General features: G+C 38.2%; 4 protein-coding genes across 24 annotated transcripts; 2 read left to right on the top strand and 2 right to left on the bottom strand.

Annotated features, from left to right (window-relative positions):
- Positions 1-20,374: 20,374 nt before the first annotated feature.
- lmo7a (LIM domain 7a) lies at positions 20,375-82,047 on the bottom strand. 15 transcript variants are annotated; one of them, XM_028435383.1, is made up of 31 exons: positions 81,767-82,046; positions 71,840-71,910; positions 69,468-69,537; positions 60,127-60,233; positions 50,017-50,047; positions 49,147-49,260; positions 47,362-47,581; positions 46,641-46,887; positions 46,206-46,511; positions 42,693-42,722; positions 41,903-42,017; positions 41,132-41,271; positions 39,417-40,053; positions 37,726-37,998; positions 37,385-37,499; positions 36,291-36,452; positions 33,971-34,155; positions 33,791-33,854; positions 33,333-33,389; positions 31,532-31,557; positions 30,960-31,064; positions 30,616-30,690; positions 29,115-29,635; positions 28,907-28,963; positions 27,974-28,029; positions 27,640-27,801; positions 26,151-26,334; positions 24,825-25,109; positions 23,428-23,536; positions 23,037-23,139; positions 20,375-21,047 (listed from the first exon to the last, which is right to left on the bottom strand). In XM_028435383.1, exons 1-31 carry the CDS (start codon positions 81,833-81,835, stop codon positions 21,025-21,027), a joined length of 4,719 nt encoding a protein of 1,572 aa, XP_028291184.1. In that variant the 5' UTR covers positions 81,836-82,046; the 3' UTR covers positions 20,375-21,024. The 15 variants fall into 15 exon arrangements, with proteins under 15 accessions (XP_028291184.1, XP_028291185.1, XP_028291188.1 ...); XM_028435384.1 differs by having other exon boundaries at positions 26,151-26,328; XM_028435387.1 differs by having other exon boundaries at positions 46,206-46,454.
- Positions 82,048-83,095: 1,048 nt separating this feature from the next.
- uchl3 (ubiquitin carboxyl-terminal esterase L3 (ubiquitin thiolesterase)) lies at positions 83,096-85,951 on the bottom strand. Its single transcript, XM_028435415.1, has 9 exons — positions 85,819-85,951; positions 85,624-85,635; positions 84,915-85,043; positions 84,595-84,748; positions 84,397-84,482; positions 84,240-84,287; positions 84,081-84,156; positions 83,707-83,765; positions 83,096-83,642 (listed from the first exon to the last, which is right to left on the bottom strand). The coding sequence occupies exons 1-9, from the start codon at positions 85,858-85,860 to the stop codon at positions 83,556-83,558; spliced, it is 693 nt and encodes a 230-aa protein (XP_028291216.1). The 5' UTR covers positions 85,861-85,951; the 3' UTR covers positions 83,096-83,555.
- A 1,504-nt stretch (positions 85,952-87,455) lies between these two features.
- On the top strand, positions 87,456-90,852 carry commd6 (COMM domain containing 6). Of its 2 annotated transcripts, XM_028435417.1 has the most exons (8): positions 87,456-87,534; positions 87,640-87,654; positions 88,646-88,695; positions 88,992-89,057; positions 89,163-89,239; positions 90,292-90,460; positions 90,539-90,691; positions 90,767-90,852. In XM_028435417.1, exons 4-8 carry the CDS (start codon positions 89,007-89,009, stop codon positions 90,815-90,817), a joined length of 501 nt encoding a protein of 166 aa, XP_028291218.1. In that variant the 5' UTR covers positions 87,456-87,534; positions 87,640-87,654; positions 88,646-88,695; positions 88,992-89,006; the 3' UTR covers positions 90,818-90,852. The 2 variants fall into 2 exon arrangements, with proteins under 2 accessions (XP_028291218.1, XP_028291217.1); XM_028435416.1 differs by having other exon boundaries at positions 87,460-87,654.
- A 2,691-nt stretch (positions 90,853-93,543) lies between these two features.
- Positions 93,544-135,360, top strand: tbc1d4 (TBC1 domain family, member 4). Of its 6 annotated transcripts, XM_028435399.1 has the most exons (24): positions 93,544-94,615; positions 105,876-106,004; positions 106,092-106,329; positions 107,454-107,698; positions 108,363-108,452; positions 109,540-109,644; positions 110,236-110,368; positions 110,458-110,549; positions 110,664-110,774; positions 111,838-111,960; positions 112,867-112,923; positions 115,795-116,012; positions 116,343-116,483; positions 119,013-119,170; positions 121,315-121,530; positions 122,298-122,300; positions 123,191-123,352; positions 123,433-123,591; positions 125,041-125,141; positions 125,246-125,389; positions 127,612-127,771; positions 127,881-128,050; positions 128,830-129,006; positions 132,156-133,528. In XM_028435399.1, exons 1-24 carry the CDS (start codon positions 94,229-94,231, stop codon positions 132,384-132,386), a joined length of 3,750 nt encoding a protein of 1,249 aa, XP_028291200.1. In that variant the 5' UTR covers positions 93,544-94,228; the 3' UTR covers positions 132,387-133,528. The 6 variants fall into 6 exon arrangements, with proteins under 6 accessions (XP_028291200.1, XP_028291202.1, XP_028291201.1 ...); XM_028435401.1 differs by lacking the exon at positions 116,343-116,483 and having other exon boundaries at positions 93,545-94,615; XM_028435400.1 differs by lacking the exon at positions 122,298-122,300 and having other exon boundaries at positions 93,545-94,615.
- The last annotated feature ends 2,182 nt before the right edge of the window (positions 135,361-137,542 follow it).

Here is a 137,542-nt window from a genome sequence, read left to right as displayed (position 1 = left end):
TTAGCATCAACTGTAACTGGCTCTTTGATTCTGATTGGTTTGATTGCACTGATTCAAGTAACAGGTATATTTAGAGCTAATGGCTTGGCTGTCAGCTGCTGCCTCTCATGTAATGACATTAGACAATGAGAACAATTATGTAATAAAGAAATTATGTAACATCTTAATGTTGGTGCCAGTGCCTTTGGTTAAGGTTGTATGTGGACTTACATTACATACATTAAAGCAAAGATGGAAAACTTTAATCACAGCGGGGGTAAAAAAAAAACAGTGATTTTCTGATAAAAGGGCCACATTATCAAGTAACATTTATGTCCACGTTTTGAGCAAGAAAGATGTTTTTGTGTATTTCTGTTGTGATTTTGTGTGTTTTAAGACTATTTTGTGCATTTATATTGTTTTGTTTTTTGTTTTCTGTGCCTTATGTTGTCATTTTGTATATTTGTGTATAAGTTCTGTATTTGTTTTGTGTATGCATTGGATTTTTTAATATAGTGCTTTTCATAGACACTCAGTGCTTTACATTGTGTTATTCGTTCACTCCACACACAAAGTAATTTTAGCGTAATTGTGTGTATTTGTATTGTCAGTTTATGTATTTTTGTTGTCTTTTTGTGTGTTTTGTTTGTTTTTTTTTGTAATTTTGTTTTGTGAGCTTTTCATGTTTGTGTGTTTTTTTTTTTTTTTTTGTGATCGCCTTCTGTGTTTTCTGAGTAATTTTATGCAAATTGTATTATCCTTTATTGCAGGGGTTCTCATCTGGTCTCACCCTGAAACCCGCATGTTTTCACGGTCAATAAATCACGACCTTTTTTTTTTTTAGAATTCAACCAATTAAATTTAGTCTTTTTTTAAAAAAAATAGCTGTTTTTAAATAAAAGACCAACATGAGAGACATTAATTATTTGTCAATTTTTGACCAGCTGTCCACGGCCCACCCAGTACAGGTCTGTGACCCACTTTTAGGTCCCGACCCACCAGTTGAGAGTTGCTGTTTTATTGTATTTTTTGGTCATCTTTTGTGTTTTGAGTAATGTTTTGTAGTTTTACTATTCATTTTGTGATGTTTTTTGCTTCATTTTTTTTTTTTGTTATTTTTTTCTGTTCTTGTAAGTTTTATTTTGGGGGGCTGCACAAAATTAGACTGAGGGCCAGCAGTTCCTCATGTCTGCATTGAAGGATGATTTAAAGGTATATTGATAGTTCAATTTTTCTATTATAAATGGTTTTCTACCTGTGAGAAGATGTCTTCACTCTAGCTGTGTGCTGATCTTCAGGAATAGCAGGTTCCTTCCTTCAGCTGCTTACACGACTGAAGTGTTTTACCTCGGGCACATCTTCTCCCTCATCCTGCTCACTTCATCTGCTAATCTCTCCCACCTGTGCATACATTGATCCAATGTACGGCATTCTGTAGGGTGGATGATGCCTGACGGAAGCTTCCATGTGCTATTGATTACTTGTAAGACCGAGGAGGCTTAGACGGGAAGGTCTTCCGTAGAAGATGCAGAGTACAGCAGCTGTGATCCAGCTGGTGAATCAGTAGATAGCTGAGGAGGCATGACCTACCATTGAATAGTAGATAAATTAATAAATGAAACGTGCTTTTTGAAATCATTCAGATCTATTTCTTAAGCAGAGGTCAACAGCTGCCACTCCCCAGTCAGGAAATCAGGCTGGGAGAGATTACCAAAGGGCATGGGAGGATTAATGAGCACAAAACACAGTTACTGTCCAATACTGCTTTGGGGTGACAGAGAAAACCCCCACAAGAGGTCACGTTCATCATATTTTATAAATATTTGAAACCAGTGGGTTAAAAAATAAAAATAAAATGCAGATCATTTGTTGGCTTCTTTACATTTCATTAATTACACAGATGTACTCCGACTGCACATATACACATATAAGTTTGGTTTATGAGGGAAGAACCTATAGAAAACACACGCATTCCATCTAAACCCCAGTCCAACTCTTTTACAACAGTTGAGTCACAATATTCTGAACACTGACAATATTTAGGACTTTTCTAAAGCTAAAATAAAGTAAAAGTTGAATCACTCAAAGCAGGTTATGTGTGCCTCTATAGTCCCTGCAGGTCACAGTGGATAAAGTTTGTAATTTGCAGGACTTCCAACTGGTTTGATCTATGGAGTCCACATCTGGCCTGTCACGTATACCCTGCTGAATTTATTGTCTCAGGTCAAACATTAGGTAGACTTATAGCAATGCACTGCTATTGCCACAAGGTAGCATCATTTTAACTGAAGAAGTGATAAAGAAAGTATCTTTTTTACTACTTTTTTGTAACCTTCCCTAAGGATGGGTAAGAAAAACTTTATTTGTGGAAAAATATAAAAAGAGAGGGCTTAAGCCTAATTTTAGGTTCAGCGTCAGGAGTCATACCTACGCATGGGGCATGTCGTCAACATGATGCGGAGGTTGGCCCTTTCACTTCAGCGTAGAGATAACGCCTCGATATGCGATTGGCCGCCCTGCTGCTAGGGGGATGTGGCTGTGTGTTGTTGTTACAAATGAGCATTAAAAAGCCTTTGTTTAACTTCCAGTCACAGAAAAATATGTTTTACGTTTATGTTTAAGCATCTTAAAATGTAATTTGAGCTGGCGAAGGGCCTCATATGAAATAGTATAGTTCATGGTACTCACAAAGGGGAAAACATTGTTATTGGGCTGGAATATTTCTTTCTTTCTTTCTTTCTTTCTTTCTTTCTTTCTTTCTTTCTTTCTTTCTCGAGCTTCTCTAATTTATGGCTATATTAAAAATGCAAAAATTTGACACGCCAGTGTCTCCAAGTACGCCAAAAATGCATTACGAGATAGGAATTGCGCAAAAAAATTAATTAAGTAAAAAATATTAAGACCATGCCAGAAAATACACGGGAACTTCAGAATCTTGGATTGCTATTTTCGTTCACGGTGTATTTTAACGTATTTCTCCTAGGGCGTTTCACTGACAGGAGTTCATCTAGAAAAGTAGAACACTGAAATTGATCCATAGATTTCACTGTGTTTGCAGGGCGGAGCCATGAATTTTGGGCAAAAATGACCATATATGAAATTTTTGGAAAATGCTCCCATTTACACATACAAACTCCGATTTGCGTCAAATGTGACTCAGTTGTTAAACTCCCAGCCCTAAACCAGCTGAATGCGTAAAAATGGACATTGGCATGTTAGCGCCCCCTACAGAGTGAAGAGAATTCAATATGAGGCAAACATATTTTAACGCACTCCTCCTAGGGCGTTTCACTGACGGCCTCAAAATCCCTGGAGATCATCTAGAGAAGTGTGACATCAAAAGTTATTAATTGATTTTTGATAACTTGCATTTTGGCCAAAGGCAGCGCGGCAAAGGCGGAGGGGCAAAGGCGGCACAGTAAAAGGCGGAGCGGCAAAGGCGAGGACATTTAAAACAACGGTTTCAAAACATGCACTTTATTTTTCAATATAAACATGGGTAAGAATAAAAGTGTATCAAGCGGACTGTCGACTGCTCCGGTCAACAATCACGCCGGGGGTGAGGAGACCCTGACACTCCGTAGAGCGGAGAGAGAGCAGCCAGGTAACCTGGTCCACGGCCCCAGGAAGCAGGGAGTTGGAGCGGGACAGCGCTGTAAAGATCGCTTTAAACATAACATCATGTCTGCTCCTCTGGCAGCCTCCACAGCATGTTGGTTATTGTTTACCGTTAATGAAACACACTACAGTGTGTTGCAGGGACGATGTAGTAGTAGTGATATTAACAGTAAACACACACCTTTTGTCTGTGATTGACTCCGTTTGGTGGTGCTTCACGTGCTGCAGCCATGAAAGGAAATAATAAAACTCTGGAACTTTTAGTCCATCTCTGTTCTCTCTTTGACTCAATCCACTGTAGATATAACTCTTGTATTGCTACGCTAAAAGTTGAAACATGGCGGTGTGACTGCAAAAGGCAGAGACCGGGGCTGAGGTTTGGAGCTGACCAATCACAGCCCTAGCTGACAGTCAGGATTTTTGGGAGGCACACGTAAGGTTTCGGGGGAGGGGTCTACGCCTACGTGCGCCTATTCATGCGTTTACGGCGGGGGATTTTATACAGAACCTTAAATCAGGCTTTATTGAGGGAACTCTTTTAATGTGAGAGTGCAATGTGATGTTACGATTATGAATATTGTGTTATGTAATCAGTGGAGCTAGTCTGGTGACAAATGTGGAGAAATTTGAAGTGGGTGACTCAGCACCCAGCTTAAGTAAAATGATGGTGGCCGTAAACAGAGGGAAGGAGCTATAAAGGTTTCTATCTTCAAATCATAAACATCAATATTTCATCTCGTACACATCGGCAAGATAGTTTAACATTTGGAAAAGCAAAGGAAATATCTTGTTTTGTCCCCATTCATAGACATCAAACAAAGCCTTTTGCAAGCATCACATAAAATACTTGTTCCCTAAGAATGAAAGCTAACTGTTTTTTTTTATTGTTTCAAAACACAGGAGACCTATGGTTAGTTAAATTACATCTGGATTGATGCTTTCCACCAGTTGGCTTTCACAGCTTGGAGCAGCCAATGTAATACATGTGAGGCCACAAAGGGCCCAAAGCCTTCTGAAATCAATCAGTGGTCCAGGGAGACACTTGTTGACACAACATCTGTGACGCTTGAAGGACATCTTGAGGTTGGTCTTGTGTCTAAAACAATGAAATAAAACCATATGTTACATTGCAAAGCAGAAACAACGTCAGCAGTATAGTTGGATGTATAGTTGTTGCAGCAGCTGTGATATCTTACTAAAGATGGAGGATAACAGAGACCCTTGAGATGGAAAACTGGATCTATGGTAACCATGGGAACCATAGCACGTGCTATCATTTTAATGTTTCAGTTTCCGTGGTGTCGGGGGATGTAATAATGGATGAGGGATGACCTGGGAAAAAAAAGGGATGAAATATCTTTTGAGGTGAATTTAAAGAACAAACACAGTGCATTTGTTGGTGGGGGCGATGCTTGAGTTTTTCAGGCTGTGTCTGGGATTGTTGGACAATTTATTTAACGCCAAGGTTCTCCGAACGTATTCAAAGGTGGGCTGATTTATCGTGCAATAAAATATCATATTGTGATATCAAAATGTCACAAGAAGGTATTTGTTTAATAAAATAATAATAAAATTGAGTGAAAAAGGTCACACCCAGAGTACGTATAAGTATTTCCAGAGTTAAGTCAAATAAAAGCATGCTTATTTTTCCAACTGCATTACAAAAATAAATAAAAAAGAAATCCATTAAAATGATAAGTATTAAAAACAATTAGTAGCTGTTCAAGTATTGCAAATTCTAACTTACAACAGCACAGTGGGTAAGTTCAAATACTGTGGATGGACATTAGGGGTTGTGGAGTTTATATGTAGTGTATAACAAAAACAAAAGATCTTTCCACATGTGGAGCAATTTATTTTGACACTGGCTGCGTCTACTACTAAAAGCACATTTATAACACTTTCCTTTGATATAATCTAAAAAAATCACAAGGTTTGAATGTAAATCAAAGGAAGAGGTTACCAGGCTACAAGGAATGGTTGCTCACACTCACCTTCCACTCAGAAATATGAATTATGTTGAATAAATGTGGCTAAAAATGAGTGTCTGTTTTATGTCAGTTATAATCTGATAATATATCTTACATGTAATAACACATGGGTTTTAGATTATTTATTTAAAATTGTTCAAGGCATATTGTTGCATTGGTATGGTTATCGTGAGTTTCCGTATGCGCTTGGGTGTGCAAGTCCCTTTAAGTGTTGTCGCCGCAAGGAATTGTGGGTCAGCATTATCTCATCTCCTTTGGTAAAGGATGCATCAGTGTTTCCTTGGCTAAAGAAGGTAAAAAAGGAAGCATTGAGCCTCTTTTCTTGAGCTTAATGAGAACTTGGACGCTCTTTATCATGGCCACCACTTAAATACTTCCGGGGGTGAAGGATTAGTGGATAAGAAAGGAGATAGGACGCAGTTTTATTTGTGTGGAAAAACAAGCATTTTCAGTTAATTAATCATAAAAATGGAAGTACATCATGTGACACACTAAATCACGTGTGTATCACAGCAGCACAAACATCTGCAGGTTAAAAGCTTCACTTTTGCAGTATATTTAAATGTAACATTATTTCCCGTGAGTGTGTTGTATAATAAACTGAACAGGATTGTATTCCCGATTTAATTAACTTTCACTCTGTGGGATAAATCCACACACCATGCTTGGAGCAGAGATGATTCCCTCTGCATAAGCCTTTCATATCGTCTCTCCTGAGGACAGCAAATCAGTTCAGGAGAGCATGAAATTGAGTTTGGAGACAAATGGACATAAGTGATGTTTTCATGATAACGCACAGCAAACACTTCGGCCATTAGCAGGTTAACAACCCAAACACTCTAATAAGCTCTGTGCTTTCCTTTGCATTGCATATAGCCCTCACAAAGAATAATGATTAACAGAAGTAATGGGTGGACTGCAAACAGACCATAAAGTAGGACAAGAACATAACCTGAGGCAACTTGAGGTTTGAATACAACACAGTGTTACCCAACATTGGAATTTGTGGTCAAGTCCATTAGATGGAAACCAGGATAGGAACGCCTGGTAGAGTGAGTTTTACAATAATTACAATTGTGCACACAAGTTTAATCAGAGCTACGTGAGCTTGGGGACATGATTTCCACAATGGGTGTAATTTGCATTTCTCAGAGTCAGATTATAATTGAAGGGAAACGTGAGGCAAACCGAGCCAGCCAATCAAAAAATAACACAGGCTTTACCTTTAACTTCAGATTAAGTCATTCATTCAGGCTTACCTATACCTTCCTATTTAAATGGAAGCACCAGAGGTGGCATTCATTACTCAAGTGAAAGTATAGATACTTAAATAGAAAATGACTCTGGTAAAAGTAAAAGTACTGAAGTTGTTCCCTTACTTGAATAAAAGTACAACTACTACTGTACTTCAATAATAGGACGGTTTTTTTTTTTTTTTTTAAGAACTTGTAGAATACTGGTACATGGAAACAAGTTAAATCTGTTACCTTTGAACACCTGGAGAATTTAGCATTCATAATAAATACAACCTATAAATAAAATGTGTCAAGAAATAAAAAGTGCAAATGTGCAATTAAACTTTGAGTTAAACATTTTTAAAAACCTGAAAATGTTAACCATACAACAAAGGGATCTGTCTAACAGAAAAAGCACAAAACTACCAAAATCTTACGTTGTGGCGTCATCTTCAAGGTCTTAAAAATAACGAGCTCATTTTTAAAATGTAAGGAGTATAAAGTACAGATATTTGTTTAAAAAAAGCAAGGAGTAAAAGTAAAAAGTCGCGAAATAAAGTCAAGTACAGATACCACTTAAGTGTACTTTGTTACTTGTCACCTCTGGTAAGCACTGAGGAGATAATATATTTTGAATTCCATTTGCTAGACATCCTTCAGGATGTAAATATAAATGAGTATTCATCCAAAACAAACAAGTTGTCAAACTGCGATTTAGGGACCTGGAACACAGCGGGGTCCCAAAGGGCGTCCAGTTTCTCTCCCAACAGGCCTGCAGTCAAGTATGAAGAGGAAAGCAGCTGCCATAACAACCACTAACACGCCTGAGATTTCAGAGCAAAAAAAACCTCTGGGTATTAAACTCTCATTTGTAGATTTTATGGTAAACTTTAAATTATAGGCAATACAGGAGTCTGAAAGCTTGCCTTCGACCAGTGCACAGCCTGGACATTCATCCAGCATTCTGTTCCTCACATTGACTGCAACAAAGATCAATATGTCAATATTTCAGGGGCTGTTAGTCGCATACTTTCCTCAAGTGTTGAACACTTACTATTGGAAGGCATGACAGATATACCGAACCTTGAGCCGCGTCCTCATCATGAAAATTGTTATCAGCCATTATCAGTAGGACAATACCCGAGCTTCTTTGTGTGGCCTGAACAAAACAAAAAGCTTTGAGTGGGTGAGTTCTGAAAGGATGTTCACTATACAGTAATCACAGCTCTGCAAGGAAGATAATGATATTGAATGGGCCACAAACCAAAGGCTGGACTGACGGCTTCATGTCAAAGTGGTGCTTTTCACATAATGCTGCAAAAGTAACAATAACGCTTCATCTCTTCTAGTCTTTTAAAAGTAAATTAAAACTCTGTTTATCTTTTTTTTTTTTTCTTATCACAGGGACACAAAATCATCATTATAGCAGATAAATCCAGCTGTCAGGAAAATGTTTGAATAGCTATGGGTAAATCCAGCAAGAGGTAATTTTTTTTATTTTTATCCACAAATATCAATTTGTTTTTTCCTTGATTTTTAAGATATGGCTAAATTGGTAATAATCCAACTTTGAAAAAAAGTTTTCTAGTGTTTTGTTAAAACACCGTTTTTACAAGTAGCATGATTTATGAAGGAAGTCTATAAAGAATATTCAAACAAACCTCTTTCCCCAGAATAGGAATATGCCATACATCAATACCTGCTTAAGTTGTAACTACTTATTTCCATATATACTGTATATATGTATTTATGGAAATAACAGGTTAACCCTATTTTTAATATGATGGATAGATTCCACCTGAAACATAATTGTTCAAAATAAGAAAACTAATTCAACTTCAGTCATGGAATAATTGCCATATTTTTTTTAAAATGTCTCAAACAACAGCACATACCAGCACATATTAATGTCATCTGATATTACATTTTATGGCAAATATCGGCCCATGATAATGGTAGGCATGATGATGATAATATTGCTCATCCCGATCAAAAATCTGGTTTGACAAAAATCGTTTTGATTGTTTTGAGTATTGATTTTTGTTGTTACCATTGATTCACAAGTTATTTCATCACAACACAAATAAAAACGAAATACCTAGTCATGTACTTTTGTCAGCCTGACGCAGGTACACTGTTAAACATGCCAGAAAGCGTTTTTTGTGTGCATTTACCTGATTACAATATTACTACTGCTCATCCTCCGTGCAGTTAAACTTCGATATCATCCAAATGACTCTAACACTGTCACAGCCTCAGTAGTGTTTAGAACTTCAAATCTGCCATAACGGATAATTTAGGGTTGTTTTGGTTCCAAACAGCCAATGTGAGGTGTTGATATTCTCTTTAACTAACCAAAGCTTTCTTCAAAATTTATTTTTTTTGTTTATTTCTATCAAAAAATAAAACCTTTAAATGTATTCATAATATGCACAAAAACACTGAACTGAGACAAAAAGGTGATTAACATAACATTAACATAATAGATAAAAGGATCGAAAAGGAATAGGCTGAAGCATTCACTTATTTCGTCCATGCGTCAATGCATCTGGACTTTTTTTGGCATCAGAATGGAATTCCTATGCTAAACACAGCACCTCTTCTCTGTCAGGCAGCGGGGGGGGATCTGTCAGTAAGTGTGGGTGATGGCTGCAGCTGTGAAAAGATGTACTGATCAAAATATGTTTTAGGCTGATGTGTCATCGTCGGTCTGGTCTTTCAACTCCAACAGAAAAATGTTTTGTATAGAAATTCACAGCTTGAAGGCCCAAAAAGCTACCAATTAATTCAGACAGACAAAATGTAGACAGGACTGACACAAAAACAGTTTTTTTTGAGCCACATTTAAAATTGATAAGAGGATTTTAGTTTTTAGAGATTTTTGCATCAGATGAGCTTAAGCATTGAATTGCATTGTGTATGACATACGTCATTCAAATACATTTGCCTTGTGACTTACTAACATAATGCCATACACTCATATTCCACATCTGCTTCATCTTCACTGAGTTGGACTCAGATAGCAACTGATGTACACTTACGGATGCCAGTTCCTTGCAATGATGTTTGCCTACTGGCCGAACATTGGGGTGGACGACGCAGTGACCTACATCCAGTGCCGGGCGCTGACACATCTGGAAACACCTGGGAGCGCTGTGAGAGTCATATTTTTTGACTTCACCAGCACTTTCAACACCATCTGTCCTGTGCTGCTGCGAGGGAAGCTGAAAGATGTGGGAGTGGATGAGCATCTGGCTGCACGGACCATCAACTACTTCACAAACAGACTGTAGTACGTGAGGCTGCGTAACTGTAAGTCTGATGTGGTAGTCTGCAGCACGGGGGCCTCACAGGGAACCCTGTACACGGCGGACTTCATCTACAACTCCAGCAGCTGTTACCTCCAGAAGTTCTCAGATGACTCAGCCTTTGTTGGCTGTGTGTCTGAGGGGGACGAGCTGGAGTACAGGTCGATCATCATGGACTTTGTCAGCTGGTGTGAACACAATCATCCAAGTCTAAGCACCAGTAAGACGAAGGAGATGGTGATCGACTTCCGGAGAAGAAGAATCCTTTGTGATTGAGTATCTTATGGAGGAGATGAGGAAGTAATGAAATAAAACATGTCCAGTAGCTGGCGATATGCACCTCTTGAAGTTGATTGTAACAGGTCAATAAACAAGAAAGAAGAAGTAATTCTTTGTATCTGCGAGATATCTTTTTCACATGATCACACTGTGTTTCACAGTGAATGATGACATTTTTTTTTTTTAAATGTATAGATTACAGTGTTGTTTTAAACCTGTTGGTACGCTTTAACTTTCAGATGCATTTGTAGACACACATTCAAAGCTGTTTCATAATAAGACCGGGAATATATTTCTAGCCACATTTATTAAGCCTACTATTAGTGATGGTGAACTCCACATAAGCCATTTAATGCTGAGATTTATATACTGAGTGTTTACAGTATAATGTTGTTGGAGCCCTTCAAAAGGACTTAGTTTTAGTCCAGAAGAAAGGGATTATATCAAAGAGGATGAATCCATGGACTGTTGAGACATTTATCACTAGATCACAATCTACAGCAAATGCCATGTGCTAGAGAATCCTCAACATGCAATAATTTATTCTGGTGTTTTACTTGCCATTTCATACCAAAGACAGTAAATGTGTGAGTCGAGATGGCGTGAGGATATGAAGTGGACTACAGAGTTATCTGTATAGAGCTGTGTCAGCTGCATTCAGAGAGAACTCTACTCCTACATCACAACATACAACTCTTGTATTTCCCAAATGCTCAGAGAGTGTGATGCTGTCTTCTGTACCATTCTGGATGTAAAAAACACAGTGCTTATACACTCTGGCACCTTCTGTCAGAGGATCATTTGAACTGCACAACCAGTCTAGTGTTGGCCGCATTCTGGACTCATCATCAGCTCATTTTAGCACGAATATTTCACTATGACACCTTGAAAACTAAGAAACACCTCACTCTTACTGCCATCCATACATCCATGAGTAGAAAATGTATTTTATGAAGTAATATTGTAAATTGAAAGTGTCAAACAATCCCCAAGACCCTGCAGATGAGAGACTTTGGGCTAGTTCACAGATGGTAATAACTGACAAAATACATTTATTTCTTAAGTTGGGGTCACCAGCGGGACATGAACCCACGATCCCTCGGGGGCAGCAATGCTATCTATCTATCTATGAGTGGCTCGGTTGACTTCTAACTCAAACGTTGGTGGTTCAATTCCATGCTGTCCATGAGCAAGACACTGAACCACAGTGTAGAGCACTTTAAAATTTGTGTGGTATAAAGCATTATATAAGTGAAGTCCTTTTACCATATTTTATAAAGAATAATACTAATGGCTTTATATAGCACTTTTTTCAAGGAGAATCAAAGTGCGTTCAGAAACCATTATTCCTTCACACCAGTCACTCACATCAGTCATACCTGTGGTAGTAAGCTACAATGTAACCACAGCTGCCCTGGGGCAGACTGACAGAAGCATGGCTGCCATTTCGCACCTACGGCCCCGTCTGACCACCACAAACATTCATGCACAATTCATACCCATTCATATAAGGCAATGTGGGAAAAGCGCCTTGCCCAAGGACACAATGGATTCAAACCCCCAACCCTTCAGTTACTGGACGTCCAACTGTACCACTGAGCCAAGGTCACCCTATTTTACCAATTCTGCAATGGACTCTATACTCTCTTAGATCTTCTGCCTTATATTCCCTTTTTTTCTCAAAAGATTTCACCCTGAAATCCGAGATTTATTTCTCAAGTGTTTGCTGAGAATGTCCACCACTCTGAACTTTACATACCTTGATACAAAAACTTCTTCAATTCCAAATGCCCTTTTCATTTTGAGAAAGCCCCAGCAACACCTCAGGAGCTTTGAATTAGTAAGACGTTCCCACATAATCACGTGGTTCTCCTACCAAGACATTTTCACCAACCTTGCCCAATTAGCATTTATAAGTTTCATTTCAAAATAGTAACTATCAACACCTGGGTAGGCTCTGCAGCTTATAAGGAAGATTTTCTTACAAACTAGATGTTTATCAGAGGCTACACATCAGGTCATCATTGAAGTAAGGAACAGAAGACACTGAGTTGGAGATAGAAGCACCTCCATTCATCAATAATTGTGATGTTTTTCCGTTCGAGTCTCTAATGTTCTTTACCTGCTTTTTTCAAATAAACTTGTTGGGTCTGCTGGGACCAATTACATCTGAGAGTGCAAGACTAGGGAGAAGACTTTCTGGACAGGATGCCAACGCATAACAACAGTATGATACTAACCCTTTTGAAGTATATAGATATTTTCTATGGATGTTCAATATTAGCTTTTTGCCGATAATGTCCAACACAAAGTTTTCGATTTTGATATTAACAGATTACAGATGTCCTCCCCACCAAATCGAATTTAAAGCCACATAATAAATATCTCAATGGAAATAACAGGTTAAGCCTACTTTCATTGTGACGCTGCACTAGAAGTATTACCAAAATACAAACATAATCTGTGCAAAATAAGTAAACCTATTCAACTTTAGTAATGGAAAAAGTACCATAATCCTTTTGAACATGTTTGTCTCAAACAACATTACATATCGGTTTTACAATATCAGTGGAAAACTGATATTTACTGTTAACTGTGTTAACCGATAATATCGGCCAATACAGGGGAAACCAGATATTTACATACACTATGTAAAAAGACATTTACAGATTTTTTTCTCACTATGTGACATTAAATCAGAACAAACTTTTTCTGTTTTAGGTCAAGTAGGATTTTTAAAATTATTCCTATTTGCTAAAAGGCCAGAATATTGAGAAAAGTATTTTTTTTTTTTTACACATCAATGGCAAACTATGGTAATCAATATTGGGGCATATAGAATAGTGAATGATAAAGTTTAAGGTGAGACATGTCATTAAACTGAGTTTGGCCCTTTAATAGCGTCTCTTTTTTTGCAATCAGCTTTCGGCAGCGTGACGGTGGGTTAAACACTGTGTGAAGCCAGTGCAAGCAAATAACTGCGTCAACCTATCCGTCATTACAGCAGTTTGCGTCGTGGAAATGTCAAAGTGAATTTCAAAGCATCAAATGAATGGCACATCTAAGAAGGTGCCATCCTTTTACAAAGTTGTCTTTGTGATAAAATTCTAATTAACTTCAACCCTTGGGTGACAAGAGCGTATAAGGTGAAGGTACAGAGGCAGGGATACTTTTTAGAAGGCTGACGTGCAACAAAACTCATTGCAGCAGCTTCTGTCGCAAATCTGTCAACCTGGAGAAAGAGAGCCGGCCGCAGGGCAGCCTGCTTTGACGAATAATTCTGCCCATCTAGCAGGTGCCAAACACAAGATGAGACGAGATGGATAGATTCACTTCAGTATTGTCCGCGGGTAGTCCTCCTTTAGTTCAAAATGCACAAAAACACCTGATAAAGAGCAAGAAATGCATAACTGAGCATTTGTATTCCAGCTCATACTCATAGGCAAAGCATGAGCTGGAATATAGAAGGACAAATCATTGGACAGAAAACTTAAGCATATCAGTTTGTCCCAGCTGTGAGCATGAAGTCTTATCTATTTACAGCCATGTAACACTCTCTGCACTCCTTTTTTGCTTCTCGAAAAATGTGAAAGCTACCGAAATAAATCTTGTTAGCAGAAACGCTTTCCCTTTCTCACCCACTTCTGAGGAGGAAGAATAAACATACCTTTGATGTTTTTTTTTTTTTTTTTTACCTTGTGGTCACTGAGAAAGAAATCCCAAATGGTTCATCCTTCTGTATGGACACGGTTGCAGTCTTTTGAGTACGCAAGAAGAAAGAAAGAAAGAAAGAAGAAAAGCTTCTGTTTCTTTCTGATGTTGGATGAAGAATTGTGTTGTTGATTGTTGACAAATTTCCATACAGAGAAGTGTCTTTGTTTTTGATGAATAGCTTTGCACTAATGTGTGTCGTTGAGGGGTTTCTTGAAATTAGAGTAATACTCACTATGGACGCAAACAAACTCTGCTCTGGGACATAATATACACTTCAACTGTATGTTGCCTTTTACATCAATGATGACGTAGAAGTAGTGCCTGTACTTTTATCGTGAAAACTGTTCTAACTCGACAGATCGCTCCAGACTCTTAATGATGCTTTTTCCTCTCTAGAGCTCTTTGTGGCACACTTAAGGTAGATGATTGTTGCTGCAAACCTCACTCTGTCACTAACTGGCCAGCCAATGTTTCTTACTCCACCAATCATCATTACTTATTTGACTGTCACTACTGCATAACCACTTGAGGCGTCTGAATCACATGCATCAGGATGATGAAACTAAATTCCCTTCACATGTAAATAACCAAAAATGCAAAGATCCATCTCAATTGCTTTGGCTCATTTCGTAAAACAGACCAGAGGTTCTCTACACTCTTGGAGCTTTTGCCAAAATAATCTGGATGGTTCTCCACACCACCATGGTTCACCTGCAAACAGGGATGAACAAGGATACATTTAGCATTTTGCAACTTCCTTTGTCCCATTTTTGACCCTTTTGACACTTTTTTTTTAGACTTTAGCTACTTTTTTCCAATACATATCCCTTTTTTAAAAAAATTTTTGTCCATTTTAGCAAGTTCTTTTTGATACTTTGATCCAATTTTTGTCCTTTTTTAAAAAAAATGTGCCCGCTTTTCATCCAAATAAGCTAACTTTTGCCCAATAAATACAACTTGTTTCTGTTTTTCCCTACATTGTGTCTCTGTTCCACATTTTTGCCCTTATTCACTATTGTTTGCCACATTTGCCTGTTTAAGCTACCTTTTGCCATCTATTGAGAATGAGGAGTTGTCGTCACAGCCTAGAGCCCCTCCCCCCGATCCTCCCCGCCGCCATGTTGGCATAAGCCCCGCGGCAAAACAGATTGTTTACATGTGTTTTTAACGCGGTAGTAGCAGAGGTACTTGCTATTCCGCACTGTTTGACCATGCCTGGAAATCACTGCTGCGTTAAGAACTGCTCCAATACCTCCCACGATAGCCATGGAAGACGGAGGAACAACGGGATACAGTTTTTTAGGTTACCAAAATGGACACAGCATCTCGGAGAGCAAGTGTCTGACCTGACGAAGAGACGTCGGATTGCTTGGTTGGCTGAAGAAAGGACCTTACTTTCGATCACACACCCCCGTGGATGAGAGTGTGTTCTCTGCATTTTCACTGTGGAACGTTCTCTTAAAATGTCTTTATGTAGTTGTCTCTTAAAGCTAGGAAGTGTAGGTTACCTTTTGTGATTGTGGACGCTGTAGTGCCTTTGTCTCTGACACACTAAAACACATATGTGAAGAAACTTACTTTTGCCAGTACAATGCTTTTCACCAGCTGGAGGCTTGTAGATGACCAAGTCCTGGACCCAGCCGCAGCAGAAAGTCTTGTAACTTTCCAGAGAATTGTGGCTTTTGAACTCCTGCATTGTGTAGTAACTTACACCAAAAACTAGGTAATTTACGATGTCCATGTATGTGCACGGAGGTGAAAGGTCCAGGTCTCTGTGCCATTCCGCTGAAGATAGCTCATACGGGTCGATGTTGCGAATGTCCACTAGCTTCTCCAAATACCTCTTTTTTGTGCTAGGTATCAGTTTGTCCTTGTAAGGTCCCTTTTCTTTCGCCTTCTCTTTTTGCATTGCTTTTCTTCTTTTTCCTTGTCGTATTCCTCTACGTAAATGCGCAAAAAGTAAAGCTCTGGCGAATGCGTGAAATTCTGGGGGCGTCTACCACCATCATGGCTGACGGGCTCAGACCCCCCCAAAACAACCCAACTCACCACGTGACTCCTCACTCTCAATACCAACTGGTTCCTCATTTGCCCATTTTTTGGCCACTTGTGACTGCTTTTGGCCCATTTTAGTCACTTTTCACTCTTTTCTTGCCACGTTTTTGCCACTTTTGGACCATTTTTGGCCACCTGTTACCATGGTTGTTAAAACTAGCATACCAAACCGGCCCACTTTGGGTCAATGGCCCACCGGGACAATGCCTGGTATACCAGATGGCCAGTCCACCCCTGCCAGCAAAAGCTCATATCTCTCCCAAAACAGTTCACTTATTTGTCAAAACTAAATTATATTCTCAAATAAATAGCTAGTGCCCCTCAAATACATTGTGCCTTTGGCAGTGTGTATCACTGCAAGTCAAGATTTTGTCACTATGTCAGATGACCATTGAAATATCCCTTATGTCTACCTCTCAGTCTTAGCCCAGTCCTTAATAGACAATGGTTACTGTGCTCGTGTTTGTCTGGCTGACAGAATACAATTGTGTATAACACTAAAAAAAACAAAAAAAAAACAGGATTATATGGTAAGAGTAGCCTTCCAAGGTTTGACATCACACATTACACTCAAACTGACAAGGAAATTGTAACTTTTATTCACACACAATAGAGGAAGTAACTCCCATAGATCAGAGTACAAAGGTATGCAGCATAACCTTCTGTAATATAAACAAAACAAATACAGTAAGCTGGAGTTTTACAACTAACTGGTCGCTGTCCTCACCCTCCTTCTCCTGGTCGTCTTCCTACCTTGTCTATTTGCTTGGCCAGGTGCCTTCTTGTTCAGAAATCATAGTGGTCCTGGTCAAGCATTATATATATATACTGTACATGTTTGGCAGCATTCACAATCATGGACAGCACGTCAGTTAACTCCCGTAAACACATTGTTTGACTGTTGATCTGAGATGTGTGAAACTCCTCCTTCAATAGTCAAGACTATAATGCATGTGATGACTTATACAATGAAATGTTGCTGACATGTTTTGAAGAGAACAACAATTAGACTGAGACGTCAACAATCAGTTTAGATCAACAAGATCTATACACTTGAAATTTGTGCTAAATGCAGGCATCTTGTAATTGTACATCTCGGACATTGAGACATGTACCGAGATATTTGCAATTTGATGAAATGAAGGAGAACTTCACACCCACAGCATCTCCTATTAATTTTCATAAAACAAATACAAGTCCCAGAGACTCTTATAGGCTACTATACATATAGGTATAATATAAATAAAGGCGTAGTTTGGATTTCCTTTAGAGGTGTGTGCTTGGCATCGAGGCAGAGCGCTACGAGTAGCTATGGCTTTGACATGACGCAGAAACATAGATTGTTCTTGAGTGTACGTTTCATTGTTTTCACTCCGTGGTACATCTCAACCTTAGACGCTTAAGTGCTCAGATACTGAAATGCGTGAAAACCGTGGACACACTGGCCCATATTCAGATACAGCGCGCTGGCCGTGGTGTTTGCCTGCCTCATCATAACATCCTGTTATAGCTACATTGTTTTGGTGATAAAATAATTTTGAGCGAAATTGCACTTTAGTCAGGACCACTTTAGTCAAAATGAATGATTTATTTACGATAAATGTGCATTGAGATTTGTATAGCGCCTTTGAGTGCTTTACATGGTTATGCATGCAATCGTATATTTGGCGGTATGGGTCTGTTCCAGGACCTCCTTGCCCTTTCCCCAAGCTTACGTGGAAAGCCGGCGGTAAGGAGAGCACTCCTCCCTGACCTTTCCTGAGCCCTAGCTAAAGGCTAAAGCAAGGAGAGTGGTTAGCAGAAGCCCCCTGGGACAGATCAGAGCATATGTTAATGACAAAAAAATGACACCCAGTTAGTTGGATACATACTGCCCTGTAGGAGTTGGGGTGGAGGTGGGTTGTGAGATGCTTGCTGAGGTGGTAAGAGGTAGCGGTCACAGTTTCAGTAGTGCTTCCTGTATGCTTTGACCAATAGGGAGCCAATCTGGGCCGTTGGTTGATTGGAGGTGTGGCTGGCTTGACGTCCGCGGCCTGTCTGAACTAACGCTATGCTCAATTTTTGGGCCATTTTCGGCCAAAAGTCTTAATTCATTCATTTGTGTTCTTCCGTTGACAGTTAGAAAATCAGAGAGCGAGAAAGAGTTACTAATCCAAAACAAAAGATTAATAGTCAAATATATAGAGCATAAACATTTATATTACTTTTTTTTCTTTTCTTTTTAAACAGTAGATAAACCAGATTCAAACAAACAGAACAGATCTCTTGAAGGTTTGGGTCTTTTCTGAAAAGGCTTTGCCCTTTGGTTAGTCAGGGATTAGAGTAATGAAAACAAGTAGGGATCCGTGCCAATCACTTCCTCATTGAACAAAAGGTCACGATCAATAACTTTCACACAAGCTTTAGACAAAGTGTGTCTTTGTATTTGGAGAAGGGAAGTGACAAGCTGTTGTTAATTAACTGAAGAACCTACTGTGCTGCGAGTTCCACTCTATTGGTAGTCTTCTTTTATTCAACATATTCACATGAATGTAAAACAAACATGATCCCAACCACTGAAAATGGTTTGTGAACAGATACATGTAACACCTATTATACATAAGTAGTCAATGTTGCTGATAAGAGACCCATGCACGTGAAGAGACAGTTTGGCTTTATAAGGTTTGCTCCATAAATCAGATCTACGTCTTGTGACTTGTGGGTGCAAAAATCCAATTTAGCACAATCAAAAAAAACATCCCTTTGAAAGCAGTGTGCTGGATCAAAAAAGCCAAAATGCAATGAAAAAAAATCAGTAAGCTCCCAATTTTAATTTAACTTACACCAAAAAACGTGACATTTTGGGCTGGACGCCCTTCATCAGACATGAATGCTGCATTCAATGCCGAAGTCGGGCCACGTCTCCTTTATTAAAAAAAGAGATTAATATATGGTCTCCCTACTAAGTGAGAATGTTTTCTCAAATGAAGAATATAGTTTCAGAGTCAAGCTGATGGAGAAAATTTGCACATTCACTCATTTTTCTCTAATCCCTGCCCTAATTGAACATGGCATCACTTTAAACCCTTTGCAAGGTGCCTGTGAGCCATGGAAACAGGTCTCCAGAGACCACATCCACAAATACATGATTACTAACTACAGTATCAGCTCAGACTGCAGGTAGTTTAGAGTGCCTTAGCTTTTCCAAAAAGCAAATGAGGACAGAAATTGGGAAAAGCAGTCAACCAATGTCCTTTCTTAAGAATTTAAATCAATTCCCAGATTGAGAATAGAATAATTTAATCACAGAATATTAAAATATCTTATTCACTGTATTATACGGTTACGTACATGTTCAGCCTTTTTGTTTTTGGCCGCAGCCTTATGCTGAATGGTCATTTGTAGAGGTGTAAAGAGTACTAATATGTCATACCCAAGTAGAAGTAGTGTTGCTTGTTAGAAATTGTACTCAAGTACAAGTAAATGTAAGTCATACATAAAATACTCAAGTACAAGTAAAAAGTAAATAGTTCTCAAAGTAAAGGTTTCTAGTTACTTTCACCTCCCACATTTATTTTTTGTTAATACATCTTTCCATGGTTATCTTGCATACAGTAAACATCTCATGTATAAACTTCAAAAGGAAGAGATGAAATCTTGCACAATCGGAAAGTGATTTATTTTCCACAAAGGCATCTGTATAAAATACAAGTTTTGTGAAAATGGGACATTCAGGGACTGTTTGTGTTTCACCTAAATGATATGAATACAATACAATAAAATTAGTTACTATTTATAGGAGGGTGATGACATTCTTTTCGATTACAATTTGAGGACAATGAGGACTCATGCTCCTTCATGTATAAATATGAATTTGTGTTTATGCAGATAAGATGTTGTGAACAGCCAGAATGGCAGAACGCATTAAGAAAATAGACCGTCAAACAATAATCAGATGAATTGCATGCACACTGACTTAAATATGCATGACAAATTGGCTTTGGAGAACACAGAGCAGACAGGTCCTCTGAACCTCAGCACAAAGGCTCATTGAAATTCCTTTGATTATAACAGTGGCACTACAGAGAGACGGGGCACCAGAGAAATTAGTATAATGCTTTCTGATTACAGAGGAAGGAAAGGCCTTGCATCACTGCAGGTGTATTATGACGAATTGAACGAATTTTTTTTTTCACGGAATAAAGGAAACCAAAACAAGCATTTAGTCATTTTATTTACAGTAGTACATTTGTCTCAACGGCATTCATTAAATTGCGAATTCTGCTTTTTATTTAAAGTCCTCCATCTGGTAGAACTCCCCATAAGTGCTATTCAAGCAGACATCTTTAAATATGTTACAAGCATGAATCTAAGCAAAAATCTTCTCCCATAACAAATGAATAGGCACAGACATAATAAGAATACCTCAGTCCACACAACAGTTATTACAACATGACTCAGCAGACGGGATAGAGTGAAGAAGAGGAGTTATTGCAGCAGAACGCTCTCAAAATCCATCAAATATATCAAAGCAAAGGATTAAAAAATTTTCTTAGGCTACTTTCGTTGCTAAAATGTTTACAAACTGGTGCAAGCATAACTGGAATCTTATACTTTGTACAACTTTAATACTTAATGTGATGCGAGCAAGTGAGTAAGATACTTGTTTGTAAAGCTCATCCCCTTTAATCACCGTAAAACATTCATGATTTTCTTTTTAGGGAACCACCCGGACTTCACAAAAATCGTTTTTACATCCAAACCAACTGCTCTCTGTTGATTAGCAAAGACTTCACTGCTTTCTTCAAAGTTCATGGGTTATTGTCACAAGTAGTTTCTTCATCAATCTGCTGGAGGACGCCCACATCACATGGATGTTGGTTGGCTGCCTAAAAGAAATCAGGAAGTGACGTTAAGCTTCTGAAATGATCCAAAGCACAGGTGTGAAACTCATTTTTGCCCCGGGGCCCAATATGGAGCAGTTTGAACCCAAGATGGGGGGGGGAGCTATTTCAACATTATTCTGACATAGTTTGTACTTCCACTTTTAAATGCAATATCCAAGCAAAAAATGACAAATATCAGTCCCTACAGGATCGTTACTTTTAAACTTGATTTTGTGACCTATATCTAAGTAATTTATTGAGCATTTTTATTGCAGATTTTTAGAAAGATCTTAAGTTCTTTTTACAAATTGAGAACCCTGCAAACATTGTAGAGTTTCATTGAAATTGGAAATTTAGAGGGATAGATATCTACAACGGAATTAGTTGGTGACTCACCCAAGGATTTATGTTTTCATTTTCACTTTCTCCTGCGGCTGAATTGGATGCTCTAAAGGGCCAGATTTAGCCCCTGGCCTTGAATTTTGGCACATGTGCCCCAAAACTAGCTCTCTGTACCTCTCTGCGTTATATCATGTACTGCCTTTGCACTGTTTGGAAGTTCAAATGTAACTATTTACAAACCCTGTAAATTAAGCAGTGCTTCATGGTCAATAATAAATACAAATTAATATTAAAGCAAAATGCAACCCATCACATCGAATGCAACTTTAGTAGTAATTTGCGTAAGAATTTGTCCTTGGACTCATTTATATCAACTTTTAGCCTCAAATACACCAAAAATCCCTTTATACATGATGTAAACATAGTTATTTTGGAGATTTCAGCCAATCAGTGTTCACATTTCATGTTGTCACGTCAGGCTAAATATTTGTATTTCCAGTTCCATAGTGAGTCGATGTTGATAAAGCATTTCAATCTGACATTTTCGGGCTTAGTTACGAGTCATCCAGATCCTTGACCAGGAGTGTATTTCATAAAGGAGGGTTAACAAACTCTGAATCTATCCATAAACTGTGGGTCAACATACCCCACGATGGGAAAATCTGGGTATCGGATTCCATTACAGCTGGTATGAAGTGGGTCAATCAACCCTGAATATGTAAACCTTGGGTTACTTACGTGCACGCACGCGATAAAAAGGCATCATCAATGGATCGACGGTTACACGAAATACCATGGTAACCACCAGGAAGAGAGGGATTTATTCACCCTAATGTGTGAAATAAGCCGGCGTTTGAGGAGAATGAGCAAGTTCTAAAGGTGCGTTCACACTGGACGCCACTTCAGTGACTATAGTGGTTTAAATCACCCGTGATTAGTCGCGGTTTTTGGTCGATTCAGTGACGTGACGAGCGGGGAGTAATATGAATAAAAAAGGCCTGGAGAGACGTGGCAGCAGCATAGGATGGCTGCATGGAGAGCCCTCCCGTTACACTGGCTATTAAGACAGTGATTTCCGCTTGATATCGCATCATTTATATTGAAAAGACTAAAGCGGGACGTGAACCCGCGACCTTATGCTTCCAAGAGCGGTGTCATAATTCACCCAGGGAACTTTACTACAGATGTCAGTAGGCGTTTTAATGCAGATCGACCTCTAAGTGACTTTCACTTAATGCTCTGCATCCACAATATCATAAAGAAAACTACTGTTTGCAAAAAAAAAAAAAAAGTAAAGCAACACATTACTAATAATGTGAGCACGTCTGTGGTGTGTGATGTTACTAATGTGTTTCAGAGGAAAGTGTAAAGTTAAAATTTAAAAAAAGTGTTTCTTGAGAAACGGTGTTCAGGTGGGCGGAGCCAGGCAGAAACCCAGGGTTTCTTTGATAAAATCTGCCAGAAATCTTCTTTGAGCAATCACTACGTCACAGTTTGTCAAACATGTCGACCTCCTTACTGCATCTGCAGCTTCTAAATCACCTCTTTCATTCCTACTCATAAATGTTCCATATAATAGTATTCCTGTTGAGCTGTTAGAAAGTCCATACAATTGGGGCATAGTAGAAACGGGAGTGTCTGTATACTCACTCTTGAATCCCATGTAGCAGTTGTTACAGTAGAGCTGTTTGTTCCGTATCCTAACCTCTGCCCCGGCCTCTGATCCTCCAAGGTCAGATTTACAGTCATAACACTGAGAAAATGTACACAGAAAGACATTCATCAACATTTATTAAAGAATGATCTTGGACGAAGGTCATTCAAAGTCAAATAGACTAAAATTGTAAGGGGAAAAAGAAGAACGTTCAATTCAGACATGAAGAATCAGAAATGATGAAGTGATGAAGACTTCAACATTCTACACAGTTTACTAGATTAGTAAGATAAGGAAATAGTTGAAACGATCAGGATAGTTTTCAAAGATCGGCCAAGATGTGCTGCCGATGTGCTCTGGGGCAGAGATCGGGATCCCAGCCCTCACCTTAAAACAGCTCAAATGATAACAGAGCCCCAGGGACTCGATGATCATGGCGGCTCCTTTTCCCAGCGGGTTCTCACAGAATGTACAGATTTTCTTTCCACTCACTGACCTGGATTACAGAACGCATACAGCTGTGACATGAGTGACAAGCAGGCTGGCATGAGGCATGTATGAATGCACACGCATACATGCCTGTACACACACACACCCGTAAACACCATCCATCCATTCATCCATCCATTGTATGCATAGAGCCATGTGAAGGTGTCCCTGTTGTTGTAATTAAAAACTTGCACACTTCTTGTGATGGTGGCCTAAATAAATTGTGCACATAAGTGAATAAAAATAGTGGCTGAAAAAGGTGAATAACTAGAACTATGTAATTGAAAGGATAAAACACCTTATTTAAAGCTATCTATAATGTATAATAATTATCAATATGATTAATGCTGCTCACTGCATGTGTTTTTTTTCTGATCTGTCTTTCCACAAGTGAAAGTGTTCATCGTGGTTATGTCTACTTTAGTATATGTGTGTTACACAAGTGAAAGTGTACATTAAGATTGAGAGGGAGATTTTTGGTCATGTTGTTGATTTTTAAGCTGTTGAATGTTTTCTGTTGCACTTTTTGATCTTGTAAATCACATTGAGTTGCCTTGTGTATGAAATGCGCTATACAAATAAATTAGCCTTGTCTTACATAGAGTTTATGCCTAGTATTATTTCATTCTATTGTATTTGTCCTTTTATTTAATTATTGTTTGATGCTATTTGTATTTCCTGTTTCCCTGTTTTTTGGAGCTGCTGCAACATCCACATTTCAATAAAGTTGATCTTTTATCCTTTATCCTTCATATGCAGATGAAATGAGATTTAAAACAAACTGAAATGTCCGTCAAACGAAGGTAAAATCATTATCCAACATCTTGGGGAACGGCTGATTAGCTGTTATATTTGTTCAGTGTGGGTGTTTGGATCACTGTATGTTATGTGCTTTATTTTTGGTGGGATTGTGTATCTGTGTTTTTTTGCTTACTTTTCTTTTGTAAAACAATCTCACAAACATTTTAGTGTCTCTCATTTATGAAATACTTTTTTTCTTTTAAAACTGTGTCAAGCGTAAGTTTTAAACTGTATTTCCTGTTGGGAGAGAATAGATTGCAAAAAAGTTTGTAAAAAAAAAAAAGATTAAAAAAATTATACATGTTGCTCATGTTGTGTAAATAGGCCTTTGTGACTTCACAAAAGTCTAAAACAAAAGTATAGTTAATGATGTTAAAAAGTGTAAAAGAAAGTAATGTATTCTGTCAACAATCACAAACACACAAACCCTTGAAGTCCCAGTGAGCAGTTAGTGGCAGACTGAGCTGTGAGCAAAGCGGCATTATGCTTCATACCTGTTCCGCTGCTGATGGCCATCCCATGGTTCTGGTGAGGTGGTGGGCGATGGAGAGGAGGCTGACCAAGCAGACGTGGGCGTTCCAGCCCCACCCCTCATAGAGCTCATGGAGTAAGACGAGGGCAAAGTGGAAGCGGGCCTCTGGGGCCCAGAGCCACCACCAAAAAAAGAAGTGCGGCCAGAAAGCGCAGAGTGAGGCCGAGCGTAGTTTTGGACATGTGAGTTGCCTCTGGGTGTCCAAGATGAGCGCCATGAGTTGTTCAAGTTGTCGAGGGACTCGCCTCTGCAGAGCCAATGCACGCCACGCCCACGTTAGCCAGTTAGTAAAGACAAATGAGTCTGGCTACCAAAAGGTTGGATAACAAGGTTTTGTAATTCAATCCCAGTGGAAGCCAGACTAATTCACTTCTGATGGAAGCAACAGGTTGTGGTTGTTAGTAAAGACTTTAGAACAATGACATTGTATCAGGTTAATGCAAAAATAGATGCAACACCTCATTCTGATAAAAAAATTACCCCTCTTATTATCTTTAAATATTACTAACACATTTTAGACCATAAGGATATTTGCCTCTAGAAAATGATTTTCAGGTTTGAAGTTTTTATGTCACTATGGCACTTTATTTGTTGAATACATAAATAACCCCTTGATAATGAAATCTTGACTTAAACAATTTGGCTCTCACAGAATGAACCATATTGATTGATGTTGGTGACCCCCAATTCCCTCTCATTAACATATTTATTTACTTTTTTTTTTTTATCTCCTTTTATAACATATTTGGGGTTATTTACAATAAACTTTCACTCATCCCTACTCTTTTGTTAATGGGGCTTGGGACCGGCAGTGGCAAAGTTAAAGAGGTTTTTTTTTTTGTGTGTGTGTGTGTGTGTGTGAGGGGTTTTATATGTTTGAAAATTCACCTTTTTGTAAACATTCATGGCCATGGTGGAGGTCACCAACATCAATCAATATGGTTCATTCTGAGAGCCAAATTATTTAAGTCAAGATTTCATTATCAAGGGGGTTCTCATGAGAATATTGGAGTCGAATTTACCACAAACAGTTTTAGCTGTTTTAATTTTATACTTAATCAATGGTACCCAAGTCATGAAATATGAAGAAAAAACCCAAAAGTTAACTATTATTTTTTGAATGATAAACATTGAATGGGGTCAAATTGACCCTAAGGATATTAGGAGGGCTAAATCTTTTTTCTTCCAAATCAAACTTGTAAATAGCAGTCTTGAAAAGGTGCAGCCCTGATACATGTCACTGTACAAAGCTACCCATCACCTCCACACAGCTGAAAGTCAAGCGTACCTGCGCATCGGCGGTATGTCGCTGTCCTTGTTGGAGGCGGAGCTAGCGGAGCGCTGGCGGATCCAGCTGCTGTCTGTCAGTAGCGGCGCCTTCTTTTTCATCTCGTTGAGGATCTGCTGGCGATCCAGCTCAGCCTGAGACACAGACTGCGAACCCTTCCTCTCACCAAGTCCACTTCCTGTGACTGCACACAAAACCGGGAAGAGAAGGTCAACAAAGGTCACGTTTGGTAAAGTGGAAGACACTGTGGGGGTCAAACAAATATCTTGATTGATGATGGGTGGAGAAATTGTAAAATAAATACAATTCAGAAATGGTGCAGATACGAAAAATCACAAGAGTTCATACTTATTGGCTGTGTTCGAAATCGCATACGAACATACTATTCATACTAGGTTTGACGTCAAAATGAGTATGTAGTGCGTTCAGTGGATAGTACAAAAAGATTGAGTATGCAAGAAATACCCGAATGTATACTATATCAGGACATTTCCGAAGTATACTCAGTGGGCACACTACTCATACTCATCCTAAATAGGGCTCTTGAAGTGAACTGGAAGTTTTGCCAGTAGCACAACGGAGGGTCTCCGAAAATCTCCGAAATGTCGGCATTAAATGTGTTTTCCGTGAGTTTTATGGATCAACTGACCACACGTTGATATTCTACTTGGTCCCACCTTGTTTAAAATGTTTTCAAAACTTTCAAAGGTGGCAAATCAACGGAGATTTTTAGCCTCAGAGTGCTTCAGGTTTTTGTAGGTTTGAAATGCATTTTGGGAAACTTGGAAGTTTACTTCAGTGGGCATCATCATCCTTAATCTCCTAACCATACTTATAGTATAAAGTAGACATATAAATAGGCGGGCTGTCAGGTAGCTGGCCCCTCCCGTCTTCTGACACCCACTCCACTCTGCTGCCCGGTGCGCGCCTCGTCTGCAGGTGCACGCTCGCCTGTTTGGAGGTTGACTCTGCCGGCTGGAAGCTGCCGTATCCTTCTGATCACAAGGTTATATTTTGGGTATAGAGTTGGCGGGATCGGTAGTCCTGTTTTCATGGTTTCTTAGACGAGGTTGGTTTTTGTTTCTTACTTTGTAAAGTATCATCTTCCCTTTTCTTGTTTTCTAGTTCGTTTCGGGGCATGGGATTTGGGGGTTTATTGGTTGCTTCTTTTTCTCCAGGAAACAGTGGAAAAAATACAGCAATCCAGGCAACTCAAAATAAAAACTTTAAAAATGTTTATCCTGGTTTTCTTTATAAATATGTTTGTTCCTTTTGGGTCGTAACAGTAGTGTATAGTGCGGAGTATGCCATTTTGAACACAGCCATTGGCCTAAAATAAATCTCATGTAATCTGTGCTGTTATAGGATCAGCATGTGATTTCAGGTTCATCAGGTGGGAGGAAAATCAAACATCTTTTGATTCAGTGAAACGTTCCCGTCGACAGCTCAGCTGATTGTTGGAACGTGAAACCGAGAGGCTGCACATCACCTCTCTCAGGCTCTCTGTATCTCATGACACTGAGGATGTGTCTGCGCTGCTGCAGCTCCAGCTCTGAAGCAGCCCTCTCACTCAGAGCCAGCCTGTCATGTACCCTCCTCAGCTGCTCTTCCAGCAGACAGTAAGCCATGCTGCCAGTCTGCACATACATACCTACACACACCCAACGTAATGTGCAGCAACCAGTGACCAGCACACAGAATGAAGAGAACAATAGCGAAATAATCCTAGTTTATTTTTTCCTCCTGACTGTTTTGCACTCATTTTTAATAAACAGAATCTCCTTTCATTTTTGTTTGTTTTTTAAATAAGTGGAGAAACTGACCTTTGGACTGAGATGTATCCACTTCATCAAGCTGAGGAGAGGACTTTGACTTTGTCCTGTTAAACAGAAAACAAATGCATTAAGAGAGACAAATATGTTCTTTTAAATCTTCTTTGATTATTTTTCTTTCTTTCCCATGTCTGTATATGTTGTCAACGCCACATGTACTGTAATTCAATCTTACCGTAACTATGCATGTTTAATTCTTGGAAAAAAACGAACAAAAACACATCTATATTATATATTAAATAACCGTTACTGTCACCTGCCCTCCAATACGATGGTAAAATCTTTAGGGAGGATGAGAGCATGCTGTTGGTATAATGTCATGCTATTAGTGGGTATGCCCATGTAGGCTCATGCTCATATAAAGATTAGAGTGAAGAGAGGGAGTGAATGTGTGCTTACAAAGTGACAGATCTATTGTTACAAAGCAAACGTTTCTCATTTATGTCACAACGTAAGCTTAACTAAAGCCCCGAACATGCCTGTGTCCTCAACAGATGCGTGTAACAGCTGCTTTAATGGAAAATAATAACTACAATATGATCGTAATTTCATTAAAATAGTTCATTTCATTAAAAAAACACGATTGTCAACAATTGTGCCCGGAAGCAGATGAAACAGGTTTATGTCTTTCTTTGAAATCATCCATTTTTAAAATGCCTCTCTTGTTCAGGTTTGTTTAGGTTGATGTGTATCATTGTGTACTCAAATAACCTAAACATGTCATCCATCCATTCCAGGGGTAACCAATACATTAATTGCAGAGGCAGCAATATATGGATTTATAATTTGTTGAGAAAGTTGTTAAAATAAATGTTCATGTATTTATTTGTTATATGGTAACGAAGCAAATGTGTGCTGCAAGTAGACAGAGAACTAGAGACACACACACACAGTACAACCCACTGATGTCTCCTCTGTACTGACCTGTCTGTGAAGGACAGCAGAGGCTGGGGACTGAAAAAGGCGGGGGAGCCTCCAGCCCTTTAGTGAAAGGTGGTGAGTATTTAGGTGGGATGAAGTTACATAAAGGAGGATAAAGCACATGCAAACAGACGTATTAGTTGTACTTGTGTTACTGAGCAAAGGGCAAAGCAGGTTAAATATGTGAGTTTATTGGTTAGGCTTCACTAACCACTGCTGCTGCTCCATCACTCTCTCCCTCTCTCTGCGCTGCTGCTCTGCCTCCTGTCGCCTCCTCTCCTCCTCTTCCTCTTTCTTTCTTTGCCATCTCAGCTCTTCTTCTTCCCTTCTCCTCTTCTCCTCCTCTTCCTCTCTCTTTTTTTGCCATCTGAGTTCTTCTTCCCTCCTATTCCTCTCCTCCTCTCTCTTTCTTTGCAATTGCAGCTCCTCTTCTTCCCTCCTCTTCCTCTCCTCGTCCTCTCTCTTTCTTTGCCACTGCAGCTCCTCTTCCTCCCTCCTTTTTCTCTCCTCCTCCTCCTGCCTCTCTCTCCTCGCCCTTTCCTCCCGAAGTCGCTGCAGCTCTCGTTCCTCCTCTTCCCTTTTCCTCTTCTCTTCTGCCTGTCTTTGGCGCTCCTGCTCCTCTTTTCTCTCCCTGTCCTCCTCGGCCTCCCACAGCAGAGATGTGGGCTGGCTGAAGGGTGATTCAGCTGAACGTAAGCTGACGGTTTGGTCGTTCGCCTCAAGACTGCTGGGCTGATGGATGACAAGAGCAGAAAGGAGGAAACAATTTAACACTACTTTCACAACATTTGGTGGTGATCAGAACAGATTGAGAGTCTTTGTTGCTCATTACGTTCCCTCTTGTTCTAACTTTTATTCACTTATTTATCTTGTGTTCACTTATTATCACTTATTTACTTCCTTTGACCACATTCCATAAAAACAGATTACTTCAGACAGGGAAATCTTCATCAGAGCAGTAGTTTGGGCAAAGCTTTGATTCAGTTATCTTGAGGTTTATCTTTATCAAACAATCTAAAATCATGACACCTGCCCATTTTTCATGCCTCTAATACATACTGTATGTGTCAAACTCAAGGCCCGGGGGCCAAATCAGGCATCAGAATCCAATTCGGCCCACAGGAGACAGTAAAAATGACAGGGAAAACATGAATTATTGTGTAAATTGCCAAATAATCCAATTCACCAATTTAATGAAACTCTACAGTGTTTTTAGAGGCTTGCATTTTCCTTTTGTTTATATCACATGAATGCATACATTTTTAATTGCAAATTGTGGAAAGAACTCTCAATTTCTTGCAATTTCATACAAACAATTCCACAAAACTCCTCTAAAATACCGACAAAAAACAAATCATTACAAAATCAAGAATGACGTTAAAACTGTTCTTTTTTCCACCTAAAATCTGCAGCCCACTTGAGATCAAAATGGTCCATATTTGGCCCATGAACTAAAATGAGTTTGACATCCCTGCTCCAAAATGTCAATATTAAGGAGAAAGTGATGCTTTTCTTTTTAATGTTCCTCACACATTCAGAGTGGCCATGACAAACACAATCGATGCATGTTGTACAAAGTGTTACATCGCTGGGATTCTACTAAAATATAAACTTTAAATCCCCTCAAATGATCCTGAGCCCTTACTTTTTGAATGGAATTTGGTTCATGTTTCAGATGTGGTCCAAACAATGACTTATAATAGTAAAGTTACCGTGTGTTGTGCGATTTCCTGCTGAGCCCTCTCCCATTCCTCCTGCAGTTTCTCATGATCACGCTTGTATTTCTCCTAAACACAGAACAAAAACAAACAAGACAAGATATAAGGCAGTAATAGTGAGGAGTTAACACCCTTGGTAATTTCAGCAATTGGCACATCCTCGATCTTCAGGAAAAAAGGCAAACAACATAAATGTTTAAAGAGGGATTTAGTACAATTGATACTCTTAAGTGAACCATTAACGGATACTTTATTTTTAGCTGTGTGCGTTGTGTTTTGAGCCTTTTAGGAGCAAACATCACTGAAATACATTTTAATGAAAATATATAGAATTCTACCTGTAGCAGACGCTCTTGTTCTTTCTGCCATTTCTCCTGTCTTCTGCGCTCTTCTTCTGGGTCCCAGGACCACCGGGAGGATGGAGTGATTGGGGGAACAGGTATCTAAAAACAAATCAGAGTTAAAACTAGTTTACACTAAATATACGGCAAGTTTTCAAACTCATCATTTTGTGTTCCACACATATAACACCTCCCGCTCACTTTTAGTTTCATCCAGTGTCATAATGAATTGCTGAGAAAAGGGAAATAGGTCTCCTAATGGGAACTCTGAGCCACTTTAGGTGTTTACATAGATTACAGGAGCACAGGGTTTCTATCTCCATCTGCTTTCCCTTCTACCACAGAGCATCACGAGGGTGCTGGTGTCACTAAGTGCATGGCAGAACCACACACTAGTGGCAGACTATGTTTAAGGCCTACCATGTAGTTGCAAACAAAAAACGGGACTTTGCGTGCCCTGATTGTGGTTTTCTATCCCCTTCAACACTTACTTGACAGTTCTTTGCTATGACAAAACAGACAAAGAGTATAAAGATTAATATCTAAAAACCTGAGTCATATTGACTTACTTCTGGCATCGTAGACTCTGGTCCCACTGGGGAAAAAGAAAACTAGTTACAAATCTGATGTGAAAAAAGGCATGTTTACAAGTAATCCTTGAAGTAATCCATATGTATTACACCAGAACCAGGCTTGACTCTCATGTGTGACAGCGTTGATTGAAACTGACATTTCAAACCACAGCAATAGTTTGATGTTTTCACAAAGTCCCAAGCAAGAAAAAAAAAAAAAGGTCAAACTTCACCCACTCAGACATATTGATTCTCTCCATTCAAGAACTCCCGCTTGCTGACATTTACAGTGGATGCCTGCCTGATGTTTCTGAATGGGAAAATCAATAAACTGATTGGGATGACAAGATCAAACAAGCAGACAAAGAAGCAGACCCCTAAGCAGCATGCAATGCACACAGTTACTGCACCGGACCATGACTATGTGCATGCTTATCATGTCCAACCAAGTGCAACCACGAGTGCTACAAACACACAGAGGATTGTGTTTATAGTAGGTACGCTCTGACATGCTCATCATACCATTACCCATTACTATGCACATGTTGGTGCAAATGCTTCTCCTATATTTGTTACAGGTTTTTAAAATTCTTATTTGATAATACATTAACAATATGTGATTTTGTCATTTACCAAATGGTCAACGCAAGTCGGTCTCAAAAAATTTTGAGATATGGCCAATTTAGTGAGGGGGGTATGTGTCGATTTTCGCTCATCCTTATTTTTCTTCCATTTTCAGCTGACAATATCTCGGGAACCACATCACATAGGAAACTGAAATCTGGTATAGTAATACAACTCCACCTACTATTTTAGAATATAGAAAAATATCTGCTATACATTCTATCTGGTGGACATGCCAGCACCTCAAAATTGGAAAAAAGTTTGTCAGGTTTTTTGGCTCGAACATGTTTAAGTCTTCGGTAAACAACTTAGCATATGTTTCAGCTCCATGTAACTTAATCATGTACACAGACTCTTCAAATCACTAATGATTAGTCAGATATACAGTATGCGTTGGTTCTTGGGTGACAGTCTCTTATTACTATTTTCATTGGCCCATAAGTTCATGTGGGAATGTAATTAAAAAAATCTGATCTCTGTTTTAATTTATAGCATAAAAGTAATTCTTTCTTGAGATATGAAACAATTTTTCTTTATGCGACTTCGTCATTTTTTATTTTGGTCCCTAACTTTTGGGCTGTTTCACTACACGAAGATACTGAAAATCTTTTACATGAGGTCAATGTAGCATGTCTCTGTGTCTTATTATCAATTGTTGTTTATCAGTTTTCCACATTATTAAGAAAAGAATTCTGAATTCTTTTGAGACCAAAGTGCGTGGGATGTCCTGAAAATATGTTGAAATGACATGGAATGACCCGGTTATGATTGTTAAAAAGGGCATGTCAACGTCCAGACTGTACCGGGTAGATGAACAAGTCACTGCACACTAAACCCCATTTTACCACAGAGGTAGACCAGCGCACGGACACAGGACCCTGATTCACCTGAAGGAGGGACGGGCACAGCACAAAGAGTAAGCTTTTACAGGAGACAAGAACAAAGAGAGCTATGGAGAAAACCATCAGAATCCTAACTGTGCAAATCCAATCCGTACATGTTTACTAGTTATCACTTAAGCAGAAGGCTGTGATTGGAAGAAGGCATGCAAGAACTTGTTCGACATCAGAAAAAGACAAAAGCAGTGAGGATCTGACCACCAGAGTGCACTGAAAGCATTGGTTGTAGTTTTTTTTTTCTTTTAAATTCATTTCCATTTAAGTTTTTCTTTTACCTTTTTCAAAAAACTCTGACCTCCGTTTTAAGTTTTTCAGAGATATGGGCTCTGATTCTGAATAAAAGGGGGAAAGAAACAGGATACAGTGAGGCACAGCAAAAAAAAAAAGTTATCTTCATACTTTAAAAGTTTGTTTCCTTCATATATTAAACTTCAAGAGCATATGTTTACATCAGGGGCTATCAAATCTGCATAACAGTTGAACATGATTAAACCCATGTTTGACAGTACACTTTGAGCTACTTGCACCTTTTTTTTTACAATGTGGTTTTATACTGCAAGTATCTGTATCTGTATGTTTTTGACCCTTTGTCAACCTTTCAAAGTCTTCTCAGGTGTTGCATAACATTAATCAAAAAGCTGACATCTACCTACTGAGCTGTTGTTGTATTCAACCAGAAATAAATCATGAGATCGATTTCATGACCTTTGGAACTGTGTGCTCTGCTCTTTACCTTTGTTCCTCATGGTCACAGACTCCTCTCGAAAACCTCCATTAACACCATTAGACGCCACATCCTGCAGGGAAACAGAGCAGGGTGTGCGCTCATTAAAGAGTTCCCAGGTAGGGAACAACGCAGGGATACAAATCGATGAAAGTTCAGAAAATAAAAAGGTGATCTGGGGTCACTTACAATGACCTGGTGAGCCAGAATATTTGGCGTTTGCAGGCTTGCAGAGGGAACGCGTGAAGTGAAATCCAGGCTGGGTTTGATGGGGTTGGTCTCAGTGGAACCTAGAAGTATTGGATGATCCATGCTGGTCAGATTGAGGGTCTTATGGCTTCTAAATGGCAGGGAAGGTTGGTTTCTGTCCCACACTGCATGCAGACAACGCAATGGCATAAAATAGAATGTGTGGTTGCATTTGGACTTTTGTTGTTGTTGCATTTTTTCATGTACAAATTCATGATAACACTTTACCTAAAGTTTTATACATAAAGGCTGATATTACGCTGTCATTATGACACTACACCTGTCATTAGCATGAATAAGGTGTCATGAAGGCTGTTATTAAGTGTATTGTATCCTAACCCCATACCCTAACCTTAATCACATAATTGATCATTAATTACATTTATGGCGTAATTATAATAATTATACTGTAAGTGTCATTTTAAAAACCAGTTGCTGTCATAATCACATTTAAATTGTAATTGAATTCAGATAATTGAATTTAATAATTGCCATAAAAATTGTCACTCATAATTTAACGCAAAACTGGGGAACCGTGTTACAGTTCTAGGTATAGTTCTACACATATGTAGTTAATATTAACAATTATTAAAATATGTTTCATATCAAACTTTCCCATATTTTACCATTTAAAAAAAATGAAATCGAGGGGTATGCTGACACAAGAAAAGGCTTAGAAATATTATAACCTATATTTTCATTGATCAGAAAGCCTAACAAAGTAACCAAGAGATAAGAAAGAATGATGATAGATATTCGTTTTAAGTGTATTTTATTATTAGAACCAGTTATCATAAGAGAAGCAAACAGAAAGCTAACACAAGAGGAAATGTAACCTTTATTAGGTTATTTATTTCAGGCTCAGTAATTGATTCATTGTAATTGAACTTTAGTAATCGAGAACATAATTGTAATTTTATTTCTTAGGATATAAAATACTTGTACTTGTACAACAAAAAAAAACAAATAAAAAAAAAACACAACCCAAATAATTGTACTTCAATCGTAATTGGAAAAAACACTGTAATTCGAATTGAATTGTAATTGATCATGGGCAATTGAAAATGTAACTGTAACTGAAAAATGTAATTGACCCTGACCTGACCCTACCTAACCCCACTAGATCCCTCCACTTAGCCCAAAAAATGCCGACATAGCTCCAAAGGTGTCATAATTTAGCAAGCGACACTTAAAGGACCCATGTTACGCTAAATCAACTTTTATGTGCTTTAAACATCATAAAAGTGCTATTTGGGCTTCATACACATGCCCAAAGTCTTTTTTTCATTAATTCCCTCAAGTCAGTGTCCCGTCTATAGACACGCCCACTCATGAATATACATAAGTAGGAGGAAAATCAGCCTGTTTGTGTAGAGTTGCTCGGAAAGTGACTTTTCAGAGGCTGAAGCGCTGGAAAACAGGCGAGTTTGGGTAAAATAAACCTTAAATACTATGTTTTTGGGGTTCAAATAGAGATGGGTGAAAAATAGGATGATATGGGACCTTTAATGACAGCCTCCTTATTCATGCTAATGACAGCCTTATGTATACTACCTCAAGTAAAGTGTTACCAAATTCATTTTAAGGGGAACCCCAACACCTAAGGGACAAGAATATTGGGTGGTGATAAAGAGCAACAGGATGTGACAGAGAATCCATCTTCCCAAGCCATGCAAACCAAAAGAAATACCATAGTCATCTGTCAAAATAGTGTTTCTAACCTGATTAGAGCTGCTAGACTTACACGTCACTACTCTGGTGTGTTCATTTGAACTATCTATCTAGGATAACTAATACTGCAGCACACTTGTAGTAACCTGGACCTGCACATGGGTTAGTTCTCCAGAAGGATAATGCTGCAAGGATAGAAAAACAGACAAGCTTATAAGGAATAAAAGAAGAACCAACCAGTCAAAATAAATCACCCTGCAAAAACAAAAAAAATAAGAAAAACCAAGAGAAGATTAAAAAGTTCGTTCACCTGACATCATCATATAAGAATAAGAAAAAAAAGAAAAGATTCCAGGTCCATAGTTGTGCTGTCATGTGATCACCCATGCATGACTTCCCAACAGTTTAAGGACCAGTTCCAGGTGTCAAAACCATTTAGAAGCGCAAACAGCCTGAGAAGAGCTGTCAGCTCAGGAATGGAGCTCATAAATGTTGCATTCACTTTCAATAATGTCTGACTCACATGGAAAAACAAGGTTGTATGCACGCACACACACTCGTACACACACACACAGCTAAGGTGACTCACTGTTTTGACCCTCACGGCTGATGTCCATGACCAGGCTGCCCTCCTGCAGAGCTTCCTCCAGCTGAGACTTCCACTCTGTGTAACTCAGTTCTGCCACCTTGTGTCCATTCACAGTCAGCACCTCATCCCCAGGCTGCAGCTGGCACATCTGGGCTGGACTGCCTGCAGTTTGAAAACAAGTCAGAGTCATTAGCATTCAATGATATTAATTCTACCACATGGGTTATATTAAGGACTTTTCCCCAAACTTCCCCCAATTTCTTCATGATTCTCAAACGAATTGCCATTATTGTGTCATTTACAGTAGCTTTATAATCAGCTGTGAAAATGAGATTAAAAAAAAAAATGACCACATTCTGCAGCACTTCAGCCTAAACACCAAACAATCAAAAAACAAGAAATAAAACATGTGAAGGCCAGTGTTTTTCAACCTTAGGGTCATGACCACATGTGGGGCTGTCTGAATTTGAAATGGGGTCGCCTGAAATGTCTATTAAATATATTTTTAAATCATTTTGATGATTCTTTTTTTGAATAAACACACCACACACACAACCTCAAACAACTGTATTCTTTACTTTCACTTTCTCTAATATATATCTAGTGAAAATAAAATATAAATAAATAATTTTGTCACTGTACACCAATTCTGGCTCATTTGTATTTGTAACAGTTTAACAAACATGATCAAAAACGAATTCTATCCTTTAAAATAGATGCAAAATGCATGATAAACTGTTCTTGTTTTCATTAACAACTTGATTTCTGATTTTTTGTATGTATTATCAAAAAAAATCCATAAAATTTTACTGTACTCAATCTAAAACAAGACAAATGACCCAATATTTCCAGATTTTTTTTCTCTTTTCATAGTGCATCATTTTGTCATATAACATGTCTTGCTTCATCATTTTCAGTGTTCAGGTGAAGAATCTCTGCAGAAATCTGCTCAGACCCAGCAGATCTGACCCAGATAGAAGCTGCCCTACATACACTAGATCTGCCACTGCAGTGGACTCAAATCTTTGCTGGTATCCCAGTTTCAGTAACTTTGATGACATCGGTGAGATTCCATCTTGCTAGTCTGTTGTTACCTGGTTGGACGGATGTGACTCGAGCTCCTGTTGAGTCCCAGGTTGCCTGGAAACCGAAATCTCTGCTGCTGTTGGGCTTCTGGTTCAGGCTGATTCTCATCTCGCTGCGACTTTCCTACAAACAAAACAACGTTCGTATAAGCAAAGGACAAGCAGGTGCTGACATATTTGCAGGCCTCATTTTTCTTTTGAAAGATTTACGGACAAAGGCCAATCTGTTGCAGGAGTGAGGCAATTTATGCAACAAGTTCATTGAAATTGTGATGTATTTATTACTTTATTTTCAAGTTTAAATATATCATTATTTGCAGACCAATGCATCACCCTAAATGCTTGCGTACCTGGCTGCTTTCTTTGGCTGCCGCAGGAATCACAGGAGCCTCACGCTTAACCTGAGGAGCCACAGGTGAGATGTTCTGAGTGGAGGAGACGACTTGCACCGAGCTGGTGCTACGCTCTTCCTTCTCTGACTGTTCTTCCTCGTCTTCACTGCTGTGGGCGGAGCTAGACTGCTCTTCATCCTCAGGTGTCATGAACTGGTGATACCGGCTTGGCACCAACGACTTCTTGGAAGCACTGACTTCGCCGTTAATGGGTTTTTGCGAGTTGTCCATCTGTTTTAGTGTTTACGGAGAGGGAGACATTTAGTTTCAAGTATATCCACAAAGAATGATGAGACAACGTGGAAGACATCTTTACATCTTTATCCTTGTGACTTAGAAGAATGGTGGGCAGTAAAAACTATATGACCTGATGTGTGAATCATTACAGCTACTGCTAAATGTAATCGTTACCAAACCGATAACTGTAGCTTTCCTGCTGCATTAAAAACAAGAGCACTCAGAAAGTGTGAACCTCTACCAAGTGAAAAATATGTCCCGATATGATACCGATATATCAGCCTCGAGTATTGGTCGATATCGATATCAATCCAATACGATATCAACACAAATCATACATACTTTTATTACTTCTTTTGTGTTAGAAAAAGCTTGATCAAGTGATGTTACTCAAAAAGAGAACAATAGTCAGCAACAGTAGGTATGAGGAAAACTGACCCATTATTATTAACCAATTGGTTACATACATTTTAACCTTCTACATAATATCTACAGTATTCTACAATTGAATACATACAATATAATATATATCGGAGATCTTAGATTCCTTTTCTGGCCGATATCGGACCGATATCCGATATCAATACACCCCTAAAAATATTATTTCAAGATTTTGGCAGTCATCTATTTGAGTGATCTGGTCACGATACTATGATCATTCACACTTTAAAGGCTTGAAAGAAATGTATTTTCCTATTAATAATAATACAGTAGGTCCAAATGTATGGGCACCTCCATTTTTTCCGAAAAATTGCCATATAGTCCACAATCCGGATCTAATCTGGATGAAACTCAGTGGAATTAAAGAAATTGAGGAACCAACCTGACATATCCGCGTCAAATTTCATAAAGATCAGAAAATTATAAAATACATATTAATTTTTTGATTTTTGAAACCGATCCAGAATCAGTATATTTATCTGGATCCCCTCTAAAGTTTAATAAAATCTTCCATGGCCTAAGGTCTATCTTTGGTTAAAAATGTGTCAAAATCCGTTAAGTACTTTTGGCTTAATCCTGCTAACAGGCAAAGAGGCAAATACACGTCAGTGGAAAATATTACCTCCTTGACAGAGACATTACTACAAGCTACAGAAGAGATACACTGTGCATGACAATGGTCTAAACTCTAAATCAATGCAAACCATGCAATAAACACTTAATTTATTGGCGTGGAGACTGTAGATATAACTGGTAACTCAGAAACGCAAAGTAAACAAAGTTCAATCGATCTCATGTTTGGAGTTGCCTGGACACCCTACGGTCATGAACATGGATTCACTTACTCATGATTTAATATTTAAAAAATTAGACTTGATATATATAACTGGCCATTAGCTTCAATTATTATAATATAGTTTATATTTGTATGAGTTCTGCCAATTCTAATAACGTGGTAGTAAAATACTCACTGGATTAGTTCGGGAAAGAGAAGAGATGCGTGAAGCTTGGGCTCCGAATGGCCTGGGCGTGACAACTGAAGTGAGACGTGCGCTGTCCATTTTCTGGTAGCTCCTGGGGAGGGAGGCGGACACCCGAGACACTGCGGGAGGGTTTGGTTGCATTGTGTTGAGCTGTGGTTGTTTGAACTGAGAGCCAAAGAAGGAAGTGCCTGACAATGGGCGACTTGGTTGAGGTAACCTTTGCAGCGAGCTGGTGGAGGAAACAACGCTGGTGTTCTCTTCTGTTTTTGTAGATCTGGAGCGTAGTAAGACTGGACTCTTCTGCGAGGGGGCAGCTACAGATGACTGATAGCTGTTAGTAGAGCTGTTGGAAGTGATGCTGGTTGGAGACTTTCTACCTGCAGGACCGTCTACTCTGTCAATGCTGTGTGTTGTAAGAGGGGAAGAAGCCCTGCCTGTGGCCAGGGAAGCTGAGGGGGGTTCTTCCTCTTTCGGATGGGACGCAGAAGTTCCTGAGGAGTACGGAGTGTCAATAGTGTAGCTTCTGGTAGGAAGAGTTCTGGAACGTAAGGAAATGGCTGGCCTCTCAAACACGTCGTCGTCTTTTAAGATATCGATTGAACTGAAACGACTTCTGTTGTTTTCTCTGAGGAGAGACGGAGGAGCATTTGGTTTGAAGAAGGAACTTGCATTTAGGTTGAAAAGATAAAAGAATAAGAGTTGAAAAGTGGAAGCTGTGTGAGGGCATTGTTAAAGTCTTATCATTTAATCTAAAACAAATGATGATGTAATCTCTATGTATAGTACGTGATAACCCGTGTTGAGAGGAACACGTCACAAAAGTAAGAAGTTACTGTAATATATTCTTTTTTTCAGTAATTCCAGCAATATAACGCATAACAAAAATCAGCAATATACTGTATTACTTATCAGTAACGCAAGTTAAATGGAGACTCTAATGAATTCCACTGATATTCTAATGAAAACGAAAAAAAGAGTCAAAAAAGTGTTAGAGACCACCGTAAATTCTACCCCTTTCTGTGGCGCAGAAGAAGAAACTCTGCATTGTGATATAATATCCATTTGGTCCTAAGATATTCTATTACTTAGACATAAGGGTTTTCTTTAAGTTGTCCTTTTTGACTCTAAGGCATATTCATTTACATTTTACATTTCCAGTCATTTGTTTTACGAAGACTGATTGAACGTTGTATTCCTAGAGGATGTTTTTGATGCCTTGTTTTGCAAATGTTGCATATTTCAAAGCATTGATTATATGTTTACATTGGTAAATAAGAAGATGTTAAGGTGCTGATGATGACTGATTCAAAATGTCAATAAAATATTATGAGGAAAAGGCAAGTGTTTTGTGGTGTCACATTTACAGTAAATCACAGTTTAAAATGGCTTCACTTGTGCCATTTGCTAAAAGTCACTTAAATAGTGTAACTCAATTACATTTTGGAGGTGGTAATATTGAAAGACAAATATTTTACGTTTTTATGCCTGTAACTAGTAATGTAAAATGTATTAAAATTTTAGAGTAACTTGCCCAACACTGGAGATAATAACCCTGTAACACACATTACTATAGCAAAGGATCACCCACTGAGGGTTAAGAAAAAGAGCGAAAAAGGACAAATTTTGCATCTTTTTATGTTGCAAAACCACTTAATTGCAGGAAGTGCATCACTTCACACATGATCAGATATATTGTATCTTACCTCTCCTCTTGCATCTCCCTAAAGGTCTTGGACCTTCTACTGCTGGTAGTCGTAATCTGCTCAATTTGCTCCCTTTCCTCCTTCTTCTTCACTATGTCAGAATTGACACTTCGTCGTCGGCTTTTCCATTTGCTCAGATCCTGCAGCGAGAGCAAGCGCCGATTAAACGTTGAAAAAAAAAGGAAGGGGGATTCATATTAAAGATGTCCTATTTGTGTCCCTTTAGGCTCCTCCTTCCCACTTTGTTTCTCCTAAACCATGGGGACTATGTGACCTAAATGCTACTTCTAGACCATTATTCAGCCATGACATGAATCAGGTTGCTGACAGATTGGAGGCATCTATAACCTTCCATTGCACTTAAAATGTGATTACTTTAGTTTTATCATTTCATTTTCCACAGTTTCTCTACGTGTAACTTTATCATAAATCGTACAAGTTCATGATAATTCAATAATATCAAAATGTTGTATTAATTCAACAAAGAATGTCTAACAGTTTTTGTAAATAATGCAACACTTGGATATAAAGATGATGACACTTTCCACACCAATGCATTTCTGTGCAGCTCTTCTTCCACCTTAAAGCCATTCATCACATCACACCAATTGCACCTGATGGTCTGATTACCAGTGATCCAAAAACATCACGTTTCCCTTTCACTACAGCCTTATCTGCATCCTACTTCTTATCTTTGACTTAAAAATACATCGATGATGCTCAAAGGCAGACAGATATCTTTAAGATGATACCGTTATCGGCTGTACTCACGTCCTGCCACTTGTCATCGCTGTCTTTGATCTGCTCTCGATACTTCTGCAGCTCCTCATAGCGTTGCAGACGGGTCACTGAAGGGTTGCTATCAATATCACTTGTTGATTTACTCCTGTGGAATTAAAAAAAAACAAACAAAACAGGACAGTTACAATGAGCCATCCATATTTGAGGTCGTCTGTAGGGTTTGAAGCTTCACGCGTGGGAAGAATAAAAACTGCGAGTGAGTTTTGTCAGTGCAGACCAAACCTTTATTACAAAGATGCTGAAAGAAATGGGTTAGCTCTTCACCCTGCAATGAAAAGGTTTGTTTGAACACAGCAGGCCAGTTAGTAGCATATATCGCAGCCCTTCTCACCATGCAAAAGCACCAAAAGAAATGTATAGTTATTGCAAATATTGTTTACTTATCTGAACCTAAGGATTTATATGCGTCCCATATTCCCAGTGTTTAGTGTGCTGCACACTCTCACTGTGACACACCAGAGTTTGGTTGGATGACTGAGCAGGTTTCTGTGTATGCATCGTTTCCCTTTGTTGTTTGGTCAATAGAGCTTTGTGGGGAGCAGAAGACCCCACTCAACCACCCACAGCCCCTACTCGCTGTGAACTTGGCCCATTGCCATATATTCCTCAGTGTTGTGTGTCAGCGTTTAGCAGGCAGAGGGTGAGAACAGCAACAAAAAAAACAAAACAACAAAAAAGAGCAGGAGGCAGCAGGGTGAAACTGTAAAAGGCCGGAGCGAATGCAAACGTGTCACATTCCTGAGAGCCCATATCAACTCACCCATTGGTACTCTCTTGCGTTTCTTGCTGTCTAGGAAACCGGAGAGAGTCACAGACAACAAAGTCACATTTCTGAGCATCGCCGCACTTTGAAAGTGAGTGTGAAAAAGCTGTGGCCATTTAGCGAGAGGCGCTGTTGTGCATCATATAGAGTATGACTGTGCTCATCCTCACAGTCATGAATCAATCTGTCTATCATAGATCACATTGCTCTAACATATGACAGAGGAGGTGTGTAGACATATATCCTCCTCTAGACAATGCTGCCTTTCTGAAAACTGCCCCATGATGTCACTGGAAACATGACATTACAGATAGAAGCAAATAAACCCAGATAGCGCTGACTGAAGCTAAATGAATGCCCTTGTGTGTCTGTTCTGTATAAACACAGCAGTGATGATTTGTGCAGAAGTTGCTATGGAGTGTAAAAGTTACATCTTTTTCCAGAGGAGTGAGGAATTTCTTTAGACCTTCATCATGTCTGCACAGCGAACACAGTGACATTTATCATCCCTGCTGAGAGTTGGGGATGTTATGTTTGCGTTTTTCTCAAGCTGGAAACTTTTCACACTGTGAAAAGTGTGAAAAGACTCTGACTCTTGGGTGCGAGATTCTTTCAAATAATCTTTTAAAAACACATCAATGTTGTTGTGCCTCATCCCAGTTAACGCCGCTTCAGGCGAGGTAATCAATTCAACAGATTCCACCAAGAGATCACAAAGTACTTTTTTTCTCCCTTTATTAAGCATGACATGTAATTAATTCACAAACAAACCTGGTATTTTGAAGGGAAAAAAAGAATTAGGCAGTTAACACAGACTTTGTGTCAGTTCTGCACACAATTGGTCATAAATAAATGTTCCACACTTCAAACTACACAGCAGCAGCTGGTTTACTTTGTGCATCTTTACTTAAACAACATGCCATTCTCAATGTAAATTAAATCATAGACCTAAATACTAATTCTTCCTTAATTAAAGTCAAGTTGCTGCATGTATGATTTTTCCCTCTACACTACTGTGAGCATGGGTCATGTTAAAATACTCCTCGCTGATATATTTAAGTTAGAAAGTGCCAAACAGTTTTCAGAAACAAGTCATTCATTAAATAAATCTGTTATCACTGGCTGTGAGAGACAAACAACTCCATTCTACGTCAAGTGCAGGCAAAAGGCAGACTTACTGTAACATATACCATTTTACACCTTAAATAAAAGAGGCACATCTATCTTTTCTGTTTCTACAATTTCAGAGCAGCCAACCTCTCCACCATTTTCCTCTTCTTGTATCTGATCTGACTGGCTTCCCTGATGTCCTGCCACTTTTGCAGGTCTCCTTTGCTGCAAACTGATGGCACTGAAGGAGCCATCATACCAACACCTGCTGGGCTCTGACTCAGATTTCCCATCTTACGAATCAACATGTCATCTGTTTCAGGATGTTTCTCCATTTTGACCAAATCATGTTTGGTTGTGTCTGTTTTTAAAGACAAAGGACATGGAGGACAGAGTAGTCTGGCCTTCAGTTCAGGAGGTAGAGCCCATGGTTCTGGGATGGCCATGGGGGTGTAGTTGTCAGGGGCTCCAGAAAGTGGGCGCTCTTGCTGGATTTTCTCCTTACGATACACCACATCATCGTGCTCTATGTCTGGGAAGTCGGCCTCCTCTGTGCCTCTGTCGTTATGCTCTTGTATGACAATATTCAGTTGTGGCTCAGATGTGTAGCGTCGATGCCTGCTGGAGAGATTGGTTTTCTTCATAACCAGGTCTGGGTTGGACTGGAAAGCGAGGGTCCGTCTGGCAAACATGTCATCGTTCTCCAAGTCAGGCAGGATGCTTTCATAATCAATGGGGTCTGGGGGTTCCCGTGGATCTTGGCGCCCCAGGAGTGGCCATTTCTTGCATTTGATCAGTCTGGGACCTGAGGTGGGGTCCACAGGGGCAAACACCAGTGGAGGGGTTTCTAACAGAGGGGGGTGTATCTTAGGACGCTGCGGGGGGATGTGTGGTTGGACATGAGGACTGCAGCATGGGCAGAAGGAGAGAAAAGGACAGAGAGGTGATGAGTTCATGCAAGTAAGTAGAGGAAGAAATGATACAGCAAGAAGCAATTAACGGGACATTTGATTCAAACAGGAATTGATCAAATACAGGCATTAAAGTCAAACTGCAGGAAGCAAAAACTGCTCAACTTGTTGCAAAAAATAGAAAGTCTAGATTCAACTTCCATTCATCCAAGATTATCCAGTGAAATCCTTTATTACCCAAGTGTCAGCCTAAGCACTTTAGCATAACCCAGCATTAGTTAATCACTCATTCATTAGCCAAAGCAGTACATCTGGACTCCCACAAGAGCTGATGAAAGCTTTTCTATTAAGTCCGGAGATTTTAAAACATTTCCGGATCATCACAATCATGCAGCTGTATCAACCTTTTCCCCACAACAACTGTGGTATCAGCTGTAGCGTTGGGTGTATGAGAGGGAGGGGGAGAAAGGCCAGAGGAAGGGGGAGCAGGGGAGAGCCAAGGGCTGGTGTCGCAGTCGGAGTCATCCGATGAAGAGCCTGACTTCTTACGGCTACAGAAGAGGAAGGACGATTACAGGAGGGAAAGGGATAGAAAGAGGTGAGGAAGATGAGAGAAAGTAATGATGGAATAAGAGGAAGAAACAGAAATGAGAATAATTAGCATCTTGCAGATGAGAATCCATGATTTTTATGATAAAAGGTTAAACAGACATGCAGTTTTTTAGGTATAGGAAAATCAGAAAAAAGCAAGAAAGTGTCCCAGAGTAAGATGTGCTTTTGTTTCAATGTGTCTTTGTGTTGCTGTACCCGAATGACCACACACACCTGAAGCCTTGCATCTTTTTGTACCAGGGTCTCTTTTGAGAGCCCAGCTTGATTTTCTGTATGTGGACGTCTTCGTCTGGGGTCCAGAACTTGGGTAAGAACTTGTCGTAAGACGCCATGCAGGGAGACTGAGGTTTGACACCCATCTTTCGGGCATAGAGGTCATCGTGGATAGGATCCGCGTAGCCCTCCTCATCGTCTTCATCCTCAGAGTCTCCATATATCTCCCTAAACAGGCTGTCCGAGGATACGACAAGGTTGTGGTCCACCTTCACGGAGCCGTGTTGTGGAGACTGCGCCTCTGAACGGCTGCTGCTGCTGCTGCTCAAGAGAGACAGCCAACCACAAGGGTCAAGGACTTTAGTTCGAGCAGCATTGCAGCACATCAGCCATTATTCTCAAGGCACAACAGAGATTTCAGCAAACCGATGCAAGCCCATACCAAAAAAAGGAGGAAAATGTGATTTGAGGAGTTGTGAAGTCAACTGAAATCACCCCTCCTTGCTTTAAAAAATCAGATGCCCAAAAAGCAAAAAACAAAATAAAAAAAATAAATCAGCAAATAAAACAATACAAAGCAGTGTTAGAGATCAGAGACTTGCTCATGGTTACAACCAACCATGCAAACATGGCAGCTACATCCAAGTCACACATGTTTTCTGACCTGAGGTAGGACACATTTGGTTCGGGGGCAACAGAGGAAGTCACAGTGACCTTGGGCCAGGGGCCACTTTCACACCCTGTCAGGGGACTGACGGGCACAGCAAAGTTGGTGGGTGTAGCGGGGGAGGGGCTGTGAAATCGTCTGCTGGCCAGGTCATCCAAAACCAGATCAGGGTCCGGTCGCTCTGTGTCCGAGTCACTGCCACTTTCGTAATCGTACACCGACTGGAGATGAGCTGCGGGCAAAGCACTGCAGGATACTCGACTGTAAGCTTGGCATTCAGAAGAAAGCTTTGTCTCTCTGTTGCTGTTGTTCCACAGCAGGAACGAAACACAACAGCCATGACCAATCAGACAACATAGAAACATCAGCTATTTGAGGAAAAAACACCCATCTCCATATACAGTCGGTAAGCTTGTGCTTGTGTAGTGGTACCTTGTGAGAGTGCCTTCGTCTTCTGCGTAACCGGAACTTGCCCAGCTGCGTCGACTCTCCTCATTGCGTTCAGCCCGTTTCTTCCTCAATGGTGCAGGTACGTAACTTGGCTGTTTGTCTTTAGTTGGCAGGAACTGGTTGAACTGGGCAGTGGTTTTCGGTGTGAGAACCAAAGATCGACGGTAAGCTTTAGAATCCTTGTCGGCCATCCTGAAGACGAATTCTACCTCAGCGTCACTACAACAACCTGCAGCAAGAGGGTCAAACAGACGTAACAAACAAGTTAAAGAACAAACAAGGACTGGATGGAGAGTAGAGTGAGGCGAGCATGTTGTGTGTTCTGGTGAGACTTTAGAGGAGGAAGAGGAGGAAGCAGGGGAGGGGAGGCCTCATTTACAAGCTGGTGTGGACGACTAAGGAATGTCTCCTTCTGCCCATTTCTTGGAAAGGAAACATCACTCTGATGTTGGTGTTTGCTTGCCATTAACTTAACAGTTTTAACCTGCCTGTAAGTTTTTTTCAAAATCATGCCACTAGATGGCGATAGGTATTTGTTTTCACAAACACAGAACAACTTTTGAGCTGCTTAGTGGATTCTCCAAATATTTAAGGTTCAAAACAGATGAGACAAGTAAGAGGCAAAATGCCATGTTTTAAAATAACATGTAAAGTAATATATAGATAGATGAAGATGATCCTGTAAACATTTGGCAGGCCTTACCTTCGCTGCTGCCTTTAACAGTGGTCTCTGATGAAACGCTGTGAGGTCGGGAGCCCAGAGAGTCCAAGCTGTCCGAAGAGTCGTCTCTCCTGTGTCTTCCTCCTCCTCCTCCTCCCCCTGCTCTCAGATGGTTGAGCTCCTCTCGCTCTGAGTACCACCTGTCTCCAAAACCGCTGTCTCTGATGCTGCCGCCTTTCTGGCTGGAAGTGTCTTGTAGAGCCTTTCACACAGACGCAAGCAGTCACACTTTCACATATTGGTGGCCAATTACTACAGACATCGGCAACTGGCGGTCCCCAAAGTAAACGTACAAGATGACACAAAACAAAAGCAAGAATACATTAAAAAATACAAAGAATTACAAGACTGCAGGAAAATACAGTAACAGACAAGAAAAACGACAACAGTAATACACAAAATTACTCCAAATAACAGACAACTAACGACAACAATTTATACAAAATGAGTCAAAAGATATAAAAAATTACAGAAAATTACAACAAAAGTACAAATACAAAACTACTACAAAAATGAGCAAAACAACATCAGTAATACACAAAATTACTCGAAATAACAAGGACAAAAAACCCCAAAAATACCCAAAATGGCTAAAACAAAGTACACAAAAAGATAAGACAAACACAAAAAATTATCAAATCTACAGTACTAACAAACAAGCAAACCGAAAACACAAATACACAATATGACTCCAAAAAAACATATATTTTTACTGGAAAAATACACAAAAGGTCAACAAAAATGTACAAAATGCCTCATAACAAGCAAGACAACAACAAACATACAGAATGACTGAAAAACACACAAAATTACTATAAAAACTCAGTTTTTCCCCGTATAAATGCTTAGATTGGTCATGATTCAAAATGTTCACATGAACATTGATAATGTGGCCCCCCGCTGTGATAGAAGTTGCTCACCTCTAAATTACTCAATGTATCTTCCCTGTGTGGGATGAGAAAAAACCCAGGTAAAGTGGGAACAAACATACCGTATACTATAGTCTTTCATTCAGGCTATCTGCACTGAGTACGAAGCAACTGAGCTTTGTTTGGATCATGTCGAGTGGTCTGAAGGACAGTAAAGAAAGTCTTACAGTTCACATAAACTCATGAGGAAGCCCTGAAGCCACTTTAACCAGAATGACTAGAAAACAAGCAAAAACCAGTTGAGCACTTGAACTGTATATACATTTTTTTTAAACTCTGTAATCAGCCAAGTCTTACCAAACAATACAAGCCCACAACTCAACCGAGCCTGGAATTACTCCAATTGTTATGGTTCACTTGTGATAAGGGCTGTAAATGGCCGCTACCCCTGAAAATCCATTTAGCCTGTTTGAATTATGGAGGCATTACACAATAGCCATAAATCTACATAAAAGCAAGGTGCCAAACTCAACACTGGAATCATCTGGGAAGGGCAGAGGCTCCAGGAAGAGAGGACGTGGGTGTTTTTACATCTGAACTATGCAAAGTGCGCTTGTGTTTGTGCTGTAAACAAGATTATAATTAGTTGAGTCAAAGGATCGGGTCATTCTTGACTTAACATAGCTTTGGTTTTAACGGGTGGCAGAGTGCGACCCCTCAGCCTGTGCTGCAGTTCTCGCAGACATTGTCTACATACCAGAATGCGGAAAAGCTACTGAGCGCTGGGTGTAAAAGAAGGGTTTTAAGTGAGGATTTGTGTGGTTTCCACGTGCCGCTTGAGGTTTTATTTTAGGAAAGTTTGGGTGAAGTAGTTCATTAAGCTTCACTGGATATTTACCTTGTATAGCGCTGTGCCCAATAATCCTTCAAATGCTTTGAAATTCAGGTAAGGCCCATCGTAGAAATGATCACTCTGAGCTCTTCTGCCAAGCCAGTAAATGGTAATCAACACCTGAGGATGAAGGAAAAAGCTCAACAGATCACGTCTACTACTTTATCGACAGTGATAGATCAACTGTTTTCATGTTCTTCCAGCTTCATCTAGAGTGCTCTATCTGCTGTTTGTGTGTATATATCATTAGCATGGACAGGTAAACAAAGCTTGGCTTTTGGATAGTAATGCTGGAAGTATCTCCATACTGACTTAACTCTAAAAACATAATCTATTTACACACACGCTGTGGGCTTTTAAAAGCAAATGGTCCCTTTTAGCTCAGTTACACAATGTTGTAATTCAATACGCTTCAAATATGTACCAATATTAGCCCCATGCACCAGTGGGTGTCAACCAGGAACTTTACTTTGGAGATGTGTGTATGTGGGACAAATTTATGATGAATCACATAATTTTGCTGAGCAGCTAAAATGTAAATCGACTTTGAAATACTTGTTTTAGTTGATGTTCCAGTTGTCATGTAACTTAATCTTTCTTCACCACGCTGGTTTTACCGCTGTGCATTTTTATTACTTTTGTGACATTACAAATCAAGGTACTTTTAGCTTTGTCGGAGAAGGTCAAGTTGAATATACGGAAAAAAAAAACAACAAACGTGTGACATCTTCTAAAACGCAGGCGATGCGAGGGATTATTACAATTGATTATGGCATTAAAACGACAAGTATTTGACATTGATTTTGAAATAAACATACTTTCAAATGCAAATTTCGCAAATGTGTAAACAAATGATAACATCCAAGAAAGACTCACATTTTTTAGTCTTCTGCAGGTCTCTTCGTGTCTATGAGAAACAGCAAAAAAAGGAGAGAGGTGTATGAGAGAGCATGACAACAAAGGCACAGGGGGCGTCGTTGGGTCTGTGTGCTGAGCGGTGAAAGAGCTGGAAACTGAGAGTACAATCCAGAGACTACCAGCAGCCCTTCACACACACACACACACACACACAGCAACACAACAAAGATTAAACAAACACACCTGATTTTGTCCATTTCTGTCATGCTAAATCAAGTTATCAATAAAAAGTCAAAGCTTAAAGCAACAGGTTTGTTTTCCAGATATCACATGGCAATAGGTTTTAAAATATGCCATTTCCATCCAAGTAATGTCTCAGCTAAAGAAACAAAAAGGAAAAGGAATCGCTCCGACGTTTGCCAAGAGCACTAAACAGTTTCAGCCATATAATGTAGGTTTGGGAATCGCTGAAAATCATTTGTTTCCACATGTGCTCCTGGAAATCCAAACAAATCTCACAGCTTCTTTGTAGCCCAATGTTACTCTCTTCTTGTGTACACGTTGTACTTGTCATGTAAGGTGGCTGCAGTGTCTGCTCAGAGCTATCAGTTTATGGCAATAACCAGCACAAAGGGTATAACCCTAAAGACCCTAAACTCTTTTTTTTTACATCCCTCGTACGTGCTACACATTCCTGCGATCATGTGGTAACACAATAGCCTTCCATGTCTCTCAGTACCCATGAGCACTTGGGTTTCTTAGAAACTTGCTCCTAGTGCGCACCGTAACTAATAAACCTGCTGAGACTGGGAAGCCTTTATAGTTCAGGCCTGTGTTTACCACGTGACAGAAGCAGCAGTACTCAGGGTCCTGTACCCTCTGTGGGTAAAGTCAAAGCAATCACATGTGTCTATTATTAAGGAAAGGACACACTTAGAACATCTGAACTGTTAAACAGGATGTATTCATAGATTTGCAAGAATATTTTTCTTCAGAATAATATGCGGCCCCTTGTAGAAAACCTGCAGTGGTTCATGTGCAAATCAAAGGACTTGTTTTTTCCCCAATAATTTCCACATCTTCACTCTTTATTACATGATGCTAATGGGATTAGGATAGTCGGATTGTTGTGATCACAGTGATTCCATGACATTCCTCTTCTGAGGAACAGATCCAAGTCCAAGTAAAATACACTTTAATTCAAACCTCACCATTTTCAGTCAGCATCTGTTACATCCGTATATCGTCTCGTGTCTATTTTCTTGCAACTCAAATCTTTATTATTCATCAACTATCAGCGCTGCCCTCATCTACATGTGAAGTAGATGAAGAAATAATCTGATCAATCTGTCATCAGCCTTGAAGATATGTCATGGGGACATTTGTTGCACAGAAAAATCTAAAACAAGAGCGTGTAGAGCACCAAATCTCATCTTTGCCAGGTATTCATCTGGATCAGTGATCCTGATCATGGTATTCACACTTTAAAGGCCTGGAAGACATTTCTATCCCCATTAATAAATGATTCCGTAGGTCTAAATGTATGGACGGCCCCCATTCTTTTGAAATATCGCAATGAAATGCACAATCTGGCTTTGATCTGGACCAACCAGACATAGCTCAGTCAAGTTTCATAAAGATCACTCCATTACAAACGAGATATGTCATTTTGAAAATTCACCAATGATGAAAGGGAGAGATTTATGGATTTTTTTTAAACGGATCCAGAATCAGTATATTGATCTGGATCCCCTCCAAAATGTATTTGAGTCTTTCGTGGCTTAAGGTCTATCTTTGGGTAAAATGTTGTCACAATCCATTAAGTACTTCTAATCCTACTCACAGACAAACAAACAATTACATATAAGCTGGACTGGAGATGGAGAACCTTAAAATAAAACTGGATTTATTTGTGGAGCTCTTTTAAGAGCGATCATTTTGAATGAATCAGGAATGACACACATTGGCACAATAATAACCCTGATGACTGTATTAAGGGCTTAATTAAGTTTCCCCAAAACCCAGTATGTGCATCTTAATGTGAAATTACTCCTGTACATTTACAGGTGTGTCTGAAAATCCCAATAAACCAATGACATTAATGATAAACCAACAATTTAAAGAAACTTAACATTTCTTGCTACTGAGAAAAGTTAAAAAAATGAAATATTAGCTTAATAAATGTAAAGGAAGTAAGGACATGACGTACCGTACAGTGCTCTGACACTAAAATATAAAGCTCATTTGTTTAGGCCTTCTCAGAAATAATGCACAAAGCGCTTCACAGTGAAATTAGAGTTGAAGATGCACAGATGTGTGCACTGACATAGAAAAAAAGAAATCAATTATACAACAACAACACAAGTCAAATTAAAACCCTGTTCAGACAAACAGGGTTTTAAAGAGGGTCTGCAAACAAACAGGGGAAATAAAATCTGTCATATATGATCATAAATGAGGTATAAACTCTGATTTATTCGAGCATCTGTCTGTCCACTGATTTGTATACTTTATCCTGTAGTTACTCCTCTTTTGGGTTTTATGAGACTGCAACATGCAGTTTGATTCCATGCTACGCACAAGAAAGCAAAATCTAATGACAAATCACCAGACAGAGTGCAAATGGATAAGTGTGAAGTTAGGGCGATAACATGCAAAACGGCACAGAGATAATGCAACACAAACCAGCACAAAGGTATCATCACTAATTACCACTCCATCAGGCAGACTGACATGATATACTACATCCATATAAGCTACATCAGTGTTTCCCAAAATGTATTGCCCCTTGTATCCTTTAGCCTTTATGTTTTATCACAAGTAACCCATGGCTCATTGATATACATGATTTATTTGTATCTGCTGGCTCATCTAAGCTCTTCCCTGTGTCTCGTCCAACATTAACCTTGAATTTAGGCCTTTTTTTTATTCATTTATTTCTGATGTTTTACTCGTTTTAAAATTTGAACTTCACCTGTGGTGTAATTTAAAGAGTTGTGCCACAAATTATTATTGATGGATGAGAAAAAGTCTGTGTGCATGTAAAAAAAAAATTATAATAAATTAATATATATATATATATACATAAATTGACAGTGTGACATTTTCTTACATCAGCCTGTCTAGGGACAACAGATGGAAATGAACCTATGGCTATAATCTGACATATTTAAATTTTTTTGAATGTTCATTGAAATGTACTGTAGCTACTTAAATAAAAAGAATAAAAATAAATAAATAAATGTTTCTGTGATCGCCCTGGTGTTCAATTACCCCAGTTTGGGAACCACTGGGCTACATCATTATCACCTATTTCCCCTTTCAGTGTTATCACCTGATGAATTCCATAAATGGTAATAAAAACAGCATCCACCTTTACACAGCAACTGAGCTATAAAGACTTAAAAAACTTGGTCCACACTTACAGTCAGAAGCAAATCCCTGCCCCAAAAATCACTCGCTCTGCACTGATCCATCACCCCGCATCTGACAGTCTCATCTACTGTATGTCCTGTATGTGTGCATTCAAACGAGCGCCCAGCAGCCCTCACAAAAGGAGCGAGGACAGAGGAATCAGCTGTGAGCGAGACACTGTCCGACATCGTTGTGTTGGGCTGATCCGAGACACTACGGCCTCTGTGAGCGTGGACTCATGGTGAGGCTGGCGTGTCACACACACAGAGCACAAACATCAGCCTTGTGTTGCTCCCTTTACGTCTCAGGGCAGTGTTTATTAGCTGCTCACAATCATCCCTCCCTCGGTCACACAGCAAGGAAACAGAAATTGATTGCAGCAGTGTGGTATCGGGACTGCTAGCTAACAGAGCCACACCCAAAGTGTCAACAAACAGGGCAGTGCATTTATATCCCATAATTCCCTCAACTCACAAAGAGAATGCTATTACATTCCAACATCAAAACATTTGCATACATAAACATACTACTAGATGCTTGACGTCTAACGATTGAACATTGTGATATGTTGCATAAGAGCCACACCTCTTCCCTATTGTTCATCACAGTCCACTGACGTTCTTAACAGAACAAGGAAGTTTAACGTGTCTTCTACTTGAGCCCTTTACCGTTTACTTATTTTTTGGCACGGAGAGCCATCAGCCCTCGTCAATAATTTGCCTAATCAAACAGCAGAGATGAGGGAGACTTTGAACCGCGCTCTGCAGGGGGGTGTTTAGTGTCCGTTACTGAAGAGCACAGAGCAAAAACTGCACTGATTGCCAGACCAGACTTAACTCTTTAAAAGTAGCTCAGTTTAATCACATCAACAGAACAGTAAGAGTCCATTTAGATGTGGGCAACTTCTATCACAGTGGGGGCCACAAAACTGTGTTTGTTTGATCAAAGGGCCACATTATCAACATTCCAATCTGAGCATTAACACAGAAAAGAACAAAGAGTTTTTATAGTAATTTTGGGTGTTTTTCTGTCGTTCTGTGTATGTTTGTGGTTGTCTTACTTGTTATGTGGCATTTTGTGTATTTGTGTTGTCATCTTGCATTTTGTGGAGTAATCTTTGTGTAATTCTATTGTCGTTTTGCTTGTTTGCTAGTAGTGTGGGTTTGCAGTCATTTTTTGAGTTTCTCTTGTCTTTTTGGGTACTTTTGTTGCCATTTTTTGTAATTTTGTTGTCATTTTCTATAATTTTGTATATCTTTTTATGTCATTTTGTGTAATTTGTTGTAGATTTGTGTTATTTGGAGTCATTTTGTGTATTACAGCTGTCGTTTTTCTTGTCTTTTACTGTATTTTCCTGCAATGTTGTAATTCTTTGTATTTTTTCTTTATGTATTCTTGCTTTTGTTTTATGTATTTTTCTGTCATTTTGTATATTTACTTTGGGGGCCGCATAAAATTAGACCAAGGGCTGAATGTGGCCCGCGGGCCGCCAGTTGCCCATGTCTGATTTAGCCTCTTAAACCAAAGACAATTCTTTGGGAGTAGATCTGAACATTTTCATTGGATAAGATGCTTGATCTGTAAATGAATCCCATGATTACTCTGCCACCAACTGATTGATTTACATATAGAAAAACCATCGTCGTAGAATAAAGAGTAATGTCACTGCTACAATAGTGTTCCAACTCTAGACGTTGGATGTTTGACTACAACACACTGTACCTGTTTACTGCAGCCAAAAAAAGACACCTTTAGGGCCTTAAGAGAGAAGCAAAACCATGAAGTTACGGCCAAAGAAACTTAAGAATGAGCTGAACTTGTTTTTCATGTCGGGTGTATTGAAGGGAGCAGCATTTAAAGCATTCAGATGTCAGAAAGTGAAAGTATTTATTGATATTAGATACTTCAAGAGTTATTGCCTTTTCTTCTCTATTGAAGAAGATACACCAACTCCTGTTCCAGCTCTGACTCTAATGTCTTCATTCATATACTGTTTGATTTTTATAACATCTATAGAAATATAGTGTTACAAACATGCTGACGATCACCTAAAGTGATCATTCAAAAGTTGAGTCGCAACCCTGTGGAATATCTTGATTCAAAAAGGGCTATTCGGGGTTCTCAGACTAAACAATAAGAGGACCACATACTGTATATTTCACTTTCTTGCCAGGGCATTAAAGGGGATTCATCACTTCTCTAAACATTAGCCACAACACATTATAGCAACAGTGCAACAAAAAATGGCTTTGCTCTTATTCTTCTTTTTATAGTCCTCCCAAACTCCATTTCCCTTGTATTCCCCCCCCCCATTACACACATTTTTTTTCTTCCTATATAATAAAGTCTAGCTTACCCTTCCCTATAGGGCTGGTGATGGTCACAACCAAGCAAAAATAATAAATGTATTATTAATTAATTTTATTGCAAGAACAAAATTCAAACTATTTCATCAACATGGATTGTTGTAAAAAAAAAAAAAACATTTGATGACATACGCAGACATGGGGAAAATAAATAAATAAATCATTTAATTACTTAATCACATCGCTTTGACACTAAAACAACATTTTGCTAGAGTTTTGGTCTATGATCAGAAAAACGTTGTAACATTGGCCAACAACACCAACAATCTGTCAGCGTATCGTTGGCATTAAAATAAAAAAAATCCATGTTCAGCTCGTAGTTCTAAAATAGCTTGCCGTACATGAAAGATTGAGTTGTGATTGGACAGAAGAGCAAGGAATAATATTTATATAGCTAACACAAGAAAAGGGTTCAACACAGCAAAAGGAATTATGTTACAGAAAAACAGCCACGGTGTAATTTCCTTTTCTTCTGCCAGATGTTCTGCTTTGGTTTGAGCCTTTTTTTTAAAATGATAAATAACACTTGTTAAAACATTTACACAGGTCAAACGTGAAGTAATTGGCTCAGTTGTGTATTGTTTCGGGGGAAACTGGCAAAACCTGGGCTTTTCCCTAGATTGAAGTATGTGGTGCCAACTTTCCAAAAGCTGAAAGTCAACAATAAGGTTAAAGCAGTAAAGTATTAATGGTTCAATGAAAGAATATTAATGTCCACTTAACCTATGCAGATGTTCTCAAATGGCTGTGAATCACAGTTTCCAGTGATGAATCAGGATGAGTGTCGTAGGTGTAACACCACATTTTTTCCCTTAATCTTTATTGTTCAAAATGGGCCAGTTGTGATCTTAAAAACATGTCACAATCAGCATAAAGCCTCCTGTTATCAGTCGGTCTCTGACACAACACATTTGTCATGCTACACTGCAATTTTGATATTGAATCTATTTGCAACTGATAAACAGCCTTTATCAGATAAAATATTTCCCAACACGCTACCCAGCATAGTCAGTGTTGGCGAGGCAAACGTTACAACAATGACAGAGCCCAAAGGTCAGAAGGGACATTAAATGAGCTTTTATGACTGCCATAACCTGATCTAGTGTGGCCTTAAGTGTCCTCTCACCACATGGAGCTTCAGCCAACATTCAATGCAGTGCATCTATCCCCCTCAGCGAAAACATGAAATCAACTTTTGATGGAGTGTCTTTTAAGACATTTGATGAATATCAAGTTCGTTGGTAATACCCAGCAGTGTTCATTTTGTCGGAAAATTTTTAGATTTAGTCATTGTTTTTTTAACTAAAATGCAACTTAGGTTTTGTCTAAATTTAGTCACAAGGGCTATTTCAGTTATAGTCTAGTTTTAGTCAACTAAATGACTTGAAGATTTTAGTCGACTAAATCTGTGACAGATATAGTCCTGTTTCTGCATTTTTTAAAAAGATTAAATAACCATTTATCAACCTGATAAGGGATGATATTAATGTTTGTAAATACACACAGACAGATTTGATGTGGTCAACGCATAAGACATGTATTCTTTTTTAATTAGTCTTAGGCTGTGTTTGAAATGGCATACTCAGTATATACTTATTGAGTTTGTAGTACATACTGCAGTCTACTATACAGTATACTACTACTAAGTATTGTTCCCACTGAAGTAAACTTCCAACTGACCAAGTAGAATATCAACATGTGGTCATTTGATCCATAAAACTCACAGAAACACATTTCATGCCGACTGTTCAGAAATTTTCAGAGACCCTCCATTGTGCTACTGACCAAACTTCCGGTTAGCTTCAAAACAAGAGCCCTATTTAATAAACTAAAAACTAATGGAAGACAGGGTGAAATGCTTTTGTTTTGAAAATGCGATGTTTGATTTTTAGCTTGAAGCCGGTCCCAGGACGATTTTACGTTGCGCTCCAAATGCATCATGGTGCGGTCGGGTATGACTAGTGTGAAATATAGTATACTGTACATCTGGGTATTTCTTGCATACTCAATCATTTTATACTATCTAATATAAACGCACTACGCACTAATTTTGACGTCAGACTTAGTATGAGTAGTACGTTAGTATGACATTTTGAACACAACCTTAGTCTCTTCATTGTCACTTAAAAAACAGTAATCGACCTAAAAACTGCGACGAGACTTTTTTGTCAACAAAATTAAAACAGGAGCCCAGCGAGTAGAGAGCATTAAAGTAAACCATTAGATTCACAAAGGCAACAATAGGAAGCAAACTCAAACTACGTGTAAAGCCATAAAAGGCAGTTTCATACAAAGAGGTTTGAGCAAACACAAAGGTGGGACAGAATAACTACCACGGAGAACAGTAAAGCCGAGCAAAGCACCTGTCAGACTGGGTTTAAGGGAGTGGAGCTTGGACAGACACCAGGGGTGAAGACAGCTGATAGAAACGACTTTCTCTCTCTCTCTCTCTCTCTCTCTCTCTCTCTCTCGGAGCTCTCTACAGCTCATTTGCTTAGCCTCTGATATGCAACAGTGTAATCAAGCCTTTGGTTGAGTGTCTGCTGCACCACCGACAAAGACTTTTTTCTCTCTCTCTCTGTGTGTGTGTGTGTGTTATCCCTTTCACTGTGTTTATGTTTATAAATGGTGCAGCTCGGTAGCAACAGTAGCTGAAATCTGATCTGTTACGCAAAACCAGCACAGCATTTTCATAAGTAAAAGCCTGCTTGAAAAACAGCTGCTTTCGGTCCATTTCCTGGTCAGGAGCAGCCAAAACAGAAAGACTTCATCCGAGTGAGTGAGTAAACAACTTGCTCTCTCACGTTCAGTTTTTAAAAACACACACAGGAACTCAGGAAGAGCACGTATGGGGGGAGGATGTACTGTGAGAGCTCAGCAAACTATTAAAAGCTCTTTTACCACGAGTCCCGATACCAGTGCAATCAATCCTGCTCATCAAAGTGACCAAAAATAGAATATTTTGCAAAAAAATGGATTTAGTTGGAGCTAAATTTGTCCCGAAATAAAAATTCCTATTACTTTCATTTACTGCTGTCACATCGAAAGTGTTTTACTGGAAACGGCCAAGGTTATGCAAGTATAATCAGATTAAAAAAAAGAGGGCATAGGTCTATCGCACAACTATATTTACATTTATGAGTCTGAAAGTCACATTTAATGATTTTTATCTCCTCCTACAGTGAGAAGAGGGTGTGTCCTAACAAAAGGCAAGCAGAATTGTTTAATTAGAGCTCCCACTCTTGTTGAAATATAGCATCATGTGCCTTTGTGACGAATGCGGTTTCAACACTATAGTCAGTGCCAGGCCTGCCTGGGTGGATCACAGAAAAGATCAAGCCGCGCCAACATGTGAAAAGAATAGCCTACGGTTAAACTTAAGATGCCAAAATGTATCATATTTGGTAATTGAGTAACATTTGGAGGAAGAAAGATGCTACAATAATATTTAAAGCCCTGTTTATTTTGAAGGAAGTTCTCTTCCTCATGTTGGGAATTCTTTGAATAGTTCAGGCTAAACAAAGTTACTCCCAGTACTACAGGTATGTGGCATCACCAGGTGAGAGGAGCTGAAGAAGAATCACTGGTATGTAGAGTTTTGGTTCAGGTTAAAAAGCTCTAAAGCACATTTAACCTCCCAAACTGGTATTTGAACCCAATAATCCCCCTCTTGGTCATCAGCCTTCAGGTGTTGCTGCTCGTGCACTTTTCTTTCTGCTTGTACAGCGTAAAAGTCACAGTTAGACCGAGCTCTGCCACACTCCTCCTGAAGGCACACCTGTGCAAAAACCGAACGGGTTGTTCAACATACTGCGAGCTGTTGAAGTGAGCACGCAAACCAACAAAGCTATTCTGAATAAACATTATGACTGTGTCTTAGCGGCAGAGTAGATTACAGTAAATTATACTTTCAGTCAAAAAGCAGTCATGAATAACCACTTCTCCATAATTAGAGGATTGTTTCAACTACATGGCTATAATCGACTCATATTTGGCACCTTCAGTCATTCTTTTTTCTAGATTTTGAGCTTTAACAGAATGTTCTGATTGTGTAGTATTAGTCAGGTTGGGCAGGCTGCACACTTGTATCTTCTACTTACATTTGTAAAAGTCTGATGCGTGACCATGTCTCACATGAGAGAACATGTGCTTCCCAGGAGAGGAAGTTGCTTTTAAAAATGTATAAAAGAGGAAATTTGAAGAGGTGTGAGTTGGATCAATCAAAGCCAGTTACATATTGGCAATCGGCTTTCAGGTGGATGTCCAGTCCATATTGTGGGTGGGCAGATAGATAGGGATATCAAAGTGTCAGAGGTGCATTTTGCAGAGGGTTCAAAGAGTTACTTACTTGACAGTGACCCTCGTGGACAAGTCCTGAAGATCCCCAGGGTGAAAGAGCTGTGCCTCCTTTAGTCCGAGCTTGCCGCAGGCCCTGAGGAAGACGTTCAGGTTGTCCTGGAAGAAGAACAGAGCAGAGCTGAGGGTTGTCCACCTTCACATGCAAACACTAATCACTTAAGAATTCACTGGCAGGGACACAGCCAGCAAATGATTGCTTCCAAAGTTCATATCAGTAGACATGGACAGGGAGGAGCAAGTGTGTAGCAAATAAGAGATGACCTATGCAGCACACACACAAACACACACGCATGCATGCAAAGAAGGGAGGGGGTGGGGGGGGGGGGTGTAGGGAGGCTGAGTGACAGCAGCAAAGCCACCTGTGGGCCGGGTTAGGGTGGCGACAAACCAAAGCAGGAAGAATGACATCAGAGCCAACTCACACCCAACCGGCCATGCAAGTGCAGCACCCACACACCCACACACACTCACACAGCCGCCCTTTCCTTCTCACACCCTGAAACTGTGCCCTGCCAAGCCCTCTTACTCGAGAATACCTGTGGAATCTGAGGGGAGGTGGAGTATTTTGGAGACATTTGGTTGCTATGAAACATGTGATCGGATGACAGAAACCAGCAAATATGTCCCTGGAGCAGTTCAAAAGGACATAGGAGAGGGATGTTCGGTTTCTCTGACAGCAACGTGTCAAATATTTTACATTACCTACATTTTATATGTGAGGACATGATTCTCACAGATGTGTAAATGTGATATAATGTATTACATATTCCTCTACAATAGAACCCAATGTCATTGTCTGCACGTTTCCTTGTGCTTAAAGATTTAACCACACAGGGTTTCAACAGGCGGGGTAACATCAGTATAAGCTGCCTGTCAGCTTAGATCATTGGTTGCTCCATTTAATGGGCTCCTTAGGTCACGCTGAACCACACAGGTTTTTTTAAGAGGTTTCCTGCTACTTCATAAAAGGAGTAGGGCCACTTTTTATACATTAGGACAAAGCCGAGCTACCTTCCTGATGTCTCTTTATTCACAGTAAGAGTATAAATGTATAAACAACAATCATATACATTTACTGCCAAACGTCTGAATAAGAATCACTTCCATTTCCTCTCTCTAAACTTCTGCCGCTATAGGATTTCTCACAATTTATAGCTCTGTCATCTAAGTATGGTACTGTGTGTACTCGGTCATAAAAAGCCGTGCATATATGACACCTTGCATAATTTGTGAACCAACAAAGCAAGTGAACCATATGTATTTCGGGTAAATCTTTGACAAAGAAACCTAAACGTTTTATCTCAAGTAAGCTAAAATTCCTTTCTGTACCTAACATGGCAGTGCAATAATTTAATAGGATAAAAATATGCATCATTGTACTGGCAGTTAGGTTATTGAATAAAAAAAAACATCATTTAAAATAAATGTTCGAATAAAACTTTTAACAATGATCAATTATCATGTTTACCCAACTGTACCGATTTAGTAACAGTAATACAAAAATACAATTGTGAGGGACATTTGTGGGAGAAAATATACAGCATGCCATACATCAGAAAGTGTATTATGATCTTTCTCCAAACTTTGAGTGTGTTATCAGTAAGGACGTTCACTGGGACGGTCGCAGAAGAGAAAGTGATGCATGCGCAGAATGCTGTGTCCGATTTCAATCGAGCTAACACGACTACATGCAGTAACAACTGGATTGTAAATTGCATTATCCTGGTGTGTCAATCGATCAACAGATTGTCCAATTTCAGTCAAACTAACCTGTTAAAATGCATTTAAAAATTGAGTTTAATTGGACTAAAGCCGTTTGTTCGGTTTTCTCAAGCTGCATGTAAAACCAACGAATGGTTCCCAACCAGAGATACGCATTAGCTGTAGGAATTATAACATTACAAAGACTCAACTTACATTAAACAGTGAATCAAACGAAAAGTCAAAACATGAATAATTCCCTAAATGCCTCATTAATGTTACCTAGTAGCCTGCCTAGACCCAGGAGAGTTCAGAGGAGCCAGGTGGTGACACATGATACACACATCCCGACTACATAACAAGAACAACGGGGTAAAACAAAAAGCCTCAGGGGTACACAAGACAAAAAATAGGTGGGAAAAGGTGGGAAGGGTTGATGTGGTTTAGGAGGAAGTTGTTGAAGTCCTGTAATTTGTGAAGTGGAGCCTCATCCTGTGGTACCACACATTTCACTTCACCTGTCAGTGCTAATATTCTAGCTGCACTACTACAGTTTAATCACCAGTCTGTTAAAAAAAAGGTGAAAATCCCTGCTAGTAATAAAGTCCTAACTTTGTAGTTGTTATTCCCTGGTCACTGGAATCCTATGTGTATTTAAAACTATCTTTATCATCATGAGGGAAGAATTTAATTTAACTACAAAGGTATTATGAGCCAACTGAAAGCCCCCCCTCTAACAGTAAAACCCAGAACATGCGGAGATAATGATGTTAAAGGAATGTTGTGCTGACTTGTGCCTCCACATAATCCTGCTAAATATGCTGTACCTATCGAGCAGCCTCTAATCTCCTCCAGCAAACCTGAGGACCCTAATTTAAGCACTTCACACCAAGAAGAAATGGGCATGTATTAGTCTTAAAGGTCCACAATATTATGCTATTTTTTCACCCATCTCCAATTGTTCTAAGAATCCCAACAACACAGTATTTGAGGTTCATTTCCCCAAACTTGCCTGTTTTCTAGAGTTTTAGCCCTCTGAAATGTCACTTTCAGACCGTTCCGAAAAACAGTCGCTTCTCCTTTTCACCTCTTCTGAACACAGAATAGTCCATTTAAGATGATAGTCCATTGTTTTATCATAGTGCGGCATCGCATTGGGTCACAAACACGTCAGATCATCCCATAAAGGCAATACGAGGCGATATACTGTAACGGCTGCTAAAAATGAAACTGAGTGTGAGCGCTCATGCTGCGCTTTGGATTATCTTTAAACTGAACGTAAAGATATTAACTGTGATATCAACCTGCCTCCGCTATGTTTGTTTTACCTGTGAGGTAGTTTGAGAGGGAGGAGCTGACATTCGTATGTCGGGTGGGCGGAGCCAGGATTGTCAGGAGGAAGAGTTTTCACATTATGACGCATTAGTGGGGAAAAATCCAACTCACCTGTTGGGAGCTGACTTTTTACAAAATGTGGAATAACAAGGGAGGAAAAAGACAGAATTTTTCCAACTTTGGCCCTCTGACTGAGGCTGAAGGAATGCATATCACTGTAGCAAAACTATCATAAAATGATATTTTCATAATACTGCCCCTTTAAGGTGTCCAATGGAGTCCAATTTCTTTCCTTCATATTTTCCTTTACTACCCCTTTATTCTGCTCTTTATTTTACTCCACCTAAAGCCACAGTATCAGGGTGCACAATTTCAAACCCAGACAATAAACTGAAGAGAAGATTGATTACTTGAAATGCTTTCCGTCACCAAACCAAGCCAATAAAGAGTCTGATCCAGTCATAACAAACACCAGTTCAACACAAACTGTAACAAAAGATGGTCAAATGCTTGTCATTGCACACTTTATTACACAGAAAGAGTGAAGACACCCTCAGGGCTGCTGGATGTCACCACAGAGCTGAAGTAGCCTCCCAATGCCAATTATGGTGTATTTTTAGTGAGCAGAGGATGCTTCAGTCCTCCCTGACCTCCTTGTTCTGGATTTACCCCAATATGTCTCGCATTGAAGAGGATTCACCACACAGCTGCTGTCTTCCTGTCCAACAATGGTCAAAGCCAAACCACGCCCCAAACTTTGTACCCCAAAACTCAATGAGAGTCAGGCAGTAGAGTGAGAACTGTACTGACGACAGAAACATTCCCTGGACACGAGTAAAACCCAAGAATAGGTCTGACGTTGGAGCCAGTGTTGATGAAAATTCCACAAAACCAAAGATTGATGTTTTTCCCCGTCTTTTCTTTCCAAGGCTTTTTATTCTGCCAGAACTGGAAGCTGGTATTCATTTAAAGAGAAAAAAAGAAGTAATCTAATGGTGGAATATTTTTTTTATAACTGACTGTTAATGAGGCATGTTTGAATGGAGCCTTTCTTTCAGTAGTAAATAAAGCCTCATTAAAGTCCATAAAAACTCACGTTTATTCTTTGCCTTCTAAATTCAAAGCCTATTAGAGTTATATAATATATAATTGCAGGAGAAGAGGTGGAATGGTCAGCCATAACTTTATGTGCATGTCCACATTCAGCAGCAAAAAGAGGCTTAACCTTGACCTTCGAATAAGTGCTGTGCTATCTGGAAAGAAGACATTAGCAGCAGATCTTTAAGGTCCTGGATGCCATGAAGTGCCTCCAAGGAATGGACTTCATGGTATAAAATATCTCACAGATGTTTAACTTGACTCAAAACTGAAAATTTCCATGAAGACGACAGCGGTTCAAACTTGTTGAAGACCTCTGAACAACCATCTAGTGTATTAATTGGACATCTTCCACAATAAAAGAGCCATTATATCCCCCATAATAATGAATGGTTGGGATAATTGAGAAACCAAACACACACACAAACAGGGAGTGGCTGCGTCCAACAAGGAAGTATATCAGAGACAGGTATTGTGTTTACGGTACATCTCAAAAAATTAGAATATCATGAAAGTCAAACTCATGCATGATATAGGCTCATGACACAGAGTGAAATATTTCAAGCCTTTATTTCTTGAAACTTTGATGATTATGGCTCACAGATAATGAAAACCCAAAATTCAGTGTCTCAGAAAATTAGAATATTGTGAAAAAGTTCAGTGAGCTAATTAACTCAAAACACCTGCAAAGGTTTCCTGAGCTTTTAAATGGTCTCTCAGGCTGCGTCCGAATAATCCCTCCTATCTCCTTTCCTATCCACTGTTCCTTCACCCCCGGGAGTGTTTAAGTGGTGGCCATGATAAAGTGTGTCCGAGTTCTCTTTAAGCTCAGGAAAAAAGGTTCAATGCTTCCTTTTTTACCTCCTTTAGCCTAGGAAACACTGATGCATCCTTTACCAGAGGAGACAAGATAATGCTGACCCACAATTCCTTGCGGCGACAACATTTAAAGGGACACGCACACCTGAGTGCTTATGGAAACTCAAGACCAATGCATTATTATGCCTTGAACAACTTTAAATAAATAATCTAAAACCCATATCTTATTATATGTAAGACATATTATCTGATTATAACTGATATAAAACAGATACTCTGTGGTTCAAGAAAAACGGATCAGAGTCATTTTTAGCCACATTATGTTATATTCATTATTCAACATAATTCTAATTTGTGAGTGGAAGGTGAGTGTGAACAACCATTCTCAACGTGACGTTCTTTTAGTTTCCCTTTTGTTCCTCGTAGCCTGGCAACCTCTTTTCCTTTGATTTACATTCAAACCTTGTGATTTTTTAGATTATATCAGCGTTATAAATGTGCCTTTAATCCATTTTCAGAAATTTGTAGTTTTTTCACCACGGCAGACGTCACTAACCTTTGAGGCCGTCAGATGATTACGTCACCAAGTTGAAGTGCGCCTGACTGTCAAAACAAACCTTTCCTTAACCCCGTGATGTCATCCACAGGGTTATGAAAAAGTGGATAGGAAAGGAAATAGGAGGGACTATTTGGACGCAGCCTTAGTCTGGGTCAGTAGGCTACACAATCATGGGGAAGACTGCTGACTTGACAGATGTCCAGAAGACAGTCATTGACACCCTTCACAAGGAGGGTAAGCCACAAAAAGTCATTGCTAAAGAAGCTGGTTGTTCATAGGGTGCTGTATCCAAGCATATGCATAGAAAGTTGAGTGGAAGGAAAAAGTGTGACAGGAATAGGTGCACCAGCAAAAGGGCCTGACATGAACCCCATATGAATCTATGGTGTATTGTCAAGAGGAATATGAGAGACACCAGACCCAACAATGCAGATGACCTGAAGGCTGCTATCAAAGCAACCTGGGCTTCCATTACACCTGAGCAGTGCCACAGGTTGATCGCCTCCATGCCACGCCGCATTGATGCAGTCATTCATGCAAGAGGAGGCCCAACCAAGTGCATAGAAATGAACATACTTTTTGAGAAGTACTACATTTTTGTTTACAATACCCTTTTTTTTATTGATCTTATGTAATTTTCTAATTTTCCAAAACACTGAATTTTGGGTTTTCATTCTCTGTAAGCCATAATCACCAACAATTCAAAAAATAAAGGCTTGAAATATTTCACTCTCACCAAAAATATTGAACTTTTTCATGATATTAAATTTTTTTTTTAGATGTACCTGTATTTGAAGATTATTTATAAAATTGCTATACACTGGATTAATGATATCATGCATAGGAACGAGCTACCGTTAAATATACGCGAGGCCTCTTATGTTGCCATTTTTAAATCTCTTTTAAAAACATCTATTTGCTGAGGCTTTTAACACCGTGTGAGTCAATGTCTGACTTCTAAGCACATGCATTTCTGAGAAAATATTCATTTACTTAAAAATGACTTGAAGAGCGAGTTTTACTCAGGTTACAGCACAATATTACACAATGTGCTTCCCATTAAGCAAAGTGTTACTCAATGAAAACATTTATGAAGCTTTTAGCAAAGTTGTGCAGCAGTCTTGTTTGCAGTCGCGGGAGGGAAAGTCACTTTGGAGCTTCCACTGTTAGACCAACACAGACATGTGACTCACAGTCTAATTCTGTGCGCCCTCCAAAAACAAAACCCCCAAAAATTGTACTTCAAAAAGTTGGAAGGAAAATGAAGCCCAACATGATGCACAAAATAACTTCAAAAACACAAAGGCAAAATGCAGAAAATGTCATCAAAAATTCCCAAAGTAAACACAATAAGACTTGAACAAAATAAACAAAATGGCTCATAAAACAAACAAAATGACAACAGATACACAAAGCAACCGCTTGAGAGGACAAAATGACTACAAAAACACACAAAGCAACAACACATACACAAAATGACGCATAAAATACAAACAAAATTAAACAAAATGACAACATAAACAAAACCGCACAAAAAAGCATCAAACAAAGGCAAAACCCTTTGTTGTCTCTTGTACTAAAGCTCGGATTGGTCATTATTCTAAATGTTGACATGAATGTTGAATATGTGGCCCTTGTATCAGACAATCACATTTTTGTTTCCCCTGCTGTGGTAGAAGTTGCTCATCTCTGCCAAACATTCCAAAACGATTGTCTCTGCTTTTCGTGGGGAGATTTTTTAGGAAGTGCACGTCACTTGTGTTTCACAGCAATGAATGATGTACTTGATGATTAGAGGGACACAGTGATTGGTCAGAAAATTGTGGTGATGATATGACATTGCAGTATCAGCAAAGGAAGGATTGCATTTCTTGTTTGATTCTTGACAGGAGCCTCTGCAAAGGGGCCACACATCCATATGTGGACAAAGTGCCATAGGTTGCTGATCCCTACTAAAGCCAATCCAATTTGTAATTTCAAAAAAAGTCATTTTCAGCAGAGTGAGAGTGAGTCATGTTTGTTTATCCTCTTTCCTCCATGTGGTTGGCAGTGAGCGGTAGCCTTGAGCCAACCGGGAGCTTTCACAGTTGTGGGAGAATTTATTATCGGGTGGCCTCAAGTTTTGGAAAATACCACACAAGTTCTTCTGAGGGAGGAAACACTCATTACCTCAGCAGGTTTCCAGTCTGCTGTGTTAACAGTTCGAAACAAACAACTATGAAGTGTGATTTAGGTCATGACACAGATATATTTGGTAAAAAAAAAAGCTGTGTTTTGCTGTCCATTGACTGCAAACAATCTTTGTCAGACTAAACATGTTAGATGATAAGTAACAAAGTGCATGCACTCACATAGCTTGGGTTGATATTCTCTGTAATTCCTTTAGACACAATTACTCCCACAGGAGAGAGGACTGGGAAGAGTAGGTTTGGCTTTAAAACCTCTAATTCTAAATAGTTTGTTTACAGACACTCCTAAAACATTGATGTTAAATTGTAAAGCTAGTCAAGCCTTGAAGACCTCTTCATATGAGGACGTTGCCATAGTTAAAGGCACACCGTGGACTTTTTGACCTAAAGAGTTGACCCTTATGAGTTATTTTAAATGATTCCTCAGGCCAATATACAGCGCTTGACAGTATCAATGCTCCGAGCGGGGCTTCCCTCTTGAAATCCCGCCCATGTAAGTTTGAAGAGATGGACCGTCTTTCACCAGATCATGTGACCTGGAGAATGCCTGGAGAATGTTTCACTTTACGGTAGTCATGTGACCACAGGCTCTGATATACATAGTTCCCACGTGACGTCACAACATACGGGCATTTCCCAACCCGGCGCCATTGCTGTGGGGAGCTGAAACGACTTTAGCCTATGTTTACAGCCAAAAGAGCACAAAATGGTAGGTTCGTGTTGGGTTAATAGTGCACTAATCGCCGCGATAGTTGAGTTAAATGGCCAACTACCGTCTGCATACACAATAAAAAGACAAGCTAGGCTGGCCCGACTGACTGTGGATTTTTGCGACAGTGCTGTGGCGCTTGTGGCCACCAGGGGCGCTTGCGTGAAAGTTACCGGTCTAGCACCCCAAGTGTCCAAAAGTTGCACAGTGTGCCTTTAAGACAACGGCTGGGCAATATGAACGAAAATTCATATCTCTATTTTTTCTCAAAAAAAGTGTTACCAGAAAGATAATTCTAGGTCAAATGCCACACAGGCACATTTATTAACAAACAGCTGCACAATTTAGGCTTTTTCTCCTCAAAGGGACAGCACGTGTGAGTGAGTTCTATAATGTGGCTTCTTTAGGTGAAACTCTGGGCTAGGATGCACTCATAAATCCATCCAACTGTGCTTTTATAAAAAACATATCATATAGGTGATTGTAATTTTCACTATCGCCAAAAAAGAAAACTCAATATATCTTGAATATTGATATATTGCCTAGGCCAAGTTATGACCACAAATAACCTATTTCATTGACACATTAATCACATTCTGTTGCCTTCTGACGTTCAATCACTCAAACGTCTAAAAATCATTGGTGCACAAAGACTTGTTTCAATGACTGTGAATGAGTACAGCCTCAAGCAATGGCATACGTCAAAAATTAAGGATGCAATCAAATATGGTTGGCGGCATCTCGAGCAGCAACATGTTCTCCAAACGTATTAGTGGGGATGGAAATGTGGGGCGACAGGTCACTGAGGCGAACACCAGTCAAGTCAGCTGCTGCTGCAGCTCAACATCATGCTTAAGCAATACAATTAAAGATAAACTGTAAAGAAAATAATACACAATAAAAGGGGTTATATATCTTACCAATCCAGCAATAGGTGTGGGCAGCCTGTTAACCCTCCTGACGACACCGGGCTTGATTCTGTTAATCAGTCTGTAAGGAAAACACACAAAAAAAAACCCATTAGAGACACAGGAAGTGGGTAAACGGAGTCTACTTTTCATTAGCTAGAGTCTGATACAAAGACCTTTGCTGGACAGGATTGGTGTTGTATGCTTGCAACTTTGTTTAATGGTGGCCACCTGGTTTTAGTTAGCAAATAACCAGTGCTGCACCATGATGTAAACAAACTGGGCCAGCAGCTCAGTTACTGCATGCTGGGGGAACCTATCCAAGCTAACTCCAAGCGGAAGGTGGTGGTGCAGACTTAAAACGTGACGTCAGCCTCTCACATGGCCAACACCTTCAATTAATCATTCTTAGGACAACTCTGTAACCCTCACAAACCTAACATTATGTATATGATTGAAGTATTGGGTAGAACATGCAAATCACACACTAAAACCTACATCAAATCTCTGATCAGCTACATGGAATTGATTTAACATTTTTAATCTATAGAGCAAAGGTGTCAAACTCAAGGCACAGGGACCAAAACCAGGAGACAGAGAAAATTCTTTGTGTAAATTACCAAAGGATTCCGTTGTACATATCTCACATTCACAAATGTAATGTACCTCCACAATCTTTACAAGAGGTCACAGTATTCCCATGCCTATATCACATGATTACAGCAATTTGTGAAAATCTTATCCCCAACAATTCTTCAAAATTCCTTAGAAATACACAGAAATTTGTCACAAAATCAAGAATGTTTGAAGTAAAGATCCTGCAGGGACTGATAGTGAAAATAAAGGCACAATGACATTAAAATTGCTCCCCCCCCCCCCCCCCCCATCTATATTCTGCAGCCCATATGAGATTAAATTGGACTGTATTTGACCCCTGAACTAAAATGCATTTGACACCCATGATCTAGAGGTTGTAGTCTCGGGGAGATCAAGCAAATCTCAAATCTCTGATCAGCTATAAAATCAAGATTATAATTGGTGGAATGGAATAAATAAATAAATAAATAAATAAATAAAACTATCAGTTTTTTTGGGGCTGGTCAAAATCATGATCAGTGTAATATGCCTAAAATATGGTCAAATTTTAGATATAAAGAAACAATGCAAAAAGCAGTTGGGATTAGTTCACCATTAAACAAATGGACATAACTGTCCTACCCTAACTCCCTCTTCCCTGTTCCCGTCCCCCTCATCAAGGTGTAACACCGCTCTCTCTTTTTATCTCGTCCCTTTAATAAAGTTTTTCTTACCCTTCCTTGAGCAGGGCTGGTGATGGTCACAATTACGCAATAAAATAAATGCATTAATTTAATTGCAATAATAAAACATGCATAGCTGTCACGAGAAGATTGCACTACATATAGTGTTGACCTTCGACAGCATGTAAATAAAAACAAAAAAAACAAACGCAAATAAACATCAAGTTAAAAAATCTTTGAAGGGAATTTTGAAGTAATCATGCGAGTCGCTGACAATAAACCTGAGATAAACGCAACACAATGGAGAGGGATGGATTGTTTTAAGTGAGGGTTGATCTAATCAGTCTTCCTCTTTCTCACTGACTGCTCATTGCAATAATGTGGTTGTGTTTATCTCTGCGATTAAGCAGACTGTGAAGTCAGCCCACATTCAGATAAAACAAAGGGCTTTCTTCCTTTTTTTGAAACAACTTCAGGAAAGTTTGTACAAGGGCAGCTTGTAATTACAGCTTCCTGCTGATTCATGCACATCACATCACTGTCCGTCAAGCAGTGTGACCACATGCACATGCAGAAATGCACCAAATGCTAACATTTACACACACACACACACACACACACACAGCGTTTATATGAGACAAACACAGAACGTCACAATGGAGAGGTTAGTAAATCAAAGCATTTGATGAAGTCCTCATTCAAACTACACTGGTGCTGCCTTGGTAACGGGAAAGCTGTTTCATATGAAGTGTTACTACACAGCTCGTATTTAGAAATGTCAGGGCGTCCACAGATCTGGAACATCTGTCACAGAGAACACAATGCCTCTAGAAATAGGTCACATTTCATATTCACAACTCAAACCACAGAAATAAGATCTGCTAATGAAAATGTAAAAAAAAAAAAATAAAAAATACAGATACAAAAACCTCCTTCAGTTCAGTCTCGGCTGTTCTGCCTTAAAACAGTGGCTGACTTTATTGAACTAAAACAAACAGTGATGCAGCAGGGGGTCTGTCTGGGAAATATCATGAACACTTACGTTGCAGTGCAGACGTGCAGGAGGAGCGCAGAGGGATTTCCTATGAATGAGGGGCTTAAGCGGAGGACGAGCGCAGTACTTACTCACACAGCAGAACGCCGTTCTCCAGCTCCGATCGGAAGTTGTTGCTCCCAAATTTTTTCTTGGTTACTGCCTGGAAAAAAAGTGAGACAGAAGAAACAGTGAGCAAAAATGGCAAGGGGGGTTGGGTGAGGAGAGGAGGGCAGGGTAGAATGAGAAGCTGGGCGGGGAGGCCTAGAAAATAAAGGTAGGATGTTGAGAACAGTAGAGGAGGAAGTTGGAGGTATTTCCTCCTGAGTTCCTACACCGTCTCTGTGGGAAAAGTGTTGACCACAGCCCTTTAGGTATTTCTCATTAGCTTTGTTTCTCTCACTGGCTTCACACTTTAATGCTAAAAGTCACTGGTGAACTAGCTGGGCCAAAAAACTGTGTGGGAGGAACCAAGCCACAAAGCTATGGGAGCATCTGGAGCAGGAGTGGAAAACAGTGCTGAGTTACAAAACTCGTACTTTTTCCATGTTCTCAAACTGCTGCAGCTGCATGAGCTCATGTCCATTCAACACACACTGCATTCATATCCCACCAACCCAGGATTACAAGAAACATCAAAGTATGTCATTTTAAAAACCATCTATGCAAAGATAACATTTTTAATCTACAGAGCACATGTCAAACTCAAGGCCCAGGGACCAAATCCAGCCCTTCAGAGCAGGGGTTCTCATTTTTGATTATTTTTACCCTTTATATGCATTTACACAAAACCTGCCCTATTTTAATCTATTTTCATCACTTTTTCTCACCATATTTTTGCTCCTTCTAATGCATTTTTGCAACATTGACCCCATTTCTGCCACTTCTCCATCAAATTACAATGCCTTTTCTGCACATTTTTTCCACTTTGAAGACATTTTCAGCACTTATAAACCCTTTCCACCACTTTTCCACCTAATGTCACATATGTTGACCCATTATTGTCACTTTTAACCTCTTTTCACCATATTTCACCATCATTTTTTGCCAATTTGACCACATTCAGGATTTATCATGCCCATTAATTGCCAGTTTAAACTAATTGTTCTAAGACTGACACTTTGAACCATTTTTTAAACCACTTTTTCCTCTCTAATTTTAGCCCACTCTAATTTGCAACTTTATTTTTTGCTTATTTTTACGCTTTTTCTGCAACTACACCAAACCTGTCACATTTTAACCTGATTTCATCACTTTTTTTGCCATATTTTTGCTCCTTTTAATACATTTGTTACATTACTATCATTACTGACACTTATCCATCATGTTTCAATGCCTTTTCTGCACATTTGTTTCCCACTTTCAAGACATTTTCAGCACTTATAAACTTATAAAGAACTCTCAGTTTTCCTAAACATCTTCAACAATTCATCAAAATGTATTTTTCTTCTTCGTTTGCCCATTTGAGATCAAACTGATCGGTGTTCGACCCTTGAGCTAAAATGAGTTCGACACCCCTGATATAAAGGTTGTGTGGTGAATAAGACCAAAAATGATCTGTGCAGCATTTAGCTTTAGCAAACATACAAAAGTTGGGTTTCTGTCATTCAATACTCACTTGTGGTTTCCAACGTACACAAAATTGCCAAATAAATTGGCATATATTGAATTGTGGCAGGGGTTGTGTTTAGTTTGGATTTATTCTGTGCATAAACTTTAATGACAAGCCATTTTCTATAGTTTTTAAAAAAGGAATTGGCAAATCTCTCACACACGTATAGTCATTATAGTTTCCACTCTACTCAGAAATATCTTTCCACAAGACCTAAGTGTGTATTACAGGGAAATTCTGACCATTTTTCCAGAAGCATCTGTCATGTTGGGCATCGGCACTGGATAAAAAAGGTGTGGCATGCGTTTTTTTTTTTTTTTTTATCCAATTCATCTCAAATGTGTTTTATCTGAGTCAGGAGATTAGGCAGTTCAGTTCTTTATACAGTTGTACATAATCCTATTGGAAGGGATGATAATTAATTTGGCGTATGATAATGATGGTTGGGTCTAATCATTAAAAATGTTACCAAATTAAATCTGTTAGAGACACAAATCAGGGGGAATACATTGGTACAGATGACGAATGAATAAATCTTGTTATACAATATTTACTTATGCTGGTATATTTTAGCTACCATGGAATTTGATAGTTTGACATATTAAAAAAGGATACGGGAGCTCCCACGCCATATTACACCATAAATTATGGTGAGAACAGCTGGCTGGAACAAAAACATGCAAACACACGCTAACCCTAAGACAAACACGTTGAGCAGGTCTCTCCATCTAAACGGCCCTGATGTGCTGCATGTCATTTTTCTTTTTTGACCTTCTTTGTCCACATGAAAGAATAAAACAAGAAAAGCAAATGCAGGCTTAAGTACAGGGCCTCTCTCTCTCTTTTTTTTTAGAGAGGTCAGATAACCAGAACATTTAAATACACTGTGTGCAAACCTTTATTCTCATTCTCTAACATGTCATGTTACACAGTGAAGGTAACCCGAGTTGTCCTTCACCACAAATAGCCATCATTCCAATACAATTACCCTGTCTGGGATCAATTATTACGCTTAAACTTCCCACACCTGCCGCCTGTACTGTCTGGATTTTCTTGTGTAATGAAATTATCATTTGGAAATACATTTGTTAACAAAGCCTGTGAAGATGTGAGAGCCAGCGGCTGTTTCATTGATAAAAACGCAGACGTTGAGGTCACAAAACAGGAAAGACAGACAGTAATTCAATGGTGCAGACATGAAGACACACAAGCAGGAGCGGAAACAAAGCCTAACAGGGTGAAGCAATCACAAAGGTGCTGTTGGCAGATGAAATCCTGACCTCTACTGTTCTGTAGAGGTGGGGGCAGCAGCTAGGAGTCATCTGCTTGGAAATACACAACACAGCTGCTGTTGTACGTTAGGTTTTTCAGGTTTCACTCCTGACAATTTTACTACAGCCGCATTATCATTTAGATTCAATTGGTAAATAACAAAATGATCTCTCAGCTCAAGTGTACGACCTACAACTGGCTATGGCACTAATCTGTATCTAACCATCGGTTTCATCATCCTCACTGTAAACATTTAAGGTATTAACTAGACTCAGATCTAGCCTGCTGTGCCCCTCCCTCTTCTGTTGAAACTGCTATGTGGGGTAACAATGTTAATCTGCAACAACACACTGCGGCTGCTTCCATTTAGAAGACAGAATTAAAGGTATGGGTGCTATAGTGCAGTGGCCAGCCCCAGGGGATTTTGAAGGTACCCCAGCTAGAGGTACAACAAGTTGAAATTGGTATCATTTTGACCGTGAGGATGTCTAGTTTCTGAAAAACGATGTTGAAGTTGACACCATGTCAATGAAATACGCAACCCAACTTTCAACCAAACTTCATTTTATAGCTTTAATTGACAAAAAAGACTTTCAGTGATACAAATACAGGTATATTAATTACTTTGTAACACTATATACCCCAAACATTGAAAAATTCAGTTAATTTTAATGAAAGAATTTCCAGTGTTTGGCAGTTTGCTCCGTGATCAAGGTGTCTGTCTGATACATTGATTATTGGTACCAAGTTAGATCAAAGTACTAAATGTCACTTTGATGGTATATCCTTTGATCTGCCTGTTATTTCCATAGTGCCCACAGCTTATCAATTACTCGTCATCCCCAATAGTGAGGTTTTCGACAAACAAAGGGTTAATTTGACATGGTGTACACAGAAACTGCAACTAAACATCATTTTTCAGAAACTACACATCATCAAGGTCCAAATGATACCAATCTCAACTTGTTATACCTCTGGTTGGGGCATCCATCTCCTTAGTTAGAGGCCTTTTTTAGCCTCGGCGACTGCACTACTAAGTTTTCACCATCAGCTTGGCTTTCTGTGAACCCTCCTTCTTGCCCCTCAAGAATGTGCTTCTCAACTTCCATATTAGGTACCAGTCCAAGACAAAGATACAATCTCGCAGATGGTTGTGAAAAATGTTCATTATTGCCGCTTGAAACTGAGTAGGGCATCCTAGTGAACAGAGGTGTAAAGAGTACTAATGTATCCTGCTCAAGTAGGTCATACATAAAATACGCAAGTACAGGTAAAAAGTAGCAAGTTACATTCACTCCCCACGTTTATTTTTTGGTACTAAATCTTGCCACGGTTCCCTAAGAACTGCTTATTTTTCACAAAGGCATCTGTATAAAATAAAATAACCCCAATGAATTAAATTCAAAATATAAAAATGTTCAGGCTCTAATTGTAGCTACATTTACAAACTCTAAAACTGAGAAAATAACCTCCTTTCAATGCAGTTTTGGCACGGTGCATTACGTTTAATCTGGTTGGTCGGCTATGATGTGATTTGATTGTTGTCTGGTCATCTCATTTTTTGTAGTTTCACAATGTCTGTTGATCTTTTTTAATTTACTCAGTAACGGTTGGTGTAGAATTGTAACAAATGACTTTACTTCTTTTAAAACGTACTTAAGTACAAGTCAAATTACTGATTTAGAAATGTATACTCAAAAAAGTGCAAGTACCCATAAAAGTTGGGATGTACAACTTTTTCATTTCCGATATGATACCGATATTGCAGCCTTGCGTATCGGCCGATACCATTATTAGTATGAATCATACATACTTTTTTTTCCCTTTTCTTTAATAAAAAAATAATGACTTATTTTGTAGTGTGGAATGTTAGAAAAGGCTTGATCAAGTGATGTTACTCAGAGAACAATAGTCAGCAACAGTGGGTATGAGAAAAACTGACCCATTTATTATTAACCAATTGGTTACATACATTTTACCCTTCAACATAATATCTACAGTATTCTACAATTGAATAAAATATGTAAAAAATTAATTGAAAAAAAAAAAGGAAAAAAAAAAATCGGAAAATCTGGAAATTTGAATCCAATATTTGTTCTCAGGCAAATATCAGATTGATATCCGATATTGATATCAGATCGGGACACCCCTACATGAAAGCAACTCAATTACAGTAACGTGAGTACTTGTAATCAATTACTGTCACCTCTGCTAGTGAACGAACACACGCACACATGCAAATCAGGAGTCTCAGTTCACAGTTATTCATGCAGCGCACTGAAGCAAAACTGTACACAAGGTTTATGCAGATGAAGTCCCATCCCCCTACTATAATTGGCAGAGTTGAGGGTCATCGGAGGACAAATGTATCCACATTATTCAAGCTTCTGACTTCTGTATGCATTTTAGTTGTAAAAAGACTAAAAACCATCAGCATGTTGGAAGAACTGAACACGACCCATGACCATCGGCGGGAAAACAACATGTTACATGTGCGGTACGTCTGAAAGCCAGTGGCCTCTAATTGCTTTCTGCCAAAACAGTCAAGAAAGTGGAGTTGGGCGGCCGCAGAGTGACTAATGAACAGCACTGCCACACGGCTCTGGAAAAAACAACAAACAATACAACTATGTGAAAAGGCACGCAATCACAAATGATGACTGGAAGAATGCTATCAACCCAGTAGGAAAGAAAAGACTGGTTATGATGACTGGATTTACAAGATTCCTCATTATGGAAACAAAAACTGAACCAATTTTACAGATTATACAATATACTCTATATATAATATACTGAAACTACATTCTACACTTCTTGGCATATACTGTAGAAGACAGATTTAAACCTCAAGTTTAGTTGCTACATTAATTACCAAATAAAAACATACATTCCACCTATTTAAAAATAGACACCTCAGCAAATCAAGTTCCAACATTTTTTCCAGGCAAGTTATAATATAAAAGTGGACTTTACACATATCTGCATGGTAATAATATCTAGGAAATAGTGTTTTAGTTTCAGCTACAGACTTTTGACTAAAACGCAACTTAGCTTTCGTCATATAGTCGACTAAAATATGCAGCATAAGAGTTTATACATGTTTCAAAGAATAAATTACCATTTATCAACTTGACATAGGACGGTACCACTGTTTGTAAATACACACAGACAGATTAGATGTGATCGATGCAAAAATATCAATGTATTTTGATATAGTTTACATGTATTTTATTTATTTTTTTAAAAAGTCAGTTTTGTTTTTAAAGAGTATAAGTACAATTTCCCACACAGTGTTTGTTTGGTTAAATAGACTATATGCATGTGTGTGTTATGTTGAACCCCCAGCATATACAGTATTTTCCCGCTGAGATGTGGCCTCTTTCGGCAGAATAATCTTCCCTTCCAAAAAGCAAACATGGTCCAATCAAGCATCTTTTCAATTGCTGGACAAGTAATTTGGATCCATAGCAACCCACATAATGTAAAGCTAATGTCTTGGGGCAAGTTCCTTTCAGAGGTCTAGTGAAGTTCATGCCTTCTTTGGCAATAACTCACACAATTTTTAGCAGCTGTTCATAATGGAATAGCAGACGGGTGTAGATTTCAGGTAACTTAAGTTTGCTAACATACACATGCTGTATGACACCATAAAAACCATGAAGCAAACATTAAAATTAAATACTTAGCTCTAATTATACACTAACTGGAGTTCAGTTGTTCTGCACAACAGACTCTTTGTGTTTATCCACAGCTACTCACAAGATCCCCTGACCTGTACCTCTCATAAACACCAACACTTGTTCTTGATTGTCAAAATAGTCTCACTTGAAGCTTTTCTGTTCATTCAACAAAGGGCCCCTTTTATTTCAGGGTACGCTGTGGTTGTAGGATGTAGCACCCACCGGTGCTGATGGCCACACGGCTCTGAGGGGGCTATGTTCACAACCGTGGCAGCTAATACAGGAATGTGTCCATGTGACAGGCTCCAGAACATTGAGTCACATTTTTTTTTTTAATAACAAAACCACCAACACATGCCATTGTTTGAAGTGCTGTAAAGCCCAACAGCTTGTTAATCATACAGTGGCAACTTCTATTAGCTAAAAGTTTTCCCCTAAAGCCTGGACCTGGTCTCTGATTCTTACATTTCCTTCAAGCTAGAATGCTCATACATTATATTCTATTACAAAATTCCGCAGCCTTCACCTTGATCCATTTGTTCAGCCTTGGCCACACTCTCCCTAATCTCCCCGCCCTGCTGGAGAGCGTGGCCCCTCCACCAGCGAAAGCACCACAATGGGCCAGTGTGCAAGAGCGGGAGACCCTGATGTCACATCCAAAGCATTCTGATTCACCCTTCATGAAATTAGAACAATATTAGTTTAGTTACAGTTATGTAGCTCAATGCAGTCTCACTGAGAGGAGGTTTTGGGAGTTGGGGAAAGATAATTTTGCCACTTTTTGGGATAAGGCATTGTCTTGATTCCATTTAAATGTGGGGTCATTACTGTCACCCATTATCTAATAGTAATGAATATTTAAAGTTTAGCATCACTGTATGGCCTCAGGGATAAATACAATGCAAATAAAACATCCATCAAAACTTAAATACAGTTACACAGTAGACATTGAAACCAATTTTGTGTTCCAGTAAATTAACAAACTCCAAATGCCTACCATAGAATATTCTGAGAAGTGAATAGGAGTTAGTGTTAGCACTACAATGAATTAGTCATACAATATACATACTTATGCTCCTGGTGAATCTATACATATTTAGAATGGGATATTACCTCAGCAAAGAAGAAGGTAATATTTTCATCTGCATTTATTTGTGTATCTGTTAGCAGGATTAAGTCAAAAGTACTTAACGGATTTTGACAAGATTTGAATCAAAGATAGACCTTATGCAATGGTAGATTACATTCCATTACATTTTGGAGGGGATCTGGATCAATATACTGATACTGGGTCAGTGTGAAAAATCCCTGTCTGTCATATTGGTGAAATTTCAACAATTTATATCTCAGTTTGTAATTAACTGATCTTTATGAAATATTATGTCAGATTGGCTCTTCAACTTCACTGAGTTTCACCCAAATCAGATCCAATTTGCAAATTTCATCGCAATTTTTCCGACATAAAAATAAAATGGTGGTGCCCAAACATTTTGATCTACTGCATTGTTATTAATGGAGATAGAAATTTGCTCCAAGCCTTTAAAATGTGAATGATCTTGGTACCATGATGATCAGGCTCATTGATACATATAACTGTCAATATCTGTCAAAGAGAATATTTGGTGCATGGTGAAGGTTTGCGCTCTCTGAATGTTGTTGCTGTGCAATTTAAAATGTGCAATGTAGAAGTGTGACGATATCGCAATACGGCGATATATGGCAATATTTTCGATTAACATTATTCGATTATCGATATGCTCGCGCTAAGTATTGATTTTTTTCCTTCTTGGATTTAAAATGTATTTATTATTTTCAAAACTTTTTCTGCTTTTTCACTAAAATGTGCAGGTACGTCTTCACAGAAATGTTGTCACTGTTTGTTGAAGGAACCAATATATTGTTTACTGGAATATTGCACTATAATGGTGTCACTGGTAAAAAAGACCCTATTTTTTGTTTACAGAAAGCACTATTGGAGATACTTATTCATTTACATTGGTATGTTGACACTTATTTACAGAAATGTTTCACTAAAATAGTGTCACTGTTCAATTTATTGTCTTTCAGAGATATAAAATAAAAATTGTGTTTTTTTACTTAATCTTTTTTTTCTCATGTCATGTCATAGATTATCGTAGATTGATTTCTGACCAATATATCGATAGTTGCAGTATTGTCATATCGTGATATAATCGTTATCGTGATGTATTGTGTATTGTATCGTGAAGTACCCAGAGGTTCCCACCCCTAGTGCAATGTGAAGTCTAATTCATAGAGGCGTCCCAATCCGATATTGATATCAAATATCGGTCTGATATCAGCCAGAAAACGAATATCGGATTTTATCGGACTGCGTCTAAAATCTTTGATTAAAGCGCTCTGATAAGTTTTTGTTGTTTTAGTCCCCGCCTTCAGTTGTTCCCACCATTTACTGACAGTAAAAAATAACTGAAGTGAACTTGAATTGTTGACTATTGTTCTCGGTTTGAGTGACATCACAAGCCTTTTCTAACATTCCACACTACAAAATAAGTCATAAAAGTATGTATGATTTGTGCTGATATCGGATTGGTATCGGCCACCACTCAAGGCTGCAATATCAGTATCGTATGGGAAGTGAAAAAGTTGTATTGGGGCATCCCTACTAATTTACCACTATGACAACTTTCTCTTATACTTAACTTACTCTTTCCATCAATGTGTGGTTAAGTGGTTTCCGTCTACTTTGCTCTGTTGATTTTTTCTTTTGCCAATAAACCTTTTGTGGGAAGATTGAGGAAGCCTTTTTTGACACCACATGAATCAACAACTGACAAAAGCCTAATATCATTTAACATATCTCTGGTGTCCTAAAAAAAAAAAAAAAAAAGATTAATCTCATTGTTACCTGAGATATGAGGTTAAAAGTTGACATGTCTAAAACGTCTACATCTGTTTAACACAGGGTACTATTATCTGGAATTTGACCCTGTGCAGTTGAAACTGATACTAAGTGTTTACCTTTTTTTTTTTGAGTAACTACATCTTAATCAGAGATTTAGTGGAAACCAAAACTCTGTTTCTCCTTTCAACCCATTCACAGGCATGTGACATTATTTTCTCACTTCAGGGGATTTACACTTCACATTATTGAAGAACCAGAAACCATGTGATTACTCATGGCAAACCAGTAAAACCAGCCGTAGGCTAAATTGGACATGTAATAAGCTTTTTTTTTTTGTATGATTTCTTTGCTTTCTTTAAAATCATGACACATTGAAAATGTATCATTTATAGTCTGAAAATGAGCATTTGCCTCAACTTGGCGACAAGAAGCAGTTGAAGTTATCAAGTTACTAATCAAATCAAATAAAAATAAAATAAAATATCAAAGGATTGTAACAGACACCAAACATCCATATCCTAAATTCCGTTTTTGCCAGTCTGGAAGCCTCTTTAATAATATTGTGACCTACCTCAATCCATCTCTGCGCCTCTGAGAAGGCTTCATCGCAGCTGACATAGGATTGCTCACGCCACTCCATCACAAAAACGTTATTATCCAGACTTCACAGGCACGCTGAGGCTCTTCCTGGTGGCCCACGTTCACAGTCCGCCACATCAAAGTGGGTCAGTTCAAGTTACCAAGTGATGAGCATTGGTTAAAGAATACTAGGCTACAGCCGGTGCGCACCACAGGTGGACGTGTGCTCGCACCCTTTCTGCCAAAAAACAAAACAAACCTCTGTTGTTTTCTTTTGCACGGTTAGGAGTGAATGCAAGGTGTAACAGTGACGTGTTGTCTCTGCATCGCAGTATTAGGCCCATTACCTGCGGACACGCCCGCGCTTTCAGTCTTTTTGCGCACCTTTACGCAGCGTTTGGAGCAGCCACGGATCACCGGAGGAACACTTTACAGCCTTTAGGTTCAGGAGCTGCACACTCCTGCATCAGGTCCACGGACTTTCCATTAAGCCGTTCACTGTTGATAAGTTTGAACCAACTTCCATCGTCTCATCTCTGTTTGGTTCCCAAATTGAAGCTGGTTCCACATAAAGCAGGTGACTCAAACAGAGAGGTCATTAAACACCAAGAAAATAACCACGAACCGAAGCCTGCAGGCTCCACTGGGCGTGTAGATTAAAATAAGACTTTCCGTGATCTAAACACAGAAAAGTCAATAATTTAGAGCTCCGGGGTAAACTTTTCTGGAGAATTCATGCTGCCATGTGATTGATCATGTCTCCTGTTACGCCCCTTTGTGGCGATTAAGAGTAATGCAAACCCTGAAAAACATTAAAAACATCGTGTGCAGATGATATTTTCTCTAAGTGGCGTGGAGAAAGGTTTTCATCAAAAAGCAAGTATTCATCAGTAATTACATATGTGGTTGGTTGGTATGTTACATCTTTTAGTTATCCTTTTTAGACATCATGCCATACAGAGTGAAACACAAAGGTGTAATTATGTTTTAGTTACTTTCAACATTGTATACAAGTTTTTTTTTTTTTTTTTTAATCTTATTGATACATGCATGTTTGACTGAAATGCAGTTCAATCTGTGACCAATACTATAATCTTCTGCTGCTAAAGCAGATCAGTTTATGAACATCACTGCCCACATATTGACAATTTTTTTCAACAATATAATTTAGCAGACACTTTTATCCAAAGTGACATACAACACAATCAGTTAAGGGACTTGCTCAACACCCCGCAGTGACCTTTCAACCAAAAAAAACTATTAAATTTGACAGTTTTTGTTTAATATTTCAAGAATAAATTAGACACTGTTCACACCAAAGTACAGAGTGCATTTGATTTTTATTGAGCTCTTTTTAAAAGAGGCCTTTTGAACATTTCAAGACACTTATTGTAATAACCCATATTTGATCTTTCAAATATCTGGAATCCTGCAAAGCAGCTCACTTTGACTATGTGGTTGGATGAGGTATCCGAACCAAACGACAACCCACGGTGTGCATCAAAGTCATTACCCCAGCAATAAAGTAAATACACTGCATTTTTAGACCAAGCTTGTCAACATAACACCTGAAGGCGAGACAAATAAAACCAACAGCGGTGAACTGAACAATTTTGTTTAGGACAAGAAAAACTTGTTAAAGTGAAATACATGTGAAACCTTACCATTGCAATAATTCTCTAAGGGTCTATCTAGTACATTTGAAGAAAATTGGTAAAACTTAGTAATCTTGACAGCACTTGAGAATGTTTGGCAGTAAAGGTTTTGATTTCTGTAGTCCATTATGAGTCTTTGGAGAGGGCAATGATGGTGAAACGAACCTCTTGAGGGTCACGAGCCATAAAGGTCTTACAAACCCCTACAGCATCCTGAGAAAACAAAACAATAGTTCAACATTTTGTCAGGCATATATATATATACATTATTTGCTACCTCAAGAAAGGTGTCTTCCGTGGTTTTCCCATGAAGAACAGGCTTGGGCTTTCGGCCATCTATTCTCACAAAACAAAACACTTTATTAGCACGTATTTAAGTCATAGTTTGTGATAAACATTTGGCATCTTTGTGAAAGTATATGAGAACCAAAGTTAACCTGTGGTATTTGCATGTAACAGTAAAAGTCCTTTCCATGCAGCTGGTTACTTAAAATGTTGATGTTGTAAAAGCAGAGTGCGTGGTAGTTTGAGGTTGCATTAGTACTGGTAATATTCATATACACACTGTAATACTTTTTTCGATACTGACAAATATAAAATTGGTACATCGCATTATTTATACAACAGCAAAATGTCTCAGAATCAACTCACCCAGTTCATATAGAAGTCCTCCTTTACCCACAAAAGCTATAAAATGCAGATTTACTTTCTCATCTAAACTTGGGGCCTGTTAGAAACAAAAGCAAAACAAAACCAAATTCACTCTGATGAACCTTTTAACAACATAAATAACGTATAATAAATTCAAACCTCCGTCTGTCCCTCCTGTGCACTGGATTCATGCGTGACTCGTATGCTCTGGGGGGGGGGGGGGGGGGGGGGGGATAAAGAGGAAAAACATGAACCTTTACAACCAGGATGTAAAAGTCAAGGATCAACAAAACATCACAGGAAGGCATTTTTCTACCTCATCCTTCTCCAAGAACAAAGCTCTCTCCTCTGGAGTCATTTCACTCGTTTGCACAAGAAACTTCTTCAGAGTGGAGTCCGGTCCTGGAGAAAATAGAAACTGTGTCAAATCAAACTACTATAAGGAATATGATCAAATAGAACGGTAAAATCTGGTTTAGTTCTTCATGCCACATGATCACAATGCCGTACGTACCAAACTCTAGGCGTGCCTGGTTGTTGGCCACGGCATGAATTAAGCCTATTGTCCCACAAGCATTGCCAATTGTTTGCTTGATGAAGTAAACGTCAGAGACATCTTGTTGCTGATCTTTGAGTTTGTCCTCCTCTTCTTGCCTATATGCCTCCGACTGAACAGGAGAAAAGCATTGAAAAGAAGAAAATGTGCACTTTGTCTATAGTATACACACACACACACACACACACACACACACACACACACACACACACACACACACACACACACACACACACACACACACACACACACACACACACACACACACAGATGTATACCTTTTCAGTGATTGGGAAGAGTAGTAGAACTGCACACACTGGTCTCGGTACCATGCTCAGCAGATCTGGATCCAGTCCATACACATCACCAAACTGCCAGGTTGGCATCATTCCCAATGAAGAGAGAAACTACACACAAATTATAAATAAACTGATGTGCAGATATGGTTTGAAATAGAATCCATATTTGATTTCCAAGCATAACGTTACCTCTGTTAACTTAAAATTCAAAGCTGCCATTACTCTGTCCCTCTGGGTAGAATAATATTGTTGGTAGGCCTTGAGCCACCAGTTGTTAATATTCAACAGGTGTTCATTATGTTTGGTAACTTTGACAGTGCTACCAGTTGTCGGGGGTAACAGCAGATGTAGATGGGATAGGCTGTCTTTATAAAGTCATAGAAAGTTCATTACTTTATACTCTGGGTAATTTTATGTATTCTTTATTTTTTCAAATTAATCAGCACATAAATGACTCAAGTTTGATATAAAATGTGCACAATTAACCATATTTTGTATATACAATCTAATTTGGATTAGAATTGTTTTATTTATTTTAATACTGCTTTTTACTGCTTCCGGTATTACCAACAAGCCCAGGCAGTCACCAAATATAATGGATACGTTTTTAATCACAACACCCCTATACCACATACCAACCTCTTACCTTGTTTGTTTACAATATAAAACAAAGTGGAAAACCACTTACCTTACTCATGACCTAAAAAGAAACGCAAAATCAAAACGTTAATAAGTCAAAAGTGAAGTCAGCAGTTTAATATTGACATATTAAGCTATTGCTCTCATTTCTAGCACTAAGTTAGCTACCCTCGACTGCACGTGAATGAATGACTTCGAGGAAAAACCTCAGTTTAAAAGTTAAAAAGTATAAAACAACACATACTTCTGGGTTTGACTCCAAAGGCAGCCAGCATGGAGAGTCCATTGTGCACAAACGTTTGGTTGTTGCGGGTCTTGCAATCGAGAAGAATCGGGTTTATTCCAACAATCTGACAGCTGGAAACACTTCCGCATCGGGAGGGCGCATTCAGACATAGGGGTGTTCACCAGGATTTATCTTGAATTTTTTGCAAGATATTTAACCTTTATAAAAGCCATGGCTTGGTTTCTGATATATTTTTTACAAGATATTTTTATGTGTTTCGTACTTGGGAGATTTTGCCAAAATTCAGACAATAAAAAGTACATTTGAAAACAATCTCCCCGTTTTAGATATAACTGTAGACCATTCCAAAGCGCCGGGCGTGGCTAACAAATATATCTAAACGAAACGCGTGATTTAACGTTGAGGAAATTAATTTGAACATAAAAATGTACGTCTTTATATAAAACGATGTGTACACTATTAAACAATAAATAATATAATTTAAATATGGCTAGATCAAATTCCTATGGAAAAAAAGAGGATAATGAGATTTGAGTGACCCTCTTATATTTATTTATTCTTATTTATTAAAAAAAAATTAAATAAAAAAAAGGTTGGATTTCTGCTAGATTGTGTTTAAGATGTTTCTAAATTGGTGATAAATTATCTGCCTTCCACAATTGTTCCACAACAAACACAGAAGTAAGACTTTATTAAATGAAAACGGGATGATTAAACGAATATGCTTGATAAGGCATTACATTTTTGCATTTGTTTATATAAACAAAAAGTCCATACACCAATTGCATGCATTTCCTCTCTTGCTGCACATGTGTCAAAGATGTTCATTTAAAGTACAAATGACAGTGATGACTCATTGTAAATCACCATAAGCTCTAAATATATCTCACTCCCTCCAAATTCCCAAATGCCATAAAAATGACTGTGCTGTACTTGCAGTACTACATTATTTACAGTAATACTTATCACAATATTTTTTCTAAAACCTGAAAGATTCTTGCAAATGAACCCACAAATTTCTGGAAAAAAAATGCATTGCAAATTTTGAGCAAGGCAGTTGCAAGTTCAAGGAATTTTGACCAATTGCTTAACATTCAGGAAATTATAAGTGAATAACAGCATGGTTGCTCCCAGTACTGTCCTATGAACTTACCAGTTGATAGCTTCACTTTTTACACTTGCCTTTATTCGGGCAAACCTGCCGATACAAACAGTCTAAACAGCAAAACTATTTATATTTATTGGACTATTTATTGCCACACAAAAAAGATGAACCCTGGTTGTCTTAGAAGGGAAAGATAAAATGGGAATGAATGAACTTTGAACATGAAAAAGTTATTTTTAAGTGTGTCCTAAGTTACTCTTCTCAAATACATGCATTTCAAAACTGTAACTATATTTAGTGTTTAAATAAAATAATAACGTACATCATGGGGTTAGAATTTGGGTGGATCATGTAAAAAGAAAAGAAAAAGAAAAGGAAAAGAAAAGAAAAGAAAAGAAAAGAAAAGAAAAGAAAAGAAAAGAAAAGAAAAGAAAAGAAAAGAAAAGAAAAGAAAAGAAAAGAAAAGAAAAATCAGGCATCCTCCCATGCAGAAGGTGGCGCTGTTCGTGTTTAACATTGCTTTTACAGCCAAAGAAGAGGAACAACAACAACAACAACAACACGGAGGAAAAAGGAAGAACACCGATTATAAAGCATTACTCATGTTTGTAAGATAACTGAGACGGTGACAATTTTGTAGCATATGTAACAAAACTATACGTCTTTTATTTAACTGTTTTCGTTGCTGTTTGCCTGATAAATGATGCCAGCAGCAGAGAAGTTATCAGGTTTGTTTGATTTTGTCTTTCAGCTTTGTTTCTATTAGACAGACTGCTGCCGAGAAGTGTCGTATTTGGACTTTTGCTGGAGAACTGCATACTAACCATTTTCTTAAAAATGTAATTTTTAAGTCCTGTAAGGAAACAAATACGTCAGCTTTAACAAATAAGTCTGATTATCTGAGGCAGTGGCTATCCGTACGGTTGCCGTATCAATATACTTGACGTTCTATCCGTACGCAGGGCCCCTCATTGGCCAGTTTAAGTCACGTGACTAAGACTAAACCTTACCCGAAACCGACAATGTATTGCGATATTGGGTTCTAACTTAATCCTCACCCTAAAGTGCTACGTACCAATAGTATTGGCTGTTATCCGTACTGGAACCGTACAAATAGACACTTTAATAATCTTACCTGTTCTCTTATGTATAGGCATGTTTATCTCAGAAAGGCAACGTGTAATTAATGTATTAGGGACGCCTTGTGTTTATATTTTGTACATTGTAATTTAGAGTCAAAAGAAGACATTATTTTTTTCCAACTGCATTTTTGTGTGTGGTCTTTTTCCCTTCCAAAACGTATTGTATTGTTAACGCAATCTATCTTATTATATCGTAAACTCAGTCTATCGTTCAACTCTGAATATGTATGTAATATGGGTTGAAACTGTTAAATAAAGCCTGGACAGTATAATAAGATAACCAAGCTAAAAAACTACAGCGCTTTTAGCTTTGACTCACGCATAGTTTCCAGGTGTCCAATCCTATAAACCTTTACCCTATGATGATATGACTTTCTTTGCTCTGATGAATTTTTTTAGCCTGAAATCTAGATTGAGTTTTCTAATGGAAATTTGAAGAAAATAAAAAAAAAAATTTTTATTTTTTTTTTAATTGAAAGACTTTTTAGTTTCTTTTAATGAACTCTATTAATACATTTTATTAACATAATTTTCTGGATATATCTGACATGTTGTAAATCTGCAACATTTATTTCAGGTGTTGTGGACAACATCAGTCGACTGCCACCTGATCTTTTTAATGAAACAGTAAGTAAATGACTTCTGAACATGAATTATTACTGAGGAATCAATACCTTTCAAATAGAGCTAAATGCTGGTTGTAATATATATATATATATATATATATATATATAAGTTCAATTAAATAATCACAATTGTTATCGATAATTTTGTGAAATTGCATTATGATTTCCTGAAATAATTTATTTGAATTCTTATTTGTGTCTAATTGTTGCAAAGTTGTTATAAAATGATCTTGTGACATTGTATAGTGTTCTACTTGGCTGGTTAAAAATATGTGAATTGCTGCTAAATCTCCACAGTGTCGCCACATTCTGATGTATCTTCAGGGCCAGGCGAGAGGAGTGGATTCAGCAGAAATCAGTGATGTGAGTCACTATATTATTATGTGAATTATGGGATCCTTTTTTTTTTCTTTTTTTTTTTCTGATGTTCCACTTATTACTTCCTTGTTTTGTTGTTGCCGTGGGCAGAAACTTCAGAGCGCTGGATTCAGACTGGAAGCTGATGCTCTACAGGACATCATCAGGTTTCTATTGTTAACGTTCAGGTAAGGGTTTCAGAAAGGGCTGAGAAACATTTTGTTTTTTACGCTAAGCTACGATTGATTTCGGTATCAAGTGTCAAACTCAAGGCCCGGGGGCCAAATCCGGTCCTTGAGACCAGTGGTTCTGAATTTTTTTTTGTCTCTAGTACCACCTTTTTTAACTTTTGAATCCAAGTACCCCCTTTGTCCGACTAGAACATTTTGCTCAGAATTCTGTAAAAAATAACTTTAAAGCAGTTATAACACACATTTCTAAGAATCTTATTTTATAAATAAGTGGAATGAAACATTATTTAGTGCCTTCTGAATAGATTTATTTCTATCGTTTTTATCATTTATGGTCACCATACCATCATCATTTTCTGTGTTTTTTTTCTTTTCTTTTTGTGTAATTTTGTGTTTTTTCGTGTAATTATGTGTATTTTGTTGTCGATTGTCTGTGTTGTCTATATTTTTCTCTTATTTTGTTGTAGTTTTCTGAGTTGCTGGTAAAATTTAGTATGAATATAATTTTTAACTAAAAATAAACTACAAAATAAAACCCATATTTTTAATGCTTTGATCTCTCTCTCTCTCTCTCTCTCTCTCTCAAGTACCCCCTGCAGTGCCATCCTGTACCCCTAGGGATACACGTACCCCCATTTGAGAAACACTGCTTTAGAGCATCCAATTCAGCCTGCAGGAGAAAGTAAAAATGACAGAGAAAACATGATTTATTGTGTAAATGACCAAATAATCAAGTTGTAGATATCTCAAATTCACCAACTCCACAATATTTTTAGAGATTTTTATATCACATGAATGCAGTGATTTTTAATTGCACATTTTTCCACAAATCTTGCAGTTATTCCCAAACAATTCCACAAAAATGATTTTAAATTACACACCTAAATTCTACGGTCCATTTGAGGTCACACTGGTCCATATTTGGCCCCTGAACTAAAATGAGTTAAACACCCCTGGTTTAGGTAATGAATGAAAAGGCTAAACTACAACTAAAGAAGCAGAAATAGTCTGATCACAGTGTGGGAAGGTGATGTATTTTTCATATACAGGTCTGGTGGGAAGCACAACGTCTCTGGGGATGAACTTGTGTCAAAGCTGGAAGAAGGCAGTGGGAAGTGGTCCAAAGCATCTCTCCAAGTGGTGCACAGGTTGTGGAGCGAACACGGGGCATCAGTTCACACTCAGCAGAAGGTGCAGGGCGCACTCGGCATTGGTCGGGTATGCCCCAGTTTACACAGTTACCCCATTTGTAAACCAGCCTCTGTGTTTGAGGAGTGAACTGCTTTTCTGTTGTAGATAGTGGACATGCAGTGGAAGCTGGGCATGGCGGTGAGCTCAGACACCTGTCGAAATCTGAACTCCCCGTATGTAACGCTCCAACTAAAGATCGCTGAGCCATCAGGATTCATTCGTCAAAGATCTTTTGAGATGTCTGTTCAACAGTTCCAGGTTTGTGTAAGATGAATGGGTGAATTTAGTGATGTTTGTGCCATTCCACTCATTTCGACCTTCTTTTCTTTGCAGAATTTCCACCAGCAGTTTAAGGAGATGGCGGCTGTTATGGAGACTGTATAAATGACTTTGTTCATATACTGGCAGAAGAATCTCTACAAAATAATGCACATTTCCACCCTAAGCCTTGGTGCCCATCAACCTGCCACTTAAATAATGTGATTTTTATATGAATTGGTACTAAAGCAAATTAAATTGTTTTGATTTTAATGTGTGCAGTTTTAAATTGTGTTTTCATAGTGTATCAGTGCTGCACTAATTCTGCAAAAGCATGACGGAGGTCCTCTCAGTGGTTCAAAATGTATTTTTCTTGAATTTAATTGCAATCTTGAAAATAAAAATAGCACTTTCGACTACTTTGCATCTTGCCAATGTGTTTATTTCTGGATGTACAAAACAACTGTATTTCTAAAGTAACCCTATAAATTGAAGTAGTTATGTTGTACTGAAAAATATATATATTGTGGAAAGGGCATTTTTTTTCAATTGATTTTAAAAGGTTATAATTGTTCTAGTTAATCTAGCTTTAGTATATTTATTTAAATATTTTTTTAAAATTTGATCTTAGATGATAGCTAACACAAATCAGTGTTAATAATACCAATGAAAGATTATGTAAATTAAACAGATTTGTCAATCTCAAGGCCCGACCAATTCCTTGATCGTGTCCTCTACTGCTGTAAATGGCAAAAATGAGCATTCAAGCATCATGGTTTGAATAAAGTGGGAGTTTATTTCAATGTAACACAACAGTGATGGCTGTTTGTAGGCATACGTTACATGAAAAACACATGACAAAGTGATACAGTGTCATATTATTTCCAATTTTGTTTGACCAAGATGCACTTTTTTGATTTAGTTTTTGCAGCAGCACAATTAAATAAATACTAACATGGATAATGGTGCAAAAAAAAAAGTCTTAAAACTGTAAGTCAGACATACTGTAAATGTATATATGACAATTGAAGGGGTGTCACTGTGTTGACAGTTAATACAGGGGTCACCAACCTTTCTGAAACCGTGTGCTACTTCATAGGTATTGAATAGTCTGAAGGGCTATCAGTTAGAAAAGAGGTTCTTGAATGCTAAAATGTTCACAGTTCATCTTTAACTAAAGTGTGAGATAATAAGAAAGGCTAGCAGGCACTCAAAAAGGTCGAAAATGTTTCAAGTTTCAACATGCAACACTTTATTTCTCCTGATTTATTAAATTGTTTCATTTTTTACATTAAATAGAAAATCCATATCTTGTTATTTTACTAGTTACTAAAAAACAACTTTTAACTAATCATAAAACATGTAAAATTTGTAGAATCCACCTTGCGTTAAAAAATAAATAAATAAAAAATATTTATATCATATTATATATAATAAGGAAGACCTATAGGCTTAGATTTAAGGACGTGACTAAAATAAATATGAAATGGAAAGATATGGAACTGGATAAATGGAATAAGAATAAATTAGACAGGCAGAAATGGAGAAGATAGTTGTTTTCAAGTGACTGCATATGATATGATGATGATGATGATTATTATTATATAAAACATACCACAACCCATACACCAAATCTGCAGCATGTAAAAACATTTGTCACAATGTGTCAGTGAAAATAAACATTTAAAGTTGGTTAATTTTCTGCTTACTTAGTCATGCTTATGACTTATAGTACCATGCTGGTACTATAAGTCCTGGGGTGGACACTTGGGTCCTTTCTGTGTGGAGTTTGCATATGTTCTCTCCGTGCTGCGTGGGTTTCCTCAGGGTACTCCGGTGTAAAAACACAACTATAAGGTTGATTGGAGAGAGTGTGAGTGATTGTCTGTAGGGATGTCCCCATCCAATATTGATATTGGATATTGGTCCGATATTAGCCTGAAAACGAATATCGGCTATCGGATTCAAATTTCCAAATTTTCCAATTTTTATTTTTTTCCAATTAATTTTTTTTAAAAATTTATTTATATAATTCAATTGTAGATTACTGTAGATATTATGTTAAAGGTTAAAATTTATGTAACCGATTAGTTAATAATAAATGGGTCAGTTTTTCCTCATACCTACTGTTGCTGAGTATTGTTCTTTGTTTGAGTAACATCACTTGATCAAGCTTTTTCTAACATTCCACACTATTAAATAAGTAATTATTATGTTTTTTTATAAAAAAAAAAAAAAAAAAAAACGGGGGGGGGGGGGGGGGGGGGGGGGAGTATGTATAATTCATGCTGATATCGGATCAATATCGGTATTCGCCGATACGCAAGGCTGCAATATCGATATCATATCGGGGATGAAAAAGGTTGTTTCGGGACATCCCAAGTTGTCGGTGTATGTGTTTCCCTGTATACCAGGGTGTACCCCTGCCCAGTGTGAGCTGGAGATAGGCATCAGCAGACTCCCGTCACCCTGAAAAACAGGAACAAGCAGGTCTGAAAATGAATGGCTGGAGGTTCCAGCTGTACCATTATTTTTTCATTAAATACATTTGAAAATGTAAAACATTTTAGGTTCTATAGTAAAAGACAATAAGGTAACTACTGTAACTTCCCCATGCACTCTCTTTGGAGTGCTTGACTGTTGAGCTGTTGCTTCAGTGCTGTGGTTATATATGGCTAAGGGTCTATTTTGGGTTGGGTGGGGGGGTGCTTGGATTGTTTGACATTTGGTAGTTATGATCTTCCTCCTCCATGATGAAAGGTGATTTATAGTCTAACCAGTTCCTTTGTGAATAGTTTTCGATTCAACCCCCTGCACCCCCAGCTCAGGGTGTAGGTGAGTGTGTTAGGACCTCGTTATTGTCCAAACCTCTGTCAGAGAGTTTGGGTTTAACCGTTTGTTGTCTGTGTACTGTTGAGAAAGGCGGAGTCCCGCCCTGTCACGTTGCGCTCCGGCAGCACATGGGACAGCAGGGGCGGACCGTCAGAGCGCACCCGCCGCTCCGCCTCCAAGGCGCGGTGGAAGAAAGGATCACAGACGGGGTGAGACCGCTCCAAAAAAGACCACAAAGAAACATCAATGTATGTTGTTGTTTCCTCATACAGTCCAGCAGGGAAGAAAAACAGCACCGCACCAGCTGAGCTGATTGGACCCCAGCGGTGGGACGCAGTGAAGGCGCCGCCCGCGCGTTACAGCGCGTCCAAGAAAGAAAGCAGATATTTACAGTGTTTACAGGAGCTCCTCAGACACGTTTTAAGTGGCGACCTCGTTTGGAACAATACTGAAGAAACTAGGCTGTGCAGCTTTATGACTAGACTCACTTATACAGATTATGGGACCAGAAGCTGCACATGCAGGATATCTATAGTAGCTGTTTAACCTTTGTGACATATCTGAGATGTTTGGAGTCTTAACTTCTGGTTAAAAGATGAACACATGTTCGGGTGGACTATAAGTTGTATGAAAACTTCGCATGGAAAGTGTTTTCCTGGACTATAATCTCCTTTTATATTTGAGAAGGCAGCACCTAAAATAAAGATGGAGATTACAGATGACAAGCAGAAGTCAGACAGGAGGTGGTCTGTGACTTACATCGGCTGGTGTGCGCTGGACAGGCGGACAACTCTGCCCATGCTGCCGTGGCTGGTGGCAGAAATCCGCCGGAGGTGTGAAAGAGGGGACTGCGGCCCTGTGATGCAGCCCAGAGAGGTTCAGCTGGTCCTCAACCCCCCCTTCATCAGATGTGTCCCCAACAACACCAACAACTCATCGGTGTTTATATTTGAGCACAAAGCACAGCTCATCACTCGCTTCATTCACAACAGCAACGACCTGTGCTACTTCGCCTACCTGCTGAGGGGTCAGCCCGACAACCCCGAGTCTGAGATGTCCTGTCATGTCTTTAAGACCTGCGACGCCAACCAGGTGAGTGTCAGTCTGTTACTGTATATACTGTATACACACACAGACAAAGGCAGGCCATTACATCTGCATCTCCTCACTAGCGTCATATTGCAATGCCTGTTGTAAATCAGTGGTTCTCAAACTGTGGGTTGAAACCCCTGGAATAGCAAGTGTCATATGGGTTTACTAAAATGACTACCTATACTACTCCACCAAACGAAACCCTCAACATTCATGTCAGCATTTAGAAATGTCAGCATCAACACAGGAAAGAACAAAGGGCTTCTATATGTTTTTTTTCTTCTGTAGTTTCGTGTCATTTATTATCATTTTGTATGTTTTTTTTAATTTTTTTTTCTTAATTTTGTGTATTTTTTGTTTTGTGTTTGAGTTTTGCAGTTTCCGTGTGCTGTGAGTCATTTTGTGTATTTTCTCGTCATGTTTATTTGTCGAGTCGTCTTGTGTTTGAATAATTTTGCATATCGTCGTAACGGTTTTGTTCATTCTCCTTTTTTTATCTTTTGTTTGGGGTTTTCTTTAGCTGTCATTTTGTGCGTTTTTAAAGTCATTTTGTGTATGTTTACTGTTGTTTTGTGTTATAAGTCACTTTGTGAATTTATTTATTTATTTTATTTTTTTTGTCATTTTGTTTTCAAGAAGTCATTGTCAATTTTTGGAGCCATTTTGTGTATTTTTCTGCAATTCTTGTATGTTTTTTGGACTCATAGTGTATAGTTGGAGTCATTTTATATGTTTACATTGGGGGCCGCACAAAATTAGTCCGAAGGCCACATGTGGCCCCCGGGCCACCAGTTGCCCATGTCTGCTCAAAGCCAATATGTTGTGATTATTTTCCTCACATGCAATGAAAATCATCACTTACTTGCATTGTGCGTTTGGCTCAGAACAACTAAAAGACTATTACTTTTAGGGATGTCTCGATACAACTTTTGTTTTTCCCCTTCCGATACGATACCAATATTGCAGCCTCGAGTAGTGGCCGATATCGATACGATACCAGCACGAATCATACATACTTTTATTGCTTATTTCATAGTGTGGAACGTTAGAAAAGGCTTGATCATGTGATGTCACTCAAACAAAGAACAATAGTCAATAATTCAAGTTCACTTCAGTTATTTTTTACTGTCAGTAAATGGTGGGAACAACTGAGGGCAGGGACAAAAACAACAAAAACTTACCCGAGATTTTAGATGCAGTCCGATACAATCCGATATTTGTTTTCTGGTTGATATCGGACCGATATCAATATCGGATCGAGACACCCCTAATTACTTTATTCCAGGGGTGTCAAACTCAAATACACAGTGGGCCAAAATGTAAAACTTGGACAAAGCCGTGGGCCAACATTGATATTTATGTAATAATCTTCTTCACACATAACATTTTCATAAGCAACCACACATTTTGCTTTGCTTTACATTGAATTTAGAACAAGCAAAGTTCAATACTAGTATATAATTAAATATTGCAGACTTAAAAAATGGAATTTCAATGGCATTCATTTCTTAAATAAAATTCAAATAAAGATCATACAGTATGCCTCTTTTTTTTTTTCCTTTTTTTTTTGCAGCCTTCTCACATTTGAAAATGCTTGCTTTTTCTCTGGGCAAATGTTGCGGAAACCCGGTGGCCGGGAAGTGTCAGGTGAATGCGTTTAAAGAAATGAACACAAACGCAAAAAGGTCGCAACACGAATGCAAAATGGCCACAACGGAAGTGTTTCCGACGGACCGGTATTACAGACGGACACGTTTCTGGCGGATGTTTTTAACCCACCAGAACAGAGAAGAACAAGAAGAAGACATCGAAACGCGTATGAAAGTAAGTGAAAGTTGATTAGGATTCTCTTATAGTTTTCATATCAGGCTATCACATCATAATACCCGTCCGTCTGTAATACCGGTCCGTCGGAAACACTTCCGTTGTGGCCGTTTGCATTCGTGTTGTGACCTGTTTGCATTTGTGTTCGTTTCTGTAAATGCATTCACCTGACACTTCCCAGCCACCGTACAAATGAGTTCTTCATGCACTTTTTCACAAACTCTCCCTCATTGAAGGGTCGGGCTGATTTTGCGACCTCTGCTGCCATAATAAAACTATCCTTTACAGCAGCTTCACTTTGTGATGTGGCTTTTTTGAACATAGTCTGTTGTGAAACCAAACTTATTTTAATTTTTTCTACATTCTGGCATCTTTGAGTCATGTCCAGGTCCTTGTGTGAGGAGATCCTCCGTCTCCCCATCTATAAACTCACAATTTAAAAGAAAATGATGAGCCAGACGGCTCGGAACTCGTGGAGTGAAATATAAACAACTGCAGGAAAGGAGGAGAACGCCATCACTAGACGTGGGGATGTTTTCGGGATCGTTATGTTACATTATGGAACGCGCACGGATGTATGCAATCGTCCACGCACTGGCGGGCCAGCCCAAGTAATCATTTGGTATTGCTCCGCGGGCCAAATATAATTACACTGGCTGTGGGCCAGAGTTTGACATCCATGCTTTATTCTCTCTACTTTATTAAAGCGGGTACCCTTGTTTTTAAATAAATTCTTAGTTTAAGCCTCATATATCAATAGCTGTGTTTTCATTACAGATTTTTGCAAAATAAAAGCCATATTTTTAAATGTCAACAAGGTATAATTGCGTTTTCAACGTGTTTCCATTGAACGTTTTTTTTTTTTGGCAGAAGTAACTTTGTAACTCTTGAGACTTTGCTGCAGAACACTCTGTATTCCTTTGTTGTTTCACATCTAATGTGGCAGTAATAATTTTAAGGTATAATGCTAATAATACTTACTTTGCTGCACCAAAGTTTGTTTTTACCTCCACCATAAACGCTCTCTTATTGACATTTTTTGGAAAAGTTTGGCACATTCCATTGTAGGATATGAAGTAATGGACTCATAGAAGTAGTTTTAACTTCATTCTCACAGTGATTTGCTGCATTTTTCACCAGACATGGAGGGCAGTGATTCGCTTGACACCATTTTTATTCTCGTTAGGTCCCATTTTTCCTTTGATAGCGCCTCACACGCCACAAGATATTCAATTTCAGCCAGATTTGGATCTTTCTGCGTAAACCCAAACGTAAATATCTGCCATTGTTTTGCTTAAGTCGTTGAAAACACCAGAAATGTGCTGGAAGTCACTTTGGCAGAGTTTTTGGGGGCATACAAAAGGAATCACTGGATGAATGAATTAAAAACTCTATGGGACTTCACATCCCACAATGCAATGCGTAAACACTTCTTTTTTTTAAAAAAAAAAAAAAAAAAAAACAGTGGAGATTAAAACAAAATTTCAAGTAAGGCTGAACGATTGATTACATTTGCGATATTATTTGCAATATCATAAAACGCGATTTTCTAATTGCAAAGGCTGCGATTGTTTTATTTTTTTTTGTTTTGTTCAGAGAGCGTTTAAGAAGTGCAGTTTACGTGTTTCATGAAATGTGTAAAACATTTGTTTGCTTTATTGTTGTAATCTGTGCTATAAATAAATCTGAAATTGTTTATTATAAAACAGATTGATTTATTGCTTGTGTTCATTGGAAAATACAAGATACCCTTGAAAAAACAATTGCATATTAAATCGCAATCGCAATATTGAGGAAAAAAAATTGCAATTAGATTATTTTCCAAAATCGTTCAGCCCTACTTTCGAGCAGCAGTTTGTGTTTTTTATTTTTTATTTTTTTGGAGTGAATGATGTTCGAATAATTGATTAATGAGACATAAACTATGATTTTACCTAATACAATAATTGCTTCAAATAACGCAAACCCCTGATTAAAGTTTGATAAAAATTATATTAATAAATTAGATCTGTTGAAAATTCTTTAAATACGATTTTTAAAGGCAAATAGTGTTAAAATAGCGATCTAATTAAAGGGAAAATATATTCTATTGGTAATCCCTAAAGCCTGCAGGAGCAGTAAACAAACTAAACATCTATATGTGGAGATTATAAGACTGTCCCTGGGAATGTTTATCCCCTGTAACTAAGGGCTCAATAGCTTTAAAAGGTTAAGGAACGCCTGCAGTAGATAAGCACAGACCTGCAGCGATTATTTAGTATGGGTGTCAAACACAAGGCCTGCAGTTACTGACTCAGCCCACTGTAATATTATTTAGCTGATGTGTTCAAACTTCACAAAATGATTGTTGTAAATAATGCCTTTGAAACTTTTCTGCATGCGTAATTGACCAAATATGTGCATAAGCGATGTGAAAATAGAAATTGAGGTGACAACAACTATGATCTTTAATCTGAAACAGACACAGATTAGTCAGCAGTACAAACATGTTTGTGTCAGTATTAAGTATTTAGGCCACTGGGTGGTGGGGATGATAAATCAAATACGGTTGAACTGTGGTTGTATCGTTTTGTTTGGCTCGGTTAATCCTCAGTGCTTTTCACTTGGAAGAGTCGTTCTTAATGTTACTCAATCTTTGGTCATTTCCTAAACAAATAAATAAAACAAAAACAAAAATGGAATTTCACAATGTTCACAAAAAAAAAAAAGAAAAAACAGAATAAATCCACAGGTTAGTGTGAGAATTTTCATGCTTGTGTTTGCATCGTTGCAGCTTCATTGTGCCGGCTTGGTTGTGTTTAATTATTAATTGTGATTTCTGAAATTGCCGATGGGTTTTCACGTACCAGGTGGCGTACATTAGAAACAGTGTTGCATGAATTATGTGTAGATAATATATCTGATTTGATGCATGATTTTGTGTTCAGCATGTTTACATGCTGAACACATGGCACCTTTGTTAAATTCATGATGTGAAAATAATTTTGTGAATTATATCATATTATCTTATTGCTGTCTGAATAGCATTTCATGCATTTCATGTCTGTGAAAAGCGCCTATATAAATAAAATGTACTTACTTACTTTCATCCAATCCTGGCACATTTCTATATGTAATTCTATAATCTAACACACACACATCAGATATTTTATTAAACCAGTGTTTTTGGATTTCATCAGACTTTTTCTGCAAAGTGATAAAAAACTACTATTCTATAATATTCAAGGTGATATGAAATATAAACAGGCAGAGCAGACAATGTTAATGAGTGAATCCACAATATGAAAACACAAATGCTGACGTCTATTATGACAGAATATCGAAAAACATCAACACAGATCCTTTGGCACAGACTGGCTGTTGACTGTTTACTATACACACTTGACTCCACAGTCAAGAGATCATTATTCTTATTGGGTTAAAAAAATAAATAAATAAATAAATTAATCAGTTTAAATCGATTTTCCATTAAACGGCTCGATGTCAACTCATAAAATCCTAAAATTAATTATTGTGTTTTCTACTGTGTGGAATGCATTGCTGTGGGATCAATTCTTATTTGGATTTTTTTAGTATTTATTCTTATTATTTTCTATAATGAACCATGTTGGAGTTACTTTCTACTATTTATAGCATTAGTTATCTGATAATCTCCTCTATATTTTAAAGTAAAATTGGTACCGTGACTGAAATATTCTTAACAGAATCAAAAATCTAATTGAATCAAATCAATTAGGGAAATCTGAATCAGTACCCAGCTCTAATCATAATAGAAATAATTAGGATTATTAAAAAAAAGTATTATGGACCACAGAAAAGAAACTTGCATGTTAGGTTCTCTTTGCATAAGAACCTAACAGAGTCAAAATAATGTTTGGATTTTATTGAGTGGATATGCAGAGGTGTAAAGAGTTCTGATATATTATATTCAAGTAGAAGTATTGGTACTTAAATGAAATCGTACTCAAGTACAAGTAAGTCATACATAAAATACTCACGTACAAGTAAAAAGTAGCTCAATTAAATAGTACTCATAGTAAAAGTCACTAGTTACATTCAGTCCCCCACGTTTATTTTTGGTTATAAATCTTACCACGGTTCCCTTGCATACAGTAAACATCTCATGTGTAAACTTAAAAAGGAAGAGACCAAATCTTGCACTATTGGAACTTAATTTATTTTCCACAAGGGCATCTGTATAAACTATTGGCAGTGGCTATCCGTACGGTTGCCGTATCAATATACCAACATTCTATCCGTACGCTGTGCCCCTCTTTGGCCAGTTTAGGTCACGTGACTAAGACTAAACCTTACCCTGACACTAAAATTGTTGCGATATTGGGTTATAACTTAACCCTAACCCTAAGACGCTACGTACATGTACTTTGGTAACCGTACCAATAGCACCAGGGGTTGTCCGTATGGACAACTGTACAAATAGACACTTTCTAAAATAAAAGATTTGTCAAAAGATACAATTCTTTTTAAAATAAAATAACACCAATAAATCAATAGAAAATTAAAAAGAAAATTCTCAGGCAAGTATAGCTATATTTATGAACTCTAACACTGAGAAAATAACCTCCATTCAATGCTGTTTTGGCGCAGTGCATTAGGTTTAATCTGATTGATCGGCTATGATGTGATGCATTTCATTGTTGTCTTGTCATTTCATTCTTTGTAGTTTCATTACAATGTCCTTTGATCAGTTTAAAACAAAAAAAATAATAATTTACTCAGTAACAGTTTGGTGTACAAATGTAAAAAATTACTTCTTTTAAAATGTACCTAAGCACAAGTAAAATGACTGATTTTGAAATATGCTCAAAAAAGCACAATTAAGTACCCTTAAAAGCTACTTAATTACAGTAACGCTAGTACTTGTAATCTGTTACTTTCACCTCTGTGGATGTGTAACAAAGAGCATCAGTGTGTTTTTTTTTTTTTTTTACCACCCCCTGCACATAATGTCTCACACTTGCACTCGGTATTCCTGTTTTCCCTGCAACCCTTGAAACCTTGGCAAGCTCGAACGCCCACAGCTCCTGATGCTCACGTCTTACACTGATGTGAAGTGTGCCTGCGTCGTGTCATGTTTCATGTGCTGTGTGCAGGGCTTGAGTACACTGTGTGTCTGCTAATGAAAGCTGGGAGTAAACGTTTCAGGGAGGCACGCTTTCCAGTATTCTGACCTTTCCTCTGAAGCCCTGCTGCTGCTCTTAGAAAGGCATCTTAAACAGAGCTCGTACACTCATTTGCCATTATTACACAACACAAACTGGTTTGGCAGGTAGAAAGTTAGCTGAAGTGTGGTATGGCTATGCACAGGCCATACAACACTGTTACTGTTGCTGTATCCAAAGCTCTGCTGCAGCTGTTATGCTGAATTTGGTTTATTTAACAGAGTTATCCCAAGGCTACACTTTGCTTCTTCTTTTGTACCAAATAAAAAAATTGAGCGATAAGAATGCATCTGTTTATAGAGCTACAGACATGATAGCGTTTTTCTGCAACAGATGAGGAGGATCTCCTGGTTCCTACGGAAGTGAAGTAAAAGGTGGAAATGGAAAGTGAAAATCTATGACAAAGAAAGATTTTGCACAGCTTGAGACAAATCTATTGGCTGAGATTTGTGCCACTAGAAACTGAACTTGAATAGTAAAGTAACAGCTTTAAATTTAATATACTGTTTTGAAACTGAATTAGTAACTTGAAATTGTATTTTTTTTTCCTATTGAAAAAAAAAAAATCTTCTTAGTACATTCCAAAACATTCAATATCGTTCTGCTTCTCAAATTCAGATTCACTGCACGCAATTCAACCGTAACAGAGTTTTTGTAGACATAAACAGGAGTTCCATGAATCAGTGATTGATTGCTCAACCTTGCAGAATTGTGTGCACTGAAGTGACAGTCACATGTTTTCAACTTGACACCAATACTCATGAAAAATATTTGGTACTCGATACCACTGAGCTAAAAAAATAAATAAAAAGAGACCCCGAAATTCAATAGAAATGTTTTTATTAGCAAGAAAAATGCAAAAAAAAAAAAAACCTGTATTACAACATGAAACAATTAACAGAACCACAGATTAAATACTACTAATAATAAAAGGTTGTGTAAAAACTATGATAACAAGTTTCAGGTAATCTGAGGTAGTGGAGAAAATAAATGAAATAAAACAATTGGAGCAATATTTAAAGGCAGTGCTGTGCAAGACATCTAAATATTAGGTAGGCGAGGTGTTTACAGTACACCGCTGCTGTGTGTGTAAAGACAGTATTAACACTTTTTTAAAATGAGTATAGTATACAACGGTTTAGTATCGATACTTTTGACAACCCGGCCTATTCTATAGTATAATTTCAAGTTGCATTAATATAAGTTTTAATTACATAAAAATGCATTAAAACATTTCCTATGAGTGTACATTTAATCAAGAAGAGCCAATCTTTAAAAAATGCATATAATATTATAGTCAACTTAATATGTAACTTAACTAAAATCTTCATTATAACTGAGAAAGTCCTAATGACTAAATATTGACTAAAACTAAAGGAGTTGCATTTTAGTCAAAAGAACATATGACTAAAACTAAATCAAAATGTGTTGTCAAAATTAACACTGGTCACTAGAATACTCTTCTTTAGTAGATCTAAAGTAGATTTGAAAGAAAACTTTTAACTAACTAGCCCATACTTTTCTTCTGGTTAAAAAGAAAAGTTAATGTAATTTTTTTTTGTAGTCGTAATTCAGCTTTGTCCAGTTCTCATTGTTATCAGGGAAACTTGTAATTGACCAAATGTAACTTGTATTCAGTGACATCATAGCGTTTGTCTCTGTCTAAGGAAAAGGGGAATTAAGCCGTGTATTGGTTGACTACAAATAATTGATCAGATCGAACCATTGCTCGTGTGTCAGCTTGCTCATGTATAATAAAGCAGTTCTTGAAAGCGTTCAGACAGCTTAGTCATTGTGTGGAAAAGGGAGCAGATGTCACGGCTGTGATTTTCTGACTATAAAGCCTGTGGTGCAAAAAACAGGAGGGTTATCAGGTTAAGTCCACCTCTTTTTATTCTGCCCTTGATGATGAGACTTCTTCAGCCTCATTATGAGACTAGAATCAAGACTTTGTACATTGCTAGTAGGCATGGAAACATTAATCGTGAGGCTGTTAAAATTTGATTCAAAGGTGCCATGGTTCACATCTATACTCTGAAATTGAATCGCATAATAACATAATAATAATAACAATAATTTTTATTTATTCATTTTTTTTTTACAGCAAAGGGCGCTATCTATTTAGAATTTGAAATTCAGTACGCACCACCGTGTTTTAAATCAGAAGTGTGGAAGCATTTTGGCTTCCCCAACACAAAATGAAAGAAGTGAGAAAGAGAGAACATGTGAAATCCAAGGTAAGATGGGAACAAAGAGGAAAGGGAGAAACAAGAGCGAGCGAATGAAAGCCATAGTTTATTTATATTATTTCTTTGATATGGGATTTGTTTTAAAGTCCAATTTTTAAGGCACAAAATGCATTTTCATTTGCACTTTTAAACAGAAAAGGAACTATTATGCAGTTTTGCATAGTTTACTGTAGAGCCAGAATTTAAAGAATAGGCTTCTTCTTCATCTGTAAGATTTCTTTATTTATTTAATTCAGGATTTATTTTTAATTAAATTGCATTGTTTTGCATAGTTTATCAAGGGACTCTTTTGACAATGAAAGATAAAAGAAAATAGTACAGTATTTTATTTTATTTTTTTCAAAGAAAAAAAATGAATATTTTTCAGTCATCATTTGTCTACAGTCTCATTTTGTAAAATAAACCGTGAGAGAATTGTATTGTGAACCCAGTATCGTGAATTGAATCGTATCGGTAGTTGAGTGAATCGTTAAATCCTAGTTGCTTGTGTGATTTTTTTTGCTCAGAGTCGTCCTTCTTACCATAGCTATTCTTTTCCTATTGTCTGCACTCCTCTGTCTGCCATATTATACTAGTGAAACAAAACGTTTATTTGATTTCCTTCTACAACATGAATGTTTGTGTCCAACCGTGCGGCTCTTATCAGCTGTGATAGGATGGGTGTTGTGTGCAGAGCCTCTGTTTGTTTTTCACACCCATTAGTTTCAATTCTGCAGAAATCTGCTGACCTTAACTGTGATCATGTGTACTTTTATTTTAGAGCGCAGCCAATGCTTTAGTTTAGCACACACTATACATTATGTCTCTTACATTCAACATAATGTTTAATGGATTCTCTGCCTTGACCTCTTGTTCATGAACTGTGTTAAAGCTCTACAATCTGCACGGAGCTGCTCATTGTCCTTTAAAACTCTGATTCAGTTGTTTTGTCTTTAGTCCGAGATTCTTTAAGCTGTTTTCTACTTTTTAAGATAAGTCTGTTAAACAGATTTTTCTTTACATTTTTTTTGTTGCCCTAGCCAAAATAAGTGAACTTCACCTTGTGATGTCACTAAAACTATTTTTTGTTTATTTCGTCACATTCAATATTTGAGTTTTTTTAAACTAAACTTGTGGCTAGGCTATTTACGATTGTCTTTGACATGTAAGTGGTTGTTTTTTGCTAATGCACACACAGGAAATTGGGCCTTTTGGTTCGGAATTTTGAGGTATTCTTGCTGTATGAAGACCTGTTTACATTTAAGTTACGGTACTTCCATTAATCCATGCTTTTCATTGTCATTTATTCATTGTTTGACCTGCTTGTTCCTGTTCTGGGTCGTCTATATCCCCAGCACTCAAAGGGTTGTAGTGGGGACACCCTGGACAGGGCTCCAGTCCATCACTGGGCAAACATAAACAGACAGCCACTCACACTCCCATTCACTCTAGGCCAGGGGTGTCAAACGCATTTTAATTCAGGGGCCAAGTACGAACCAGTTTGACCTTAACATATTTTAGGTGGAAAAAAAGAGCAAATGTTTCCTGTTTTACACTTCCACGTATAAATGATTTATACATGATAAAGTATGTGGGTATTTCAGTCCCTGCAGTAACTTTACTTCAATTTCTCAGATTTTTGGGAATTTGGGGAAATTTTGCCAGAAAAATATAGCTCTGGAAATATAGTGGATTTTTACAGAATTTGTGTATTTAGAGGGGATGAGATATCTACAACTGAATTAGTTGGCTATTTACAAAATGTGTCATGTTTTTCCTATCATTTTTACTTTCTCAAACGGGCTGTATTTGATGCTTAAAGGGCTGTATTTGGCCCCCGGGCCTTGAGTTTGACACGTGCCCTTGGCAATCTGGAGAGTCCAGTTAGCTCAAGTGTTTTTGAATGGTGGGAAGAGACTAGAGTATGTGAAGAAAAACCATCTAAACATGGGGAGAACATGCAAACTATACCACTTTGAGGCCCATTTTCATTGTGTCTCATTATTTCTCTCTCTTTACCCACAGGTTCCTGAAATAATAAGCACCATTCGCCAATTATCCAAATCAGCCCTGAAGGAAGACGTGAAGCCCAAACATGAAGCTGAAGAGGCTTTTTACAACTCACAGAAGTTTGAAGTGCTTTATTGTGGCAAGGTGTAAATCCTGCAAACACCTCAAATCCAGTGTGTTTTTACAGCACATGGTCTTTAAAAAAATGTCCTTGTCTTTGGTGATGCCCAGGTGACAGTCGGCCACAAGAAAGCTCCATCCAGCCTCATCGACGATTGCATTGATAAGTTTCGCCAACATGAGATCGAGCGCAAGCGGCTCCGCCAACTCAACGGTCGGCGGGAATCCATGGACTGCACTCCTGTAGAGTTTCTCATGGGAGAAGACAGCGACCCCCTCTCCTCTGCTGTGAATGAGAAAGTAGAAGACCAAAGAGGTCCTAAAGGGGAGGACATGACTCCAGTTGGAGGTAGGAAACTATATATAGATGTGTAAACTTTAAATCATAAATATATTTACTCGCATGATTGACAGTTAAGTGTTTTATTGGAGTATTAGAAGAAGTTGGATGTAAAGGCAAAAGAATAAATAGAATTAAATATATCTATTAAATATGTCTCGAGATTCACGCCAACCACAATGTGTGTAACATATACAATAATGTAAAAATGATTAGTAACATAATCGATTACGTTGACTATAAAAATTTGATGTTGTAAATTCATGATAAAATCAGGCCGGAGTCCGTTTTCTGCTCATTTTTGCTGCAGTATCGTACATGAAGCGTTGCTTCACCATTTACATTGTGAAGAAGAATTGCACAACAGAAGAAGAACCAACCTAAAGTCTCAAAAGTTTGGGACCATTTCACTGAAAACTAATACTACACACCTGAAGTAGAACTAACATCTGTGACATGAAACTAACAGTAAAATGTTAGAATCCATTTATATTATTATTATTTATATGAATTATATTAAGAATTTAATTTTGTTGAACCATAGTCAGATAAAACAAGAGATGGTTCAATCTGTGTTTTGTTTAATGTTTACCTGAAAATCAAGTCCAGCAACACAGTAGTTTTTTTGTTTTGTTTTTTTAAACGTTAAAGTGTAAGTACACCCCTAGGTTTTTGCTGATCTGCCACTAGCGGTAAATTCAAATAATGCCTTGATTATGAGCGTTGCTCTAAGACACGCCCATTCACAGCAGCCCCGCCCCCACAGTGCTGCACAGTTACATATGGAGCTGTCAATCAGTGCTCACTGAGGGTTGTGAGAGGAGGAAGCCAGTCCTTCCTCTTTTATAGATCTTTTATAGAAGGGGCGGGGCCAACAGTGATTCTTAGTGACATCACTGATCTAATCTCAGCCAAAAGCAAAATTTTATATCAATAGCCGACGTTCAACCCATAGAGGACATTCACTCGGACATTTTACAACTAAAAATGCAAAATTAAAATACTTGGACTAAAATGTGAAGAGTGGGACTAGGATCAGTAAACTACATTACTTCATATGTATTCAGCAGAAAAAAGTGGTTGCAGGGTGTACTTATACTTTAAGGATTCCAGAATTGCTTTTTTCGGACCAGGTCCAGGCCTGTTGGACAGTGCGAGCCAGAGCAGCCTGCGAGGAGCCTTTCCTGAATGCATCTTGGAGGACTCTGGATTTGAGGAGCCACAGGAGTTTCGTACACGCTGCAGCAGCTTGGCAGGAAATCTGCAAAGGAAGCCTGGCGATAGTCTCGTCATGGTTCCCACACGACGCAGACACGCCAGCGAACCAAACAGCGTCCAGCCGTCTGATGCAGACAAGAACCGCACTATGCTTTTTCAGGTACTGGAGGGATGAGTCATGAAAAGAGCTCGTGATGCTCTAAAATAAATGCTATCTTTCTTAGTTTGTGAATGATCTGGCTCAGAGATTCTTTTTTTGTGTGTGTTTAATGGGTTCTCCATGAATACATGTTCAATACCTATTCATTTAATGGAAGTAGGAGTCCTGGGGTAAGAAAAAAACAACCTAACTTGTTTGACTTTGCTCCATTTGTCACTGAAACACTATCTGTGCTCAGTCCAGCTACTTTATGCCAACATGAATCATTTTTATGTGCTCCTGTAAAGCCGTTAAAACCCTCTGAGCCGCCTGGCCCTGGGGTAACTACTGCACAACATTTCTTCACAGTGGAATTTGTGACTGTGTAAGCGTCTGCAGATTTATACAATAATAACCACTGGCTCTCACGGTTAACCGTGCTGCACAAATCCTCATGGAGCTAAATATAGAATATGGATCACGTCGCTCAATATGATACTCTACGTAGCAGTCAATTATGGGAAAAATCATTATTTCAGTCTTGTTGACCTGGATTTTTTTTTTAGACCGAGGGTTTATCCAAGACGCTCAGATCCTTCAAAGTGACACCTGTAATAGATATATTCAGAATGTACTGTTGTGTTAAAGTGTATATTGGTATGCATTTGTTTTTGTTTTTTTATAGGTTGGGCGTTTTGAAGTGAACCTGATCAGTCCGGATAGTAAAACAGTAGTTCTGGAGAAGAACTTTAAAGACATTTCTTCCTGCTGTCAGGTTGGTTTATTCATGCGTTACAAGATTCAACCCATTCCTTGTTTTCTGAAAATTGTAATACAATTATTTAGAAATGGAACTATAATTTTATTGATATTTAATTCAATTTGATGGGAGTTTGGCACTTGTTTTGAAATGCTAGTTCATGCTAACATCAGTTTGGTTTCCTCAAATAAACATTCATATTTCCTGATTCAGAGAAATCTACACAATATTAAAGATTAACTACTGTAAATCCTGAGGTTATGGTTGAATGGGCTAGAAATTTGAATAAATGTTTTGATTATGGGCGGGGCTGTTGGAGCAGTTAAGACACGCCCAGTCTATACTATTAAATCTCCAAACAACAATCTATGCTATGCTAACTACATACTCCAGTGTTTGTATATGCACTCCTTATCCTTTTCAGTCATATCACGAATTCCCCGGGGTTAATATTTAGCATTGTGAATTTGTTTCAGCATACTTGCTGAACCCTTTCCTGCGTCTGGTCTAACATTAACATGAGATTTAGACCTTTTATTTGTCTGTTTTTGATGTCTTGACCATTTTAATTTCACCTTTTGACGTATTGTAAAAAGTTGTGCCACAATTTATTATCATTTTTTTTAAATTCATTATCAGCCAATTGCAAAATGTATTTATAGAGTTCAGCCACTCTCACATTTTACCAAATTGAAATAATTTCACGACTGCTTCATACCCAAATCTATTTGTTTTCATCAGAAAAAAATGGCCGGTACTCTCTAGTTACGGTACTCTTTACCATTCATTGTATCCCCTTTGACACATATTTTTATTTATTTATTAGTTTATTTGACAGGGACAAATACATGTTACATTGCTTGATAAGGCATACATAGTAGATGCCATGCATAAATAATAGTAATTTTTAACCCCTGTCCCTGGTTAGGATTCCAAATGTAAAACAGAAGTTACAGAGAAATTAGTTAAAATCTACGACCGATGAAAACATGCTAACAATATGCTTGTGTTGGGAGTTGAATTATTAGCTGTATGTCTGTGCTGAATGCAAATAAACCAGTGAAATTGGACAAATCTAATTTTCTGTCTGTTTGTAACACAGGGAATCAAACAGACTGACCATTTTGGATTTATATGTCGGGATCCAGCAGAGTCTGGTCCCAATCATTATGTATGCTATGTTTTCCAGTGTGCCAGTGAGTCCTTGGTGAGTAATGGGAATTTTTATAATAATGTTAAGATTGTATTGTTAACTGTGTTGAACCTAACCACCCTGCATGCCATTTTGAGACTATTTATGTGCATTTTGTCAGATTTTCTGAAATTCGTTATTGAAATATCTACCTTGAGGTTTCTACATTTATAACAAATAATAAAAATATATTGTATATTTATTATGTTCTTGCACACAACTGTGGGATTTTACATTCAGAAGAAGATGAACCTTTTTGGAATTATTATTTTTTATAGTTTTGTTTTCTTAAGTTTTGTTTATTGAAATCCAAATCCTGCAGCAAATGTAGAAAATACTGTTTTGTTGATCAAGTGATGTAGTAAGAGTGGTAGCCACATGTACAGTATAAATCCATAATATATTAAATGACATCTTTTGCAAGGCACTTTGTGTTGTATTGCCTTGCCTGAGAAGTATTATATGAATATATACAGATTCATTCATTGCGTTACAGACCTAATACACAACAGTGTGTGTATGTATGTTTACGAGGATCCTGAACCTTGAAATGTGCTTGTGCTGTGTGAACGTGCACGTGAACCCTTGTCTGACTGTGTGCATCAGGTGGACGAGGTGATGCTGACCCTGAAGCAGGCCTTCTCCACAGCTGCAGCTTTACAAAGCAACAAAACACAGATCCAGCTGTGTGAGGACTGCCCCATGCACGACCTGCATAAGCTCTGCGAGAGGATCGAAGGTGAACCAATCAGGGTCAACTCACAAACACGTGGTCGCACACTTTGTTTCTCTCAGTGATGAGTGTTTAATTTTATCTTCATTTCTTAGGTCTTTATCCCCCAAAAGCAAAGCTAATCATCCAAAAATATCTGTCCCAGCTCACTGATAATGAGCAGGTGGAGATCTTTGAGCGAGTGCAGGTACAGTTTCTAACATGGACTGTAGATTAAACCAAACTCTTTCTTTTATATTCAATATATGTTTATAAAATCATTTTTTTATTTCCTCTTTTGTGGTTTTTTTTTGTACTGCAGAAACTGAAGCCAGCATCAGACCAAGAGGAGAACGAGCTTGTGATTCTCCACCTAAGGCAGCTCTGTGAAACCAAACAAAAGTCCCACCTCCACATTGGAGAAGCCCCTCAGGTGAGAGCTTAATGGCGCGTTCACACCAAACGCGTCGAAAGCGGCAGGTTTACATTCACAATACATGGTGGTCAGAGGTCCAGCTTTTGGCGTGCATTCGGCGCCTCCAACGCGGCCCACGCTGGAGTTGGGATTGTTGAACTTTTGGGGCATAACGCGGCGCGTCGACCAATCCGGAGCGTTCCCCAACTGTGACGTATCAGAATAATGAGAAGAATAAAAAAAAAAAAAAAAAACACTAAACACACGGAGACAGATGTACAGGCACTCTTCTGCTGGAATAGAGCGCCTGTAGCTGGTGTACTGGTAGAAGATGCGAGCGCGGATGTGGGTCAGCCAGGTTGTCAAACTGGGCAGAGACGGAAGTAGCGCTGAAAGTGACTCTCGTCCGACCACAGCTCTGGTGAATCTAGAAACGGCGCCGAGGCGCAAATAAAGCCAAGCCACTCTCTGGATAATGTAGAGCTGATAATCGGGAGTCGGCATCATCCACATTTTTCTATAACCTCTAACATCACAGTGCACACACTGAGTCACACCAAAGGAACACCACTTTCTCAACACAATAATGTTCTCCACCACTTCACAGTCACTGGGTGAATTATGAACGTAACTGATCGCCACAATATCATCCATCGTATGAACACCACCGGCAACAGAGAAGTCCCACCCCTCGACGCGCTGGACGCGTGTCCCGAGCTTCTTCAACACTGGTGACAAGCGTCTGTATTCATTGAGCACAAGCACCAAACAAAGTGCGTGAGGTACAGACACGGTCTCAAGTTAGAACATTGGGTACAGAAATGTTTTTCTATGCCAAGCACAAAAATAAAGCTCTCACAGATGCACAAGATTTTTCCGGATCTTTGAGCGCTTTCATTCATTTTCTACCTACTTCTTATCTCAGGAGAAATGAAACAATGTTTATTTTTGTTTTATGTCGACATGACTTATTGGCTGTGAATTACGCAGCGTGTACAGTTGTTTATCCCTTCCTACCTGGATGCCTAATATTTAATTCAGTTTTTTCCATCACTTATTTGTTCCTGTTATTGTCTGACAGAATGCTTTGAGCTCCTCGGCGGCCGGAGACGCCACATCCACCGGCAGTCGCTTCAAACTCGATGTTCTGAAGAACAAAGCACGTTCATCCCTCACCAGCTCTCTGGAGAACATCTTTGCGAGGGTGAGTCCGAGCAGAAAATAAATATTTGTTGCCTTTTTTTTCTGTTTGTTCTGCTGCTCTACCTACACAGTTACAGTATATTATAACTTGTTGGTCAAGCCTCTTTCATCGTTTTGAATTTTCCACCTCAGAGCGAAGGACTTTTGTGTTTTTATTTGTGTCTCTGCTGAGTGTGCGTTTCTATGTCACCAAGGGGATTTGGATTGACCCATATCTGCCAGTTGGACATCAAATATAATGCTTTAGTTGAAGGATCCAGGAAACCTGAGAACTGCACCACCATCTGTTATTGCCCGTGTCAAACTTAAGGTCCGGGGGCCAAATGTGGCCCACAGGAGAAAATAAAAATGACAGAGAAAACATGAATTATAGTGTAAATTACCAAATAATCCAGTTGCAGATATCTTAAATTCACCATCTTAATGAAACTCCTAAGTATTTTTAGTGGCTTGTGATTTTCCTTTGTTTATATCAGATAATTGTAGTCATATTGTATTCCAAATTGTGGAAAGAACTCTCAATTTTGCTACAAATTTTGCAGTTTCTCACAAACAATTCCACAAATTTACGCTAAATTACACAAAAATTTGTAACAATATCAAGAATTTTTTAATTGAATTGAAGTGATATTGAAAACTAGGGCACAATGATGTTAAAATTGCTCTTTTTTCCCCCCACCTAAACTCTACGGCCCACTTCTAATCAAACAGTTCCGTATTTGGCCCCTGAACTAAAAAGAGTTTGACACCCCTGCTTTATTGTGTCACTGACTATCTCTGTTGTCTGTCACGTTCATGTCAGTATTTCTTGCAACTTCTGATTTTCTGCTTCATTTAGATTACGAGGATGACACCCAAGTTTCTTTCATTGATCTATAATCGTGTTTTTAACATATTTTAATCACAGGGAGCCAACCGAATGCGTGGCCGCTTGGGGAGCATAGGAAGCATCAGCTTTGAAAGAGTAAGTGTCCTCGGAGAAAAAGAACATGATCGTTCCCAGAACATAATGTGTGCTGTAGAGAGAGGTGGTCGTTGGCTTTGTGTCACTGTCTCGTGTTGGTTTTGCCGTGTCACACGGTAGAATGTTTGTGCAAAGTTTTATGACGAAGTCAGCATGTGCCAAAATGTTTGGCGATACATCACGGAATGAGTTTACAGAGCCATTTGGGGCCGTGTGATACTGCTTTGCAGAATGTGGAGTGAGTGTGTGATGTTGTACTTTGACTCCTTAACATTTGGGATGAAGTCACTGAAATACTCAGAAACATTACAAGAACTTTCACACACTAATTCCCTCATCCCTCCCTTCAACATAAAAATTATTTGTAGATACACATTATTGTAGCTTTGGCTGTAATAGATTTCATTATTATTTCATAATTCATAATAGTATCTTTGGCATGTGCAATGACAAGCACTATCAGCATTTTCATGTATTAGGTAAACAGTTTGTGATAGCTTTTTTTTTTTACTCTTCTCTTTACAAGATATATATATATATATATATATGTGTGTGTGTGTGCGTGTATGTGTGTGTATATATATATATATATTTTTTAAAGTGTTTATTTGAATAGGTTTTGGGTCGGGATCCCATGTGGAGTCGCCTGAAATGTCTACTAAAAAAAAAATAAAATAATTATTGATTGAAAATGTAGTTTTGAAAGATTTTAATTATTATTCTTTTACACATTAAAACAACACACAATCTTAAACAATTGTATTCTATAGTTTCAATTTGTCAAATACAAATCTAGTTAATAATAATAATAATAATAATAATGTAGTATAGAAATATCTAAGCTGGCACAACTTACTATAAATACTAATACTAGCAACTTTTAATTAGTTATTGTCCTTGTTCCGTATTTTTTTGGCGGGGGATGATGATGACTGTCCTCTTGTTTATATTGTTATTGAGTTGAAAATTTCATACTCATAGAGTAAATATTTAGTATGTGCAAAGTTACAGTCAAATTAAAGCATGGTTAGTTTTACAACTGGAATCTTTTGTCGCTCCGTTTCCCCTTCTAAAAATATTGTGTTGTATTGTAAACCTGTTTCTCATGTTTACATTACTAAAGCAAGTGTGACATAGAACGATGTACACACGAAAATAATAAATGTAAAAAAAAAATAGCTACATTTGTGATGTGCAAAACAATATGATAAAATAGAAAAGTAATAAAATAAAAATAAAAATAGGCTTTCACTATATATATGTATATATATATATATGTGGAACAATTATATTATGTTAAGTGTTATAAAATGTACAGAATTTTACATGTATCAATGCGTCCGGTTGCACAAGTACATACATATATACATACAGTACATGTACACAAACACCTACATATGTATATATTCATACATGCATGGGCAGACATATATAGAGTCTGCCCATGCATGTATGAATACAGACCTCCCACGGGCACTGCACTAGTTCTAATTAAAAATAAATTCTTGATATTAAAAATGTTTAGAACCACTGTGCAACTAGATATTTAAAAAAAAAAAAACCCATATAGGCTACAATCTCAAATATTTACTAAATGTTAATGAAAATGTATTGTCACATTTCTAAAAGAATAAATACAATATTCTAAATACATATTTATTATTTTCATATAACAGCTAGATGACACATGGGATCCCCCAAATATTAATAGTAATCCATGGTAGTTTTTTCTCTTTTCATATTAACAAGTTATAAACAATGTTCTGTAGAATATTTCAATGAGAAATAAAAAATCATATACGTATTTAAAAATATATCCTCCTTCCTGCTAAAAAAAGATGTGTTTGGCCCGTAGTGTACACACAGATCCATGAAAGTTAAGCTCTACCTTTTCTGCATTAATGCTGTCAAATGAGATTTGCTGGAAACCTGAGCTTTCCCAGTGAGGAGAATCTTTTATGACGGCGTCTAACGCTCCTGCATGTCTCACTTTCTCCAGATCTATTAAAACTGGCTACGGCATGTTTTCTAATGTTTAATTTATAGTTCAGCTGGACAAAATTGTATATGAGCTGTATTAAAGCTGTACTGTATCCACTGAATTGAAAAATGGACAAAACAAGTTGTTTGTCGTGAGGGTAGGTCAGTAGCCTAAAGGGGAGCGTATCAGGATGCAGTGTTCTATCAGAAGGAAATTCCAGTCGGGATGTCCCGACAGACGTCTGATGAGGAAGAGCTTTCTCTGCTGAAATAGGAGCACTCTTATTGTTCATTGTGCTGAAGGTTTTCCAAGTCCCGTGTGGAATATTAGTTGAAGGACATTCAACAAAAACTAAAATTATACACAACAACAACATGTTTCTTTGCTCTTTCCTGAGACAAAATGCAAGGTTTTTATATGAGATTAGTCTGTAATTTCCCTGTCAAGTCAGATCTTAAAGAGGAAGGTATCTCAAACATGATGGGAGGGAAATACATGTTTTTAGTTTAGGCCTCCCTTCATCCAATAGTGTGTCGTGCAGTTAGTCATAGGACCTGGCTCATTTGAATACAATCAATGTGGGAGTTGTGCTGAACAGAGCATGAAGCGACACAGAGTGCAGGAGTTTTTAATGTGGAAAGTTAAACCTGAAATGAGGCTTTGCTGCAGCGTGTTGACCTCATAGGTGAGTGTACATGTGTACCTTCATCATGTTACATTGGAATGGACCATTTACTGACTTTATTGGTTATGAATAGTATTTCTCCATAGTGTAGCTTTATGTGTTTGTCATGCAGCTCACACAACCCACATTTCACCATGCAAATAAATAAATAAATAATTGAATGTCTGACATCCTGTTTATTTCTGCCACTTTTGTCCCCCCTCAGCAGGATGAGGAATCCCCTGGTCACTCTCCTCCAGGATCTCCTCCCGCCTTCCCTGACGATGATCCAGAAGCCGGGTTGCCATTCCGTCGGCGTGCCCACACCTTTAGCCACCCACCGGTGAAAAAGCGCATCTCCTCTGAAGGCCAGCCGGCCACCCTGAGCAAACATACCCCACTGTACAGACAGCAGTCTGTTAACCCAGAGCTGCTACAGAACAGGTAGCTCACTGTGCTTTTCCTACATGTGTGAGCATTTGGCTTTTGTTTGAAGATATGGCTAATGCTTTAGAGAAGTACATTTTTTTTTCACTTTAACACTAACCGAATACTGAGATGACCTCTGTTGTTTACTCAGATGAAGAAATCTATTTCCAACCCTTTAAGATTAAAAAAAAACAAAACAAAACCCATCTCCTCACCCCATGCTCTGCTGTCTGTGAACAATAGCTTCAGATGTTTCCTGTTTTTTCCCCCGTGCTACTACCTTTATTAGTTTTGGTAATATTTTTGTGTGTGTGTGTGTGGGCATTTAATGTGTGGCCCGCCCAGTCCTGTGGCTGTTTGCAGAACACGCAGCGTTTCAGAGAGCGAGTCCTCCTTCAGCCACTCCTCCTCCTTCTCTGCTCCCACTTTCCTGAAAAGCTTTTACCAGGGATCACTGGGCTCTCTGAGCTCCCTGGCAGACAAGAGGTGAGAGGGAGCTCTGAAGGACAACCCCTGGAGTATTACCTGCTCGGCACCAGGATGAGTTGGGTGGGAGGAACAGGAGCTGTGTACTCATTGGCTGATAAAACCATTTAACATCGAGCTTTGCTGTTGTCTATCGTCTTAATCTAAAATACGCCTCAGCGATATTTGTTTTTCCCTCATCTTTGTAGTCAAATTCACCTTTTCTTTCACGATTTCACTCAGATAAAGACATTAATTCTCTTTGCTGTTGGAGTTGCATGTGCAGCCAAAGCTTTTTGCACAACGGCTGAAACTGGAATGAACTACTGCCTGTTTGTTTGCATCCCTTCTTTTTCACTGACATTTTAAAACATTTTTTGATTGTTTCCCTTTGCCAGTTCAGTCCAGGTTTATGTCTATTTAGATCCCATGGTTTGTTCACAGCTTAATCAGCTGATACAGGAGAATAGGTGAAGATGAAGAGAGGCACTGCAATAAAACTTGAGTATTCATGATTCATTTTCACTGCAATGTTTTTAAATAACTGCTTTTTAGAAAAAAAATTATTTAAAAGTCCATGTGAATTGCCTGTATCTATAAACACTACAGAAAACTTTTTTTTAAAGAAGTAACTTAAAGGAGCAGGAGAAAAGTCCTTGGTCGCTCAGTGATTTCCTCTCTCCAATCTGAGGTCATTTCCTGTTTTCCTTTTAAGCCTTTTTTTTTTTTTTTTTTGCTGACCAGGCAGCCTCCCTATGGTGTCACAAAATGTTAAACAATCATTTAAAAAAAAAAAAAGAGCTGACTTTTTGTTCATGACAGTTTTTTTTTTGTACGGTCGGCACTTTTTTTTTTTAAACGTCCAAGGGTTTTTGTTCAACTAATCCAGTTTCTGTACACAGTCCAAAAACATCCATGCTAGGTTAACTAGTGCAGTGCAACGAAGTCATTTTATGAACGAGTACGTTTTCCAGGGTGTCTTTGGAAGAATCTCCATTTCCCTAATGCTAATGCATTTATTGAAAATGGATAAACAATCGATGTGTCTTTGAAAGCCTAATTAGTCAAAGTTTTTCATTTATTTTAGCCTAAAAACACATCCACAGGGAAAAGATACACTGTACACCAGTGGTTCCCAAACTTTCCACATTCCCGCACCCCTTCAGACATTTAACCTGAAGCCATGTACCCCCTACTCCTGCACACTTAAAAACATAATAATGTAATGTCATATACAACGTAGCTCTACAGTGAATATCTGGCCCTTTAGACCATCAAATTTCAGCCTGCAGGAGAAAGTTAAAAAAACATAAATTATTGTCCAGATTACCAAATAATTCAGTTGAAGATACATCGGCTAGGATATCTAAGATATCTAAATACACAAATTCAATGTATATTCCACAACATTTGGATTTTTCCCATGACTGCAGTCATTTTAAATTTGAAATTGTTCAAAGAAGTTAATTTTTTTCAATTAACATAATTTAAAAAAAAAAAAATTTTTATTTTTTTTTCAATTAACATAATTTCCACAAATTAAATAAAAATTGGTATTAAAATTAATGACATTTTTAAGAGAAAATCTGATATGTCACTTATTGCTTGGATATTGTAGGCACCTTACATACTTTATGTATGATGTATATGTTGTGTAAAGTACAAACTTGGGTACATTAATCTATGTTTTTTTTATTTCTATTCACGTACCCCATGACAATTTGCGTACCCCACTTTGGGAACCTAGGCTGTACACCAATAACAAGTTGTCGTGCTGTATGGTGGTCCTTCCATGGATTCAGACATGTTTATTATCCTAAATTTGGCCCAAGGCTGCAATATGGGCCAAATCTTACCTTAAAAATCTATACTTTTCAACTTATATTGACGTAGACTCAGCCACACTGTGCCACTGACCAGTTGTCCTGTTTGACAGTGGAGTTTAATTGACACCCTGAATTTTCTATGAGCAAAAAAAAAAAGAAAAGAAAAAGCAAAATACTGTATATTCTCACACCTTTATCACACATCCAGCAGAGATAGAACAAGGTTATTCTATACGCCAGACCATGACACCATCTTTCATTGTAGAGGTTTTTCTTAATAGTAGTATCAGTAAATAAGGTATGGATATTAAAAATCTGTACGTTATGTAGAAACCGGCATAACATCCTTGATGAATGATTAACTCATGTTCTATAACAGTTTTGTGACCTTTTTCTGTTATGTGTGTTAGTTATTTCACCTCTCTGACAAACAATCTTGCATGCATGCCAACTATGGCTGAAATGTGTTGTATGTCACAAATGTACAATGAGTTGCTGCATTATTAGCACAGAAATCTATTACTTATAATTCTGTCTGTTTTTCATAATCCTCATCATTTCTTATTAATGCATTTCTTGACTTCTATCAGGTTTTTCTTGCTCTGTAGAAACAGGCTGCAGGATTTGTGCCTGCATTTATAAACGGGCACTGACAGAGTGTTGCTGTAAGATGACACCTGACACTTTAATCAGGTGTCTTTGACACTGCCATCTTCTCTTCCAGCAATGGTGATGGCAGAAAGAGGTCCTTCTCTGGTTGCAGCACGGACTCATTGAGCGGAGGTCTCCTACCGACCCCACGTAGGGTCTCCTGGAGACAGAAGATCTTCATGAGGGTCGCGTCACCCATGAGCAAGCCATCTGCATCAATGCAGCACACAGGTCTGGTAACACAATCTTTGCAGCTTGTCTGGCACCACGGTGCAATGTGATGCACAATAAATAGAACCTGAACTGTCTACAGGTGGTTAGCAAACATGAAGGTAGCAACTTTGTTCAACTTTAGAATCCCTGTTAATGCCTGACTGGATTTAATGTACAATAAAGGCAAGAGGAATAGAAATGACACATAACGTGAAACATTTTAAAGTTATAAGAAGATTATTTTTACAGTATAATTTTACTTGAAGAATCTTGCCATGTCAAGCAATGGACTACTCTGACTTTAGGAGCTGAAAACATCCCTTAAAATCAAGCATTATTGCTTGATTTTAATTGTGTTTTTGCATTATTTACTCTATCACACTCTCTTTCTATATGTATATACTGTATATATATATATATTTTTTTTTTTTTTTTTTTTTTTTTACTTTTTAACAAATTTTCTTTTAACAGTAACGCAACTCGCAACTTTGGCAGATCTTATTTTACATATTTAAATTTAGTTTTACCGAAAATGTATTTCCTAGAAAGAAATATTTTATCATGATTTTAGATAACAAAGTTGTGAAGTGGAACAATTAATCAACTATTTTTAAATGTGCAAAGTCAACACCATGCGTGCATAAATAAATCCCTTTCAAAATAAAAGCACAATGCAATATTTTTTTCTTTTTTGAGTCCCCACCAATAAGTTAAGAACCAGTTTAAAAACCCAGTGTGAAAAGACGAATAAATGTTGCTACGGTTGGGTGAACTTTATCCAACGTTAAAAGTGTACGGTGCACGTTTTGATTGTGGTATAACGTAGAGGTTGGTGTACTGTGTAAACCTGAGCGTACAAAATACAGAAAGTCCCAGGGATTTAAACCAGTCTCCATTCGGTTGTTAAACTGTGACGCTTTTCTGAATATAATTTTATTTTTATATTATAAAATATTCAGTAACTTATTTTAGGGAAGGCCAATGCCAACAAATCAAATGTGATATTTAAGTGCCAAGAACACAAGATAATAAAATAAATTAGCAAAGTGCGTTACCAACAGTGGTTGTATTATGTAATATTATTATAATAAGTGCTGTGGCTATAAAGGCTATACTAATGCAATCTCACCATTAGATATGTTAATACTATTAGGCTGCATTGTTACTTATTATTTTAGTCCAGATAATAAAATGCTATAAATGTGATTTGTTGAATAAAGTGAATAAAAGTTACCCAAAATGACTTTTTAGAAAATTATTGTTGTTGCTGCCAAAGACAACAAAAAGAAAAAAAACACAAAAAACAAACAGAAATACTGATAACACTAGCCTTGATTTTTTTTTTTTTTTTTTTAAGTCTTCCTTGTTTTTTTTTTTTGTTGTTGATTAAAGACACAGGCCCAATTCTTTTATTGAAATTGTATTAAGATCTGATCAAATTTGATTTACTCAGTACATTTTTTGCACTCCTCCATCAGGCAAACCATGATAGGTTGTCTTTGGTTGATTTAGAGCCACAGCAGGTTTTTAAGAGTGTGTTGACTCAAAACAATGGCCATGTCTAACCAAACAATATTGACCCTGATGAGAGCAGCGAAACTGAACCGCGTGATAAATTGATGCCACATTGTTAAGGGCTCCATATTGTAAATAATTCTGCCTAATGCTCTACCGCCAACTTTTAATCAGAAACTTTTTTTAAGTTTTTACTCTCATGCTTTCCACAATGAAGAATAATTAAAGACGGGATGTGATGTTAAACCGCCCTTTGTGCCAAAAGATGGTGGTCACATGAGGTTTACCATTTGAGAGTGGCCTCGGAGCTATGTTCCAGATATGGGAAGGATGTACATTTCGGACACATCATCAGTAGTGTTCCTAGAGACCCTCATCAAAGGTGGCCAGCTACAGGGTGATCACTGAGCTTGCATCCCATAACGTGTTTCCCACTCTCACCTATCTGCAGCTTTAGGCCACCTCACACACAATCTGTGCTCCATGTTCTGTGTTGTTGTATTGCTCTTGACATTTTCTTAAAGCTGTGTTGCATGTCATGTTTTAATATTTTTCATTGTTTATTTAATGTTTTATGAATAGTGATTAAGTTGATCACTTTCCTGCTGCCTTTTCTGATTGTCCTTCTCATTGATTGTCTGTTGTAGATCACTGTGACGTCAGGGAGCTGCTGCCTCTCTCTCCACGTGGTTTGAACTCAAGTCTGGACCCTTTGGGACATCTTCTTCCTCACGCAGGTGGACATCAATCTGAGAAGGAGAGGCCAAAGAGAACAGGAGCTGATTACCGTGCACTCTGGAAGACGGCCATCCATCAGCAGATCCTGCTGCTGCGCATGGAAAAGGAGAATCAGAGACTAGAGGGTGAGTCGAAGTTATTGTGAATGCTTTGTCTTCCAGGAACCTAGTGGATATTACCTCATGTTGCAGGGGAATTAATTAGAAAACACTGACGTTTAGTCCTGAGTACTATATCTCTTTGTTGAGATGCACTTATTTGTCTTTGAGATTTCTCTGCAAAATAATCAGGACTATGAGGTGGTGAACCCATTGAGTTTTTTTTCTCCACCGTTGATTTTTAAAGTAACTATTTTGTCAGATGCTTTTTTTTAATTGCTTCATATGGTGAAATGTTGTTCTATTAATCAAGGCAATCTACCAGTAGGATCATAATAGAGTATAATGTTTTATTGAAGTTACTCTGTGGCGGTGGTTCTAATGACAGACTCAAAGAACTTTATTTTTACTGTTCTAAGCTGTGTTTTCACATTTAATGTTGTTTTTTTTTGTTTTGTTTTTTGTTTTGGAGAAGGATAGTCACAATAAATTCCTATTTAAATAAAAGTTACTTTTTTGACTTTTTGTAATTATAGTGGGATGCAGAGCCTGGAAATTCATTAATTGTTCAAAGGTGGTGCAACATAAACAGTTAAAAACCAACTGCTCTATGATTTGTATTACTTTTATCAAAATGAGGAGTGCAAAAAAAAAAAAAACATGTGTTTTCAGGCATTTGATATGTGCAGCCTTTACATTCTGAATACCAACAATGTTCTTTTCCTTTGTATGTCTTTATGACATCACTGAACTGCTGATCTGAGGATTTAACTCAGAATACGTATTTTTAATAGAAGGTAAGACGTACAAAAGGCAGCCATGGTGGATGTTTTGCATGGTTTCGGTGATGGGTGGGTCCTGATTCTTCAATGAGTCCATTTTCTTTTGATTTATTTTGCATGTTTAAGGATCCTCAAGCTTTACAGCAGGGGTGTCAAACTCATTTTAGTTCAGGGGCCAAATACGGAGCAGTTTGATCTTAAGTGGGCCACAGATTTTATGCAGGAAAACGATTAAATTCAACATTATTGTGCCCTAGTTTGCCCTTCTACTATACATAAAATACAAAATATGTAAGAAACTAACAATATCCACACAATAAGTGACAGATATCAGCCCCAACAGGATCTTTACATCAAATGTCTTAGATTTTGTGACCAATTTCTATTCAATTAAGGGAAATATTATTATATTGTTATAATTTGAGGAAAATTAAAGGATTTTATTAGAATTTTGAGGTTTTTCCAACAGTTTAACATTAAAAATGACTGCAATCATCCAATATATGCTCCAGGAGTGTTTAGTTTCATTTACACAATGACTAATGTTTTCTCTGTCATTTTTACTTTCTACTGCGGGCCAAATTGGATGCTGCAAAGGGCCAGTTTTGGCCCCCGGGTCTTGAGTTTGACACATGCGCTTTACTGTATTTATGTTCTTTGGTTCTCTGGACCTTTTCCCTTCCATTGCAGGCACAAGTTTATTCTGGCTTTGTCATTTCATGGATGTTCACGTTATACAGTATATGTATCGGGGCAGTGTGTGAAAAGTCTGAATCTTACTTAGTGTTGAACTGGGTGTCTTCATAAAAACTCTGGGCACGTTTTGGGTACTTTGGAAAAGATTTCTCTATTCAGTGAAATGGAAATACAGTATATATATTGTTTTGGTAATGGTTGTGTTACAGCAAGCCGTGATGAGCTGCACATCCGCAAAATGAAACTCGACTACCAGGAAGTGAGCCCGTGCGCCAAAGAAGCACAAGCATTGTGGGAGAAAAAACTGACGGCCCCAGGCAGGACGACCGTCCCACAAGACATGGAGGAAATGTTCCGTACCGTCTGCCAAGGTTAGGAGTCTACGTGTCAGCAAATGGAACCACAGTATACAAATGTTATATCATATTGTAATGTGTCTCATTGTGTGTAGGGATTCCAAAGAGTCGACGTGGGGAAGTCTGGTTGCTACTTTGCCAGCAGTACCGGCTACGTCACAGGCAGCCTCAGCGTCCGCAAGCATCAGAAACCTCCTACCAGGATCTGCTGAAGCAGCTGACGGCACAACAACACGCCATCCTGGTAGATTTAGGTGTGCACGTTATAAGAAGTAAAGTGTACCTAAGTGTAGTAAAGTAAGTTAAACGTGGCATGTGAAGAAATGACTGCTAGTAAAGCGTTGTTTTCAGTTCTCTCAGCATCATTTATTGGGTTTCCATTACCCTCGTTAATAAGCAAAATCTAAACAGCGCAATAACAACTGGTGATGGAAAATACGGTGGCTGAGAAGTGCTAAACACATTTACAAATACCACAACAATTATACATTTCTGAGCAAAACACTAACAAATTTACAATTTTGAAAGCAAATGTACAAAAATAGCTAAAAAATAAATAAATAGCAAAACACTGAATTTTACCTATGCTGTAAAGGAATAATATATAATAATAACAACTAGAATATCTACATTTCCTGAAAAAAATGCAAGTGAGGATGCAGGCGCTGGCCCGCGTTGCACTGCATTAGCTTATCATTTGCATTAGCACTATCTAGCATTAGCATTTGCTTAGCAATTGCATTAACCTAGCATCAACATTAACATTAGCATTAAAATTGACCCAGTATTAGCTTTAACATAGCATTATCATTAGCCTAGCAATAGCGATAACCTAGCATTAACATCCATCCATCCATCCATTTTCAAACCCACTTGTTCCTGTTTTTTCAGGGTCGCGGGGGTCTGCTGGTGCCAATCTCCGGCTCTCATTGGGTGCTTGGCGGGAGTACACCCTGGACAGGGCGCCAGTTAGCATTAACATAAACATAGCAATAGAATTAGCCTAGCATTAGCCGTACATTAACATTGACCTAGCATTAGCTTTAACCTAGCAATAGCATTAGTTTTAACCTAGCAATAGCATTAGCCTAACATTAGCCTAGTAATAACAATAACTTAGCATTAGCCTAGCATTAGCATTATCCTAGTAATAGCAATAGCATTAACATTAACTGCTCTATTTATATTCTAGTTTCCAATGTTGTCCTTGTTTTTTGTTTTCATTCATGTACCCCCTATGACAATTTGTGGTGCACCCGTACCCCACTTTGGGACCCTAGGCTGTAGACCAATCCAGATGAAATAAATCCAATTTCATTGTAACCTGAACTATCTGATTGGATTAAGTAATTCTAAGTGATATCAGTTTTCATGTAACTGTACCTATTGTTGTTAATAGGTTTGTAGAGAGCTGTATTTGATTATATTTCTCTTGCTGATAAAAAAAAAAAGTAGTTAAGCTAAAATACAGTGCTATCATTCACTTATGAACACGTTTTGTGCTTGTGTACATAATCAAATATTTAATCAACAGAATCCTGTAGGAACGGAGGATGTAATCATCTGAGTAATGAGATTTATTGTTGCGATGTTCTTGATAAAAGTGTGTTTTTTTGTAATTAATAAAAGGAGTTCCCACTGGAAAAGGGATATTCCTTGAAATGAACTTTGCATGTAATTTAGCTGTTTCCCCTTTTCCTCAGGGCGGACTTTCCCCACTCATCAGTACTTCTCAGCACAGCTGGGTGCTGGTCAGCTTTCTCTCTACAACCTTCTCAAAGCCTACTCTCTGTTAGATACAGAGGTACACACTCTTCACCCTCTGCACAATGCTGCAACGTCATGCTGCGAGGATCATTGTGTAACAGGCGTTATCAAAATGTGTTCTGTGTTTTTGTCTCCCTGTAGGTCGGCTACTGTCAGGGTATCAGCTTCGTGGCTGGAGTTCTGTTGCTCCACATGAGCGAAGAACAAGCATTTGATATGTTGAAGTTCTTGATGTATGACCTCGGTATCAGGCGTCAGTACAGACCTGATATGGTGTCTTTGCAGGTCAGTACTGGATAGTAGGGGTGGGAAAAAATATCAATTATATTATGATATATCACCTTTTATTATGACAATATTAAAAATAGATATTCCTCCCCAGAATCTTTTATTTGAAATAATTTTTTAATTATTAATTTAATTTTTTTAGCATGTCTGCACATGTGGTCATAGGTTGTTCAGTTAAAATTTGAAAAAGTAGTAGTAGGGGTGGGAAGAATATCAATTATATCGTGATATATTGCATTTTTTATGACAATATTAAAAATTTATATTTCTCCCCAGAATATTGTATTTTAAATAATTTTTTAATTCATTATTTTAGTAATTGTTTTTAGCATGTCTGTTGTCAAAGGTCGTAAAGTTGAAATAAAAAAATGTATATAGTAGTAGGGTGGCAAAAAATATATAAATTATGATATATTGCATTTTTTAGGACAATATTAAACATTTACGTTTCTACCCAGAATCCATTTTCATTTCTTCATTTTTTTAGAAATCTTTGAATCTTTTTTAATTTAATTTAATTTTAAAATGACCGACTGACTGACTTGCGATGCGCTTTGTTTTTTTTAAACAATGACTCACATACTGTTTCTAGAAGTCTATGATTTAACTTTTGTTTTTGGGTAAGGGAAATAAGGAAATTAAAATTATGATAATCATTACTATCAACCAATCAGAATCACAGTATAAATGTAATTGCCACACAAATATTGTGATATAATCGAACTGGGACAAAAGCTTATCGTCCCAGCCCTAACGGGTAGTGTGTGTGTAATACTGTGAGTGTCCTACAGTTTGGTGTCACTTTGAATAAATGGTTATTGCTGTATTTATAAAATGTTATTAAACTGAGATTAAGATAAAACAAACATGTAAAAAAATATTATGATAACGTACTCTGCAAACACGATCATAGCAATGAATAAGTTGAATATACAAATCTTTTTTAAATCTACATAAATGAGTTACAGCAATAAAATGTATGTACAGGTTTTTGTGTGCGCCTGTAGGATGGCAGCCACATCATAAACGCTTTCCATGTTCATTTTCAGTCCTTTTTGAATGATGTGTTTTGGCATGCAGACTGTATCAAAGACCATTCCTCATATTTAGGTAACCATCCACAGCGTGACTGGACAATTTTCTGATTTTATAATAATTATTTTAAATGTACCACTGACGGATACGCTATCCTCATTTCTAGCTCCACCTCATTTTTTATGCATTAATTGATTTATAGTTTTACCCTAACGTCCACTCTCACCCAGGTTATTAACCACAGTGAATATTGTGTACCTTGAGAAAATCCACACACACATCAAAGAGAACAAAGTTTTTGACATGCCTTTGATTTAGGACAAAAAAGTTAGTTTGAGATTTTCTCATATTTTTACTTTTACACAGTAATAGTGCCAGCAAGTTCATTTTGTCTTCTTTTTTTAAATAATATGTTACGGTTGAATTTATTCCGACAACCTTTTTCAGAAAATATGCTTTGAAATGTACTTTGATCTCCAGATCAGGAGATCAAAGGCAATTTCCTGTAAAAAAGTTGCCTGAATAAATGAAACCTTAACATTTTACTTTTACAAAGTAATCCATCTACTTTCTTCTGCGTGCACTGTGAAGCCACCTGCGGATTCATTATTTGGCAACGGCAAACATTTGTTAAATGTCTCCACCTCTTTGTCAAACCACACCTGCTCGGTTCATCCTTGTTAAATATCAGCTGACCCCACTCTAGTTAAAGCATCAGCAGGCATGCTAATGTTTAATCCACATCAGGTAACTCTTTAGCCAAGCACATGCCTCCTGTTCCTTCTCCGCTGCTTTCTTCTAATTCATCCTGAAGCTCACAACGACAGGAGTAGTACCGGTACGTGGAGGTGGTTCGCTACGAGGAAGTCCTTGCATTACTCGTGTTGTCTTTAACTGTGAGGAAATTGTAAAAGTGTCAACGTGAGTCTAACATGAGCTGGTGCTAACTTCTGCTTTTCCTTTCTGTGTGCAGTGCGGTTCAGTGTAACATACGAGTTAGTACAGCTCATCAAATGCATGCTGGAACAGGTTGCTGTAATAGTTCAGGAGCTCTGTGTTTGGATTAAGAAAGACTGCGTTTATGCACAATCACTCTTAGAGTTAGATGCAAGTGGACCAGTTTAGTTTCACACATCTTGCGATCTGTTCACGTGTGTGTGTGTGTGCTCTTTGTGTCCTCCCAGATTCAGATGTACCAGCTCTCCAGGCTGTTGCACGACTACCACCGAGATCTGTACAATCACTTTGAGGAGCACGAGATCTGCCCGAGCCTCTACGCAGCGCCCTGGTTCCTCACTCTCTTTGCCTCACAATTCCCCCTCGGCTTCGTCTCCCGCATCTTTGGTGCATATTTACACTGCTATAATCACTGCTCTCACTAAACACTCTTGTGCACAATTTTTGTATTCAGCACTACTGAAATAACTGAAGGGACTTGTGTCGCTTTGTCCAGATTTTGTACTCGTTCAGGGCACTGAGGTGATCTTCAAAGTGGCTCTTTGTTTGCTGAGTAGCCAGGAAAGGGAGATAGTGGAGTGTGACAGCTTTGAGAGCATTGTTGACTACCTGAAAACGACTCTACCCACCCTCACTCACGCACAGATGGAGCAGACCATCACTAAGGTAATGTGTGAGAGAGAGAAGTAGCATGAAATACAATCCTGGGTCAGAAAAACACAGTACTGGGTAATCCGTACTCTTTACCATCATTGCACAAAGCCACTTTTTTTTTTTTTTTTTAACATTAAATGTGTGCCATCACTCACTGACCTGTAATGTGTCCATCCCCAGACAGGGTTGTGGTCAGTTACATTTTTCAATTACAATTACGTCTTCAATTATCCATGTTCAATTACAACTAAACTATGATAACGGTGAGCAGCATTTTTTCCCAATTAAAATTAAAATTATTATTTTCCCCCTGAAAGTCAATTACAATTACTTTCTCAATTACTAAAGTTCAAATTCAATTAATCACAAATAACCCCATAAAATGTATCCTTTCTCTTGTGTTAGCGTTCTGTTAGCGTCTCTTATGATAACAAGTCGGTTTTGAATTAATTCAGCTATAAATTCACAAAAAATATTATCCATCATTTAATTTGTTTTTCATCTCTTGGTTACCTTGGTAGTCTTCATGATCCATAAAAATATTGGTATTAATGTCTTTAGCTTGGGCGCCTGAGCCTTTTTTTCTCCCAGTATACCCCTCAATTTCAATTCATTTAAAAAAAAAGTTGGGAAAAGTTGATCTGAAACATATTTTAGTAATTGTTAACTGCGTATGTGTAAGCCATAGAACTCTAACATGGTTCCCCAGTTGTATTTTTATAGAATTTCGACGCCTATTACAATTACAAAGTCAATCATCTGAACTCAATTACAATTGTGATTGTCCCCAGGTGATGGAGATGGATATATCCAAGCAGCTGCAGGCGTATGAAGTCGAGTACCACGTCCTGCAGGATGAGATGTTCGAGGCGGGCCCTCCTCCTGACGACTCTGAGCGACTTGATAAACTGGAGAAGACAAACGTGCAGCTGAAGAAGCAGAATATGGATCTGCTGGAAAAGCTTCAGGTAAAATTATAGCTGATGCGCAGCAATGGTCAGGGCCAGGCTATTTCAGCCATAAATGGAAATGTTGCAGTAGCTGATGTTTAAACTCACAATCTTCAACACCAAGAAACATCAACTGATCTAATTAGCACATGGAAATGTCTAGTGATGCACTGAAACTCCGGCCACTGAAAATTTTCGGCCGACACAAGCTGACCGAATAATGCAGCGTTCACACCGGATGTGTCACCAGATGCAAAATCTTTCCTGTGTGGCAGTGCGGTCCGAGCCGCATGTCAAGTGCGTTGGCCGTGCGAGCGCGCTCCCGATTTTACGCATAGCCGCACATTCGCAAGAGTTGAAAATATTGAACTCCTGCGACTGTTTCGCATGACAAAAGCCAATCAGAATCTTTGTTGACGATGACGATGATGTCAGACCATCAACCATGGAGTAGAAGATGTGTGTGACCACCTGGAGCTGTGTGACATGGCCTTTATAACCGGGACCGGACTAGGAAGGATTTGGGGTGGAGGAGAATCAGCGAGGAGGTGGTAGTAGCAGGTAAAAGTTCTCTCTGTAGTTTTCATCTTTGAAAGTCGGCACTGAGCTAGGATAGCATTAGCTGCTAATCAGAGCAGCTTTTTTCACTGGTGGTTTATGTTTGTGGGAGGAGAAAAAGGCGCGCAGCTCCTCGCTTCAGCAGGCAGTGAAACTCACCAAGTTGAATATGTCGCTGGTGGGCGGGGCTTCGCTTCAGACGCGCATATGAAACGAATGGGGACATTTTTTGCGCACAAGAAATGCTCCACGCTACAATCATATCACACAGAACATGCTTGGTTAATGTACTTTGTGTTTCAATGAGAGAACATACAGTATTTAATTTGACTCTCTTCCAGCAGCCCAGTCAGTTATCGGTCTGTACAACATTATTTAATGTATGAGTGGGGTCAAGTTAACCATTTTATTTTTTCTTATATTGTTCATTCTTGGAATATCAGTGCTAAATAAATATTTCAATATTTTTAATTGATTTATTCTTTGAAACATTAATTTATACAATTGCAATGTTTTAATTTTAGTGAGTTTAGTACACATTTACATACATAAATGCAATGCTGGCACTAATGATTTATATAATAATTTATTTCAGTTTTTGGCCTTGGTTTTGTCGTTATCGGTTTTGGCCAAGAATTTTCATTTCTGTGCATCCCTAGAAATGTAACATGTATCATCACTACTTGACTAAGCCAGTCACCTGTGTATAAGATAGCAGCTGTTAATGAGTCAAAAATCCAAAATTGTATCTAAACAGCATGGCGATGTTGGTCATTTGTTTTTAACAATGGTTTATTGGCTCCACAAGTGAAAATACATTGACTTTGATTGTTGGCATAAGTATGGAAGCCCGTTTCCGCCGCTAAAAAAGATAAAAAATCACCAAGGAAAGTCTTAATTATGAGTTAGAAAGTCATAATTATGAGTTAGAAAAGTCATAATTTTGAGTTAGTAAAGTCATAATTATGAGATAGAAACATTTTTGGTACATTCATCTGTACCCATGGCACTGACCAGAAATCTCCATATGTTGTTCAGTAATCCATGCTACTTCAGCCACATCAGTGTTATCCTTTAGATGCCAGAGCCGTTTTTTGCTTAGTATCTTTTCAAGGGTGCGTTTACTCAGCGTATTTCTATGTGAATTTGCAAGCAAACAAAGTATTTCATCATTTGTAAAGCCTAAAGTCTAAAGTAGTCTTCGATAGTCTTATCAGCCATCTCTGTGTCAGCTACTCACCACATGAACAAGCTGCTGTAAATGTGTTTAAGTATCTCATAATTATGACTTTTTTTCTCATAATTATGACTTTCTATCTCATAATTATGATTTTCTTTCTCATAATTATGACTTTCTATCTCATAATTATGACCTTCTATCTCATAATTATGATTTTCTTTCTCATAATTATGACTTTGTTTCTCATAATTATGACTTTGTTTCCCTTAATTATGGCTTTCCTTGGTGATTTTTTATTATTTTTTTTGTGGCGGAAACGGGCTTCCATACATAAGAGAGAAATTCATAATGCTTTAAAACATTTCGTTTTTGAGATGAAATTCTGATATTTTTCTCAAACATCATCAACAATGTCATTTTTGAGGCACTGTCAAAAATCTGTGTTTATCATTTTTGTTGGACATTCTGAAAATGTGGTGTCACAAGTTTGGTGTCAATTGAGTGTCAATACATTTGACAGTTTTTGCACACAAAAAAAAAAAAAAAGAGTTTATTTGCAATAGATTTACATGCACAAGCGTTAGGGCTACATTTTAGTGAAAGTTGCAAGTTCATAGCACATTTGGTTGATTTGTTGTGAATTTTAAAATCATTACCCTTTAGAGTGTAACGATTTGTTTTAGCATCACCTTTAGGACTATTGGCTTGTTTTTGCAGCTCAAGAAATCTGGCATAGGACTGGAGCTTTGTGCAAAATTTGGTGATTTTTTTTTTTTATGCACGTAGGAAATATGATTTCCATAAAAGAAGAATAAGAAAGAGGTTTGCTTATTTGAATGGCCCTGTATTCCCCGCCCACTCTACTTATAATAAGCAGGACTACCTGCGGCAGATGAATACATTTCACCAGCCAATCAGGATTGGCGTAATGAGATAGGGCTTCTGAGATATGACACGGAGGTGTATATCTCATAGTGACACATCTCACTCATATCACTCAGAGAATGTATATGTAAATAACCTATAGTTTTTGCAGATGAAGCAATCTGGCATTAGGCTGGAGCTTTGTGAAAAATGTGGGGATTTTTTTTTTTATGATTTCCACAAAAGAAGAATAAGAAAGAAGAACATGAGGGATGACAATAGGCTGCCCGGCCTTTGGGTGTTCATTCCTTGCATTTCCTCAAACCACCCGTAGATGGCGACAAAACATAAATATAAAACTCAATGATTGAAAGTTGTTTGTAAGAGCTGATTCACGTCACAAAGCTGTTCTCATATCTGTTATTGTATCAAACAAAACTTAATTTACTATTAAATTTATTCTTTAAAAAAACAAAATTCTGCATGTATATTAATACTACTGGACTGCTTTCTGTCTTGCTATCTGTGTGTGTATATACTAAATTACAACATCTGTGTCCTCCAGGCTGCACGGCAGAAGATCCAGACACTGGAAACCAACGTTGAGAGCTTCCTTTCTCGGGAAAGCAAACTGAAGCACATGATTCGCTCTCTGGAGCAGGAGAGAGCAGCTTACCAGAGGACGGTTGAACGCATGCGCTCGTGCCTTCCCTCTGACGCCCTGACAGATGTGGAGATGACCCAGATCAAAACGGGACCCAACGGGAAAGCCAAAACCCCAGCCAAAAAACTCTGATGGCCACAGCTGAATGTGGACCGAGCTTCAGCATGTTGTTGTGCTACCGGGTGATGTCTGGATGGTAAATGAGCTGATTGTAAAGAAAACTTTACAGAGGATATTTTTCAGCTTTATTAGCAGCAACACTTGTCCCATAGTCTACCGAGCTGCTGTTTGTCTCATGTGTTCACACTGTGATTAAGAAGCAATACTTTTTCCCTTTATTCACATTTTTAGATTTTCTTCATCGGCTTCTTTTGAAAGCAATGCCTTTGCCTGGGTGGGTTGCAGCAGCTTTCAGTAGCAACACAGTGATATTGACAAACAGTGGTTTGGACCTCAGGGTCAACTTATCTGAACTCCTGTCTGAGGACTTGGCTTTAGTATTTTCTTCTATTTCCTTTTTTTTTTTTTTTAAAGAATATTGTGATATTCATTTCACCACAGAGCATTATAAGTAAAGTGCTACATACAGTAACTGCCTTCACACGCTGTTCAGCACTTGCTGCCTTTAAGGAGGAGGTGATTTTTTTAAACAGGATATAAGGTTGTATGGTTTGTCAGTTTCCTGTGTGACTGACCGCGGTGTCACCTTGTTTTGAAAATCATTTTCTAAACACTCAGGCAGAGTTTGACTGTGCTTCAGGCATATGAAAAGTCCAAAAATACACTTGATTTAGTCTAAGATTCATGTAAATAGTACATAAATGTGTTGAAATCAAAATGTACCTATTTGGATACCTGGCTTTGATTCCTTAGCAAGAAGCCTTCCTGTGACATATCTGTGGGGTGTTTGCATGTTCTCCCCACTTGTTTGGGTTTCCTCTGAGTACTTCAGCTTTTTTCCACAATCCCAAAACATGAGATTGATTAATTGGAGGGGCTGAAGTTGTCTGTGTGAATGGTTGTCTCTATTTGAGGGCCTGTGACAGAGTGGTCTATCCTGCCTTATGCACCAGGGGACCCTTGTGATCCTGCGTGCAGGAAAAAAGTAGTTGAATGGATGAAAGCTTTGTGAAACTTTTTAAAATCTGACAGTGAACACTGGTGTGAACCATCAGCATATGGAATGAGTGATTGGAGTATATAAAGCATCACATTTCAGCATATTTGAAATCAATTTCTTCTTTTTAGGTAATAAATTTACCATTTCTAAAAAATGTTGTGACCTCAATCATTTGCAAGGGCTGTACAAGTTAGCCATCTGTGTGTATTTTCTTTTTTTTTAAATTCTTATTATTCTCTCATTCCCTTGCATACTAAGAAAATATGTATTTTTGTAAAAAGTTATCATAGGTGTGTTCGTGAAACTTAAAGATCCAATATTATGCTATTTTTCACCCATCTCCAATTGTTCTGAGAACCCAAACAACACAGTATTTGAGGATTATTTTCCAAAACTCGCCTGTTTTCTGGAGTTTTAGCCCTCTGAAAAGTCACTTTCAGACCGTTCCTAAAAACAGGCTGTATTTGGGCCTTCGTGCACATGCATGAGTAAGTGTAAACACACGCTGCTCCAGTGTGTTTTTATCACAGCAGCAGGAGAGTAAATCATTAACAGTTGCATTTATTGCATTTAAGATGATAGTCCACTGTTTTGTCATAGAGCTGCGTTGCATTGGGTCATTAGCACGTCAGATCATCCCATAAAAGCGATGCAAGGCAGTATAACGGCTACTAAAAGCGAAACTGATTTGAATGTTTGCGAGGCGCCGCGGGGAAGTAAACTCTCAACAGTCAGCTGTTTCAAACATTCACATGAGCTGCTACAACGCTTTCTTGTCCTCCTCACCTCTTCTGACCACAGAAATAATCCATTTAAGACGATCGTCTATTGTTTAGTCCAACCGCTGCTTCTCATTTGGTCACAAACACGTCAGATCATCCCATAAAGGTGATACGAGGCGGCTCACATTGCTCTTTGTATTAATAATCTGAACGTGAAGATATTAACTAATATCAACCTGCCTCCACTATGTTTGTTTTACCTGTTTTCACAGTAGCAAAACCATTATAAAGTGATATATTTTCATAATTTTGCCCCTTTAATATGCTCAATTACTGGGTTAAAGCAAGATCAGAAAACGGAAAAAAAAACCTTGAGCTGACGAAGTCTTAAAAAGACTTTGAAAACCGATAATAAACAAAAAAAAGTTGAGTGTTGTTTGTGACAAGTTCAACTTAATGTTTGCAGCAAAGTGTTAGGGGAAGCTGAGTCTCTGCAAAGGTAATAAGCACACGTAAGTTCCCTGTGCAGTGATTAAGCTCTTCTCCTGATACATGGTCATAAATATATACTGTATATGTGCAGAGATGCTGTGCCATAAAGTGGCAGACGTACAGTTTACACCAGTTCAACGAGTGTCCCTGGCTCTTTTCTAACTTTTGTTCAATACCATTTCCATGTCTGACTCATCATCATCCAGAAAGCGCTTTCAGAAAGTCATTCTCACGTCATGTAGGAGAAAAAAAAACGAGAATCTTTCTGACACTCTGTTATTGCTCTTTGTGAGTGTCAACTTCATTCAGAGCACCTGTCGACTTCCTTATATTACATAAATCAAACATGACGGCAAAATACCAGTTTTTATTTTACATGATGAAGGAACTTACATAAGCTTTAAATAGATTAGTGAAGTCATCGGCCGTGTGGTCATTTTAAAAGCTTCTGAACAATGTAATCCAGTTGTAAACCTATATTCAGGCTCTATTTACATTAGCATGTGAGTATCTTAGAGATGAAAAAGTTCACCAAAGATGTTATTTTTCTACCTATAAATAGAAATTAGTCCCCTCCACTTTATTAACTTTGATTAAAAAAAAAAAAAAAACTATTTCATTTATAGTGCACAGAGGTTTTCTATCAGTGCTGTGCATTGTTGCAGATTCTTCGTCAAAAAAAAAGAGAAACTATGGTTTTCTCATTGCTACACACTGCTATTTTGTTTCCTGTGCCAAAAGTTTTTAAAAGCAAAGCTGATTCTGAATGCTATTTTTTGCTGTTTGTGATGTAAATTGTCTCGTATCGATATGTTCTTATCATCAGACTGTCAACATGAGGGCTGAGCTATAAGCAAAGAAACATCAATAATTAAATAAACCCTACCTTGCCTTTCTTTTTTGTCCGCTCATGTCACGATGTTTCAGGAAGAACTCATAAAGGAATCATGGTTTCAGTCTATGTCAAGGCCTTTAGCTGAATGTGAATAGAATATTGAGTTAAAATCCTAAAGTGAGCTCAGGCAGTTTTCGTTAAAAGTCTGTTTCAAGGTCTTTCAGTAGGTTTTCGTTCACTGTACTGTACAGTCAAAGTGAAGTACGGGAAGCAAGACGACAAAATACAGTTTATTTTGTTGTTCAAGCTAACTAATGAACACCCAAGCCAAGGTTGGGGTCAATTACAATTACGTCTTCAATTGTCCGTGTTCAATTACAACTCTATTCCGATTTGGTGTGAGCGTTTGAGCCTTTTTTCGGTCAGTATAGCCCTAATTTTAAAATTTTTTTTTAACATGGTTAAGTGATCCTTGAGAACTGACTTGTTTGGGAAAACTTGATATAAAACATAATTTAATAACTGTTCACTATGTATGTGTAAGCCATAGAACTGTAACATGGTTCCTCTGTTTTGTGTTTAATTTGATTGTAATTTTAAATAGGATTTCCATGCCAATTATATTTACAGTCAATTATCTGAACTCAATTACAATTCAATTGTGATTACAACAGCAACATATGTTTTGAATTACAATTACACTTACGTCATATTTGTATTTCATTATCAATTACATGATTACAATTATAATTGACCCCAAAGCCTATTTAAAACCCTACTGAAGTACAGAGAAACACTAAACTCTCTGATCTGATCAAAATATGAGGGAAAAATGAGGCATTTGTAAGAGGAATACAATAATTCAGTTGTACATTTCAACTTGTCTTGCTGTTCAACAAAATCCTAATACCTTTATTAGATTATGGGATAGTGACAGGAATATTTGACACATTTAACACGGCTAAGGAAGCCGCAGAAGTCCATAAATGTCCACAGTAATTCATCAACGTTTTTTGCAACCGATTCAAGAAAAACATGTACGAGATTATGCACACACTGCTTCGTGTTTGACACTGACCGACTGGGCCTGTGTTTTAACTTCAACAACTGCAAAAAGGAAGAAAAATACACTGTAGCTTTTATCTTTTTATCCAAAGCAGTCTCAAGTGTTTATTTGTAGAAGTGTGTTTGGCACCTACAGCCAAGTGTATAGTTTTAGGTCAGCAGATTGCAAACCTTATCCATCCAAAAAAGAAAATAAAAGAAAGACCAGATTTAATCAGTCTTAACATCGAACAGAAATATGTCTTTTCAGCCCTTTGTTTAATGTGTAGTTTGAGAGAGAGTCATCCTCAGCCAAGGAGGGGCTTTGAAAGATAGCAGCCGTAAAACCAGGCATTGTTTTCCTAGGAGGGTCTTACCCAGAAAGGGCTGCTGAGTGTTGCTCTGATCAGCTTCTGCCAAGCCTGGAGCTTGTCACACATAAGACACACAAATGACCGCCAACCAGGAGCCTATTGCTCGCTAAACAAAAGGGGCCACATTCCTGGTGTATTCCCACACGAGGACACATCCTGCAGCAGGGGAAAGAGTGGGAAACTGAAAGTCCACTGGGAATTGGCCCGAAACGACACTTCCTCTGCCGAAAGTCTTATCTGCTCTGTTTGTGTTTGGCTTTTTTTTTTTTTTTTTCTTCTCCTCTCCATTTTCACTGTCTTTATCCCTCAATCCATGTCCACCTCCCACTTTGCGTCCCACTCCCTTCATCCCTCCCATTGGATTTGAGGAGCTTTGTATCAAGCTTTGGTGTGGTGATTACGATGCAGTTATTCTGATAGGTACAATCAAAACAAGGAGACACCCAATGACTGGTATCAGTGCTTCAAGTGAACATGTTGTTTCTTTTTAAAGGTTTGTGTGCACTTGAGTTAAGGGGGAGAGAGGGAGAGAAGGTGGAGGAAGGTTAGAAAGGGTCCTTCTGCCTTATATGGGAATTTGCACAGCTCTGTTTGCAGTACAGTCTAAAGGCTGACACTGAAACAAGGAGCTTGCAGTGCCTCAACTTCACTATTATACCATGTGTGTTAGTTTAACGGTATGTGGTGATAGACAATCTCGA

The sequence above is a fragment of the Gouania willdenowi genome, chromosome 21 (assembly GCF_900634775.1).
Source record: "Gouania willdenowi chromosome 21, fGouWil2.1, whole genome shotgun sequence".
Classification (NCBI taxonomy): domain Eukaryota; kingdom Metazoa; phylum Chordata; class Actinopteri; order Blenniiformes; family Gobiesocidae; genus Gouania; species Gouania willdenowi.
This window is presented reverse-complemented; position numbering and strand designations above follow the sequence as displayed.

Bases quoted from the DNA above. Each gene is read 5' to 3' on its own strand.
- lmo7a (XM_028435383.1), bottom strand. From the start codon at position 81,835: ATGGAGTGGCGTGAGCAATCCTATGTCAGCTGCGATGAAGCCTTCTCA. The intron at 31,558-33,332 runs GTAAAAGAAAAA...CTTTTTCCCCAG, and splicing joins GTCAGAGTTTTTTGAAAAAG to TGGGACCAGAGTCTACGATG. The intron at 23,140-23,427 runs GTGAGGGCTGGG...ACATTTTCTCAG, and splicing joins ATCATTTGAGCTGTTTTAAG to TGTTATGACTGTAAATCTGA.
- uchl3 (XM_028435415.1), bottom strand. From the start codon at position 85,860: ATGGACTCTCCATGCTGGCTGCCTTTGGAGTCAAACCCAGAA. The intron at 84,483-84,594 runs GTACGTACGGCA...TATTTTCTCCAG, and splicing joins CCAGGCACGCCTAGAGTTTG to GACCGGACTCCACTCTGAAG. The intron at 83,766-84,080 runs GTGAGTTGATTC...TTGTGAGAATAG, and splicing joins AGGACTTCTATATGAACTGG to ATGGCCGAAAGCCCAAGCCT.
- commd6 (XM_028435416.1), top strand. From the start codon at position 87,627: ATGATGCCAGCAGCAGAGAAGTTATCAG. The intron at 90,461-90,538 runs GTATGCCCCAGT...TTTCTGTTGTAG, and splicing joins GCGCACTCGGCATTGGTCGG to ATAGTGGACATGCAGTGGAA. The intron at 90,692-90,766 runs GTTTGTGTAAGA...TTTTCTTTGCAG, and splicing joins TGTCTGTTCAACAGTTCCAG to AATTTCCACCAGCAGTTTAA.
- tbc1d4 (XM_028435399.1), top strand. From the start codon at position 94,229: ATGGAGATTACAGATGACAAGCAGAAGTCAGACAGGAGGTGGTCTGTG. The intron at 123,353-123,432 runs GTTAGGAGTCTA...CATTGTGTGTAG, and splicing joins GTTCCGTACCGTCTGCCAAG to GGATTCCAAAGAGTCGACGT. The intron at 127,772-127,880 runs GTGCATATTTAC...CGCTTTGTCCAG, and splicing joins CTTCGTCTCCCGCATCTTTG to ATTTTGTACTCGTTCAGGGC.